This window comes from Gastrolobium bilobum, unplaced genomic scaffold (genome assembly GCF_033153095.1).
Source record: "Gastrolobium bilobum isolate Gb01-03AN ecotype WA unplaced genomic scaffold, APGP_CSIRO_Gbil_v1 utg6129, whole genome shotgun sequence".
NCBI lineage: Eukaryota > Viridiplantae > Streptophyta > Magnoliopsida > Fabales > Fabaceae > Gastrolobium > Gastrolobium bilobum.
In genome coordinates, this window is record NW_026895895.1 from 13,352 (window position 1) to 145,529 (window position 132,178).

The 132,178-nt window shown below is 35.0% G+C and overlaps 10 protein-coding genes and 2 pseudogenes across 15 annotated transcripts; 5 read left to right on the forward strand and 7 right to left on the reverse strand.

Moving 5' to 3' along the window:
• Positions 1–10,643: 10,643 nt before the first annotated feature.
• LOC133296698 (kunitz-type trypsin inhibitor-like 2 protein) lies at positions 10,644–11,288 on the reverse strand. Its single transcript, XM_061495753.1, has one exon. The coding sequence runs from the start codon at positions 11,286–11,288 to the stop codon at positions 10,644–10,646; it is 645 nt and encodes a 214-aa protein (XP_061351737.1).
• Positions 11,289–20,270: 8,982 nt separating this feature from the next.
• LOC133296705 (uncharacterized mitochondrial protein AtMg00240-like) lies at positions 20,271–20,708 on the forward strand. Its single transcript, XM_061495760.1, has one exon. The coding sequence runs from the start codon at positions 20,271–20,273 to the stop codon at positions 20,706–20,708; it is 438 nt and encodes a 145-aa protein (XP_061351744.1).
• A 1,276-nt stretch (positions 20,709–21,984) lies between these two features.
• Positions 21,985–22,623, reverse strand: LOC133296706 (kunitz-type trypsin inhibitor-like 2 protein). Its single transcript, XM_061495761.1, has one exon. The coding sequence runs from the start codon at positions 22,621–22,623 to the stop codon at positions 21,985–21,987; it is 639 nt and encodes a 212-aa protein (XP_061351745.1).
• Positions 22,624–37,240: 14,617 nt separating this feature from the next.
• On the reverse strand, positions 37,241–37,738 carry LOC133296707 (uncharacterized). The gene has a single exon (XM_061495762.1). The coding sequence runs from the start codon at positions 37,736–37,738 to the stop codon at positions 37,241–37,243; it is 498 nt and encodes a 165-aa protein (XP_061351746.1).
• Positions 37,739–39,341: 1,603 nt separating this feature from the next.
• On the reverse strand, positions 39,342–40,060 carry LOC133296695 (kunitz-type trypsin inhibitor-like 1 protein). The gene has a single exon (XM_061495750.1). It carries the CDS (start codon positions 40,048–40,050, stop codon positions 39,424–39,426), a length of 627 nt encoding a protein of 208 aa, XP_061351734.1. The 5' UTR covers positions 40,051–40,060; the 3' UTR covers positions 39,342–39,423.
• Positions 40,061–45,898: 5,838 nt separating this feature from the next.
• LOC133296708 (putative pentatricopeptide repeat-containing protein At1g12700, mitochondrial) lies at positions 45,899–48,507 on the forward strand. Its single transcript, XM_061495763.1, has 2 exons — positions 45,899–47,991; positions 48,439–48,507. Exon 1 carries the CDS (start codon positions 45,899–45,901, stop codon positions 47,618–47,620), a length of 1,722 nt encoding a protein of 573 aa, XP_061351747.1. The 3' UTR covers positions 47,621–47,991; positions 48,439–48,507.
• Positions 48,508–58,904: 10,397 nt separating this feature from the next.
• LOC133296710 (putative clathrin assembly protein At1g33340) lies at positions 58,905–60,173 on the reverse strand. The gene has a single exon (XM_061495764.1). The coding sequence runs from the start codon at positions 60,171–60,173 to the stop codon at positions 58,905–58,907; it is 1,269 nt and encodes a 422-aa protein (XP_061351748.1).
• Positions 60,174–74,158: 13,985 nt separating this feature from the next.
• LOC133296711 (uncharacterized) lies at positions 74,159–77,829 on the forward strand (annotated as a pseudogene).
• A 591-nt stretch (positions 77,830–78,420) lies between these two features.
• On the reverse strand, positions 78,421–84,574 carry LOC133296704 (uncharacterized). 3 transcript variants are annotated; one of them, XR_009749535.1, is made up of 8 exons: positions 84,168–84,574; positions 84,013–84,088; positions 82,931–83,061; positions 82,701–82,771; positions 82,151–82,232; positions 80,603–80,652; positions 78,999–79,062; positions 78,617–78,916 (listed from the first exon to the last, which is right to left on the reverse strand). XR_009749535.1 is itself a non-coding variant. In XM_061495759.1 (7 exons), the coding sequence occupies exons 1-6, from the start codon at positions 84,546–84,548 to the stop codon at positions 80,632–80,634; spliced, it is 762 nt and encodes a 253-aa protein (XP_061351743.1). In that variant the 5' UTR covers positions 84,549–84,574; the 3' UTR covers positions 78,421–78,526; positions 80,603–80,631. The 3 variants fall into 3 exon arrangements, 2 of the variants coding, with proteins under 2 accessions (XP_061351743.1, XP_061351741.1); XM_061495759.1 differs by lacking the exons at positions 78,617–78,916; positions 78,999–79,062 and adding an exon at positions 78,421–78,526; XM_061495757.1 differs by having other exon boundaries at positions 78,617–79,062.
• A 5,022-nt stretch (positions 84,575–89,596) lies between these two features.
• LOC133296712 (aldehyde oxidase GLOX1-like) lies at positions 89,597–91,672 on the reverse strand (annotated as a pseudogene).
• Positions 91,673–93,759: 2,087 nt separating this feature from the next.
• Positions 93,760–96,864, forward strand: LOC133296700 (alkylated DNA repair protein ALKBH6 homolog). Its single transcript, XM_061495755.1, has 8 exons — positions 93,760–93,862; positions 94,057–94,168; positions 94,271–94,331; positions 95,031–95,069; positions 95,494–95,606; positions 95,817–96,057; positions 96,175–96,221; positions 96,493–96,864. The coding sequence occupies exons 2-8, from the start codon at positions 94,061–94,063 to the stop codon at positions 96,670–96,672; spliced, it is 789 nt and encodes a 262-aa protein (XP_061351739.1). The 5' UTR covers positions 93,760–93,862; positions 94,057–94,060; the 3' UTR covers positions 96,673–96,864.
• Positions 96,865–114,349: 17,485 nt separating this feature from the next.
• LOC133296675 (histone-lysine N-methyltransferase ASHH3-like) lies at positions 114,350–127,746 on the forward strand. Of its 4 annotated transcripts, XM_061495718.1 has the most exons (17): positions 114,350–114,498; positions 115,532–115,609; positions 115,721–115,746; positions 115,844–115,887; positions 116,250–116,284; positions 116,745–116,877; positions 117,112–117,223; positions 118,084–118,183; positions 119,082–119,160; positions 119,268–119,439; positions 119,567–119,647; positions 119,814–119,937; positions 125,552–125,579; positions 125,731–125,815; positions 126,124–126,169; positions 126,249–126,349; positions 127,262–127,746. In XM_061495718.1, exons 6-16 carry the CDS (start codon positions 116,790–116,792, stop codon positions 126,318–126,320), a joined length of 987 nt encoding a protein of 328 aa, XP_061351702.1. In that variant the 5' UTR covers positions 114,350–114,498; positions 115,532–115,609; positions 115,721–115,746; positions 115,844–115,887; positions 116,250–116,284; positions 116,745–116,789; the 3' UTR covers positions 126,321–126,349; positions 127,262–127,746. The 4 variants fall into 4 exon arrangements, with proteins under 4 accessions (XP_061351702.1, XP_061351700.1, XP_061351701.1 ...); XM_061495716.1 differs by lacking the exon at positions 116,250–116,284; XM_061495717.1 differs by lacking the exon at positions 116,250–116,284 and having other exon boundaries at positions 127,270–127,746.
• Positions 127,747–132,178: the final 4,432 nt, after the last annotated feature.

Genomic DNA, 132,178 nt, shown 5'->3' on the forward strand with positions numbered 1-132,178 from the left:
ATTAACTAATATTTTTTATGTTTGCTCAAAACAAGATTTGAAATTTTATTTAAAGTATATAGGCTCATTTATAATTTTAAATTATAGAAATACACTTTTTTTTAAAAACAAAATGTTATGAATCGGACACATAGACTCAATTTATTGGGCTAGTCGTTAAGGCTCGTATAAGAGGAGATAATTATACTCTCGTTACACTAAATCTCACTTCTCATGCACATGTACCTTATCCACGAGATAAGGATGCTTGTCTCACACCTATTAAGGTCCATTATCGCAAATCAGTTGAGGCTCTCTCTCACTCATCATTGGAACATTTTTTACTTATATATACGTCTCTTCATTCAAGAGACACATTTTTTTTTTTTTTATAACACATTTTTACTCCATTGAAATACAGTCACAAGAGCCATTATTTTCTCTTCATACTCTGCATTTGCCGGAGACCTATATGTAATGACTCTCCTATTGAATTTAGATATATACCTTTATCTCACTAAGTTATTGTTCTATTGAAATATTGCCCTAGAGAAAAACAAATTTATTATCAATTGTTGAGATATATAGTCCCACATTAGTTATATATGTAAAATGTGAAATTTATAAGGTCTTAAATGATGTATCCCAATGTTCTTTATAATTATGAGAATACCGAACACTCAGTACATCTTTTATTAAATATAAAATAATATATTTATACTACATTTATCTTTATAATTATTTTTCCTCGTATCATTTTTTTTTTCTTTTTTAACAAGGGAGTAGGTACTCCCGTAGCTGACAAAATGTGCTTCTTACCAACATAGTTACACTTATTTTTAGTAATCCCATGAGCTACACGTCACAAGGAGGGGAGCACAACTTCCTTTTTTAATAACTAAACAAGATTTAAATAACAGACATTGGAAATAAAATTATTCATGAGCTCCTTTGTGGATAACTCAACGTTTTCTTTTTTTTTTTCTTTAAGAAACACGTAGGTATAAGGAGAAAACAAAAATTAAGGCATGAGGTCCACGAAGACCATACGACTTTGTTGATGTAGAAAATTGTAATATTAAATTATTGATGTATGTTCCGCGAGGGAGTAGTAGTTTATTCCTCCGCGTGGTGCACAACTTATTTTTTTTTTTTATATTTGTTAAAAGTTCACCTCGTGTTCTTTCAGGCCCGTACAAAAGAATTTATAAAAATCTTTGTGCCTTTTAGCTTCGAATAAATACAAAGTTTGTGATATTTTCAATATTAAATATTTGTCCCGAAGGAATCTTAACATGTATTTGTTTAAGGGTAATATTACTCTCATGTAGCATGAGAGTAGTTCTCTCATGTTACAGAGAGAATCCAAGTAGGGCCCGCTATTTGAAAGTAAAAAAGAAAAAGAAAAAAGGAGGGACACGATTTTCGAAGTGAGAGAAAAGGAGATAACTACCTCATGTAAAATGAGAGTAGTATTTCTCTTTGTTTAATTATCTTAACCAATATACAGCATACTAGAAAACAAAAGGTGCGATTTTTTTAATTCATAGAACGATTTAAATAAGTTCTGTTTAGAATATATCAAAAATCAAAGAATAACGTTGCCATTTATCAAATTTTATCACTCAATATACGGTATATCAGGTAAATTGCTGTGTAATATCTCAATGTATGGGTGTTCAATGAGGGAGTGATATAGATAACAACTCAAAAAACGTCAGTGTAAATCGTGACAGAAGAGAAGGGGGTGTGTATATTGTAGAGAATAATAAATCATTAAGTGGTCACAAGTTCCATCCTCACTAATACTAATTTTCTTTAAAATTAAAATAAGCACAAAGTAAATAAAAATATATATCATGTGCCCTCTCCGTGGGACAAGAGAAGTTTTATGGGTCTCACTCTTGTATTGAGACACTGTTTTACCACGACGGTGAACTGTTCAGGGAGAGTGGAGAGTGGAGAGTGGAATCTCCTAAGGTGATATCTATGGACTCACATGTGGAGCGCTATGGGACAGAATTTTTATTGGGCCTTAGACGGCCAACACATACTTGTTGGGCCTAGGTGGACCAGCCATGACAAAAGACCCCAGCTTGATAGTCTGTGAATTCAAAGTACCAAGATTTATAAGAACTTAGTCCGGTCGTCCATAGCTTGCAATGTTTTCTATACGAATACAATGGTGTGGCCAATCGGTCACAAGCTTTCAGGTTGATCTTCATGGCTTGTTGATTTCTCGTTGTGTATGGTTGGAGGATGTCTTTGACCGGCAGGTTAATTAGTTGGTGTTTTATGTTCCCGTTTGTTTTCCTTGTTGTTGGTTCTGGATAGAATTTGTTAATTTGTTCTGGTTGTGCTTTCTAAAAACACCATGTAACAAAAGGCATGTTTTAGGGGAGTAACACTGTACGTTATAGAGGTTGTTCGGCTCACCATTATTCTATTGAGATTTACTTATCTCACATACTTTCACACTCCCTCAACTCCTTTGAAGATGATTTAGCTACTCCTTGCCCAAAACAAATTCTTGGAATTTTTTGAGAGTTAGAGGAAAACCGCCTCCTCTTCGATGATGGATTAGTCTCACATTTTTCTCGTAACAGTTGTTCAATGCACCTTCTGTTTCAATGATGAGCAAGCCTTATAGGGGCAGTAAACAAGGTGACTGGAGAAGGTTGTATGAAGATACCTTCCAGTTATCTACCAAAAAAAACGAAATAGTAAATCAACCCAAAATATAAATAAATAATGAATTAACCTACAGATTGAACCTAAATAATAAATCACCCAAAATCATAGTATCTCATAGTGATTACTCCCTATCCTTGGCTTATGTATGGAGGTGGCCTCGATAGGAAATGAAATTTGCTCATTGCTTGTGTTAGTGTAGTTGCCACATTATGTTGATGTTGATATCATGGTGGCCTGCGTGTTGGTGACATAAGCTCTCAATTATTTGAGGTTTCACTCTTAGAGAATGAAAAATAAAGAATATGAAAGAAGATCAAGGTTTATGTTTAGTTTTTATTTGGTTGAGTTTTATAAATTGGAAACCCAATTGATTTTTTTTTTAAGTCATTGGAGCTGACAATTAGGTGTTGGTTTGTGTTCTGGAATGAACATTAATTGTCTAGTAGGATAGCTAGTATTTGTATCTACGGAGCTTATGGTAAAGATGACAGGCAATGAGAAGTCCTGCACCTTAGGCCAAAGTCCGATGGGATGAACAAGGGGTGTGTGTGTGAGTCACCTGCGGTGGATAGGATGTGCTCTGGGTACAAGTATGTAGGTGAGTTATCAGATCCCCTCTTTGTTAGCTATAAGGGGTTATATATAGATGACTGCACCAGGAGATTGTGCTCCTAGTGGGTAGTTTGCAGGTGACTTAATGGCATGATGCAATGCTAGTGGGTGGTTATTGCTAGTAGATGGGAGTTAGGAGAGAATGGTGGAATGAGATGCTCCATGTAGTGGGGATAGGAAGTGGGTACCACATAAGTGGTCCACAACATAAGCCCCCCAGCCTGGCATTGCGCATAGTCAAAATGCCGGGGTAAAAGTAAAGCCCCCGTGCCTATCAAATAATGTTTAGTGTTGTGTAAAAGGATATGAATGCCGGGAAAACCCAGCTTGTGAATGCTTCCGAGTTTCAAGTTGTTTTATCGTGTTGCTCGTTGGTTGTAGTCATCTCCGAGTTTGTAATTGCTTCCGAGTTTGAAGCTGAGTAAAGTGTGAGAACCCTATATGATCATGTCTTGTGCGCTGATTAGGATCTTTCAGAATCAAATGTTCAATAATTTTCCCGCTTCCAATTAGGAAAAAGAAGGGTGCCCAAAGGTCTTCTAGTAAACCATTTTTTATCCCGGAGGGCCAGTCTTCTTTTGGCGGCAAGGGACTTTTGTTTTCCCGTTTCCGAGTAGGAATTGAACGGGTGCCCAAGAGGCCATTGAAGGCGGCAATGGACTTTTGCTTTCCCGTCTCCGAGTAGGAATTGAACGGCTGCCCAAGAGGCCAATTAAGGCGGCAAGGGACTTTGTTTTCCCGTTTCCGAGTAGGAATTGAACGGCTGCCCAAGAGGCCAATTAAGGCGGCAAGGGACTTTTGTTTTCCCGTTTCCGAGTAGGAATTGAACGGCTGCCCAAGAGGCCATTGAAGGCGGCAAGGGACTTTTGCTTTCCCGTTTTCGAGTAGGAATTGAACGGCTGCCCAGGAGGCCAATTAAGGCGGCAAGGGACTTTGTTTTCCCGTTTCCGAGTAGGAATTGAACGGCTGCCCAAGAGGCCATTTAAGGCGGCAAGGGACTTTATTTTCCCGCTTCCGAGTAGAAATTGAACGGATGCCCAAGAGGCCATTGAAGGCGGCAAAAGGGACTTTTGGCCCTGCTTCCGAGTAGGAAATGAGCAGGTGCCCATGAGGCCATGGAAGGCGGCATGGGACTTTTGGCCCTGCTTCTGAGTAGGAAATGAGCAGGTGCCCATGAGGCCATGGAAGGCGGCATGGGACTTTCTGCTTCTAGCCATATTGTGATTTCTTTGTCCTTGAATTATTAACTCGGTGGATGTCTTGCACCCTAAAAAACATGAAACATGCAAGCTTGCAAGGAACTCGTCAATTGTGAGGGAATTTATTGAAAGATAAAAAACAAGACAGGTTTTAGTAAAGAACCCATATACACTATATTAAGAAGTCATTCTTGCTTGTAGTTAAGATGCATGCTAATAACTAAGATGACATGTAGGTGACTGAAGTCCAAATAGGGTGAAAATTGCATCATGTAGATACTCCATTATTCACATAACACAAGAAAACAATTAATAATCATAAGTATTAAATTATCATTCTAATTTTCAGATTATATATGGAGGTTCCCTGCAACTTCACTAAGTATGGCTTTTCATAATTAGAATTACAATATTCAGTAATCATAAATAATAATCATCAATCAATAAAGCATGGTTAGGATTATCAATGATAATAACTAATTAATTAGAAACTATGACTTATCATTAAAATTCATGCGCGTTATCAGAACTCCCTGTGTAGCGATTTGGTTGTTGTTGGCGCAGGTGGGGTGACATCTTCACATGCCTACTTTTATTAAATGGGCATCTCCAAACTTTTAGTCTTTACAATCCTCCACAGCCCCCACGTTGGCCAACGGTTTCACCACATCATTTTCCAATAGAAAAAGTCAACTTGCTCATTGAACAATTCTGGGCAAGTTCAAAATCCTTCAAGAAGCCTCCCATGTTTCGTGATTCAGCCACCTTGCATTGCGTCTCTGAAATCAGATACTTAACCAAAAAATTCCTAAGAAGAAGATCACTTTGGAAATAAAATTATATTACAGCCACACATGTATTAAATAAAACATGTTGAATAACTATCTTAGGTAGTGTGTTTGCACATTTGGCAGAAATAAATCGATTCAGACGCTAGACTGAAGTACTACTGTGCTCTTGTGCAATTATATTAAGCATAACTACATTGATGACAAATTTAGTTCTAATTTTTTTTTTTTTTTATACTCTTTTCTGAATCTTATAAGTCAATAGCCACTAACGACAAAAACTTTAAAGTCACAAAAACTTGTTAAATATTTTAATAAATTAAACATAAAAGGAACAAGTAACTGTATATATTCTCTCTTTTGTAGAATAAACAACCTTTTGCATATACCTCAAAAAGAAAAAGAAAAAGGGGGTATCCAGTTTTGTAGTTAACATATGGAGAAAGAAACACAATCAAGAAGTCATGTAGCTTTAATATTATTATTATTTATTATTATTATTATTTTTAAGAAACTCCAATGGCTAAGCTGTGATAAAGCAATTCCGTTCAAGTAACTTTAACACAAAGAAATGACATAAATGTGTTTAGAACTAGGCTTACATGCACGATATGATCATCTCATACATTTTATTTTTATTTTTATTTTATTTTTGAATCATATGTTATTACTAATACTAGGCATGCCAGATTTGTGCATCTAATTTCAAGCCACGTTAAGTATGAATTAACGTGGTTATAACTAAACTAAAACTGGTTCTAAATTTTCCTGCTAGACACTAAGTGGGTAGCAGTGATAACATGCCGGGTGAAACCGGCAATAGTGTGAAGTACAGTATAAATAAAACCTTTTCACAAAGGGTAATAATCTAAGCAATATATTGGAATTTCCACACCTGATTATGCACATGCTGCTCACTGACTCTTTTTAACTTGTGGTTATATGATGATGTTGTGTAATGGTTTGATATTCCAAGTTTCCATGCTTCCTGACCACTAGCATCCATCAATAGAAAACCAAAGATAGTAAGATAAACATGAAGTACATTAACCCCTGCAAGTAACTGCATCGTTTTACAAAAGTAACTGTATCTGCACTTAATATTTTTATTTTATTTTTTAAAATTTGTTAAATTGAAAAAATTATTACAACAGCAGTAGGAAATTATTATGATGTTGCCTGTTATCACACATTGAAGTCAAATCGAATGAGTAGTCAAAAATTGTTAAATCGGTAGTTGAAAATCAAATCAAAATGTCTCTTATCACACATTGACGACTTTTAACCCCAAAAACAAATATAAAATAAAACTATAGTTTGGGATTAAATTGAAGAAGGAAGAATTTACACAACTTACCCTCTCCAAGGGGGTATTTAAAAATAAAATGGAGAATTCAGAGTAATTGAGAATGAAATAACAAAATCCAAATGAAAGACTAAAAATTATATAATGATAAAAACTATACAGGTACTGTTTGTTACAATGCTTCAGTTATTAATACATTATTAATGAAGGAGAACCATGACGTTGTTTATCAATAGAAAGTCAGGAAAACAATATATTATATCAGGAACCCATGACATTTTTCAGCAGTCTACTCAATTTTGTTACTTCCCAATGTGAGAGAGTGAAATTTTATTTACCTAAAATATTACCAAGCTCTACAAACTGTTTATTAAGTCGATTTGAATAGTGATATCATTTTTTTTCTATGTTTGTCCCTTTCATGAAGTTTGTTTCCTTATCTATGACACACAAAAGGTAAGTACGGGATGAGAAATATATTTAGCGAGATAAAAACGTCTTTGGTGGATGCAGTTAGGTGCAAAAAGTTGCAGTATTTGTAACAGGTAATCAGGAATGCACATGCGACATAATAAATAATAATTGTAAGAGTAAGAATAAAAAGATATCTTTCCTGTTAGGTGTTGCGAACGCGAAGTAGGCTTTTTTAATGGTGTGAAGCGGTTCTTTCGAATATTCTGACTGCGCTTCCTTGCTGTCTTTGTCTCTATGCCTTTGAACATGGTTGTGGGAGTAAAAATTTATCTTTCCCCACATACGGCGCCAAATGTTCTAGAATGAACATTAATTGTCTAGCAGGATAGCTAGTATTTGTATCTACGGAGCTTATGGTAAAGATGACAAGCAATGAGAAGTCATGCACCTTAGGCCAAAGTCCGACGGGATGAACAAGGGGTGTGTGTGTGAGTCACCTGCGGTGGATAGGATGTGCTATGGGTACAAGTATGTAGGTGAGTTATCAGATCCCCTCTTTGTTAGCTATAAGGGGTTATATATAGATGACTGCACCAGGAGATTGTGCCCCTAGTGGGTAGTTTGCAGGTGACTTAATGGCATGATGCAATGCTAGTGGGTGGTTATTGCTAGTAGATGGGAGTTAGGAGAGAATGGTGGAATGAGATGCTCCATGTAGTGGGGATAGGAAGTGGGTACCACATAAGTGGTCCACAACAGTTTGGATTGGAGTTTCGACCAGCGTGCAGCTGGGGTAGGGCAGCAACACTCACTAGGGCAAATTACCCTTGAAGAGTTGGATTTTTTTTTTTAAATAAAAATAAAAATAACAAGACACATTTTGTCATGGGCTAAATTCACAGATTATGTCATGGGCTAAGTTCTTAGAAATGTAGTTGTGTTAAAATATGGTAGAGAAAATTTTATTGTTCATGAGATCCTATCTAGTTCAAATTAAACTAATCGAGTAATCGATGAATCGATAAATAATAATAAACAAAATAAACTCACTTTTAAATGAGCTTACAACATGAATAATACTAACCCTCAATAGTCATGGATTAGTATGAGCTATAGCCTGCAAGCTACTATGCTTTTACCTAACTTTACCCCTTTATAAACTTGTGAAATGGTTCAACGTATTTAACGGAGGTTTAAAATGTGTTATTTCCACATTAGTCCACATAGGGCTGTGCATGGGTCAGGTCGGGTTAGGTTTTTGTTCGACTCGACCCAACTTGGTTTTTATAGGTCAGGTATTTTGACCTGACCCGCTTTAATTTGATCCAAGTCAGGTCTGACTTTGATTGGATTTTGTTGAACTAGTTCAGAACCAGTTTGGATCTGACCTGACTTGGTTTCTGAAGTGGGTCTGACTTGGATTCTGAACTGGATCAAATCTGACCTGACCCGTTTTGACTTGGTTTTCACACAAAATTTTGTCGAAATTTTTACGTTGCAAAAGACGAAAATTTCGTCACAAAATTATTTTTTCGTCAAAATTTTTACAAAAAAAAATTTTCTATTGAAATTTAGTTTCCGTCAACAGTTTTGACAAAAATAATTTCTTCCATCAAATGTTTTAAACGAAAAAAGAATTTTGTCAAAAAATTTGACGGAATGTTTTTCGTTCAAAATTTCGATGGGAATGTGTTCTGACGAAAATTTTGACGGAAATTATTTCAAGGGAAATGTTTCATTTGCAACTTTCGACGAAATTTAAATTCTCTAAAGAATTTTGACAGAATATTTTTTTGGTCAAAATGTTTTTACTGTCAAAAAAATTTACGAAATTTTTTTTATAGAAATGTGTTTCGTTGAAAATTTTGATGGAAAATTTTTATCAAAAAACTTGACGAAAATATTTCGTTGAAAATTTTCGATGGAAATGTGTTTCGCTAAATATTTTCGTCGAAAACTTTCGCCGAAATTTGAAATCTGTAAAGAATTTTGATGAAATTTTTTGTTGTCGATATTTTTTGCCGTCAAAATTTTTTGATGACGAAAATGTTTCCGTCGAAAACTTTCGCCAAAATTTGAAATCTGTAAAGAACTTTGATGACATTTTTTGCCGTCGAAATTTTTTGATGACGAAAATATTTCCGTCGAAAACTTTCGCCGAAATTTGAAATCTGTAAAGAATTTTAATGAAATTATTTGCCGTCGAAATTTTTTGATAGAAATGTGTTTCGTCGAAATTTTCAATGGAAATTGTTTTGAGGAAATGTTTCATTTGAAACTTTCGACGAAATTTAGATTCTCTAAAGAATTTAGACAAAATATTTTTTCTGTCAAAATTTCTTATCGAAATATTTTTGTCAAAAAATTTTACGAATTTTTTTTACAGAATTGTGTTCCGTTGAAAATTTTGATGGATATATTCTTTATCAAAAAACTTGACGAAAATATTTAGTCGAAAATTTTTGATTGAAATGTGTTTCGCTAAAAATTTTGACGAATTTTTTTTTTGTCAAAAAGTTTAACGAAAATGTTTCAGTCGAAAACTTTCGCCGAAATTTGAAATCTGTAAAGAATTTTGATGAAATTTTTTTCCGTCAATGAATTTCGATGAAAATGTGTTTCGTCGAAAGTTTTTATGAATATATTTTTTTGTGAAATATTTTGACGAAATTTAGATTCCATAAAAAAATTTGACAAAAAAAATATTCCGTCAAATTTTTTTACCGATATGTTTTTAGTCACAAATTTTGATGAAAATATTTTTCGTCAAAGATTTTTGCGAAAATTTTTACGAAAATATTTTTCATAAAAAATTTTGACGTAATTGTTTTACGTTAAAACTTTTCTTTTAGTGTAATTGTGATTTTTTTTCACATAATGGGTATGAGTCAAGTTTTGGGTCAGCGGGTCAATATTAAAACGAGTCAGGTCTAAAACTGACCCAAATAAAAGTGGGTCAGTATTTAAACCAGTTCAAAAAGTATAAGTATTTATGAGTCGGGTCAAGGTCGGATCAAGGGAAGGGCAGGGCAAGTGAACCAGTTTTTTTGCATACCCTAAGTCCACACACTGCATGTCACTCTTTCTCTCTCACACGCTACAAAGTCAATTTGTTTCCTGTAATACGGTTGCCTCTGGTTTGTGTGCCCATTAGCAAAGTGAGAAAAAATAAAATAAAATAAAATAAAAGAAGTTCGATTCAATGTTGTAACTCACCCACACGGCTAGCTCGAGTAATTGACTTATCCAATCAAATAACTATCACCTAGTATACACCCACGCATTGCATAGACGTCTTACAATTTATAAAACAACATTTTCTCTATATTTTCAACCTTCCACGCTTGTTAGCAATTGAAAATGATGTGAAATAATAATAAAATATGAGGCAAACAGTGCACAACAATTTTAGAGCAAGAAAATTTTGTGAGATAACGAGAAAAACAAAAGTCACACTAAGTTAGACACAACAATATCATTGTGGATTGATACATACTCAGACACAAAATATCAATCCACAATATCATTGTGTATTGATACATACATCACAGCAAGTATTATTACACTAAATATTATTCAAAGCTTAGCTAGCATGGAGATACTTGTATTATTATATATTACACACACTAGTGTGGATATTTCATTCAAATTTCAAACTACGGAGCTTAATCCAGTGTCATCAGCATCTACGAACACAACTTGAAAGGGATCATTATCATCAGTGATCAGGATTAGACGCCTTCCTTTCTCATCATTGTACCTCCCAATATCAAAACAAAGACCAGGAGGGGCAGTGTTTTTGGGACAGAACACAAGCTTGTATCCGAAACCATATTTCTGAATATGGAAGGTACCATGTAGGATCTGCTTTCCTGGATGGTCTTCAAAACCACCAATACCTACCCATTCTCTAGGGAAATCATCAATAACAACCAACCATTTTGATGATTCAGCACAATTAGGCTTCTTTTCAAATGCAATATCCAATGGTGTGCCTGTAAAAATAATACCAGGGCTTATTCCTGGTATGCTGAATTTCACTGGCAAGCCATTGATAACCTCAGAATAATCTTGCAATACAGTAACTGGGCACTTTGAGTTCCCAGTTTTGCCAAGTCTTACTCCACCACCTGCTGCACCAAAGATAGCTGGCAGAATGTAGTACTTTCCACCTGGAAAAATGGGTTTTCCATTTGTGTCCAGAACTTGTTCAACAACTTGTGATGAGAAGGCTAATGGAAGGTTGGTGATTAAGGCAAAGAGGAAGAAGGAGAGGGTAAGTAATGCAGGCTTCATGGTTTAAAGCTAAGGATGTTGTTGTACTTGTGTTGTGTCTTGTTCTGTTCCCTCTGCCTCTCTATATATAGAATTTTTAAGAGATACTTGCATGTGATGTGGATGTAGGAAGTCACTCAGATATGGATAAGTTTTGAGAATTATATAAGCGGGAAATGTGTATCATTTTAAATGATATAAAGTTGTATTATTTTAAGTGATAGAAATAGATAAATTATGAGAGAGAAAGTGGAGGGAAATTTTTTAAAAAATGTGAGTCCCACCTCTTTATAAGAGTGAAAGGATGTAAGGTGTGTCATTTAAAATGACACATTTTTTCCCATTATATAATGAACTTAATTACGTTTACATATAGGGAAAAATATTTGTCATTTTAAATGACATAAAGTTATATCATTTTAAGAGAGAGATAGATACAAAATAATTTTTTATTTAAAATTAAATTAAAAAAAACCACTCATTTTCTCTCTTCCATGATTTTCATTTTTTGTGACTATCTCTTTCCTAAAATGACATAACTTATGTCATTTAAAATGACATAACTTATGTCATTTAAAATGACAAATACCAAACCCATACATATAAGTTGGTGTAAAAAAAAAGTTTCCTTTTTTTTAAAATTACTTTAGACAACTTTATCTAATATTCACTGAAATGATGTTGTTTTGAGACGGAAACCATAGTGTATTTGTAATTTTAATTTATTTCAGAGTTATAATAGTCTTTATTATTCTAATTTTTAATTTTTCAACCTAAAAATGATGTCATTTTGATGAACATTAAATAAAATTGTCAAAAATAACATTAGATATTTTTTTACCAAAAAAAATTATGAATGTTCCGGGAGGGAGTATTTTACTCCTTTGCGTGGTGCACAACTTAATTTCTAGGGCTTTACTTCTCTTGTGAAGTGGGAGAGAAATTATTTTATATTGTGAGACAAATAAAATGGACCCTCCAATTTTAAAAAATAATATAAAATCGAAAAGAGAGGCACTTATTATTTGTTGATACTTGCATATGATGACAGTGATGTGGATGTAGGAAGGGACTCATATATGGATAAGTTTTGAGTATTATACATAAACTTATTTAATTACGTTTCAATATAAGTTGGTGTAAAAAAAATTTATGAATGCTCCGCGAGGGAGTATTTTACTCCTTTGCTTGTTCCAACACTTAATTTTTATGTACGTCATCGGTGTTTGTTTATCGTTAAAAGTTCACCTAATTTTCTTTTGAGCCCCGTGCCAAAAAACTCTTAAAACCTCTGTGGCTTTTAGTACCTTCGAATAAATACGAATTTTGAGGTATTTTTAATATTAAATATTTTTCCCGAAGGATCCTTAGCCTGTATTTATTTAATTTTCTTAAGCCATATATAGCATACCAAAAAACAAAAGGTGTGACTTTTTTTTAGTTCAAGGAACGATTTAAATAAGTTCTGTTTAGAATATACCAAAAATCATCGAATAACGTGGCCATTTGTTAAATTTTATCAACCAATACATGGTATACCATGTGAACTCTTGCGTAATGAGAGCTCGGTTTGTATTTCATAAGTGATAAGGGTGTAGTATTTCAATGTATAGATGTTTAAGGAGGTAGTTGTTCGATATATTAATAATATAATTTAATAATATGTTCACATATAAGTCTTATAAGTGAAAGCATGATTATTTGGGTCTATATGGCCTGAAGTCCAATAGCTTGCATTATCTTTAAGATTTTCTAAGCTGGAGGTAACACTGTTGAGCATTTTAAATTTGATAATTTGATGTCTTTTGGTGTAATACTTCAAGCATCTCTAAACCCTTCTCTCTCAAACTCATAACCTCCAACAATCTTGAAGTATTAGCTTTGTGTGTCGGATTTGAGTGAGTAAGGTGTCTATTCGAAGATCTCATCGAGTGGAACTCATATTTTAAATCACTTTCGCGATTCGACGGAAGGATTTACCGGGATATGAGTTTGAAGAAACTAGAGCCGCAAATTTTCGGTCCAGATCCCAGAAATTTCGGCCATTTTCTGAAAGTGAAACCTAATAGGCTTTGTTCTACTCGTCAAGACGATCGTTTTGAGTGGTCACTCGCCTTAAACGGAGATCGAAGAAGGAGATATGACCGTTTGAAGTTTTAAGTACACTTTTAAGCGAAAAGGAATATTCATGCGAAAAGGAATATTCTAAGGGAATATTATGTTAGTTGAGGAATATTCCATTAGGGGACATTTCAATAATCAAGAGATGAGTTTCTGGCAATAAGGGTAATCCATCTTAAGGTTTTTGGGCGCTTTGCATCTATTTTTGGGGTCTGTTTTGGCAAATTCCAAATTTACAGAGCAATTTGATGAAAGTTAGAACCTTTACTTTAATTTGTGAAGTCTATGAACTACAAGGTGCACTCTCTTAGGTCTGATTAAAATGCCTGAATATAGTTCTTATATATTAGGAAATGATATCATTTGATATTATTGAATTTTATGGTTGGAAATTACATGTTCAATTTGGCATGGAAGAACATAAAATATTCCATAATGTACTAAATGATTTTGCATTTACCATTGAAAATTGTGGATTAATATGAATGGAACAAAGATGGATATTTTTGTAGGGATTACTTGTTAAATTCTCTAAATATTCATCTAGCTATGACTTGTAGTGAATATAAGACGATGAAAAAAAATATGAAATCACTTGAATGCTTAGTTCCAAAAAAAGAGGGGCTCTCCAAAACTCTCATAGCAGAAAAGTTCTTTGAATTCAAATTTAATACGAATTCAGTTAATTAAACTTGAGAACATAAGAAACAAGCTAAAGATGATAAATATGATATGTCTGATAATCTTTTTGTCGATCTTGCATTGAGTAAACTACTTGTTGAATGGAGTTCTTTCAAGACTAAAAGAACAGAGTGAACTGGATAAATTAAAGAGGTTTATTTATATTTACAATCAAAAAATTTCTAGGAAAAGTTTGGAACAAATAAGACAACAAAAGTTAGTTGCCTACTTAATTTCACATTCCAATAAACCTCAGAAGAAGTCTAAGTCACCAAAAGGTGAATCCTCTTCATAGTTAGAGGCCAAAAAAATTATCTTCAAAAAAAGAAGAAGGACAAGTGCCATAACTGTATAAAGTGGGATCACTTGGCAACAGAGTGTAAGCTACCAAATAAGTTAAAGAATATCAAACCACAAAATGAGGCTAATATATTAACTGATGAACCCGAGCCTCAAGCTTTCATTGCAATGATGAAGAATAAAAAGGCCAGTGTCTCTTTTGAGTGGTGGTTGGAGAGCGGTGCTACCTGTCATACTACAAGTGATAAGAATTTACTCACTGAGGTCTTGGAAGTGAAAGACATATTGGAAAATTACAGTGCTGATGAGACAGATGTGACTCATGTTAAAACTACAAATTTGGTGCTTTCTTCAAGTAAATTACTAACTCTAAAACAAGTTAGAGTAGTACCTTTACTTAAAGGAAATTGATATCTTTGCTTCATAAAGATGGTATGTATTTCTAAACTATAAATTTGGTTCTTTCTTCAAGTAAACTACTAACTCTAAAACAAGTTAGAATAGTACTTTTACTTAAAAGGAAATTGGTATCTTTGCTTGATAAAGCTGATATGTCTTTTTCAACTATGAATGATAGAGTAACTTTATCTGTTACCTCTTGTTATTTTGGCTGTGCATTCATGGTTAATGGTATGTATAGGTTGAGTTTAGATACTGAGAGCATAAACCATGTGAGTTCAACTTTGATTGATCCAAAGTTGTTACATAATAGACTTGGACATGTGAACTACAGGAAAATGCAACATCTAGCTAAAACTCATGATATTCCATTAGATGCCCCTATTCAATTTGACAAATGTGAAGTATATGCACCAACTAAGATCACTAGAAAACCTTTTAAGTCGGTTTCTAAAAGCACACAATTTCTTAATCTAATACAGTCTGACCTTTGCGACTTTAGAAATTATGTTACTAGAGGTGGTCAAAAGTACTTGATAACATTCATAGACGATTTTTCTAGATATTGTCTTGTCTATTTGTTGAAATCGAAAGATGAAGCTTTTGAAAGGTTTAAGATTTTTAAGTCAAGAGTAGAAAATCAACTCGACTTGAAAATTAAGAGGTTTAGGAGTGATAGAGGAGGAGAGTATACAATGACAGGGTATAAGGAATTTTGCGTTTTAGAGGGCATAATACTTGAAACCACTACTCCTTACTCACCCCAATCAAATGGTGTTGCTGAGCGCAATAATAAGACATTAACTGAAATATTAAGCTCTATGTTACTTACAGCTGGCATGCCTTCCTCCTATTGGGGGGAAGCGATTCTAACTGTTAATCACATCTTGAATAAGTTGCCGCACTCTAAGTTGTCTATGACTCCTTACGAGATATGGCATAAGCGTTCTTGTAGATATGATACTCTTAAGACTTAGGGATGTATTGCTTATGTAAGAATACAAGATCCTAAGAGACCTAAGGTGGGACCTAGAACCATTACTTATGTATATCTGGGAAGTGCAGAAGACAATGTTGCGAATAGGTTTTTGGATCTATCTACAAATGTGGTGATAGAATCCAGAGATGCATAATTCTTTGAGAATAAGTTTATCAAAGATCATGGCTTGAGTGTTTCTAGATCTACAGATATGATTTTAGAATTTCATATAGAATCTGAAGCAAGCCCTTCTGACGCTAACCTCACACAACTAGTTGTTAAATCAGTTCCAGATAGAGTATCTACGAGAGAGAGTTTCCAAAGACTTCGGCGAGGACTTTGTCACTTACCATCTAGAGGATGATCCATTCTCCTATCAAGAAGCAATGAGATATAGGGAATCTCTACTGTGGGCAAAAGCCATATATGATGGATATTCTGATGTGTCATGTGGCTCAGAAATAGGAAATAGTAAGTCCATTAATGGATATGTATTCACTTTGGGTGGAGTTGTTATTACTTGGAAATTCAAAAGATAGACTTGTATTGCATTGTCGTCTATAAAATCAGAACTTTTTGCTTTAGCCTTAGCCGGCGAAAAAGCAAAGTGGATAAAGAATCTAATTATGGATATTCCTTTGACTTGGCTAAAGATTAATTCTTTAAGCCTATTTTTTCATAATCAAGCAGTTGTCCAAGTTGTTAAAAAATGCTATCTTTAGTTGAAAGAGAAGACATATGAGACTGAGACATGCTTTGTTGAATTATCTGAGAGAGCAAGGAGTTATCACCTTGATTGATATGAGATCGAAGGATAACTTGGCCGATGCTCTCACAATAGGTATGCCTAAAGATTGATTATTCAAAACAGTAGGGGAAATGGGGTTAAAGACTACATAGACAAGTCTTAATTACCATTTACTTACCTTTTAATTGTATGTTTTGAATTATCGAATCTTCCTTTTGTTGGCCAAAATGATAAGCCCTGTTTATATGTTTCATTGATGTTCTTGGTTGCTGATTAATTTGAAAAGGGTCAGTTGTCTCATTCCAAGCTTGATGAAGATAACTTGAACCTGATTCAAAGGTTCTACCTGAGAAACTTGTGTTATTCCAAACTTGATGATACAATCCAACCAGGTTGGACCATCCTTTTGGTTAAATGATCTCATTCCAAACTTGATGCTTGATTATTTGACTTTGAGGAATCAATAATTGTGACATTCCAAATTGAAACATTAAAATAGTAGTTTACATAAGAAGTTTGTGGGTCTTGTTCTTAAGTTGATTGCTCTTTGCAAAACAAATTGTTTAGGCCTTGTTCATAATTTATGAAACTGGCTTGATGCTTATGAACATAATATTACAATGCTTTATGAAATTAATACATGTTCTTATTTTTTCTGATGTTATGATGCTAAGTTCTTTTAGTAGAACTAGACATCTTTGGTAGATAATTCAACTGATTGAATTCATAATAATATGAAATTCATATATGATATTCTACAGAGGATGGCAGAGATGGAGGAGAGCTTAATGAGAGGGATCTTGACTAAGATCACCTCCTTGATGAATGAATATCTCATTTAGAGTAAGTGAGGACTTGACAGTTCACCCGCACTTGGCCATTTTGATGGAGTCCATTTATTTGAGATTTACATTTTGCTATCTTTATTTTATGAACATTGTTGATTGTGAACTAATTTTGAGACTTATTTTGGATGTTGGGATTTGGATGAGTTTAGATAGAATCTAAAACTCTAAATATTTATTTTAGTATGTTGGGCTCAGAATAGATTCATGATAATGATGCTTTGTTTATTTAGATTGAAAACGACGATTGAGTTTAATATTTTATCGTTAAAACTCTTTGATTGATCCGAGTTAGTTGTCTTGGACTGGATATGAATGATTCATATTTGTTTGAACATTACATTGATCACTCTATTGGATTGTGCTATATGGTGAACATAGGAGGAAATTGTTGGATATATTAATAATATAATCCAATAATATGTTCACATATAAGCCCAATAGGTGAAAGCATGGTTATTTGGGTCTATATGGGCTGGAGCCCAATAGCTTGCATTATTTCTAGGGTTTCCTAAGCTGGAGGTAACACTGTTGAGCATTCTAAATTTGATGTCTCTTGGTGTAATACTTCAAGCACCTTTAAACCCTTCTCTCTCAAACTCATAACCTCCAATAATAGTGGTATACACCAAAGCTCAAGGAGAATTATCGTAAAAAGTCATAAAGAAGACTGCGAATTGTGTACTTGGAAAACTACCATTATAGATTCAGTCCAAGTTTTACTTTGTTTGATGATACATTATACTTTTGTAGCTTTAGATGGCTAGGATAATATCCACTTTACTATCTTGACGTTCACAATCAAATAAAGGATACGTGCACATTGTGTACTTGGAAAATATGGGAAAATAGGGGATGTTAGTATAATAAGTGATCGATCTGACAAGATTAAGAATATCTAACTAGGGGTTGGTAACTAGATCTTGGATCAGTATGCTCGCGAATGTCTATCTATGAAAGAGACGTCACAAGGGGTCACAAGTTATTGTGTACGAATAGTAATAGCATAGCTAGAGCATGGGTGTGTGCACAGTTACTGTTAAAGAATAAATGAGCCAAAAATATGTAATATACTTTGGGATTTTCTGATTGTATGAATGTTTCACATCATTTCTCTATTTTCCCCTTGCTAAACAAAAACATCAGCCATTTATTTTGAATCCCACACTCTCTGCCTCCCCTTTCGATCTCATTCGCTGTGATATTTGGGTTCCCTTCAACACCCTCTCTGTTGAGGGTTCTCATTATTTTCTCACCCTAGTTGATGATTCAACTAGATTTACTTGAACATATTTCCTTCAAAATAAATCTGATTTTTCTCATGTCTTTCTTACTTTCTACACTCTTGTTTCGACTCAGTATGGTCTCTCTATGAAGTCCCTCCATTGTGATAATGCTCCTGAATTCAATTTGTCTTCTAATTAAAGGCATTCAGCTCTTTCACTTTTGTGTCGATCATCCCTAGCAAAACTCATTTGTTGAGCATAAACATCAACACCTTCTTAATGTAGCTCGTGCCTTACATTTTCAGTTCCATGTTCCTCTCTAATAGTGGCAGGATTGTGTTGCTACGGCTTTTTATCTGATTAACAGGACTCTTTTCCCTCTTTTATCTTCCAAGACCCCTTTCGAATTGCTTTGGCATAAACCACCCTCTTATGATCATCTTCAGGTCTTTGGTTGTTTATGCTACAGCTCCACCCTCCCTAAAACCCGCCATAAATTTTCCATCGTGCCTTACCTGCAGCTTTTCTTAGTTATCCACCGGGTTTATAAGGGATATAAGCATCTTTATTTAGAATCCAACAGAACCTTCATTTCCCGTGATGTTGTATTTTTTGAACACATTTTCCCTTTGTTCTTAAATCCCCTTCATCTACCTTCCACGTTGAACTTTCATAGTTACCCCTTTCTTTTGCAACTGACTCTCTTATTTCATATTTTCAATCTCATTCTCATACCACTTCACGACCCTAGCGCACTAGACACCCTCCCACTCACCTTACAGATTATGCTTGTTCCTCGTCACCCTTTATCCCTTATATAATTCAATTTCATATGCCAAACTTTCCCTTTCTCATGCTTCTTTTGTCAATTTTGTTTCTTCCCATTTTGAACCCAATTCTTATTCCCAAGCTTCTCAATTACCAGAATGACAGGTAGCCATGGACGCTGAGCTCTCAGCCCTCGAGCATAATAATACTTGGTTTGTTGTCCCTCTTCCTCTAAGTAAGCAAGATGTCGGTTACTGATGGGTCTACAAGGTCAAGTACAATTCAGATGGCTCTCTTGAAAGATACAAAGCCCGTTTGGTTGCTAAGGGCTTCACTCAACATGAAGGAATCAATTTTCTGGATAATTTTTCTCCTGTAGCAAAGCTCACAACTGTCAGGGTCCTTCTTGCTTTGGCTGCTATTCACAATTGGTCTCTTACCCAACTTGATGTCAATAATGTGTTTCTTCATGGAGAGCTGCTTGAGGAAGTCTACATGCATCTTCCTCCTGGTTTTTCATCTACACATTTTACTCTGCCTTCTAATGTTGTTTGTCATCTTCACAAGTCTCTTAATAGACTTTGTCAAGCATCACGACAATGGTTTGCTAATCTTTCTTCTACCTTGTTACATCTTGGTTTTATGTAGTCCCAATCTGATCATTCTTTATTTGTTCGCTCATCGAACACTTCTGTTATTGCTATCTTGGTTTATGTAGATGACATTATTGTTGCTTCTAACAATTGCCATGAAGTTCATCAGTTTACTGCAGTGTTACACAACAACTTCAAGTTGAAAAATCTTGGCCCTTTAAAATACTTTCTTGACCTTGAAGTGGCTCGTAGCACCAAGGGTATATCTGTTTGTCAGTGACATTATGCTCTAGAAATTCTTAAACATTCTGGTAATTTGGACCGCAAACCTAGAACCACCCCTATGGATATTGGTCTTAAGCTTTCCTCCATAGCTGGTGATCTCCTTCTTGATGCTTCCTTGTATCGTCGCCTTATTGGCCGTTTGCTTTATCTCACAATAACTAGGCCTGATCTTTCCTATGTTGTTAACCACCTTAGTCAATTTACGGTTTCTCCTCGTGTTCCTTATCTTCAGGCTGTCCACAGGTTACTTGGTTATGTCAAACATAATGTTGGACAAGGGCTATTTTTCTCTTCTTCCGCGTCTATTCAGCTCAATGCTTTTTGTGACTTTGATTGGGCAGCTTGTCCTGATAGACGTCGTTCTATTTCTAGATTTTGTGTTTTTATTGGTGATTCTCTGGTTTCCTGGAAGTCTAAAAAATATACCATTGTATCCAGGTCTTCCACTGAGGCAGAGTATCGTTCTATGGCAAATGTTACTTGTGAATTGTTATGAGATTTTCCTTATTTCAGGATCTCCATGTCTTGCATCCGGGTCCAGCTCACTTCTTTTGTGATAATTAATATGCTCTATACATCGCTGCCAATCTGGTGTTCCATGAACGAACGAAGCATATAGAGATCGATTGTCACATTGTCCGGGAGCACATTTAGAAAGGCCGCTTGAAGACTTTTCCAGTTCCATCTTCCAAGCAACTTGTTGATCTCTTCACCAAGCCCTTGCTCCCATCTCAGTTCTCTACTTTATTGTCCAAGATGGGTATTTTAAACATCCACTCTCCATCTTGAGGGGGCTATTAACATATTTGTGTGTATTTTTCTCTTTTTTGGTGATTTTGTTATTTAGTTGTAACCACTTTAGTGTGGCTCGTTCTCTGCTTGGCACCTACGCTTTGTTAGAGGGTATTTTTGGTTTCTTCTGTTTTTCTTTTCCCTTTTAGGCTGATATATGTAGTCACTCATTGTACTTTGTTTCTTCTCAATGAATAAAAGATGAATATTCAGTTCTCTGTTTTGTTTCTCCTCTTTAGCAACTAGTAAATACGTTGGTACTTGATACATCAATCTTCGTGAGAACGACAACCCCACTTTTTCACTATATTACTTGTACGACCGGTACACTTGCAGTGATCGTCACAATACAACGTATTTAATGAAGGTTTAAAACGTGCTATTTTCACAATAGTCCACACAGTACATGCTCACTCTTTCTCTCTCTCACACACATGATAATATTAAACTTGAGCATAAGAAAATGTACGCAATTATAAACGCTAAAAAGCCAATTTGTGTCCTATGATACGGTTGCCTCTGGTTTGTGTGCCCATTAGCAAAGTGAGAAAAAATAAAATAACACAAATGAAAGAAAAGAAGTTCGATTCAATGTTGTAACTCACTCACACGGCTAGCTTGAGCAATTCACTTACCCAATTAACTATCACCTAGTATACACCCACGCATTGCATAGACGTCTTAAAAATTATAGAACAACATTTTCTCTATATTTTCAACCTTCCAAGCATGTTAGCAATTGAAAATGACGTGAAATAATAATAAAATATGAGGCAAACAGTTCACTACAATTGTAGAACAAGAAATTTTTTGTGAGATCACGAGAAAAACAAAATCCACACTAAGTTAGACACAACAATATCATTGTGGATTGATACATACATCACAACAAGTATTATTACACTAAATATTATTCAAAGCTAGCATGGAGATACTTGTATTATTATTACACACGCTACTGTGGATATTTCATTCAAATTTCAAACTACGGAACTTAATCCAGTGCCATCAGCATCTTCGAACACAACTTGAAAGGGATCATTATCATCAGTGATCAGGATCAAACGCCTTCCATTCTCATCATTGTACCTCCCAATATTAAAACAAAGACCAGGAGGGGCAGTGATTCTGGGACAGAACACAAGCTTGTATGATCTCTTATCATATTTCTGAATGTTAAAGGTACCATTTAGGATCTGCTTTCCTCGATGGTCTTCAAGACCACCAATACCTACCCATTCTCTAGGGAAATCATCAACAACAACCACCCACTTGGATGATTCAGCACACTTAGGCTTCTTTTCAAATGTAATATCCAATGGTGTGCCTGTAAAAATAATACCAGGGCTTATTCCTGGTATGCTGAATTTCACTGGCAACCCTTTGATAAACGGAGAATAATCTTGAAGAACAGTAACTGGGCACTTTGAGTTCCCAGTTTTGTCTAGTCTTACTCCACCACTACCAATAATAACTGGCAGAATGTAGTATTTTCCACCAGGAAAAATGGGTTTTCCATTTGAGTCCAGAACTTGTTCAACAACTTGTGAGAAGACTAATGGAAGGTTGGTCATCAAGGCAAAGAGGAAGAAGGAGAGCGTAAGTAATGCAGGCTTCATGGTTTAAATCTAAGGATGTTGTTGTACTTGTGTTGTGTCGTGTTCTGTTCCCTCTGCCTCTCTATATATAGAATTTTTAAGAGATACTTGCATGTGATGTGGATGTAGGAAGTGAATCAGATATGGATAAGTTTTGAGTATTATATCACACATGAACTTAATTACGTTTACAGATAAGTTGGTGTAAAAAAAAAATTCTTTTTCTAAAGTTATTTTACTTTATCTAATCTTCATTGAAATGACGTCGTTTTGGGATAGAAATTATGATACATTTATAATTTTAATTTATTTCAAGGTTATAATAATCTTTATCATTCTAATTTTTTAACCTCAAAACGACGTCATTTTGGTAAACATTAGACAAAATTATCTACAATAATATTAGATACTTTTTTTGCAAAAAGAAATTATGAATGCTCAGAGAGGGAGTATTTTACTCCTTTGTGTGGTGCACAACTTAATTTCTAAGGCTTTACTTCTCTTATGTAGTGGGAGAAAAATTATGTTATGTTGTGAGATAAATAAAGTGAGGTCATCAATTTTTTTAAAAAAAAATAGAAAAGATAGACACATCTTATTTGTTGATACTTGCATGTGATGAGAGTGACGTGGATGTAGGAAGGGACTCATATATGGATAAGTTTTGAGTATTATACATCAACTTATTTAATTACGTTTAGATATAAGTTGGTGTAAAAAGAAAATTATGAATGCTCCGCGAGGGAGTATTTTACTCCTTTGCTTGGTCCACAACTTAAATTTTATGTATGTCATCGGTGTTTGTTAATTGTTAAAAGTTCACCCAATTTTCTTTCGAGCCCCGTGCGAAAAAAATCTTCAAATCTTTGTGGTAGTACCTTCGAATAAATACAAATTTTGTGATATTTTTAATATTAAATATTTTTCCCGAAGGAATCTTAGCTTGTATTTATTTAATTTTCTTAATCAATATATAGCATACCAAAAACAAAAGGTGTGACTTTTTTTTTTTTTTTTTACAGAAAAGTTTAAGTAAAGTTAGACACCGGTATTCCACTTGAGTCAGGGCAGATCCTCCAACCTCTTTGAGGATTTTTGGAAAGGATTACATATCACCCACCAACAAAGTCTTCACATCGGCTAGCGGAGTTTGACCTCACTCCCTTAAAGAGTATGGACCAAACTCTTAACCAACTGTGCTCACCTTTGTTGGCGTGACTTTTCTAATTCAAAGAACGATTTAAATAAGTCCTGTTTATAATATACCAAAAATCGACGAATAACGTGGCCATTTATTAATTTCATCAACCAATACATGGTATACCATGTGAACTTTTGCGGAATGAGAGCTTGGGTTTGTATTTCTTAAGGGTGTAGAATTTCAATGTATGGATATATTCAAGAAAATAGAGGTATAGAACAAAGCTTAAAGGAGAGGTGTGTTTGAAAGCTAAGGTGGCTAAACAATTTGGCAGGGAAACATATAATATCAGGTGTCCTCCTTGTGAGAGAAGAAGGATTTATATAGATGGAGAATATTTCCTAATGATGATAAAGAGAGTGAGTTGTTTACCGAAAAAAAAAGTGAGTAAAAAATTATTAGCCTAGGCCTCACTCTTGTTGTGAGACACTAGCTCACCATTGTACGCTTAAGATAGTGAGCTATGCAAGGAGAGTGGAATCCCCAAAGAAGATGTCTATGAACTCACCTGTAGGACGCTATGGGACTGGGCCCTTATTAGGCCTTGGATTGATGACCGACCCATTCTTATTGGGCTTGTGTGCACTAGCCATAACAGAAATCCCTTAACTTGATAATTTGCGAAATCAAAGTTCCAAGATATATGGCAACTTAGTCCGGTAATTTGTAGTGTGCAGTGTTTTCTAGATGGATACAATGGTGTGGTCAATCGGCGACAAGCCTTCAGGCTGGTCTTCATGGCTTGTTAGTTCCTCGTGGCGTATGGTTGGAAGATTGTGATCAAGATTAGACTCCATTCTCATTATTGTAATAAGAAAAACTAGTATTTTGAAACTTATTTACAAATGTGTAGTAACCAATTGTGCCAAAATGGGGTGCGACTGGTCGCGTGTAAAAGAGGACATGGATAGAGGGTTGAGTCGCGCCCCACTTTGGACACAACTCACTTAGTAATAACACGTAGCAAAAAATAGTTAACAGTTTTATCATAAAACTTTCAAAGGCCATAATTTTTTTATTCGAATGACCGAATTGGATATTTTTTTATTCTACGTAACTTTTCAAGATTTATTGGCAAATTTCTGAAACTAAAAAAAATTTCCAAATTTTTTTTTCATTGTGTCCCGTTTGACACATCTTATCGTGATAGGTAGTGAAATATTTAATAATTTTTTAGACCAATAACCGATAAATATTTAACAACTTACCTTAATATTAGTATAGTTAAATGCGCCCGCATACAATTTACCAAAAAAAAATAAAAAAAATGCGCACTCATACATACGGGTAGTGGTAATCTCTTGGTAATATTTTCGATGTTTATTAGAATTCATGCTAACGAGGTTTTGTATTTAATTTAATTTGCCTAATGTTCATACATGGATGATCGCTTTTGGCATGCCATTACCAGAACAATACATGTATACAGTCGCTTTTCATGCCATTCTTCTGGATGAAAATTAATAAATATGTTACTACCTATCACGATAAAATGTGTCCAAAGGACATAAAGAATCATTTTTTTGAAATTGTTTTGATCAAATTCCCTCATGGATTTGTCAGTGTGTAGATCTTCGAAAATTATGTAAGATAAAAAAAATATCTGATTCAAACACCAGATTCAAAAATTATGATATTTTGAAGTTTTACAATAAGACTGTTGGCTATTTTGTGTCACGTGTCATCACCGGGTGAGTCACGTTCAAAATAGAGCGATACCCAGTCCCATCAAGCCCTCTTTTAAGTGTGACCGGTTGCGCCTCATTTTAGGCGCGACTAATTACTATATATTCATAAATAAGTTTAAAAATATTACTTTTTTGTATTTTTTTATTTAATTTATAATATTTAAATTTTTTTTCCCTACACAATACACTGCTGCATATTTCATAGGTGGATTCTATGTTAGACATGATTTCATCAATTTGCCGTTAACTCATACTTTCTATGTTTGCTCGAAACAAGATTTAAAATTTCATTAAAAATATATAGACTCAATTATGATTTTAAACTATAGAAATACATTTCATTTTTAAAAAAATACTCAATCTATTGGGCCAATTATTAAATCTTATATAAGGAGTCACGTCAGTATATCTTTAAAGTGAGATAATTACATTCTTATCCTAGTGAATCTTACTCCCAATGCATTAGATGAGGATGTTTGCCTCACATCTAGTGGGGCTCGTTAGGACAAAACGATTATGTCTCCCTCTGTCATTCATCCACACCTACTCACTTTGCTATTACTCTCCAAAAATACAGTCACAAGGACCACTCTGTCCAACACTTTCCTTTGATACATAGCCTTTGTCAGAGATTGATATGTGGTGAATCTCTCATTGAACTTAAATCTATACCTATGTCTCAATAGATTATTGTTCTATTGACATAATACCAGTGATGGAACGAGAGAGGGGCTAGTGGGAGCATCCATTCCCCTTCAAATTTATATAAACTTTTAGAAATGAGCATTATTTCTAAATTTTTTGTCATATGTAAAGAAATATGTATATATATGTAAAGAAGCTATTATATTAAAAATAATTATGTAAATCTTGATGTAGAAATGCTATTGTAAATGAAAAAGGTGGAATGTATGGAGAAAATTATGAAAAGAAAAGATGCAGAGTATATTCCATAAAGATATTATTAGAGATAGTAAATAAGGACCATATTGTTATTTTTAATTTGTTCCAAGTGGTACATGGAGCTAGCCACCCACATGGAAAATGGTACAAGGGTTGTTAAGTCAATTGAAAGTGAAGTGAAACGTATAAGTTGGTGTACTTTTTATTATAATAAAAAAAAAAATTATGAATGCTCCGCGAGATAGTATTTTAGTCCTTTGCATGGTGTATAATTAATTTTTATGTAGAGTTAGATTTCCTTCATTTCACATGAGAGAAGTCAAGTTCTTACCAGTATTTAAAAACCTGGTTTGACCAACGACTTGGCCGAGGTGACGAGATCATGGGCTCAATGGGAGATTATGGGATCACTTCGTTGACCCGATTTTATATATTAAAAAAATATAAATATATATCTAATATGAAAATTTTTAAAAAATCAAACCACCAATCATTAAATATTCAAAATATACTTAACATAATTCAACCAATTACATCCACAAGTCGATATTCATAAGCTAATCAAACTATAAAACACATATTCCAATGGAGTTAATAAAAAGTTATATCATCAAATTCAGGCCCTTCTTGTTCTTCTTATGCACCTACAATAGTATATGAAAGGAGATCCCTTACTTAATAGAGAATAGCGCAGGAGAGGCGGCGACACAACAAATTAACAGTGGGGAGAGAAGAATCAACACGGTGGAGGAGATCGCCGGATCAGGAAGACTGAGTCTGGGTCTGGGAAAGAAGATTGGAAGAGAAGAAGAAGAATGATTCAAATTTCAAATCTAATTCTAAATCTAGGTAGCAGTGAGTTTTTTTTTTTTACACATCAAACGACGTTATTTCGTGTATAATTTAAAAAAAATGCAGTGACCATTTTGACCCCACTAACCCGGGAGTCACCAGTTCAACTAGGAGGTTTCGGGGGTTAAAAGGATCAACGTTTAAGTAGGGTCTAACTACTAACCCGAACCCTCAGAGAGAGGTGGACCCGACGAGGTCGACCTGGGAATGGAGCAGGGTTTTAAATCACAGATTCCTATACACACAAAATAAAAATGTGTTCCATCTTTTTTTTCTTTACTCCTCTTGCCTATAGTCCCAGTCATAATATTATCTCCGTTATATGAGATAATTCTTCTCATATAACGTGAAAAAATAATTTTCCTTTTATGTCATCGGTGTTTGTTAATGGTTAAAAGTTCACCTCATGTTCCTGCGAGCCCCGCGCCAAAAAATTCTAAAAAACTTTGTGGCTTTTAGTACCTTCGAATAAATACAGATTTTGTGGTACTTTTAATATTAAATATTTTTCCCGAAGGAATCTTAGCTTGTATTTGTTTAATTTTCTTAACCAATATAGAGCATACCAAAAAACAAAGGTGTGATTTTTTTAATTCAAAGAACGATTTAAATAAGTTCTGTTTAGAATATACCAAAAATCAACAAATAAAGTGGCCATTTAGCAAAATTTATCTACCAATACATAGTATACTAGGTGAACTATGTTAGAAATATATTGTAATTAGGGTTTCCTTATTTTGTAATTAGGGTTTCTTTATTTTGTATTAGGTCAAATTACATTAGGTTTGGGCTTAGCCCATTAGTCTGTTTATATATTGTACAGCCTTCATCAGTCAATACATACAGATTATTTCAATGTTCCTCTATTTTCTTGTTATTTAACATGGTATCAAGAGCCTAAGGAACTTTGAAATTTTTTTTTTCCGGTGAACCTACTGTTCATTGTCTTTTAATTTATTTTTTCCAGAACTGTCTCGATGTCAGTTTTTGATACGCTTTTTCTTCCGCTTTCACGTTCAGGCTGCTGTCTTCGTCAACCACCACCGTCCGGTGGAGTTTTCCGGCAAACCACATACCGGCGTGCTCGTCTTGGAAGCGCGATCCCAACCGCACCGGCCGCACCTCCATCGGAGCCCTCACGCGCCCACACGCGCGCGTGCAAGCTTTGGTTATCCTCTCCCAAGGCGACGAGTGGAAGCGTGTGGGACCTCCTCTCCGGCCGCGGCTGGTGGCGTTCTCCTCGTCTCCCTGTGACGGTTCTGGATCTGGTCCTGGTTCTGTGTTTGGACTTCGTTTTGTGTTGACGTCAAATTCCTCTTCTACCGGTTAGTTGTGTGATCTTCCTTTTTTGATTATTTTTTCTCTTAATTATGGACCCTCTTGTCTCCAATGACTCTGGTACTCCGGCTGAGAAAAAGTCGGACTCTGCTATTTTTTCAAATTATATCCTTGCTCCGTTGAGTGTGGATAAATTGGATGGTTCCAACTATGATACTTGGTCTTCCGATCTGCGACTTTGGTTGGATGGGCAGAATTATACATCCCATCTCACCACTAAGGCTGAATCTGTGGCGAAAAAGGAGCGCACACGGTGGAAAATGATTGATGCTCAGCTGTGTAGCCTCATTAAAGCTACTCTTCATCCGTCTATCAAGCATATTTTTCGACCTGCTGTTACTTGTGAAGCTATTTGGAGTCAGGCAAAAGCTTTTGTGACTTGGTGGTCTGAGAAGCAAACATCAGGTCCTACTGCATCCATTGCTCCCATTGGTAATTCTGGTAATTCTTTTGCTGGCATATCTCAGTTGCACTCTATTGGCCCTTGGACTCTAGATTTTGGGGCTTCTGATCACATTTCTGGTAATAAGTCCTTATTCACTTCCCTTTGTACTACTGGTTCTTTTCTCACTATTACTATGGCCAATGGGTCTCTAGTCCAATCAAGGGGGATTAGCACGGTTCTTCTTTTACCTAATTTATCTCTGGATCATGTTCTATATGTTCCCGATTCTCCTTTTAACTTACTTTCTGTTAGTCGGTTGACCAAATCCATTGACTGTGTTGTTTCTTTTACTAAAACCTCTGTCATCTTTCAGGATCGGAGTTCGGGGAAGGAGATTACCAAAGGATGTGAGTCTCACGGCCTCTATCAACTAGTTCCCTCTTCTTCAGCCTGCTCCACTGTGGATTCTCCTCTTACTATCCATGCTCGTCTGGGCCATCCTAGTCTTACAAAGCTTCAGAAGATGGTTCCCTATTTATCGTCTCTTTCTACTTTAAATTGTGAGTCTTGTCAGTTTGGGAAACATACTCGTAGTACGTTTCCGATTCGTCTTAGTCGTCAAGTTGGTTCTCCTTTTTCTGTGGTCTACTCTGATGTTTGGGGACCAAGTCGTCATTCTTCTACTTTGGGTTTTAAGTACTTTGTTACTTTTATTGATGATTATTCCAGATGTACTTGGTTATTTTTAATGAAAAAGCGGTCAGAGTTGTTTTCTATTTTTCAGTTATTTTATAATGAAATAAAAACTCAATTTGGTATTCCTATTCGTACTTTTCGTAATGATAATGCATGTGAATACTTATCTCATCAATTTCAACAATTATTTTCATCTCATGGCATTCTTCATCAAACATCTTGCCCTTATACACCTCAACAAAATGGTGTAGCCGAGCGCAAGAATCGCCATCTGGTTGAAACCACTCGTGCCTTGTTAATTGATGGTAATGTTCCATACACATTCTGGGGTGATGCTATACTTACTGCATACTATCTTTTTAATCGCATGCCATCATCTGTTCTCAATCATAAGGTACCTCACTCTATTTTATTTCCTCATCAAGCTTTATATCCTTTAACTCCACATGTGTTTGGTTCTACGTGTTTTGTTCATCATCTTGGTCCAGGTTTGGATAAATTAGCTCTCAGATCTCATAAATGTATTTTTCTGGGATATCCTCGATCTCAGAAGGGTTACCGTTGCTACTCTCCCACTTTACATCGATACTTTATCTCGGCGAATGTCTTCTTTTTTGAATCAGTTCCCTTTTTTGGAACCTCTACTACTCTTGTGGATACTGATTCTGTACAGTCGTCCTTCCCAAGTGACCTTATTTACCTTCCGTCTTTACTCGTCCATGTTTCTGACTCTCCTTCTATCACCTCTTCTGTTGATGAGATCGAACATAGTTTGTCAGATGTATCTGTGGACTCACATTCAACTGCATTTCCTCCAACGACTTTGGTCCCACCTTCGGATAGTGACCTTCCCATTGCTCTTCGTATGGGTACTCGTGATACTCGCCCTCCGGCCAGGTATACAGTCAATATTAGTTATCATCGTCTTTCTCCATCATATTTTGCTTGCCTTTCCTCTTTGTCCTCTGTATCTGTTCCTAAGACCACAGGTGATGCACTTTCACATTTGGGATGGAGACAAGCTATGATTGATGAAATGAGTGCTCTTCATCATAATGGCACATGGGACCTGGTGCCTCTTCCTTCTGGAAACTCTGTGGTTGGTTGCAGATGGATTTAAGCTGTTAAGGTTGGACCTGATGGTCAAGTGGATCGTCTTTTTCTAGCTTTGTGGCGAAGGGTTTCACTCAGGTCATTGGCCTCTCTACCAACTGGATATCAAGAATGATTTTCTTCATGGTGATCTTGAGGAAGAAATTTATATGGAGCAACCTCCTAGATTTGTTGCTCAGGGGGAGTCAGGTCTTGTTTGTCGTCTTCGCAAGTCTCTCTATGGCCTCAAACAATTTCCAAGAGCTTGGTTTGGTTAATTTAGCAGTGTTGTTCAACAATTTGGCATGACACAGAGTGCAACTGATCATTCTCTCTTTTATCGTCATTCTGCTTCTGGATCTATTTATCTGGTGGTATATGTGGATGATATTGTCATCACAGGCAGTGATCAGCTTGGGATCACTCGATTGAAACAACACTTATGTCATCATTTTCAGACTAAGGATCTTGGGAAACTTCGATACTTCTTAGGCATCGAGGTGGCCCAATCTAAAGCTGGTGTTGTGATATCTCAGAGGAAATATGCTCTGGATATTCTTGAAGAAACTGCTCTTTTAAATTCAAAGTCTGTTGATACTCCTATGGATCCAAGTATCAAGCTTCTACCAAATCAGGGGGAGCCCTTTTCAAATCCTGAGCAGTATAGAAGATTGGTTGGAAAATTGAACTACCTCACAGTCACTCGGCCTGATATTTCCTTTGCAGTTAGTGTTGTCAGTCAATTTCTCAATTCTCCATGTCAAGAACATTGGAATGCAGTCATTCGTATTCTTAAGTATATCAAGGCATCTCCTGGGAAAGGCCTTGAATATGAAAATAAAGGTCATGATGAAGTGGTTGGGTACTGTGATGCTGATTGGGCTGGTTGTCCAACTGATAGGAGATCTACTTCTGGGTATTGTGTCTTTTTGGAGGCAACTTGATTTCCTGGAAAAGTAAGAAACAAAGCGTAGTTGCTAGATCAAGTACTGAAGCAGAATACCGCTCCATAGCGACTACTACTTGCGAGCTTATCTGGCTTAAACAGCTTCTCAGAGAACTTAAGTTTGGAGACACTGGACAGACAACTCTCATTTGTGATAATCAAGCAGCTCTACACATTTCATCAAATCCAGTGTTTCATGAAAGAACCAAGCATATAGAAATAGATTGCCACTTTGTTCGAGAAAAGGTTCTTGCTGGTGAAATTAAAACTAGCTTTGTACCCTCTAATGAGCAATTAGCAGATGTGTTTACAAAATCTTTGAGGGGCCCTCGAATAGAGTTTATATGTAACAAGCTTGGTGCATATGACCTCTACGCTCCAGCTTGAGGAGGAGTGTTAGAAATATATTGTAATTTGGGTTTCCTTATTTTGTAATTAGGATTTCTTTATTTTGTATTAAGTCAGATTACATTAGGTTTGGGCTTAGCCCATTAGTCTGTTTATATATTGTACAACCTTCATCAGTCAATACACACAGATTATTTCAATGTTCCTCTCTTTTCTTGTTATTTAACAAACTATTTTGGAATGAGAGCAGGATTTGTATTTCTTAAGGGTGTAGTATTTCAATGTATGGAGGTTTAAAGAGATAGTGGTATAGATTAAAGCTCAAGGAAAATTATTGTAAACAATCACAATGGAGGCTATGAAAGGAGGAGGTGTGTGTGAAAGCTATGGTGGCTCTAAAATTGGGCAAAATAATAGCTCATAAAAGTATATAATATCATGTGCTCCTCTGAGAGAGAAGAATGACTTGTGCAGATGGAGAATATTCTTTAATGATAATAAAAAGTGAGTCAAAAATTGTTAGCCTAGGTCTCACTCGTGCTGTGAGACACTAGCTCACCATTGTACACTTAAGATGGGAAGCTATGCAGGGGAAGTGAAATCCCTTGTTAAGCCTTGGACGAACGAGCCATCCTTATTGGACTTATGTTGACTAGCAATAACAGAAACCCCTAACTTGATAATTTGCGAAATCAAAATTCCAAAATGTATGGCAACTTAGTCCGTACGTAGTGTGCAATGTTCTCTAGATGGATACAATGGTATGGTTGATCGGTCACAAGCCTTCAGGCTGATCTTCATGGCTTGTTAATTCCTCGTGGCGTATGGTTAGAGGTCGTCTTTGACCAATAGGTGAGTTCGTGTTCTAGTTAGCTGTCATTCATGAGTTTAGAGGAGAATGCTTGTGCATTTTTTGATCAGTTTCTCTTTCTTTTTATATGATTTTCTCTTCCTAACTATCTTGTGTAGATCACTTGTTGATTTCCTCAGATGTGTCTGTTAGCTTATGTGTCATGTATTTTAGTAGCTGATTGTGGCCTCATGTTGTTCAACCACTAGGATACATTATATTCCTCATTTTTTACACCGTATCATGAACTATTTTGGCAGTTACATCCTTTTTTTGACGGGGCCGTTAATTCGAATTAGCTTTCGATCTAAAAATCTTCGTTGTTTCTTTTTCATTCCCTTCCTTCGAGGGTTTTTCATATAGTCAGTACTTGTTGATTTCTTTTTTTTTTCTTTTTTCTTTTTAAAAATGACAAGCCACATCATCTCATGGATTAATTCACAAATTAGGGTGGTTCAGCCCATTTCAACCATTGATTAAATAGATTATGTTTGGTAAATGATTTTTTCAATTTAATTAGTGGTCTCGAATTCGAATCCTTGAAAATGGAATTGTGTTAAAACTTAGTAGAAAGAGTTGTGTGGTTCATGTGATTCTATCTGACTTGAATCGGATTAATCGATGAATAATAATAAATAAACCTTACTTTTAAATGGGCTTACAACATGAATAATATAGTCATGGGTTAGCATGAGCTAGCCTGCAAGCTTCCATGCTTTTACCTAACTTTTCTTTTTGGTAATATAGAGGGGGGAACCCCGAAAAACAATCAAGTCAACACAACCTTACGAAAATTACAAACCAAAAAGAAATCTGCCAAATACAAAGGCCAAATAGCAGGGGGAGGAGAAGGAAAAAAACATAAGTTATTCTCCATATGACGATCCAATGGGTACTTGGAGAGCCAGTCAGCGCAACTATTACATTCATTGTATGCATGTACTAAATGAACCTCCCAATCCTTTTGTAACCAAGCTCGAATGCGAGTCACCAAACGAGACTCTCGAGCTACTATACCATTCTTGGTGAGTAAAGTGATAACTCAACTAGAATCACTTTCTAATAAGCAACGCCTCCAACCACCAGCCCAAGCCACTTCAAGAATTTTGAGGGCGCCCCATAGTTCAGCAACAAAAGCTGAACATTGACCTATATTATAAGCCAAGCCTTGAATCCATCGGCCTGATTCATCCCTGATGACCGCACCACAAGCAGCCCCACCACCAGCACTCCTAGCTGCCCCATTAGTATTTATTTTTATCCATCCTGTCTCCGGGGGAATCCAACAAACAGAAATAAAATCATAAGTCCTTCTAGACTTTACTCCATAACAGCTTGTCCAAGCTTGAGAGTACTCCCTTACTTTCTAGGCTATAGTTTCAACTTTATATGAGTACCAATCAAATTCACCACCGTGGATAATATTATTTCTCCAAATCCAGGCAATGCAAACAGTCACAATAAACACCAAAGACCAAGAAGCATTAAATATCATCAGTGAATCAATTCTCAAATTCAACGAAAGCCAACTTTCCAAATCAGCAGTAAAGAATTCACTTACCAGTTCAGGCCATAAAAGATCTAACCAGACATTTTTTATTCTTCTACAACCTCTGGCCATATGCAATATGGACTCCTCATCACTGTTACACAACGGACAGGTAGCAGTGGACAGATTTAGAGTTGACAGCATCTTCCTGGTTGGCAGCTGGTTGTGTGTTGTCTTCCACATAAAAAAACTGATTTTGTTTGGCCCTCTGAATTTCCAAATCTGAGACCACACGTTGTTCACTTGAGAGATTTCCTCGGATTGATTTTCCATAGCATCATACGACTGCTTGAATGCTACCCCACTAGGACCAGGAAGGTTCCACAATAATCTATCAGGCCCATTAGATTCATGAGGTGGAAGGTGACTTCTAATTACCTGGATTGTTTCCTGCGGAAGGAAGCTGGCCAATTCTATGCAATCCCAAGATCCATCCTCTGTCACAAATTCCATAACCTTTCTTCCAAAACTTACCTGGGGAATAGGAGCAGTAGCTTTACTAGCCAAATTACCTTCATGATCTAACCATTTATCCTCCCAAAAATCTATAATAGAACCATCCCCAACATCCCAAATCAATCTTGGTTTCAGCTTATGCCATATAGCACACATGAATTTCCAAAGCCAAGAATGGCCAGTCTTCGGAACGAACCCCTCATGAACATTATCTGTATGGATATGCTTAGCCTTCAAGACTTTTGCCCAAAGCTGATCTGGTTCATTAAGGAAATTCCAAATTAATTTTCCCAAAAAAGATTCATTCATGATAGTCATCTTTCTAAGACCCAAACCACCTAAACTTTTTGGCTTAGTAATATATCCCAACTAATAAGATGCATTTGCTATTTATTCATCAAATCACCCCAAATAAATGACCTCTGAAGATGTTCCTGTTCATTGCAGATCGTTTTGGGAAGCATGTTGCTTTGCATATTATAATATGGAATAGTGGACAAAACTGATTGTGTCAAGATCACTCTTCCTGCTTGTGAAAGAGACTGGGCTTGCCAACTATGCAATCTCTCTTTCACCCTATCTACAATACCAGCAAACAAATTTTTAGTCACCCTCTCATGATTGATCATTGATCCAAGATACTTACCAATATTTGAAACTCGCTTAAAACCACTCTCTTCTGTGATTTTATTATCAACATCCTCAGGAGTGTTTTTAGAAAAATACACACTGGTTTTTTGATCACTAACCTTTTGACCAGAGATGTCACCAAACAAACTCAGACAACGGAGAAGAATATGCAATTGCTCCTCACTAGCTTCCAAGAATAACATAAGATCATTAGCAAATAATAAGAGAAATTTTGGGTCCACTCTTCCCAGCTCTTATTGGTTTCCACAACCCTCCATTGACAGCAGTGTCTATAATATGAGTAAGTTTCTCCATAACAAGGACAAAAAGATAAGGAGACAAGGGGTCTCCCTGTCTGATGCCTCTACTAGGCTGGAATTCTTCTAACAAATTACCATTCCAAACCACACTGGTTTTAGGGGAGGTCACAACTGACATTATGAGCTTAGATAAACATTCAGGAATCTGAATTTCTTCCAATACTAGTCGAATAAAATTCCAATTGAGACGATCATAAGCCTTCTCAAGATCCACTTTTACTGCCATAAAACATCTCTTCCCTCTCATTTTCCTCATAGAGTGAACTAATTCCTGAACAATAATAATGTTATCTTGAATATGCTGTTGAGGTACAAAACTAGTTTGAGCAGGAGAAATAACTTTTGCTATAATTGGTTTTAAACGGCTAACAATTAATTTGCTGATAACTTTGTAAATCACAGGACAAAGGGAAATCGGCCGAAATTGGCTGATATGTACAGGCGTCTGGATTTTGGGGATCAAAACAAGAAGAGTAGAGTTTATAGATGCCAGAAGCTCAGGATAATTCCAAATCTGATGAACCATTAAATAGAGTTGTGTTTTGACCATCTCCCAATTTTTCTGATAAAAAATCGCAGGGAATCCATCAGTACCTGGAGCTTTGAAGCCTCCCATGTTGAAAATTGCTTGTTTTATTTCCACCTCATTTGGAATCTTGCTAAGATAAGTTTGGTCACTCGAAGGAATAGTTGGCCAAAGATTCCCTGACGAAATCCATCTTCTCTCACAGACATCTTCAGAAAATAAAACTTTAAAAAAGTTGCACGCCATAGTTTTAAGCTCAATAGAATTCGACACCCACACTTCACCATCATTCTTGAGTCTAAGGATTTTGTTCGAATTTCTCCTTACCACAGTACTAAGATGGTAGTATCTTGTGTTTCTATCCCCATCCATTATCCATTTTTGCCTAGACTTCTGGAACAAAAAAAGCTCCTCCTCAAGAAGCACTTCTAACAGAATACTCTGACATTTTTCTTCCAAAATCTTCAAGAAAGAAGAGTCATTTTGTTCTCTATTTAGTTGAATGTTGGCAATTCTCTTCATAATGACACTTTTTCTCCTATCAATATTGCCAAAAATTTGCTTATTCCACTCCCTGATATCCGGAACCAACCTTTGGAGCATGTACGGTAAGTCAAACCCATAATCCCACTTAGCTTGCAGAAAATCTTTAAATAAATGGTGCTCTTGCCAAGCAGCAAAAAAATGAAAAGGCTTCTTACCATTATTTCTATGGTCCTCAAACCACTTTACCAGAAGGGGATTATGATTAGAAAACAACCGAGGGAGAGATGAGACTTTAGCTTCATCAGACAACAATCTCCACGCAATGTTGGCTACCACTCTATCAAGCCGTTTATAAATTCTTCCCATATTACCTCATTTAGGGCCTTGCCAGGTAAAAGGTGAGCCATCACACCCCAAATCAGCAACCTGGCACTCATTAAGAATAGATGCAAACTTAGCACACTTTGAAGGATCAACTGCTACACCCCCTTTCTTCTCATGAGAGTAAACAATTTCATTGAAATCACCACCTAAAATCCAAGGACCCGTTATAGTGTCACTAAGATTATGCAAATCATCCCATAGCTTTTCTCTTAAATTCTGGGTAAGGCTTGCATAAACAGCATTAAATTCGAAAAACTGACCAGAAGGAATTTTGATTCTGCAATGGATGAATTGGGAAGATTGAGATACTGCTACCACTTCTGCCTTCTTTGATTGCCACATAATCCATATCCCACCAGCAAACCCTTGAGCTTCTTCTACTATAAGACTATCAAACCCCAATTTTTTCATCAATTTCCTACACACTTCACTACTAGTTCTAGGTTCCAACAGAACAACAACATCAACAAAGTACTTCTTTACCATAGTCTTAAAAGCACCACCAAGTTCTCTCTTAGCGACCCCTCTGGTATTCCAGATGATAAAATTCATCAATAACTAGGTTGCATATCTGCAGGATTTAGGGGAACCTGCACCACCTTCTCCTTTTGCAAAAAGTCTTCTTCATCTACACTGAAATCTAGTTCATTCACCTCTTCATAATGACTTCTGTCCTTTACCATTGGGTCTGGTGGTTTTGGATCCAAAACACCACTAGCAGAGTTATGAACACAACCCTCTGCACTAGAACTCTGCCTCTGAAAGTTATTGTTGGCAGAGATAGGAGGAGGACTGCCCACATAACCCGAAGTTTCTGCTTTTACCTAACTTTAACCCTTTATAAACTTGTGAAATGGTAAAGCGTATTTAATGGAGGTTTAAAATCTGCTATTTTCACATTAGTCCACACAGTGCATCATGCTCACTCTTTCTCTCTCACACAGATGATAATATCAAATTTGAGCATAAGAGAATGTACAAAATGAAAAACGCTGCAAAGCCAATTTGTTTCCTATGATACGGTTGCCTCTGGTTTGTGTGCCTTTCCTATAGAATTTGAATGTAGTATAAGATAAATGTTTGATCAACTTAGGGGGCAATTGCCCCTCTAACTCCTCCCTAATCCGCCACTGGTGAAGGGTAAAAGTTATAAAAATTAGAGTAAATATCTTTTTTGGTCCTCAGCAAATTTCACGATGCACATTTTAGTCCCTAGCAAATAAAAATATCCATCGTGGTCCCTAAGAAATTCAAAATGGACCCATTTAATTGAAATCGTGGTCCCTCACAAATTTAAAAAAGACCCATATTAGTTCCTCAAAATGACTAAAATGGGTCCATTTTGAATTTCTTAGGTACCACGATGGGCCTTTTTATTTACTAGGGTTTAAAGTGGGCATCGTGAAATTTGCTGAGGACCAAAAATGATATTTACTCTAAAAATTATCAATGTATATATTAACAAAGATATTCAAAAAAAATAATTTATGGAGATATTGAGAATACTCTTTGCTTAAGTGGCAGGGTTTCTAACGCAATCATGTACTTTAAATACATAAATAGTTTAATCCAACTGAAACTATATATATGGAAAGTCCTCGATAAGTATGACTAACTAGTATGATATAACTCAAGTTAAGAATCAGGAACTATCACTGTTGACTCCTAATGGATAAGTGATATCAGCGCCCTGTGTTGTCCAACAATAACCTTTGAATTTAAATTAACTAGGCTAAATTTTATTAATTTTTCAAACTATGCACATAACTTGAACTAATTGCACTCAACAAATGGGGGGAAAAGCATCTAATCTCCTAAACTTTTACTCACTCACAAGTATTCAACCCTATTTGATGTATAGTTGGTGTAAGGAGAGAATATGAGAATGGATCTAGTTATGTCTCATTTTTACATTATTATGTCATATGAGAAATTTCAATCATTCATTAAGAAATTATGGATCACAATTTTAATGATAAAATTTATAAAAAAAGAAAAGAAAAGAAATGACCATTTTAAATGCAGATTGTTGCTTGATTAACGAATGAACATAATATAATCATATTAAAATGAAAGATTGAGGATTTATTTGTAAATTCCAGCGACAATATATACATCACAATAAGTATTATTACACCAATTATTATTCAAAGCTAACATGGAGATTTTATTCAAACTATGAAGCTTCCAGTGCCATCAGCATCTAAGAACACAATTTGAAAGGGGTCATCATCATCAGTGATCAGGATCAAACGCCTTCCATTCTCATCATCGTACCTCCCAATATCAGAACAAACATCAGTGATTGTGGGACAGAACACAAGCTTGTATCCCAAATCATATTTCTGAATATTAAAGGTACCATTTAGGATCTGCTTTCCTAGATGGTCTTCAACACCACCAATACCAACCCATTCTCTAGGGAAATCATCAACAACCACCACCCACTTGGATGATTCAGCACACTCAGGCTTCTCTTCAAATGCAATATCCAATGGTGTGCCTGTAAAAATAATACCAGTGCTTACTCCTGGTATGCTGAATTTCACTGGCAAGCCATTGATAACCTCAGAATAATCTTGCAATACAGTAACTGAGCAATTTGAGTTCCCAGTTTGACCAAGTCTTACTCCACCACCTGCTGCACCAAATATAGCTGGTAAAATATAGAATCTTCCAGAAGGGAAAATGGGGTTTCCATTTGTGTCCGTCACTTGTTCAGCTTGTGAGAAGGCTAATGGAAGGTTGGTGATTAAGGCAAAGAGGAAGAAAAAGAGGGTAAGTGATGCAGGCTTCATGGTTTATCAATGATGCTGCTATCTGACTGTATGTTTTGATGGCTCAACCTCTCTATTTATAGAGTTGTTCTAAGAGTAGCTTGTGGATCTAACATTGCATAAGAAGTAGGAGTTTATCAACCGATCCAAACCGATTCAAACCACGGTGACCGAACTGAAAAACTGATAACCGAATAAACCAAAAACCGAAAAATCGAAAACCGATTAAAAACTGCAAATTTTAATTGGATTGGATCGGTTTTTGGATGGGTTGATGAAAACCGATCCAATATATTGATTTTCCTCTACCTACTTGGATTTTTCCCTAATCATAGCCTAAAAATTTCTAAACCCAAGACCCATTAACCCATCAACTAAACCCAAGAAAAAATCTAGTCACATCTCATCAACAAAATTTTATCTTTATAGAGTTTCTTATCTCATTGCCAAAAAAAAAAACTATATTATAGTTTATTAATGTTTTGTATTTCAAAAAAAAATACATTTACGAAGCCAATTATACAAAAGATATTATTTGCACAATAATCATGAAATAAGTTTTAGAATTTTTCGAAAACCGAAAACCGATCCAATCCAAACCGAAAAAAATTGGATCGGATCGGATCGGATTTGAAAAAAAATCAAAATCGAATGGATGATTATATGATCAAACTGAAAGGATTGGATCAGATGATTTTTACTTCCAAAATCGATCCAATCCAAACCGAGAACACCCCTAATAAGAAGTCATTAATATTAATAAAAAATGTACATATATGTAAAGAAACTATTATATTATAAGTAAGGGATAAGATTTTATATCTATCTTTTTTCATGCATATATTATAGACTCTGACTCTAATATCGTTATATTAGAATTTCAACTGACTTTTATCATTTCTCTCTTAGAGTAGGTATGGAAAAAGGTATTGGAGAAAGGATAAAAGTTCGTTGAGATTCCGATCTAACGGTATTAAAATAGAGTAGACAGAATAGATATGAAAAAAAAAATAAGCAAAATATCTTATCCCTAAATATAATTATGTAAATTTTGATGTGGAAATACTAATGTAAACAAAAAAGTGTAATGTATGGTGAAAGTTGTGAAATGAAAAGATGCAGAGCATCTGCCAGCCATAAAGATATTAGAGTTAGTAAAAGTGGTACATTGAGCTAGCCGCCCACATGGAAAATGGTACAAGGGCTGTTAACTCAATTGAAAGTGAAGTGAAACATATATAAAAGTAGATACACATAGAGGTGGATAGCTATTAGATAAGGTAGCAGGACTTTGTTGCTATTTGCTGCCTAGCTACGCCAGGACTCCTTCCAAATTTCTTTTCTCCTTAAATGACTCTTTGTCTTCTTGTTTCAAATGTTTTTTTCTTCATAAATAAATATTCCCTGGTAAACAACTATTTGTATTTTTTGATTTTGGATTCTGTGTGCTATGAAGAAAGGTCAATATGGAAGGCTGTTTCATTGGTGTGTTAAAGCTATCAAAGTGATGCTGTGAAGTGTGAGTCAATTGCTCTTATCAGACTGTTAAAAGTATTGGGTTTTGATGTCAGCTAGTTATCTTTCGTCAACAACTAATATATTACTTTACGGGAAAAGTGTCTATCTTTTTAAATGACTTAATTTATATTTTTTCACTCTCACAAAAAGGTGGGACTTAGAGGTGAAAGTGGGCTGGGCCAAGCTTTGCCCCAAAAAGCCCAAGCCTACGTCAAAAAATTTTAATTTGGTCTGGCCCAAGCCTAGTATGAGTCTAACTATTAGCCTGGTTTGACCCGTTTTTAAAAAAACAAATGGCCTGGCTAGGCCCGTTAGCCTGTTAATTTTTAACTTCCAAGCAGAACCATGAATCAACTTTACAAAGTACTCAAATTCTGTTGCTACACCAAAAATCATAATTTCAACGTCCAAACAAAATCATGAATCATAACAGAACTCATACAATATGCATTTAAGTCATTTTCAAAAGCAAAATGCTCAAACTAAATAACATATATTTCATCAGATCCAACAAACAAATCCATACTATGTAAATTAAAATAACTACATGAATATAACAAACACATCATGATGCTTGTAGTAAGAATAACATCTCCCAAAAATCTTTTAATATATTCATATACACAATCTAACATGTTGAGATGTTGGTTCCTCCTATATAAGAAATAAAGTAAGATTTCTATTAAAATATAATCGAATATAATTAAGTTATAAATAATTGCAAATTGATTAAATTTGTATCTTTTTTTTTTCTTCAAGGCATACTTACTATATTTTATTTTATTTAAAATAAATAGTACAATATAGGCTGGCCTGTAGGCTTATAGGCCTAGCCTTTTGAAAGTGGGCCTACGGCCTTTTTATTAAACAGGTTTTTTTAAGGTCCGAGCCCGGCCTATTATACAAAATATACTAAGTCAGGCTAGGCCTTTTTATTAAACAGGTTTTTTTAAGGTCCGAGTCCGGCCTATTATACAAAATATACTAAGTCAGGTCTAGCCTGATGTAGGCCGAGCCGTAGGCCCCTATAGGCCGGCCCGGCCCAGTTTCACCCCTAGTGGGACTCATATCTTTATTTTTTGTCAACTATCTCTCTTCCTTTATTTATCTCTTTCTCTTTCTTAAAATAATACAATTTTACATCCTTTAAAATGACATACATTTTTCCCTTAGCTTATTGTAAGTTTATATATTAAGACATGTAACGTGTTTTTTCTTTAAAAAAAAGGTTGAGTTTTTTATTTTTTTTATGATATTAATTATCCAACAAATTAGCTCTCTCTGATATTTTCATTACTTTGGCAGGAGAAGGGGTCTGAACCAAAAAAATTTATGAGAATTGATGAGAAAAATAAAATTTAAGCTAACTTAGGTATCTATAATAATCTTTCACATGTGGTCGTAGATTTAATTATGAATTAATAATTTTAATCATGTTATTGAGGAATAATTATAAGAAAAGTAGAAGAAAAAGAAATAAAATCACATTTAGTGAAAAAGGAGTTAAAATGGTAGTTAAGGAATAAAAAAGCGAGTAAATAAAGTTACTCAAAAAATAAAAATAAATATGAAAATATTTTCAAAAAAACATTCTGGACTAGTGTGCAAAGTTGAAATTAGAGTTTAGTGAGCAGGATAGATAAGTTTATACTCATTGGATAAAACAACCTCACTTAAGTACAGACAACACTCTCATTCTCCCTTATTTCTTCTTCCTCGTCCACATCAGCTCCTCCATGGCATAAAAGCTTGTGATTTTTTAAAAAATCATAAGTCTCTCATTTCTCAACGAAATGCATATGTTCTTAAGCCAAAACCACTTCAAATCTTCTCCTCTTTCTAAATCATAACTCATTTTCGGTTGGGGTTTATTGTGAAGAGATATCCTCATCCAAAGATTTTGTGGGTTGTTTGAGAGGTTCCCGCTCCATGGAAGCTTGAAAGGAGTTGCTCTCATCGTTTTAGGGTGTTGTGCGGTGAGTTTCCAACTCTTAAACTCCATTTTCTTGAAATTTGTGAATTTAGGGAGATGATGAATAGTGACCATAAGAAAATTGATACTTTAGGACATTAATAGTTATTGGTTGTTATTGTTTCATGTTGTAGAGTTGATCCCAACGTTGTTTTGAGCAAATTCCACGAATTGGAATCCACATTCTCTTGAGTTGGAGATTTGTGAATTTTCCATATTGAGGTAAGTCATGGTATAGATAGCTAGAGAGTGATTTGGACATGGCTCACTTTGTTAAATATGTTTGGGATTGGTTCCCGTAAAAGGAAAAATTATGAAATGGCCGTTTGGGACACTTTGATAAATTGGACTAAAAAATCAAGTGTAGGTTTCTTGTATGTGTAGTCTTGAAAATTAAACGTGGTAGCCTAGTATATAGGAATACTGATTGTCTTCACATCTTGGAACTAAGTTGTGACTTTATGAGAGATTGTGACTCTGTGGACATAAGAATTATTGGAGGACACTGCTTGCCAGGTAAGCTTTCGGTCTTTGGGGTTAATCCCCCGTTTGTTCCACCAACTCCGAGGGAGGGTTGTGGTTTGATATGATATGTTAAAAATAATTTGTTACATGTTGCATGTATATATATGTATATGTACCACACAAGACGGTGTTTCCTTATACATAGTATGAGACGGTGTTTCCTCATACTGTATGTTGCAAGATGGTGTTTCCTTGCGTAATGCATACTTGTTATATTCTCTAGCCAGTAGGATTACATTATTGCACACTGCATTGTCATACATATTCTGCTGCATGCATGGATTTTTATACTGTGTTTATACCAGAAGTGAGCTTAGGGGTGGAGGAGCCCTCCAAGGGTCCCTAGCTTACTGAGGTAATTATATTATCTCATCCCGCGTTATGGGGATCACCATTTCAGGTACAGGAGCTGATGGTGCTGAGGCATCGCATGGCAAGAGGCCAGATGAGATATACTACTTGACATGATTGTCAGGGTCTTGTGGATATTAGATTTGTACCTAACGAACTTTATTTTGGATATGTATATATACTATGTTATTCTTTTGGAGAGCATAGGGAGTGTCTATGCCATGTCGATAGTCTGTATATATTGTTAGTGATGCATGATTAGGTCAATGTTACTTATTTAATTGCATCTTTTTTGTTTATTTGATGTAATTATATAAGTAACATCATGGATATTATTTTGAGACCTGTTGTGATTATGAGATAGCTTATGCCATGGATGGCTGGGCAATAGGGTGGATGCCTGGATTATATTATACTGTCAATCAGGTTAAGATTATCATGATGGAAATTATTCACAGTGGTCCAAAATACAGAAGAAATGATGTCCGTTTTATTTTGGCCATGGAAGTAAAAATGTTTGCAATACATAAGGAAAAGAAAAGAAAATTTATTTAGTTAGCTTCCGCATTAATTAAATTGAACATGATGTGCTTACTATCATATGAATGTTAATTTACCGGCTGCAGACGAAGCGTTACAGTATCGATACATAACTAAATTAGAAGAACCCTCCATAATTATTTTTTACATGAAGAATAATAAAGATGAATAAAAAGGACAAATAAGCCAAATTTATATTATATTATCCCTTTTTAAGTCTCGAAGGTAGTTTAAAATAAAGGTTTGCTGAACTTGAGGGGACGATGGCCCCTCCCTAACTTTACCCGTAACAGATAAAATATCTAATCTTGGTTATCAAAGGTTCTCTCAGGAACCTCCTCCTCAACCGTTTGTCCCTCCTTATCTCAAATGGCATTCTCCAGGTTAATTTTTTTATTTTTTATTTAAAGGTGGATAACCTGCAGCCATCGAATTACTTACAACCAAGATAAATCCTCTCATATTTTATTTTATAAGAGTGAGAGAATTTTAATAATATAAAAGTGAATCAACGATAATTATTTTATATCTATTTATTCTAATATATTTTTTCTTATAACCATTAATCATCTTTTATCCATTACAATTCTTCCATATAATATGATCATATTAAATATCATGTTAGGGGATCCAGTGTGATATGCAACATGGTTGTTTCTACTTAAATTGTACAAGGAGCTAAATAATAGCGGTCTAATCAAGCACAGAGGATAATTAAAAAGGAACAAAAATTAAAAGACTACCTATGGGCCAGTGACGATTGGGCCCTACAGCCCATCTTGGCCGTTCTGTTAATGGCCCAATGAGCCCAACTCTCTCACCTTCGGTCGAGCGAGTCTATTTAAGCGATCAACTCAACTCGCTCTCGGACTCAGTCTCTCACGCTCTAACCCTCACTTCTGTTCTGTCTCCGACATATAACAGTGACTCCTCGGAATTCACGAAACAAACAACAGAGAAACAATGCGAAGAGCTTCCTTATCCTGTCTTCTACATCTTCAACAGCACTCTTTCCACTCATCTTCTTCTCCTTCTAGAACCTATCTCTTGAATTGTATTAGGAATCTCGAAAACGTTGATTCTGCCTTCAACTTCTTTCACAAAATGATTGCAATGAAGCCTTTCCCTAACGTTAAAGACTTCAACTTATTGTTCGGTTTCGTTGCAAAGACGAACCATCACGCAACCACCATCTCCTTAACCAAACACGCTCATTCTTCAGGTCTCAAACTCGATGTTTGCACTCTCAATATTATCATCAATTGTCTCTGCCATTTGAACCACACGGCCTTTGGGTTCTCTGTTTTGGGGCTAATGTTCAAGCTTGGTTTGGAACCCACTTTGGTGACTCTTAACACCTTGGTTAATGGATTATGTTCACAAGGCAAAGTGGGTCACGCTATTTGGTTAACTGAACACATGGAGAAAATGGGGTATCAATGCAATTGTCGCACGTTTGGAGCTATAATCAATGGTTTGTGTAAGATTGGTGACATGGGTGGTGCTATTGAGTGTTTGAAGAAGATGGGTGAGAGAAATTGTGAAGTGAATGTTGTTGTTTATAACACTGTTATGGATGGTCTTTGCAAGGATGGGTTGGTATCTGAGGCCTTGAGTTTGTTCTCAGAAATGATTGTTAGTAAAGGGATTCAGCCTAGTGTTGTTACCTACAATTGCTTAATTCAAGGGCTTTGTGGGTTTGGTAGGTGGAAAGAGGGTGCTTCTTTGCTGAGTGAGATGATGCAAAAGGGTGTCATGCCAGATGTGCAAACGTTTTCTATCTTGGTGGATGCTTTTTGCAAAGAAGGGTTGGTTTTGGGGGCTAAAGGGGTGATGAGTTTAATGGTTCAGATGGGGGAGGAGCCTAATGTTGTTACCTATAACTCGTTGATTGATGGATATTGTTTAAGAAATCAAATGGACGAGGCCATGAAAGTGTTTGATTTAATGGTTCAAAGGAACTGCTTGCCGAGCATTGTAACTTATAATTCATTAATTCATGGATGGTGTGAGGTTATGGATGTTGATAAGGCTATTTGTCTCTTGGGTGAAATGGTTGATAAAGGGTTGCATCCGGATGTTGTTACTTGGAGCAGTCTTATTGGTGGGTTTTGTGAAGTGGGTAAACCATTAGCTGCAAAAGAATTGTTTTTTACAATGAACAAATATGGCCAAGTTCCCAATCTTCAGACCTGTGCCATTATATTGGATGGCCTATTCAAATGTCATTTGTATTCTGAGGCAATGTCATTGTTTAGGGCCATGGAGAAGAGTAATCTTGATCTTGATATTGTGATGTACAATATTATGCTTGATGGAATGTGCAAAGCTGGAAAACTGAATGATGCAAGGAAACTTTTTTCTTGTCTGCCAGCTAAAGGGTTGAAAATTGATGCATATACTTGTAACATAATGATTAGAGGTCTGAGTAGAGAAGGACTACTAGATGATGCTGAAGGCTTACTTTTGAAAATGGAAGAGAATGGTTGCCCACCTAATAGATGCTCTTATAATGTCTTTGTCCAGGGATTGCTGAGAAATTATGACATTTCAAGGTCAAGAAAATACCTTCAAATAATGAAAGCCAAAGGCTTTACAGTAGATGCTACCACCACAGAGCTGCTTATATTCTTTTTTTCCCCTAATAAAGGAGATAATGCATTTAAAGAGTTGCTGCAGAACTGAAGTTTGTTTGAATTTAATCCCTTTTTCCATTATTTGATGTGGGTTTATATCAAGTGTTAAACACTGGTCTGATCAGACAGTTACCCATCCTTAAAACCATTGTGGGTTCAACTGCCCACAACAATTCAAAACTGGATGGTAGAAAGTTCAAGGGCAAGCATAGAAGGATGTTCATTCCAACCTGGATTACGACAATGATGCTGTTTTGAATGATAAATCATCCAAGAGTTCATAGAAACTTGCATGTTTTGCCATGAGATTAAACCTATTGGATGCCAACAAGATGGAGGCCTTGTTTTTTGAGCTTGCAATTGCAAGATTCTGGTTGAGACATAATTGTATATTTGGTGTCCATACATGATACATATAAGGTATGTTTCAAAGCACCTAGAATCTCACTTCTGCCAAACAATTATATTCAATGTTTTTAATTTTACCTGCTGAACACCTCAGTCTTCCCTTCAATTCCATAGTTTACGCCTGCAATATCAAATGATATGTTTAAAATGTTCATAATATCTTTATTCTAGAAGGTATAAAATTTTCTATGCAATTTCTGATTCAAAATTTCCCTCTAATTAGAAATGATACATACAAAAAGAGGTGACTTCAGAGACATTGAGCACGAATGAAGTATATACCAGCATTAACTGTATCCTAAGCTTCGTCATTTGATTCCTAAACATAGGTTGGCTGTGTGTTATACCCTTGTTATTTAAGCTTTATAGGCATAGACATAACTGCGGAAGATAATTGTTAAGATATTGTGAACATTGATGTGGAACTGGTACTTCAATGGCATTCTTCTTTGTTTTCAGGTTGTCACAGCAGAGCAAGAATCTCCTTTTGGAGAAGGTTGGCAGTGTGTTATGCCAGTGTGTCCTAAGCTTCATATATATGGATGTACTCACTACTCAGCAAGATAATTCTTTATGGTATTGTGAGCATTGATTTGGAATTGTTACTTCAATGGTGTTGTTCTTTGTTTTCTGGTTGCCAGAGTGGAGCAAGTGCCTCCCTTTGGAGAAGGTTGGTCTATTCTTGCACCAATTAAAACTCGGTATATATTGAGATTTCATTTGATGTAAAATCACTTAGTCACTGTATGAACTCCTGATATTATAGATCACCTTTCTGTATCAATTTCTGGTAGTTTCATGAATCAAGTGAAACCACTCTTTGGAAGATAATATTTTGTCAAAGAAAGCATCTAATATTAGCAAGACATCCTTGGTGACTACAAATGTTTATGATGCCCTGTTGTCACTTGCTGATATGCAGAAAGTCTATGGTTTGACCTCAATAGATGATCACTTGGGCATTTAAAGGTGTAGGTTTGTTATGGAGAAAAAGGTTGATCTTTTCTTTCTTTTTCTTTTTTTCCTTGGGATGATGTCACTTTAAGCTTTACATGTATTTTTCTGCATAGACCTTTCCAGAGGGACCAAAGTTACCTCATTATGTTCCATTTGGTTTCTGGTGTGCAAGCCATAAAATATTATTCATAATAGATAAAGGCTGAGGAAATATATAAAAAAATTTAGAAATTAAAATAGTAGAATATAATATTGATATATGATATGTAATGATGTATTATAATAAACAATTCCTTAACTCTTATTTATACAAATACTTACTACTTAATTCTAATCAAATATGAAAACAAGCAAGAAATATAATGAAATATGAAAATCTTAATTTTCGAATTTGGCCAACCATAATTGGTTTCTCAGACCTCTCAATTTCTGGTGATTTGATCTAAGTTGATTCCTTTTCTTTTTAATTAACTTGAGCCCACACTTAAAATTGTCCCAAGATGGGCTATAAAATTTGACCTAAATGGATAATCAAATTTGTAATTTATTTTTTAATTCTTAATAATAAAACTTTATTCAAAAAATTAAAAAAAGCCAAGTACGGTGCAGGATTTGAAGGGAAGGTGAAGTTATAGACTAAGGGTGTGTATTATATTGTTAAGTTCTCTGTCAATACTTCTGAAAAGAAATCATGTCTTTTATTTTTGTGTTTAAGAAGAGTTTTTAGGGGGGGGAATATCAAATATGTTTGATAATACAATTTATTTTCATTTTCGATGAGAAGATGTATTTAATAAATAGTTTATATTCAATTCTAATAACACATTCTACAATGTATATAGTTAATAAATAATGTGCTAGGAAAAAAAACAAAACACAAAAAAACTGTTCTTATTTTTTTCCATTTGTGTTTTTAAAGGTAACTATTTTTAAAAACAGTTTTTTAGTTTCCAGAAGAAGAAAAAAACTCATTTAGTAACGTCTGTTTTGTAAACAAGAAATTAAAAACTATAACTATTTTTTTTTGTTTTTAGAATCAAATTTAAAGAACATGTCTGATTTGTTTTTGTTTTTGGTTTTGATTTTTAATTTTCAAAACAACAAAAATTGAAAACACTTATTTCCATAACTTTTCTACAAAATAGTTTTAAAAACAAAAAAATAAGACTACAATCAAACAAACCCATTATTTCTAAGCATTCCTGTTCCATATATTAAAAAAATATTTTTAGAAAAGTGTTGGAGACATAGTGACGGAGCCACTTGTATGTTAGCTGGCTAATTTTTAAAAATTGTACATATTTTCTTCAAAAATTATAGTACAACCTTAATACTATTGAGTTTTTAAAATAATACAACATTAGCCGTGACTAAATTTTACCTAGTAAGTCTTTTGGCACCGGCTAGATTTTTCTTCTGATTCCGCACCATGGAGACACCTATCCAATCAAAGTGTTTTTTACACTCAAAGCCAAAAACTTAAATAACATTATTGATGAAATTATGTTTATGTTAAAGGTTTGTCGGATGTACAATGATTATATACAAGCTTTGATGTGGTCAAAAATGTATAACTACGTATTTTCGAAAATACATAATTTTAATGTTAAAATTATTTTCTCTCTCTCTTTAGAATTATAATTATGTATTTTTATGAATACATAGTTATAATATTAAAGTTATAATACAAAGTTATAATATTACAACTATGTATTCCCCGTTATAATTCTGAGGAGAGAAAAAAAATTAACATTATAACTATGTATTTTCGAAAATATATAGTTATAAATTTTTAACAATACTAAATCTTATATACAGTCACTTTAGAAATCATTTTGCCTTACTTAAAGTTAACATTATTTATATTTTCATGTCTAATTTGATGAATTAACTTTTTCTTTTTCTTTTTGATAAAATTCTTCTTCAAGTAATCACTTTTTAACCGATTAATTATATCAATAGATCATAATTATGTTATAATGAATACGTATTCTATTCTTGTCTATGTAGCATCGATACTGACACGAGACACGGGACACGACACGACACTCCGACACGTTAATTCTAAAAAATGTTAGATTTCGACACGTTAGGACACGTTTTGATATTTAATAATATTTTTAATTCATGTTGCGTATATTATATTTAATATTTAATAATTTAACAAAAAAATAAAACCAAACTTATAATACTCATTAATTTTGCAAATAAATATAAGATATCACAAATATTTATATTAAATTCAATAAAATGGTAATAGTAATCCAACGAATCGAATAGTTAGAACTAAAATCGCAACACAACGCAACCTTTGAACCTTTTTTTGAGTTTTTACAATGCACGTTGGAGTGTCGGGAAGTGTCGGAGTGTCCGAGAGTGTCGGGAAGTGTCGGACATGACTCATCGAAATTTTTGAAGTGACGGTGCTTCATAGATTCTTGTTTGGACTATTATATTTTGAATGCAACAGTAAATACCTATTATCGGACGTAATTGGTAAAATTTTGCCCTTAAAAAAAGTTGATATCAATTTTATCTCCAAATTATTAGATAAGTTATTCTACCTACTTTTTTTTTATGCCTACTTTACCTACCACTTTCTAACACCTTAAATCAGAATCTCAACTAATTTTTATCATTTCTCTCTCCTCTTAAGATTCTAATCTAACAGTATTAACAAATGGTAGGCAAAATAGACATAAAAAAAAAAAAAGATACGTAAAATAATCTATCCCCCAAATTATACAAGACAATATCAATTTAGTCTTTATAATAGAAAATGTGATATAGTTTCTCATGCAAAGATTCCATTGATGGTATGAGAATATAATATTCGACACTCTTTTTTAATACTCAATTTTATTTGGTAAAATTTTATACTGGCCTAAAGAGGGGAGTGGATCATCGTCTTATTTAACATAAACATATCATATGAGAGAATCCTAATTATTCATGAACAAATCAACGGTGATGATTTTTTTAATATTTATTCTAGTATTTTTTTCTCTCTCATTCCTCACCACCTTTGATTTACCCATATATAATTAGATCCTCCCACATGATCTGATCATGTTAACTAACACATAAGAGAATCCATTCCTAATAAAGAGTGAGTCCAGGTATTTAGTAAGGTTCACATGAAATTTATCTAATAATAATTTTTTTTTGGAAATAGAGTGTAAACAAATATACTACTAACAATTCTTTTCATAGTATTCACATTACAATTTTGATGTCACATTTTATTATCATAGAGTGAACTTAAGGCTTTTTGACCCTTTTGCCCCTCATTAATTAATTAATAACCAATTTACCCCTGATCAAGAACTATCCACCAACCTGCCCCCTTTTAGTCGACTACCTTGCTGTTTTAGTCGAGCAAATGGTCAATCTTCAGAAAGTGGACTACCGCAAATTTAGTCGACTAAAAAATCATCTTAACCGACTACATTTTTGGGATATTTAGTCGACTAAATATCGACGGATTTGTTTTTTAAAAACCCCTCATTCGGCAGAGGGGGAGTAGGATGACCTAATCGACTAAGGAGGCGGCCCAAACCCCAAATCCGCAGGAGCAGCTGAAGAACGCCCCAAACCCTTCCCTTAGGCGTGTGGATTGCCCCCAAATTTGGTCCAAATCGTGAAATCTGAAGGATAGGTAAGGTTTCTTAACTTGCATTGTGTTTTAGGTTTAGGAATTTTTTGTATTTGTTTGTTGTCCGAATTTGTGAACTCTAATCAAAGCATTTGTTGTAGGTTTTGTAACCCTAATCTACTAAGGTTTATTTTTTTGCATTGTGTGAATTTTTTTGTTTGAAAAGTTTGTATGTGGCAAAAGTTTGCTTTTGGTTTACAGCGCTTAAGTTGCAAGTTTTCATTACCATCATGACATGTTTCATATAGTTAAATGCTGACATGTTTCATTGTAGGTACCCTAAACAAATGACGAGCCGCAGAAGACCAAGCGATGAGGGCAATGAGTCACTTGAGAGACGCACCAAGCATAGGCAAGAGCAGCCTTCTTCGTCAAGGCGACAAGACGAAGAGCCTGATACTGTTGACCTCTCGTATGGGTATCTGTTTGAGGACGACCCTGCCGTCCACGCTTCATTCGTACGTGACCATTTGAACCGGCCGTTATGTGCTCCAAAATCTTTGGATACAGCCTTTTTTGATAAGGAGGGATTTGAAATTGTGGGGGTGTTGGAGGCGGCACATCTGAGGGTGTTGGCCGAGACCCTATGTCCGTATTCAGAGCTTATGGTGCGGGCCTTCTACCATAACCTCAGCTACGTACAGGGCGAGCTGAGGTCGAGGGTCTGTGGAATAGAGATCATCATGACGGCACCTGCATGGTTGGAGATACTCGGCTATGATTTTGACTCTTCTCAGACTGTGGTGTATGACGCTGATAGTGGTGTAGTACTTCCAGGATATGTACGAGAGGATGCCATGCAGGAGCAGAGAAGAGTCCGTGGGGAACACTTGCACTATACGGTGGGGTTGCTTTCTGTGGAGTCCCGTATACTACACTATGTCCTCACCCACGTTCTGTTTCTGCGATCTTTTAATCATTCCAGGGTGTTGGAACATGACATTCCCATTATGTGGGCTATCCGACATGCCCAGATGGTGAACTGGAGGCACTATATCTGTTGGTTTATGTTTAAGGCCAAACATAAGGGTCATCTTCCATACGCCTGTCTGGTACAGAGGATATTGGTTCACTTTGGTGTTCCCATAGAGACTGAGCTGTTGAAGAAGACCACGGGCTATAATTGCAAGTTCGGAAAGCGTCTATTGGAGCAGTGCAAGATTACTAAGAACACGAGATCGGGTGTGTGGGAGTTTAGTGGTATGCCCCAGGTTGAGGTTCCTTATGTTGCCCCAGATGACCATATTGTTGAGCCAGATGTGGAGGAGGAGGAGGAGGAGGAGGATGTGGCTGAGGTTGAGGAGATAGCTGAACCTGAAGGTGGATTTTCACTGCGTGATGTCATGAAGGGCATAAATGCAATGACAAAGAAGATAGGAAAGATGGCGCTGGCACATAAAAAATGGAGAAAGAAAGGGAATGAAAGGTTTAAGGGTGTGGAAGACAGGCTTGCTCGTCTGGAGCTTGCAAGAGGTGGTCAGGTAGCTGAGGCAGCAGGGGATGAGGGTCACGTGTCAGATGAGGACGACTCGGAGACGGACACAGACCGGGATGACGAGTAGATTTAGGGTGTACATCATGTTATTATGTTTTGTTCATGTATTTCCTTTAAGTCGTTGATGTAATGTAACTTTTTTTAATGAATGCAGAATTGTTATGTTTTTTGGATCTATGTTATGTTGTGTAATGAATTTAATTCCATTTCAATATTGTATAACTTATGAATGGAACCTTTTTAGCAATTTGATCATCACGGCACAAAACAATATTGAACAGGTCACATTCGTCCATAACACATCACAGCAAATCAGTACATGTGTTTAAAAAGGCTACATCTTGTATTGTTAACCGTAAACAAACGTTATGACAACATACGACTTGGTCTTAGGAATTTAATGTCCACATGGGTTTTTTGACTCGGAAATTATGCTCCCTAAGTCACACTCCCTTAGTGGATCAGTGTAGAGTGGAAACCTAGGGCAAAAAACATGTGTAATTCGGATTTGGGGTCCTAAACCAACAATTTAGTCGATTAACCTGTACTGGTTTAGTCGACTAGGTTAGTCCACTAGGTTAGTCGACTAAACCAGTACAGGTTAATCGACTAAATTGTTGGTTTAGGACCCCAAATCCGAATTACACATGTTTTTTGCCCTAGGTTTCCACTCTACACTGATCCACTAAGGGAGTGTGACTTAGGGAGCATAATTTCCGAGTCAAAAAACTAATATGAGTCAAATACAAATATCATGACATCAAATACAAACATAGCACCGTCATTACATTCAAATACAAACATCATGAGATCAAATACAAACATAGCACCGTCATTACATTCAAATACAAACATCATGACATCAAATACAAGCATATAAAACCATAAATGCCTATAATGTTAAACCATCAAAACATTAAGCCCCTCCCCTGCTTCCTCCGCAATTCATCTTGTATTGGGAATCCTCATAGGACATGTACGTTTGTTGTGACCAATTTGCTTACACAGGCTACATCTACTCTGACTGCTTGTCGGTTGAGACTCAACCCAATCCATCTCATTCTGTGTCCTTGACGATTTGGGTCTTCCTTGTGCACGTACCAAAGATGCATTTGGGATAATGGTTGGGCCATCAATTTGTGGAATCAACAACTCATTGCCCATTGGATACCAATGAGCAGCATATACCTTATCAATTTGTGCAATTGAGAACACAGGATCAACATAATCATAGTGGTTCAACTTTTCTACCTTGCACACCGCTAAGACGTGACTGCAAGGAAATCTTCTAGATGTGAACCGTCCACATTGACATTTGCGATTGAGCAAGTCTACCCTCATTATGTCACCTGCATCATGAGTTGATTGATTGTAGGCATCCTCAACTTCAAATAGCTGCAGGTCCCTATCAAAAACCCGCACACGGAGGCTCACTGTTAATTGATCATTTTTTTGGATGATATCCTCAACTTTTTTTGCAATTCTCCAACCCTTTGCCTTTGCCTTTTGGATCTTTTCACGTCTCTTGACGAAATACTCAACAAGTCTACTTTGAGTCATCTTCACCAATGCTGTTATAGGCAAATTACGTGCACCCCTCAGGACCTTATTCACACACTCAGATAAGTTAGTCGTCATGTGACCAAACCTCCGACCGTCCTCATCGTAAGACCTGCACCATTTTTCTTTGGGAATCTGATCTATCCATGAAGCTACTTGAGGGTTACTGTCGATAAAATCCTGGAATCTGATATCAAAATGAATCTTTGAACTCAAGTACCCTGAAATACAAAATGATGCGTTAGATACAAAAGGATGAAATATATACAATTTGTACATATTAAAAAGAAGATTGCACCTAGCTTCATCAGGGTTTTCTTTAATTCCACATCTCTGAACTTAGTGTTAAAGTTGCTTCCGATGTGGCGTAGACAAAACACATGATACGCAAATGGTGGCTGCCAACCGGCATGATCTCTTACAGCCCTGATGATGCTGGGATGACGATCGGATATTAGACAAATGCCATGCTTATGCGTGACGTGAAAACGCATGAGGCTAAGAAACCACGACCAATCATCCAATCTCTCACCAGGAGGAACAATAGCAAATGCAATAGGGAGAATGTAACCATCTCTATCTTGTGAAGTTGCAATCAAAAGAGTTCCTTTGTATTTACCGTGCAAATGCGTGCCATCAATTTGGATTATGGGTTTACAATATTTGAAGGCCTCAATGCACTGGTGAAAGGTCCAAAATACTCGGTGAAAGACAGCCTTATCCGTATACACTCGACGTTCATCAACACATTGGTCCGTATCAATCTTGAACACAGAACCCACATTAACCTGCGTCATGTATGTCAGCCAACCAGGCAAGAATGCATACGATTTATCCCAGTCGCCAAATAACTTGACAATGGCTTTCATTTTAGCCTTCCAAGCTTTCCTGTAAGATATGTTGTATCCATACAATCGTTGTACCCTCTCTTGAATAAGAACTGGCTTTAATGATGGATCTTCTTTTAACATACCTATATAAAAAAAAACACCGGCCAACAGTCAGAATACAAACTGATTAACGTTAACATACCTTAGGAAGTTAGATATATCGAATAATACATACTGATAATGGTTGCACATATCACATCAGAATCCAACTGTCTATGATCCCGGGTAAGACCTTGGTTTAGGCAGGTGTGTTCTTTAACCCATTTACTAACCACCCAAGTATTTCCATTCTTCGGCAACAATGCCCTCACATACCAGGGACATCCATCATTATGGTGTCGACACTTCATCACAAATCTATGGTCATCACTTTTTGCCACAACGGCAGTACGGTGAGCCTTCATACAATATAATTTGACTGCATGTTGCATTTCAGATTTGCTACGAAACTCCTGATACAAATATAAAGGATCCCCTAATTGCCAGCCACTGTGATCATCATCGTCACCATACAATATCTCTGTCTCATCATTAGGGTGGGCCCAATTAATGAAGGTATAATGTGAGCTTTCATTCCAAAATGGCTCGACCTCAGAACCTACGGATGCATTATAATGCCACCGTCAATACCATTCATAACAAAAAAAATAATTGCTAAATTAAATCTTTAAAAAACAAATCTTACCACTGCTAACAGGGTCAACACGAAGTGGTCTCGTAACCTGCGAACCCGGGGATGGTGAGCTTGTGTCAGCGTCGAAATCACCCTCTACGTCAGTATCTGACGTGTCACCTAGTGGAATAACACTCTCAGGTTCACCGTCCTCATCGCTGTCCATATCGGCATCCTGTTCATCCTCATCTATTTCCCGCAGTGTTATCTGACTTATGACATGTGCAGGTGCAGATAAATCGACTACTCTTTCTTCATGACCAAAATACGGTTCACTTCTTGTATGCATGGGTGCAGATGAAGATTGACCACAATCTAATTCAACATATATCTCAATAAAATTTTGAAATTTTCGGTCAACAATTGCATCTATGACACATTCGACATCTTCATCATCACATATATCGTTACCAATGTAGTAAATAGCATCCTTACCAACTGTTGTCTCTACCCTGGCAATCATCCGTTGAACGCATTGGCTGCCTTGCAAACCCAATTTTTGCTGAATTCTTTTCTTTAACTCATTGTATGTAGTGCCCCGTTTGATTTTCAACATTTTCGTTTTTCCTTCAAATTGAACACCATTGGGGCCTTCATAATGCTTTCCATCACAGTAGATCATTGTCACATACATGTTTGGACTTGTGCTCATCTTCCTCACGAAATTGGGACTTGGGTTCTGAAATTGGGGGTTTGGGTTCGGATTTTGGGGTTTGGAATTGGGCAATGACAATGATTTCACAATATTAGGTCTGTAGAGATGGTGGGATGAAATACAATCGGATTGAGAGGATTACACATGAACAAAGGGAGCTATTTAGGTTTACACAACAACAACAATCGAAATGAGACCGAAAACATGGAAAATATAGGGTTTCAGTCGACATTTAGTCGACTAAATATCGATACTTAGTCGACTAAATATCCCAAAAATGTAGTCGATTAAGATGATTTTTTAATCGACTAAATTTGCGGTAGTCCACTTTCTGAAGATTGACCATTTGCTCGACTAAAACAGCAAGGTAGTCGACTAAAAGGGGGCAGGTTGGTGGATAGTTCTTGATCAGGGGCAAATTGGTTATTAATTAATTAATGAGGGGCAAAAGGGTCAAAAAGCCATGAACTTAATGTAAACTAATTTTAAAAGACTACACTGATATCACTTACATATTTGGAACTAAAATAAGTGTTTAATCTCGAGGAAATAGTTATTTTTTTTCTTGATATATAAAGAAGCTATACGTGATCAGATATTCTTATGTTAAAATTTTGGGAAATAACTTTCTTATGTTGTAGGAAAATAGTTATCTCATGTTGTAGAAATAAAACTATAAGTGAGACCCACGGATAAGATGAGAGAGAAAAAAAAAAGAGGTGGGACTCACCCCTCTTTTGTGTGTGTAGGAAAGTTGTTTCTCTCGTGCAAAATGAAATATGTATAACCCTAAAATTTTATATGGGAATCAATTGTTAAAATTTTATATAATCTTATGAAATAAAAACTTTATGCCTAAGTCTTTGTATATACAATTAATAAATAAGACCTTATCAGAATTTGTTAAGTATGCATGTACAAAGAAAAAAGATAAATAAAAATTTTCACTATTACAAAATCATGTGAAATGTAAAATTTCAATAATATTTAGTTTACCCAAACTATTGAAGAACTCATCCAACCTAGTTGATTCAGCAGGCTCATACCTTTGATGACATGGTTGTATCAATACTAGATGAAAATGGATTCAGGAATACACTTGGCCTACCATATTCACTTTCTATATCACTAACAACATCAACATCTCCAAGCTTTTGTGGTGCTGGAAGAACCTGTGATTCATTGGGAACAACTTCATCTTCAAATACCACCCATACCTTGCTTATTTTGGTCTCTAGTGTCCATGAAAAAAGAGTTGGAGTTGGTGACAAATTTATATCAATTTTCTCTTCTTTCTTTTTGCTTTCTTTTGCTGCAACTTCAAACTCTATCTCTGTTGATCTTTTAAAGTTGCTTGATAGAGCGACATGTGAAGATGCAATTTGATTTTGTTGGCAACCAAATTGATCCAATGCCACTATATGACTCATACTGATTATTTTAACAAAAGGGTACTCCAAATTCTTGTTTTCAACCACTTGTTTGCAACTTTCATACAGATCATGAAGCTTTTGGCTTTGCAGAGAAGCTTTCTTGAGAATTTCACATGCTAGGCCTTTGGCTGATGAATTTAGATCAAAAAACATGTTGATAAGAGCTGCAATGCCTTCAGAAAATGTCATATAAACTTGGAAACTTTCTCTCAAAATGTTACTCATAGCAACTTGAGCCAAGCTATGATCTGAGAGCAAAACATCATGTGGGGAAAATTCTAACACCTTATCAATAAGCACTTGGTATTTAGGCAATGTACGAAATACCATATCAATGGAATTCTCATCATAGCTTCGAAATCCTAACCCTTTGGACATTAATGGTTCAAGTTTCCCAGCTTGGTTGATGAGCCAACTCATCCTTTCTTCAAGATAAGATGCATATTTGTGTAAAAAACCAATTGAAGGGTCAGAATTCTTAGTGAAACACCTTGTTGTACTAATTTGTAGATGACCAGAGACATGTGCTTTGCATAACTCTTGTTCAAAGGATCTGTTTCCCCCTCTAAGAAGGCGATGAATCAAGACAAGGACCTTAAGGGCCACAAGATGATCCTTAGTTTTGCATAAACGGCGAGAAATCCTTTCAGCAAGAAAAGGAATGGACCCTTGAGAGTGTGAAACCAAGAAGAGGATTTCATGCATGTATTTGTCATCAATGGTTCCATTGTCATGGCCTGTGGCACGAAGAACTGCAATCTCTATGCTTGAAAAGCCATCATGTTGATGATGGTACATCATGGCCTTGCCAATAGAAGCATGATCTTTCATTGAACCAAGAGCTAGACGAAGCTTGCCTTGTATATCCACACCCATTATTGTTCTTATTCTTTTAGAAGAAAGGAAAGAAGAACTTCAATAATGCTAGAAGAATAATGGAACAATTTGCTATGTAGAGGTAAGCAATTGTAGGAGTATTACACATATAAAGGTGGGGAGAAAAGTGAGAAAAAGAGTGGTCTTAAAAAAAATTAGAAGCAGTACAAATTAAAAGAATCAAATCTTTCATATTTTAAGCAGAGAATTGTAATGTGGACAAGAACATTCATCATATAAAAATAGTTCTTAAGATTGATCTATGTGATAGCTTAGCAGTCTACAAACCCAACAACACTACAATATTCTACATTAAAAGGCAATAATCCACGTGCAAAAGTCAACGAGTATAATTAAAAAGCCTCCTTTTCTTTGGTCCTTTTGAAGGGTATTTTATCTTCCCCTAGCTGTACTTTTTTTTTTCTATAACCAAAATTTTTTAGTCTAAAAAAACTCATGTAGCAATTATTTATAGATAAGCATTGTTCTTGGGTGTATTAGCAGAGTCCAAATGTCTAACCATTGATGGATTAACTTTTTAAAAATTCTGATATGAAGTATTAGTACCTTTATAAGAGATTAGTATCAGTGTTTAATGGAGTGTTCTTCATGGGGTAAAGGATCAGCTTCTGAGTGTGTAATTTGGGCATATGATATTTGATCCATTGCCTATGCATATGAGAGGTTTTATATAGTTGTTGTTGATGCAAAACCATGATGAATCCCACTAATGAGGGCCATGTTGAGACTGGGGTACCATGCCATGAATTAGTGTTAGAATTATCATTTTAGAGAATGAGGTGGAATGCATTTAATACTTGAATAATGCTTGGGTTATTGTTTTGTCTTATATTAATCAATGAAGCACAGGGATGAGTGGGACCCAAAAACTGGTTCATATAGTTAATTAGCCACAACATTAAAAAGCTTGGATTAGAATCACTAAATACGTGGATGAATTGATAAGGGTTTGTTTTAACTTAATCAATGATTTTCAGTTTAAATCAAATGTAGTTGTATTAAAATTTAGTATAAAAAAATTTTTCGCTTACGTGATCCTATCCGACTCAAATCGAACTAATCAAGTAATCATCAATGAACTGATGGATAATATTACAAAAAGCTTGGGTTAGAGTTAACCACAGGTTAGTTATAAAGGTTTCAATTTATTCAACAAGGAATTGATTGCTATCAATATCATAACAAACATGGAATAATAAAGTTTGCCTTAGAAGGCTTTCAAGGCTAGGATGGGAGTGTATGAATGCATAGGCTTTAATGTCATTTTAAAAGAGTCAACGAGGGGAAAAAAAAAAAGGAAAAGGATGGTGGAAGGTGAGGAAGAATCTTATTCTTTAAGAATATGATTCTTGTGCATCTAACTCTCTTGCTATTCGCAACAAACAAAACAATTTGACTTAAAATCTTTTATCTCATCCACAGGTTCTCCATTTTGCTTTTGGTTGGGAAGTTGAAGCCCCACCCACTGGCAAAGAGATCCAAAGGAGAAAAGTGTTGTTGCAATATTCTATTCTACCAATAATAATCCAAAGTGTTTCTGACTGAAAGTACTGTAAAATCAGATACAAGATAAATATTAAATAACATACATCAAAGTCAAAACAGAGAGATTGATGACTTTTATTGTTCACTGTTGCTGAAGGCTGATAAGAGAGGCTGACTCATGGTCCTGGAACTGGAGAGGACCAGTGCTATATGCTAATAAAATAGTACCAAATATGGCAAAATAGTTGACACTAGACATAAAAGGCAACATACATTAAATTAGATGGACCAAATAATGGTTTTAAAACTTGGCCTGGGTGAAACTGGTAGGTTAATCTCTAATTCTTCGACTGTTGCTCTGATGATTTGACAGAAAAAATAGTAATACAGAAAACCGCTTTTTGACCAAGGAAATATTTTATTAATGTGATTTCAAATTCAAATATTTTGGCAAAATAATGGATGTGGGAGTCGTGCATGAAATGATGTGTGATTGGTATCAAAAAGAATACACACTTGTCACATGTCACGTATCACGTATTGTAAGTCATGTATTATCCTCATGTGCAATTTGAACATGCATACCTAACATGTATCTCACAGCGCTTGACATATTGCAAGTGCACACTTGCTTTTGCAGTAGTCACGCATCACTTTCACGCACGACTTGAATGAACATATCCTCATTAAAGTTTCACTGCATTATTTTGGCAAAGTATTTGAATTTGGAATACTTGAAAAAGGGTTATCAAATATTATTAAATTGCGTAAATAATCTGTACAAAGAGGTCTTTATTTATAGAGAATGAAAAACCTAATACTTGAGCTAATGGGCATGGTCCAATACAACAAATAATAATAATTAAATAACCAATATTTACAACACTCCCCTCAAACTGAGGAATAGATATTTATCATTCTCAGCTTGCTAGTAAGTTCTTGAAATCTGTCTGGAGGAAGTCCCTTTGTTAATAGATCAGTCAATTGACGCCCAGTGGGAATGTATGGAGTGGTAATCAACCTGTTATCAAGTTTCTCTTTGATGAAATGACGGTCGACCTCAATATGTTTAGTCCGATCATGTTGAACCGGATTATGAGCTATACAAATAGCAGACTTATTGTCACATAGCAGCTTCATAGGTCCCTTACATTTTATTTTGAGATCATCAAGAACAATTTTCAGCCACAGTAACTCACAAATGCCTTGAGCCATAGCTCGAAATTCAGCTTCTGCACTTGATCTGGCAACCACATCTTGTTTCTTACTTCTCCATGTCACTAAGTTACCACAGAGAAACATGAAATAACCAGTGGTAGATCGACGGTCAGTCACGGATCCAGCATAATCAGCATCAGTGTAGACTTCTAAAGAGAGATTGCCATCACGTCGGAATAACAATCCTTTACCAGGAGTAACTTTAAGATACTGAAGAATTCTCTCTACTACCTGCATGTGTTTCTCCTTTGGATCGTGCATAAACTGACTGACAACACTAACAGCATAAGCTAGGTCTGGTCTAGTATGAGCCAGATATATCAATTTCCCAACTAGCCGTTGATATTGTCCTTTATCAACTGGAGTACTCTCCTCTTCATAGCCTATATTGTGATTCTGCTCAATAGGAGTATTAGAGGGTTTACACCCGAGCTTTCCTGCTTCTTTGAGAAGATCAAGAACATATTTTCTCTGGCTGATAAAAATTCATTTCCTTGAATGAGCTACTTCTATCTCTAGGAAATATCTCAGTTTCCCAAGGTCTTTGACTTCAAACTCAGAGGCAAGCCGTGTTTGCAGAATCTGTTTCTCCACAAAATCATCACCTGTGATAATAATATCATCAACATATACAAGGAGCACAGTAAGCTTCCCATTATGGGAATGCTTGAAGAAAAATGTGTGATCTTCTTGACTCTGTCTGTATCCTAAGGTCATCGTAACCTTAGTAAACCTTCCAAACCAGGCACGAGGTGACTGCTTCAATCCATACAAGGCATTTTTTAATCTACAAACTTTATTTTCTCCTTTAACAGAATCAAAACCAGGCGGGATTTCCATGTAGACTTCTTCTTCTAACTCACCATTGAGGAAAGCATTTTTCACATCAAATTGATTTATATCCCAATCATAATGGGTAGCAAGGGACAACAAGACTCTCACCGTATTCATCTTTGCAACTAGAGCAAATGTTTCTTCATAATCAATGTCATAGGTTTGAGTGTAACCTTTGGCAACTAATCGAGATTTGTATCTCTCAAGAGTTCCATCAGAATTGTATTTCAGGGCATAAACTCATCTGCACCCTACTGCTTTCTTTCCATTAGGTCTATCAATAACCTCCCATGTTTTATTTTTCTCTAACACATCCATCTCCTCTTGCATGGCTTGAGCCCATTTCCCATCTTTCAAGGCTTCATGTACTAATTTTGGGAATGCAATAGAGTCTAGTGCTGAAACAAAGCTTTTGTGCTGCACAGAAAGATTAGCAGAGGAAACAAAATGGGAGATAAGGTATTGAGTACAAGAGGGACAGGAGGAACAAGATTTCTTATAACAAGATCTTTTTCCTTTTCTAAGAGCAATGGGTAAATCATCAGAATCCGTAGTAATGGGTAAGTCATCAGAAGTATTAACATCAAGATCAGAAAAATGAGATTCAGGACTTACCAGTGGTTCAGACGATTGAGGTTGTTGCTGAGGCAATGTGGGTTGTTTCCTTCTTTGATATACCAACTCAGGTGTCATAATCTTCTGTATCTCTGGTGAACTTGATGTATCAGTCACAGGAGGATCAGTTACAGGAGGATCAGACACAGAAGGAACGGGAACAATAGGGACAAGAGGAGGATACACTGACACAGGTAAAGGAGTAGACACTGAAGACTCAAAGAAATGAGGTGATGAGCTTTCTGGTGAAGGATTCTCCCCCTGAAGATGAGAACCTTAGAAAAAAGACTTAGATTCCTGAAATGTAACATCCATAGAAACAAAAAAATTTCTACTACCAGGGTGATAGCACTTGTAGCCTTTCTTATCGAGAACATAACCAAGAAAAACACATTTAATAGCCCTAGGGTCCAACTTACTGCGATGATGTTTATGAACATGAACAAAAGCAACACACCCAAACACTCGTGGAGGAAGACTCATAGTTGGAATAGAAGGGAAAAAAGAAGTTATAGAATGAATATGACTTACATGGTCAAGTACCCGAGTGGGCAAACGGTTGATCAAGAATGTTGCAGTAAGAATAGCATCTCCCCAATAGTATTTGGATACATGTGTCTGAAACATTAATGCACGAGTCACTTCAAGAAGGTGACGATTTTTTCTTTCAGCAACCCCATTCTGTTGAGGGGTGTCAACATAAGTAAGTTCATGAATCATACCATTATTTCGTATAAATTGAGAAAAATTGTTATTAACATATTAAGTACCATTATCTATTCTTAGTCTCTTGATTTTTTTACCAAATTGGGTCTCAACCATTTTATAAAATTGAAAGAACAGATGTGGTACCTCAGACTTTTCACGCATTAAGTAAACCCAAGTTACACGAATGTAATCATCAATAAAAAAAACAAACCATCTATTTCCATAAGCATGAGGGACTTTAGAAGGACCCCAAACATCAAAATGAATAAGATCAAAAGGTTCAACACTCTTAGTACTACTAGAAGGAAAAGACACACGATGATGCTTAGCAAACTCACAAACATCACAATGGAAAGACTCAACAGACTTAGACAAAAACAATGATGGAAATAAAGACTTGAGTAAACTAAAAGGAGGATGTCCCAAACTCTTATGATGAAGCTAAATCAAAGAATTAGCAGTTGATTGACCATGAGACATGAAGATATGGTCTGTTACTTTATTTGCGGGAGATTGTGACACCAGATAGTACAGCCCACCTTGCTCTTTAGCACTACCAATCGTCTTCCCCGTGGCGAGATCCTGAAAAACACAATAGGTAGGGAAGAAGGTTACAGTACAATTCAAATCTTTTGTAATTTTATGAATAGAAAGAAGATTCGTGGAGAGTTTAGGAACATGAAGAGCATCTTTAAGATGTAAGGACTGCTGTAAGTTTATGTCACCGGAACCCGCAACTGATGTATGTGAGCCATTAGCTATGGCTATTGTATGAGTTCCAATGGTAGGATGATAAGAAGTAAAGGAGTCAGCACAACAAGCCATATGATCAGTAGCACCAGAATCAACAACCCAAAAATGTTTAAAATCATTACATGAAGAAAGGAAAGAATGAGTTTTGGAGCTCATACCAGTCATAGCCAAAGCACTAGTATCAGATGGCTTACTCAGATAATCAAGGATGGTTCGGAGCCGTTCCAATTCATCTGGACGAAATGTAGGTTGGGTCTCATTAGGTACAGGAGTTATTTCAGAGGAAGGAAAATGCGCTTGACCACGCATCCTTGCCATCTTTTCTAAGACAGTTTGCTTTCTATGGAGGCGAAAGCATAAATCCTTGATATGACATGTTCTTTTACAATAAGAACACCATCGATCATCTCTCTTAGGTCTAGAAGATGCACCATCATAAAACTTTGTAAATGAACTCCTTTGAGAAGAGGTCATACTGCACAAAAAAATGGTCAAAGAAAAGCTCCAAGAAGCCAAAAAATAAGGAAAAAATACCAAACGATGTCCGATCTGAGAAAACAACACAGATTCAGAAAGAAGACAAGGAGACGAGAAGAATGGTGGTGGTCCAGTCCAAAACCACCGCCGGACGCGCCTCCACGTGCCGGAGAAAGCGGTTGCGCGTGGGCTTCACTCGCGTACAAAGAAGCGGCGCGTGAGAGCGCGTGGGAAGGCTTCTCCGGCTGAAATTTTTCCGGTGTGGTCGTCCGGTCAACGCGCACCTGTCTGTGGGTGGTCGCGGATGAAAAGTCGCGGGGAAGGGGTCCAAACGGTGAAGACAGAACTGGTTGAAGGCGGTCAGAGGTGTTTGGGTCGTTTGTGGCGAAGGAACGTTGCGTAGAAGGATAGAACGAAGAAAAAGGTCAACAGTGGTCCCCTTGGCCCAAAAGGTCCCCGGAAAAAAATTTCCGGTGGCGGCTGATGGCGACAAGAGGCAAAGAAATAGGGTTTTGTAAAAAAAGACAATAGGCGCAGAAGCAGAGCCCTCAGGATCGAGAGCTTTGATACCAACTTGAAAAAGGGTTATCAAATATTATTGAATTGTGTAAATAATCTGTACAAAGAGGTCTCTATTTATAGAGAATGAAAAACCTAATATTTGACCTAATGGACTTGGCCCAATACAACAAATAATAATAATTAAATAACAAATATCTACAACAGAATCAATGCAGTTAAATGTTTCCTTTTCACATTATTATGGTAAAAAGACTTACTGAAATCAAATTTATAAAAACCAATATTTTTTTAAAAAAAAATAATCAAGTTTAAACAAATATGTTTTTTTGACTCCTGATCCATTAAATTTAGTATAATGATTGTTGAACCAAAGTACAATACCACAAAGAGAATACATCTGTTTAATTTGCTTAAAGAAAAAAGCACTACCTGTTTGATTGTGATCTTTCAAGTAGTATAAATTTTATAAGCACTGAACAAAAAGAAATCATTAGATTTTTGTTACCCATTAAATCCCATATTTTCATTATTTCTGCTGTATCGTGCGTAAAACAATACATAATACTAAATGCTATTATAATGAACTTTTCTTTATTCTGTCAAAAAGAATTGTCCTGTTTGTTTACATTCTTTTTCATCATGATCAAACGCAATTATTGTCTTTGATTGTAGAAAAAAATAAGTAAGAAAAAAGAAACAAAGAAAAATGAAGTGAGAAAGATTGAGGGAATAGTGACCAAAATGTCACTGTTTATCAAGTTTTTTACTTAAATGCACGCGAACAGTGTTATTTTTTAATATGTCACGTGGGCAAGTTTGCTGGACACTGTAGCGAACTCGGTTTGCTGATGTGTCACGTTTCTAGTGGACACCAAACATGGGGTAGCGAACTTGGTTGCAATACATAAAAATTATGCATTCTAACCAAGTTCGCTACCCACAAGTAGCGAACTTGATACTTGGTGTCCACTAGAAACGTGACACGTCAGCAAACTGAGTTCGTTACATTCCCCACCAAACTTGCCCACGTGACATATTGAAAAAGAATACTGTTTGCGTGACATTTGGATAAAAAAATTGATGAACAGTGACATTTTGATCAATGTTTCAAGATTGAGTGTATATAAAGTATATGCAATAATATTTTTTAAAATTAAATTGAATACTTACTAAAAAATATTTTATTAAGAAAATTATAAAATGATTTAATGGACTTGTTAATTCTTAAATAAATAATGTTTATCATTTTATTTTATTCAATAACTATTGTTAAATTTTATAAAAAAAAGTTCACTTATCTTTTTTAACTATCTAAAATCAAATCATCCAATCAGATATTATGCATATGCTGTTGGCGGCTGGGAATATCCTTGATGTGGAGGATTCCTTGTGTCAATTTCCAACTTGATGATGTTAAAACATCATTAAGATTGTGTTGTGTGGCATCAATTTCAGAGCAGACAAAGTACTAATGAACAAAACCAATACCACAGATAAATAAATGTAATCTTTCACATACTCAAACTCAAACTCAGCCCCATCATGTGGCTGTCACGAGAATGGGAAACTTTTTATTTATATATTCTTTCATTGACAAAGCGAAGTCAAGAAGCATCAAGATAGGGCGGAATCTCCACGACAGAGAAATTGGAGAGAGAGAGAAAAAAAGAATTTCAACCAATTAGGAGCGTGGTACTGTACTTGTAGCATAACATTTTTTTTTTTGGTTACATTATTATTTTGTTTTAAACCAAAAAACAAGTGGTCAGTTATCAACCACTGATTCTGGAATTTATTAACCGCAAGTTGTGCATTTGACCTGAGAAAAGTTGAAAGGTGCTAATCTAAAGATAATAATCAAAAGGGTGAAGAGAATCACATTTTGTAATCAATATCTACATGTAAAACATAATGGATATGTGAACCGTAAAATTAAAGGAGCTCTTTCTTCCTCTCACCCCTCTAATCCATCACTTAAACCAAATAATTCACTCTTAATTAAACGCTATCGGTTAGGGTGAAATGAAAATGATCTTTGAATGTGTTCTGGGTGAACATCACTATGGATTCTATATGGTTGAAGTCCCCCTATCTTAGGCCTTATCCTTGATATATATAGCTCTTGCTTGGATAGTTATTCTAAACGTGGGTGGTTATTGATACCATCATGTAATCGTGGTTGGACCCACCTTGCGTTCTAATACATAGGTTAACTAACTAATCATCCAGGTAAGGATCCTTCCGGGTTCCGCCAGCCGTTTTCCTTGGCTAGTAATACCCAGACGAATGAACCCAGATCATTAAGTCCCCAAGCTCGGAGTTTAATGACTATTTTACTCCGAGTTTAACTCTTAACTTATCTCTTACGATTTCCATTACTTATTATATTTCTGTATCCTCATTAAATGCCTCCTGCCTATTCAGCTTCTGATTGCCATTTGTCACTTTCTTACTGCCTTGATCTTCTAAACGGCTTGACATCTGAAACGACGTGACCTGACAGCCATTATTGCATTTCGAAATTCAAAACACCGGTTACTTTTTCACCTCTTTTTATTACCGCTTGCCTTTACCATTTCTCATTTACTCATTTTCACCATTTGCCTCTTCTTTTCTTCTGCACCTTCTTCTTCCTTCTTCTCGCCCTGCATAGTTCTGGTTCTTTCTTCTTTCTGCGTTTTCTTGCAATTCTCCTGTGGACTTTACTGTGACACTGCTACCTTTGGTTGCTACCCTTCATCCGGCTATACAAGTAAGTTCCTTTATCTTGATACTTGTCTTATTTTCTTCTTTCTTGCTTAATTTTGCCATTAACTTTAAAACTGTTACCTGCATCTTTAAACTTTATCGTAGTAAACCTTGCATATGACTCGTTAAATTGTTTCTTACCTTCTTCCCCTGAAAAAGACTTCCTTTGTCTTTGTACCTTCATCTTCTTTAATGTTTCTTTAATGGCTTTTTAGGTTCTGGACGGATTAGGAATCTACTTATAACCACCATTTTCTTCACTAGTCATTTTAACTTGTAATATATCTTCTAAACTAGATTTTACTGGTACCTTTCCGTCCAGGCCATGTCAAGGAATCGCCCCTACCGTTCGCTTCCCCTTTCTCGCTTCGCAATACCTTCTATTGTGGAAGGTTTAGAATAGGTTGATGAAGAAGCTCTAAGACTTCGTTCGTCTTATGAAAACCAACCGAGTAATCTCCACACCGCCTTACAATCAATACCTCTATTCCGTGACTCTATTATCACTTCTTTCCGAGTTGTTGTACCCGCAGAAGAGGAACGTATCTGTTCGCTTTCTAGGCAAGGTGAGAATTCTTTATTTTTTGCCTATAAATGCTTATTTTCTGAGTTCAACATAGTTCTACCATTCACTGAGTTCCAAATGGACGTCTTGAATCATCTTGATGTCGCCCTTTCTCAACTTCATCCAAATAAGCGGTGCTTTTTACATACCTTCGAGATAATCTGTCGATCTTTTGGGTTCCCTTACTCCTTTCGGGTGTTTTTCTGTCTATTCGTCGTGTTCCAGAATGCTATTGATAAAGGGAGTACTCGCCATAGCTGGGTTTCTTTAAAAGCCCGCCCCGAATTTCATTGGTGTACAATATATGAAGATAACTGGAAAAACTTCAAAGAAGATTACTTTAAAATCTGTATACCAGAAGCTCTTCCGGCTACACCTTCTGCCTCATCTTCTTCTTCTCAATCTGCTTCTCTTTCTGCTTTCTTTCTGGATCAGGACGGAGCTCCTCGATTCCCTCTCAGTTGGAACCGGCATCATTGTACTACTTCTGCCAAAGCGTTTTTAACTAACTCAAAGAATTTGAGTACTGACGAAACCGAAACTTTCACTTGGTTTAAAAATCTGGCTTCTGAGTTATCCAAGCAAAATATTTCTATCATTCCTCGGTCTATCCTAAAGTATAAAGGTTCTTCTGACTGGATTTGCAGGAAATTAAGTAAGTAACTTACACACTTCTCTTGTGTTGTCATATATACTTGACGTTTAACCTTATATTTATTTTCTTCTGTGTTTGTTTGCTTTCAGGTAAATTCATGGATCCTACCTTTTTTGCCCGCCAAAAACAAAAGACTGCTCGGAAGGATGACTCTACTGCTTCCAGCGATAAAGTGGTGCGTACTGATCACTCCTCAGTTTCTGGCGAGAAGGAAGGTTCTCCTACTCCTTCATCTATTTCGGCTACTTCTGCTACGGGTTATGTCCCGAGCGACACTGTAGTACTGGACATGGACCCTCCTGTCGATTCTGGCGAGCTCCGACATAGGAAGCGAGTTCAGATTAATGAGCCTGGCCCTGACCAACCTTCTACTGAGAAATATTTGACTCCTCCTTCTTCTGTGATTACTACCCCTTTCTCAGAACCTCCTTTTATGAAGAAGTTACAACCTTGCTTTACTCCTGGGCTCCGCGAAAAATGGGATAAGTTCTCTTTGGATCAACTAATTGCTAAATTCACTGACATCCGAGATAACTCTCTCCGTGAAGCCCACTATTATGAAATGGCTCTTTTGGCATTGGTTGAACGCCAACAGTCGCTTATTGAACTTAAAGAGTTACAACTCTTTAAGAACAACTTTAAAGCTGAACAAGGTCGCCTGACCCAAAGGGCCGAAACTGCCGAGTTTGCTGCCCAAGGCTTCCAAGTCAAGCTCAAAGAAACTGAAAAAATGGCGAAGAAGTCGAATGACGAGCTTACTTCTCTTAAACAAGATCATGACGGGTTGACTGAAGAACATAAATTGTTGAAGAAAAATTTTGAGGAGTCGGACTTCCGAGTAGCTGAATTGGAGCTAGAAGTAGAAACGTTGAAGAAAAATGTCGCTTCTCTACAACAAGCCACTGACGACATGGACTCCAAATATGTTGCCTTTGGTCATCAAATTCGCGGTTGGGTAGTAGATCAGGTGAAATTCTTCCAGCCAGAAGCTGCTCTTCCTAACTTAGAAAAAATTGACACCTTCAACTTTATTGACAATAGTCGACTATGCACTCATAATGAAAAAGGTTCTGTTACTGTTCTAGCCACCTGCCCAGCCGACTACCTAGGCCTTACTCCGTCTTCTAACAAGACTACCTCTGAGGATATCCATAAAGATGCTTGAAGGAGTGGGATACCACTTTTATTGTGTACTTGTTTTTGTTTTTCTATTATTTAATTTTGTAATGACTGCTTATTTTGGACCTTTAGCTCCCCGCTATATTAATGCTTTTGGAATTACTTGTCGTCTTTTCTTATTTCCTTTACTATGGCCCGACCAGTCTGCCGATTTGCTGCATTTGACTTATAAATTATTTATGATATCTTAAAACTTACTCGACAGTCTTTTGCAACTTATTTTGCATTAACTGACTTATCTTTTCAAAACTCTAACAAATCTTGTGGAGTTTTTTGCAAAGATCCAAATAACATTTTTCACGTTACCGAGTATGTCCTGAACGGTCTGCCCAAGAGGCCATTGAAGGCGGCAAGGGACTTTTGCTCCCGTTTTCGAGTCAGAATTGAACGGGTTCCCAATAGGCCATTGAAGGGGACAAGGGACTTTTGCTCCCGTTTTCGAGTAGGAATTGAACGGGTGCCCAAGAGGCCATTGAAGACAGCAAGGGACTTTTGCTCCCGTTTCCAAGTAGGAATTGAACGGGTGCCCAAGAGACCATTGAAGGCGGCAAGGGACTTTTGCTCCTGTTTCTGAGTAGGAATTGAACGGGTGCCCAAGAGGCCATTGAAGGCGACAAGGGTCTTTTGGCTCCATCTTTAATCAGTATCACTTGTGAAAACTCGGTTTTATTGAATTCAAAGATTATACTAGATGCAACATACAAAATATGCATCCCGTATAAAGCATAATATTCACATACTAAATATCATACTAAATTTAAAACATAATCTTCCTAACCCAGTTAAAGCATAAACTTTCTAACTAAAATACTAACTGACATACTAACAAACAATTAAATATACTCGCTAATTTCTTATTGCTACTAAATTCTGAGTTTTTCAACTGAAATACCTTTTGAGCTTGCCCGCATTCCAATATCGTGGAATAGATTTCTCATTCAAATGCTCTATCTGATAAGCTCCCATATTAGTGGCCGATGTTACTCGGTACGGGCCTTCCCAATTAGCTGCTAATTTTCCATCTCTTGCATTCTTATTTCCAACATCTGCCCGCCTGAGCACCAAATCTCCTACTTGAAACGTCTGCTTGACCATTGTTCTATTATACCTTGTCGCCGCTCGCTGCTTGGATGCCATTTCTACCATTGCTATTTTTTCTCTTTCTTCCTCCAACAACTGCATGTCAATCTTCATCAACTCGCTATTCTCTTCTTCTTTTTCTTCCGGCAACAGTTTTCTTCTCCATGATGATTCTCCAACCTCTACCGGCAACATTGCATCAAACCCGTATGTCATCTTAAATGGTGTTTCTTGAATACTAGACTGCACCGAAGTTCTATATCCCCATAACACGTTGTCTAATTCTTCAACCCAACTTCCTTTGCATGCTTCCACTCTTCTTTTCAACCCGTTCGTCGGAATTTTGTTTACAGACTCTACTTGCCCATTCGTTTGCGGGTGTTCTGATAACTCATATTTTATTGCACTTATTTGTTACTCTTGATTATTATTTTTAGGATTTATTTGAATAAAATAATGATGTTTTGAGTTAATTTATATTTTTAGTTTTTGATTGGGTTTAATTTATTTTCGTCAGAATTTTTCAGCTTTACGTTACTTTTGTATTTTAGCCATATCTCAGTCCACAGTTGTCGGATTGACTCCGTTCTTGTTGGATTTTTCAGATAACACAGAGGGCTACAATTCTTATCCAGAGCTCGAAACCCAAATCGAACTGGAAGCTGATCGATTTCTGACTCCAAGTTGGAAGCGTTTTGCTGAAGTTTTATTTTATTATTGGACTTGTAATTTAAATTAGAACCCAATCACTTAAGTGGCCCAAAGCCAAGTTTTAGTTTTATTTTATTTTTTATTTATTTTATTTCGTATTATAGATGGGCCGATCAGAACTGAGCCCTAACCCGATTTGGGTAGGGGTATATGACGACAGAGTAGGAAACTTTTAAGCATCTTGTAATTTTTGAATTGGAGGATCAAAACATTTTCTCTGAAACGTTCTTCGTCTTTTCTTCTTCTTCTTTTTATTTATTTTAATTTTTAATCATGTTTATCCTAGCCATGCTAGGCAAAAACCCTTTAATCAACCTAAGGGGAAGGGATTCCATGGATCTATCTAGAGGATTCGCGATCACTCTCTAATCAGATTTGTTTCTTTACCCTAACTCAGATCGATATCGTGCGATTATGGATATTCGATCTGAGGTTCGCGATTGCGATTATGGGAAAAGAATGATCATCAGATTTGATGATCAGATTGTTCTCAATTGAAAATAAGGATTCTGATTCAATTGAGGTTAATCACGAATTTGGTAATTTTTATCCAAGAAAGGACATCCTAGGAACCCGAACCTTAGGTTGGTTAATTTTTAATTACGAGCTTTTAATCCCAATTTTTATATTCTGTCTTTTAATTATTCAACCAAAATCTAAAACCTCCCTTTTATTTTCTGTTTTCAAAAACGATTTTTACCCAAACAATTTCCTTGAGAGACGACTTAGGATTTTCACTTTACTGCAAATTTTCTGAACCCTAATTAAAAAATAATTTTTAATTTGCGCTAGTTCGACAGCTCGTGTCAAATTTGGCGCTGTTGCCGGGGAAATTGCATCGGTCTAAATCATTTTCTGATTCTTGATCATCTTCTTCTTAAATTTTCGTTTTTGTTTCTAAAAAAACACTTAAAAAAAAAATTACGCATCTGTCTTGTTTCTGTGTTTGCACTCGTTTGTGTTTCTGATTCTGAATCCTGCACCTTTGATTCTGCATCGGAATTTGATTTTGCACACGCGTCTACGGTTTACGTTTTGGGCAGTTTTGGGGAAATTTGGGGAAATCGGTAAAACCTCTGTTTGAGAGATTGGCTTCGGGAGTTCTATTCCCAAAGGAATTCGACCTTCTGAGCATAAATCACGGGGCGTGAGGTGGGCCTTATTTTTGCCAAATTCTTTCGTTTACTAACCCGTTTTGGTGTTTCTTTATCATTTCAGGACGTGTCGGGTATTTTGGATTTGTTCGACTTACTTTGATCGATCTGAAAATTGGTGACCTGAAGAAGACGATCATCCCTGTCAAATTCGCTGAATTTGTTCGTTTACTATTTTATTTTATTTTTTGAAAAAAATTTATTTGATTTTTGAGTCCGTAAGGTCATTTAGAGTTTAGGAGAGTTGGTCTCTTAGGATTCTGAGGTCATTTGGTATTTTTCATAGATTTATTTTTGCTTCTGTTTGCTATTTTCGGCAAATTTTTGTGTCCTATCGTATGTTTTGTGATTTTATTGCTGTATGCCCTTGCCTATGATGCATGACTAGGAGTACTACCAGTGTTGATGATTTATATGCATTTGACCCTGAGATAGAGAGATCATTGCATGCTGCTAGTAGAGCTCATAAGTTGACTTACAGTAGAGTTGTTCCTGAGCATACCTTAGAATCTGAGTCTGTTTGTTCGAGTCGTTTACATAATGTTTATTCGTTTGGTAATTTATTTGATTCTGAAATCATAGGTGATAGAACACTTAAGCAATTGGCTGCTCCTAATGTTGATAATGAGCAGCCCCTCTGTATTCGTTATGCTAATCCTGTTGTACCTTTTGAGCTTAAGTCTGGACTGATACACTTGCTTCCTAAGTTTCATGGTCTTGCAGGTGAGGATCCTCACAAACATCTGAAGGAATTTCATATAGTCTGCAGCACTATGAAACCACCAGGGGTGGATGAGGAACAAATCAAGCTGCGTGCTTTTCCTTTCTCTTTGGACAGTGGAGCTAAGGACTTGCTGTACTACTTGCCACATTCCTCCATTGTAAGCTAGAATGACATGTCAAGATTGTTTCTGGAGAAATTCTTCCCTTCATCCAGGGCCACCTTAATCAGAAAAGAGATCAGTGGCATAAGGCAGGCTAATGGGAGAACATGCATGAGTATTGGGAGCGGTTTAAAAGGCTCTGTGCAAGCTGCCCACACCATCAGATTCCACACAATCTCCTGATTGTTTACTTCTATGAAGGGTTGCTGCCTATGGATATGAATCTTTTAGATGCAGCTAGTGGAGGAGTCCTGAGCAATAAAACACCTGATGAGGCAAAAGAGTTGATTGCTGAGATAGTGGCTAATGCTCAACAATTTGGCACTAGAGCAAACAGCAGTGCAGTGTTCCAAGTGCAAGCTCCTCCAATACAAAATCCAATAGTGGCAGCAGCAGGAGCATCAAGCACAGATAACCAACCTGTGTGGCATCTGTTGTGATCCTTCTCATCCCACGGATGCTTGTCATTCTTTTCAAGATAGCGGTTTTCAAGTTGATCAGTCTGTTGCTGCAGTTTTTCCTGGAAAGCCACAGTACCAGCAGCAGCAGCAGCAAAACAATCCATTCTCCAATACATACAATCCTGGCTGGAAAAATCATCCAAATCTCAAATGGAGCCAGAATCAGCAAAGTGCACCATTCCAGCAGAATTAGCAAAGTGCACCATTCCAGCAGAGGCAGCAGTTTGTACCTTCACAACAGAGGCAAAATTTTCAACAATTTGCACCTCCACAGCAAATGCAGCAGCCACCAATGCAGCAGCAAGCCAGTACCACTGGTCCTTCTTGGAGGATTTAGTCAAGCAAATGGCAACTACTAATCTGCAGTTCCAGTAGAGGACTGAGTCTTCCATCCAGAATCTGCAAACACAGATTGGCCAACTTGCAACATCAATGAGTCAGAATCAACAAGCAAGTGGAAGCTCCCTTCCATCCCAAACAGTTCCAAATCCAAAAGGAAGCGAAAATGTGAGTGCTATTACTCTGCGGTCTGGAAAGCAAATGGAGGAGCCAAACCAAGTTGCTGCTGAGTCATCTAAAGGAGGTGACACTAGTTCCAAGAAGCATAGCACTAGTACATCTGATATCCATATCCCTCTGTCATTCCCTCAGAGAGCCACTCAGTCCAAGAAGCAATTAGCAAGGCTCAAGATAAAGAGATACTTGACACCTTCTGAAAAGTGGAGGTGAACATCCCTCTTCTGGATGCAATACAGCAGATTCCGAGATATGCCAAGTTTCTAAAGGAGCTGTGCACCAACAAGAGGAGACTGAAAGGAGATGAACAAGTTAACCTGAGTCAGAATGTATCAGCACTCATCCAGCCTATGCCTAAAAAGTGTCAAGATCCAGGGACATTTACTATTCCTTGTGTAATTGGCAATTCTATTTTTCATGATTGCATGCTAGACTTAGGGGCTTCCATCAATGTCATGCCTGAATTTGTATATAAGTCTCTTGGTCTTGGTCCTTTGCGTGCTACTAGTATTGTGGTTACATTAGCTAACAGGAGTAGTATTCACCCATCTGGTTTGGTTGAGGATGTATTGGTCAGGGTTAATAATCTGATTTTTCCTGCTAACTTCTACATTTTACAAATGGAGAGTGAGACTGCTACTAATAGATCACCAATTATACTTGGTAGGCCTTTCATGAAAACAGCTAGGACCAAGATAGATGTTCATTCTGGTACTCTTTCCATGGAGTTTGGTGATAGCATTGTGCATTTTAATATATTTGATGCCATGAAACATCCTAGGGAAGAGCATTCTGTTTTCTGCATTGATGTGATAGATGAAGTTGTTGAGGATGTTTCTGCTGAATTCGTTGCTGATTTTTCTGATTTTTCTTCTACTCATGATTCTGATTTCTGTGGTTGTGGTGATAGTCAAGAGTGCTTTGTGTGTGCTGAAATAACATCATATCTTTCTGGTTTTAATGATGCACTGATTGATGAACAAGATTCTGATTCTGATTCTTATTGTGATTCTGCATTGTCTAAAGACCGACTCCTTCCACTGGATCGAAAAAAGTCTTCTCCTTGGTAACCTTCGTTGTCCTCCGCTCGCTCGTCATGGTGATGGCTTGCCATGACCCAAGAAAAATGCGTAGGAATCTTTTTACCTATTCCCACAGACGGCGCCAAATGTTCTGGGTGAACATCAGTATGGATTCTACATGGTTGAAGTCCCTATCTTAGGCCCTTATCCTTGATATATATATATAGCTCTTGCTTAGGTAGTTATTCTAAACGTGGGTGGTTATTGATACCATCATGTAATCGTGGTTGGGCCCACCTTGCATTCCAATACATGGGTTAACTAACTAATCATTCGAGTAAGGATCCTTCCGGGTTCCGCCAGCCGTTTTCCTTGGCTAGTAATACCCGGACGAATGAACCCGGATCAAAATGCAATTTTATTTTTACATTTTAAAAAAAAAAATTGCGTATGTCTCATTATAATGAGAAGAGAGGGGAAATATTAATGGAATATAATAAAATTCACTCATTGTTTTACAAAAAAAAAAAAAATGGATCAAAAGCATTTTTAACCAAAACATATATATAATCAATAAAAATCACAAAGTGAAGTTCATGCCTTCAAGGTGAACAGTAACACAATATATAAAATTGTTAAGCCGAACCAGGGAATATGATTACATGTTTCTTATCCAATGAATTGGTGTTGTATATTCATCTTGTGAGTAGAAGCCATTGAGTGTCTGAAGAAATATGATCAGAATCTATGAATCACAAGAACAAATTGATTGGTTATAATCTTGCTGAAGAAACCAATAAAGAATAAAAGGCAGCAAAGCACATACATTGCCCACAAAAAAATCAAGATACATTGATAAATATAATTTATTTTTTTAATAAAATCTACAAATATCTGCATCTTGTATTCCAGGTTGCCAACTTGATGAACTGTAGAAACAACGGGAAAAAAACTGTATGCAGAGCCAGAAAGTCAAGAAATTTATAAATATAGCTGTCTTTGTTTAAAAAATCTACAGAGAACTACATCTTGTATTTTAGGTTGCCATCTTGATGTTCTTTCAGCATACCATACAGCAACCAGCTTTGTTCAACTCTATTTACTGAGTTCTGGAGAATGAGTTCTTCTCTACAATCTGAAAATTCAACACCACACTCCCCTCTCATTAGCTTCAGTATTCTTCATTTTCAACCTCAATTCTTCAGTGGATAAAATACCTTGTTACAGGTCCAAAGAATTTTCTTCGCAAATAAATGAACTCCACACAGCAAACTGAGAACTCTGAACAGAAAAAATAAAAATACCATACAAAATAATATATCATAAATAACTCCAATCAAGCTATAAAATTACATATTCTTCAAAAGTAGTTTGGATCAGCAGTGGAAATAAAAGACTAAAATCTATCTTTTCTTTTGCACCAAGTTTAGATCCTAGGTAAAATAGTTTGTTTTCTTTAAACACTTGAATGAAAATGAACTAACTGTAAAGAACCAATTCAACCCAAAAGCTTAAACTGTTGGGTGAAGTTGCATTAATAATTTGATATATCTCTAACACACACCCTCACAAGAGAGCCCATTAGGCTTGAAAGGTGAATGATGCATCAAGACCAGCCAACCTATGCTAAGAAATTCCACAAAGAAAATGGAGGGCGGTGAGGATCGAACCCAGAACACCGAGGCTCTGATACCATGTAAAGAACAATTTCAACCCAAAATCTTAAGGTGTTGGATGAGGGCCTTTTTAATGGTTTATATTATTCTCTAATACACCCCTCACGAAGAGCCCTTTGGGCTTGAAGCGTGAATATTACACAGGCCCAATTTTTGGTTTACCTTGTGCTTATTTTAATTCCACTAGAAAGTGAGGGGTGGTGAGGATTAAACTCATGACCTTGTGGTCACTGAAGCTCTGAAACTATGTAAAGAACTATTTCAACTCAAAACCTTAAAGTATTGGGAGAGGTTACATTAATGGTTTTATATATCTCTAACACTAACTAATAATGATGCAGCCACGAAGCCTGCAACTGGGTCAAGTTTCTATGCTTGAACTAATAGAATAGGTCAGAAATTTAAGAAAACTCCACCTGTAGTAAATTTCAGAATAGCTTCTTATCAAGAAAGCACCTTTTTTTGGGTATCAAGTACCAACATGGATAGCATCTTAATTTTCCACTGTCTGACCAATTCTATGCATATTGAAGGCATAGTTGTCAATAGCAGTTAGCGGCCAGTAGCGGCCGACCCCGAAAATGGTATAGCGGTGTAGCGGGTAGCGGTAATACCGCTACGGTGAAGTATTAATTCCACATATATTATACTAACAGTCAAGAAACAAGGCAATACCGCTTTTAATATTAATGCTCAAACATAAGAAGTCACACAAAATCAAACACATAATTCCACAATCAATGTCAAATACAAAGAACATAAAGGAAGGATCCAAAATTAAACACAACTGAACATAAAATTGTCAAATAGCCAAGTACAAGAAGTGAACTAATAAAGAAAATCATCATCATCTTCGGATTCTCCATCAAATTCCAACATAGGAGTGGTGTAGCGGGGGTAGCGGGTAGAGGTATTGCTGCTACGCTACGCCGCTACCTTCCGCTACGGCTAATGTCGCGTAGCGTCGCGGTTTGTAGCGGCCGACCGCCGCTACCCGCTACGGTAGCGGTTTAGCGGCGCTACAGGCCGCTACTGACAACCTAGATTGAAGGTTTTCTCTTTTCTTCTTTATTCCACGAGTATACCCAAAATTTTGACTCAAATTTGTGGGTGTGTGAATGAGTAGGAGATAGAATAAATTGTACCTGCATATGGAATGGAAACTCGAGAGGTTCTACTTGAGAGGCTTCATACCCTGTTCACGCTCCAAAAAGTAGATTCCCAGTTACTGTTTGTTAGATAAAATAAATATAGATCTTTCTCAGGAAGCTGAGAACAAAAGATAACAACACGATATAAAAAGGATGTATTATAGAAGGACTCTTATCTTTTTTCTTGACCGTAAGAGAAGGACTCTTAACTAATTCTAATGTAGTTTAATGACTAACATTATAGAAAAAGGAAGCATACATAAAACAAGAATATTTTCCCTTTTGATACCAAACAAAAGATGATGCCTTGCATTTCCATATCCAAGTACATTTCCCAGCATTCCATGAGATACAAGGTTCCAAAATGAAATAAATAGAATACATCAAGTTCATAATCTCCATCAAAACTTGAGTCTTCTTCACTATAACAAATAGAAAGATATGATGAAATTGGTAGCAAAAATGGTTGAAACGGGCCATCCTTTTCAGCCACTGAATGTAAGAGAAATGCATCACTACAACGTATTTTTTTCTAATCTTATTTTGGTGAATGAGGTTATTTATAACAAACATATGATATAGATTTGTTTCCTACAATGGACTCTGCCTCCAAGTAAATGTAAGCATATTATACAGTCTTTCTAAGAAACCCATAATACATTAACACGGTAACTCTACGGAGTGAGGAGACCAAAGGTGAAATAGGGGACATGAATAAGAACATTCAGCATTTGATAATTGATACATTTCGAAGAGATCAAAACCTCATTATTGGTTACCACCAGTTATTAGTTATTACAAATCCACCCATAATTGGTGCTTGAAGAGTGAACGATACTTGTTTCCAAAAATCTGTTAAGCAGATAGTTTTTACTTTAATGTTACATGAACCTATCTCAGCCTAGTGAGAAGATTTTCAAGGATTTCAAAAGGTAGAATTGCAGTTATATCTAGCTAAAACTAATTCTTCATGCTACCAAAAATCAGTCAGTCACCCAATAAATATTTTTCAATACAAGATTTTGTATACAAAAAGGCATCTAGAACAAATTGTAAATGAATACAGTGAATACACCATATAACTGTATAAACTGCTCATAATCAAAATCATAGCCTCCTAGTTTCTGTCAAAACCTTTAGAATGTATCACTAGAAACTGCTGCAAGTTAAAATGACACACCCAGTGTTCAACAAGAATCCCAAACGGAATGTTCAATAAGAAAGTAGACAACCTTGAAGGGAGACAGCTAAAACACTACGTGTCATTTATTTAGAGAATTTCTGTCCAGAGACTGCAACTATCCATATTCCTCTCTCTGCTTCTAATATATAGGAAGAATATTATAGTTGTTAAGATTTAAATATGTCATGTTATTAGAAAAGCAGTTTAATATGCATATATTAGTTTTAACATGTAACATGATAAAAACAAGTCCTATCTGCAAATTCAATTTCATTTTCTGCATTTAATTGATTTAATAAAGCATGAAATCATGAGATAGCATACTGCTATTATTCCAGAGAATCCACCAGATGGTGTACCTTTGATGCCCGCAGATCATTTACTTCCATTCTAAGTGAATCATCAGATAGGATTAACCGAGACAATGCCCCGGTAGATAACCTGCAATATCATTAATAAACAGCAAAACATTTATAAAACTGGTTGAATAAATGTAATTGGTAATCCAGGAATTAAAATAATCATTTATATACCTAAAATTATATCATATTAGTCTAGCATAAAGGGGCAATTGAATCATGTTAAAATGAGAAGAGCGAATGTAGCATTTATTTCCTTTATCAACTTTCATATCAATAATGAAATTTATATACATATTTTGGGCATACATTCATTACCAAGTAAAGACAGTTAATGTAGATCTGGGTCAAAGATATTTTTTCACCCACAAGTGACCCTCTAAATCATAAATTACAAATCTTGAATATCATAGTAACTAAAAATGCTTCACATACTCAATACAACCCCCCCAACCCCCCAAACAAAAAATAAATAAATAAATAAAATAATAATTAAGAATAATAATAAATAAATAAAAATAAAATCATACTTAAAGCATATATCAAATACCCAAGATATTTTGCAGCTTCTGAGATGGATCCTTCAACTGCAAAAATGAGATCCAAAAGAGCTTGCATTCCCTGTTGGCAGGACCATGAGTAATATGTAGTTAAGTTGCAATTCGGTTTTGAATTTTCAGTAGAATGATTATTATGAGAGGATAAAGAAGAAGAAGAAGAAAAAGAAAAAAAAAAAGAAAAAGAAAGGGACAGAGATACATGCTGCACAAATGAACATACCAATGCAAATTTTGGGTTATTAGGTCCGATTTGTGGACCACAATCTGACCCTCTAATGGTTGACTTCGGAGGAAGTATATGAAGAAGCTCTCGAGGTGCTGAATAGGCATCAAGATCCACTGTCTTCCTGACTAGCTCAAGAAAATAACATGCTATTTATCAGCAAAATCAATGCTTAATATAACTAAAAGGAATATTTATCTCAGTGTAAGTATTTTCTGAACATGTCTAGGGGAAAACAACACCTTCCATTAACACATTACAGAACAACATTTGGAACCCCGGAACAAACCAGCCAGTTCAACCAGTCAAACCGTGAACCGGTTATGTCTCCATATGATTATCCCTTATTACACTATCCAACTCAACCATCAATTTAACTAGTTAAATCAATTGAACCGTGACCTCGAGGTGTATCCAAATCAATGACTGGTTTGGTTTTTAAAACACTGCTTCCAGTATGGGATTCAATATAAGATTCAGGATTACCCCTTTACTTATTTCAGTTGCTAATTATTAGTGAAGACATACTTATTTCAAACTAGGAGAAATCTCTCCATAAACCAAAAAACAATTAAATACTCTTATACTGTAAGGGCAAGCCTTAAAGCAGCAGTAAGGTGGAGTTCCTTGTGACCGGAAGGTCATGAAATAGTCTCTGTGAAATAATGTAAGAGTAAGACGCGTACATCGTCCCTCACCCCTACCCTCGTAAGTCAAGTAGCCCTGTGCACCTTTACACTTATAGTAGTACTTTGCAATGGATGCATCACCCACTAAAATTCGAAAAATATGACACACCTAATTGCATTTACTCCAAAGACTTCTCTATTATTAATATCACATAAGTCCAACTTATTTCTATTTTTACTCACAGAGTATATGCACTGTAGTACTACAGAAAATTTAATCCATAAACCCGGTGCAATCCAAGAACCAATAAAGTATTGACACGACACTAATTATGAAAGTTAATTCATAACTAAACTAGTGCACTCACTAATTATGCTTAGATACCCATTTTTTGTAAACTACAGTATGGAACGAGAGAAACAATGAATGAAGAATGATGAAACAAACACCTTTGAGAGCTATAAGAGAGCGAAGGCGATTTAACGCGGAAGCGCGGTTCTTATGCTGGGAGCGGTCCTCAGAAGCCTGAACAATACCAACCCCACAATGAGAAATTGATAAAGACGGAATTTTGAGGATGAGAAAGGGTAAAAGGGGAAATAACCTGAGCTATAATGCCAGTGGGTATGTGCTTGAGTCTCACTGCGGATTCGCGCTTGTTGCGATGCTGACCACCTGGACCGGAGGTTTTGAAGGTACCCATCTCGCATTGACGCATCAGTTCATCGTCCGTGAGTTCCAGGTACCCTTTTTCGGCGGCGGAGGTGGCGGTGGTGGTGGTGGTGTGGTTGGAGCACCATATGCGGGTGGTGTTGTTGTTAATTATTGAGATTGGATGATGAGTGATGTTGAGAGAGGAAGACCGGAGTGGACGATGATGATGGTGATGATGAAGACAAGAGTTTATAGTACACAATCTTCCAAGTCTGAGACTAAGAGTGAGAACAAAGGTTGGTTTGCAGAGGAAGAGGATCTTGTGTGACATTGTTATTGTTGCCTCTAATTCCTGCTTCTCAAGCACTCCATAGTTCAAACCTCCGAAATAAAATTTATGCTTTGTAAAGGGGTCGAACCGGTTCAATATGTTTTCAAAACCAAACTCAACCGGTCGTTCACCGGTTCAAATTGTGAAGAAGTTTTTATAAAAAAAAAAAAAAAAAAAAAAAAATGTTTATATAAATAATGTTCCTTTTTTTTTGTACATAATGTTCCTTTTTTTTGAATAAATAATGTTTTTTTTTTTTTGGTAATCTAAGGAGCTTAATAACAACACTTTAAAGAGATCAATTCAATAAAATCGTTCTAAAATTACAAGACAAAGACAAATCAGCCCAATACAAAGGTCAAATACCAGGGAGAGGGTTTGAAAAAACACAAAAATTATTCTCAACAGCATAGTCTAAAGGATATTTAGAAAGCCAATCTGCACATCTATTTCCTTCACTAAAAATATGAAACATGTGAAGTTCCCAATTCTTTTGTAACTATGCTCGAATCCGAGTCACTAAGAGAGACTCTCGAGCTGCTTTTCCACTTTTGGAGAGAAAAGTGATAAATGAGCTTTAATCACTTACTAGGATGCTGTGTCTCCAACCTCTAGCCCAAGCAAATTCAAGACCCTTAAGGACGCCCCATATTTCTGCAACAAAAGCTGAACAATGGCCAGTATAGTAAGTAAATTCCTCTATCCAATAACCATTTTCATCTCTTATAATTCCTCCACAAGCAGCACCCATGTCATCACTCCTGGCTGCATCATCCGTGTTTAATTTCACCCAATCTGTGTCCGGAGGTAACCATCTAATAGGAACAGAAATGTAATATCTAATAGGAACAGAAATGTAATTCTTGGTCAGCTTTGTCCCCTTAGAAGTTATCCAGGCTTGTGTATACTCACGAACCAGACTCTCTACGGACTGCACCTTTATTCAAAGGTAATAGTGTTTGGAATAATTTTAATTACACAATTATTTGAAATTTTTCAGAAAAATTGTATTATTATATAGGAATATGAGGGAATATTGATCTACGTTCATTTAAGTTTTACTCATTTTGAATCGTTAATCTCACTTTCATGTTCTAATTTGTTAGTGATGTGAACTATTAGAAACATGTGGGATCCCCGATAAGCAGCTAAAATTAAATGAACAATTTGTAATTTGTACATAATTGATCCTCCCTAACAATACATTTAAAAAATATTTGTATATTTTATTTAAAATATGAATAGAGAATATATATATATATATATATATATAGGGATAGGTGAGATATAATTACACAATTATTTGAAATTTTTCAGAAAAATTGTATTATTATATAGGAATATGAAGGAAGATCGTTCTACCTTCATTTAAGTTTTACTCATTTTTAATCGTTAATCTCACTTTCATGTTCTAATTTATTAGTGATGTGAACTATTAGAAACATGTGGGATCCCCGATAAGCAGCTAAAATTAAATGTACAATTTGTAATTTGTACATAATTGATCCTCCCTAACAATACATTTAAAAAATATTTGTATATTTTATTTTTATTTTTTATTTTTTTTTATTTAAAATATGAATAGAGAATATATATATATATATATATATATATATATATATATATATATATATATATATATAGAGGGATATGTGAGATATTTTTTTTATGGGAATATGGTGGAAATTTTTTTTCCTCGTGTAAATTACTAAAAGGTGTTTGGTAGGCCAATATTTCTCAGGAATGTTGAGTTATTTTTCTAATGTCACGTTTGGTTGATTATAAAATATTTGTGGAAATTTGAATCTGTTTGAATATTTGTTTTCAATGTTGGTTTTATAAAAGGATAGTTTGTCCGTCTCCGTGCAGATGTGCTTCCTGCCGCTTATATACATTTGTTGAAGCACATACAGGACTCTATTCCTCCTCGCTCCTTGAAAGAGGTTTTCTTTGAATGTTTTTCAATAAATGATTTTAGTTTATGTAAGAAAAAAAAATATGCTTTTGAGAAACGACTTACAGTATAAGGTTTTAATAAGAAAAATACTATCCTCATAATTTTGAGCATTGGAAAGATTTTTGGTCCAGTCCATTGATGCTCATGATGAGCTTGTGTCCTTTTTTGCTAATGACCAGAATATATAAATGAATTGATTAGAGTGGTGCGATATGAAGAAACCATATCAGGATCCATGAGAACAATTGCAATGCTTGCATTAGGAGCTCAGTTAACAGCATACACATCATCTTATGAACGTGCATGGATATTAAGTGGGTCTAGTATCAATTTTGCTGGAGGGAACCTAATGATACTTCTGAATGTTCTTGGGAGGACTATTTTTCGGTTTATTCGATTATCGATTTTTCGGTTCGGTCATCGCGGTTTGAATCGGTTTGGATCAGTTGATGAACACCCCTAAGTTATGTCATTTAAAAAAATAAACATTTTTCTCAATAAATAATCAAAAGATACAATCTTTGGGGTTGGTTGTTGCATTGTTGTCAAAAATTAATCCAAAAACGTAAAAACATAGAAACGATAGAAACACAGTGAAAAAACATGTTAAAATGTAAGTGGAAACAGGTAAAAACGCTGTGTAGAAACGTAAAATTGGTAGAAACGCAAGTTTTTACGTTTTTTTACCATTTTTACCTAAACTCAATTTAAAAAAAAAAAACTATTTTCTATTTTTTTAAATTCAATTTTCTCTTTTAATGTTTTTAGACTTTTAAGGAGAGGAGAGAGAAAGGGTATGGGAGAAAGTGAGAAGAAAGAAAGAGAAAAAAAGGTTTATTTTATATCACAAATATGGATCGTTGGATGAGATAGTAATCGAACGATAACGAAAGGGGTAGGCAAAAGTAGGTAAAATAGGAGTAGGCACAATAACCTATCTCATATCTTATATAGTTATGTGAATTATATCTTTTAAATATGAAATTATTTATTAAATTTTGAGTAGAGATTTATGTGAATTTATTTTTTACATGCATAGATATATAATTTTGTATCTTGACCTTAAGTGGTAAAAACTTTACGTTTCGTCTCGTTTTTACAAATTACGTTTCTACTACCCCTTCCGTTTCTACGTAGAAACTCGATTTTGACTACACTGGGTTGTTGACATAAAATTGAGCAGAAGCAAAAGAAATTAGTACTTTCTTAGGAATGGTTGATCAAATATGTTATAAATAATAATTTATAGAAAACTTGAAAAAAAATATTTAAAAAAAGAAGAAGGTAAGCTTGCCATGAGTGCAAGATGTCAGAATTATTTTCAATATTACGGATATATCAATCACTCGGTAAATTTTTTATCAAATATGAAAAAAAAATAACATATTTATATTATCTTTATTTTTAAGATTATTTCTTTTCATATCCTTATTTTTTTTCCTTTTTAATAAAAATGTGTTACACTAAAAATTTACTCCAAGATGTCATTTATGACATGTTGGAAGGCGCCACATTAAATGATTGAAAAAAATAAGCTAACTTAAGGGCTGTTTGGTAGGAGAAGAAAAAAAATTGTCTGAGAAACCAGGGTAAGGTAAAATAGATACCCATGTTTGGTAGGAGGAACACTTTAAAAGGGTTTGAAAAAAAATGTTTTCCCATCCAATTTTTTAACACATATATTAGTTGCAGAATTTTGCCATGGATAGTATGGAAAAATTGTTTTGCTTTAGGGTGGTGAAGCTATCAGACTTTTGTAAGATAAAATTACTCTCAAAAAGTTTGTCAACCCTCACCTGATTAGTTTACTAATAGGTGTGTAACAAGACTTTTGGGGTAGTTTGGTAAATTTAATTCACTTTTCCATCAATATTTTACAATCATCCAAACATAACATCAGAAAAATTCACCCAATTTTTTCACAAAAATTCACCCAATTTTTCTGGAAAAAATTTGTCATACCAAACACCTTTTTTTTAACTTACCCAGCTAAAAAAACTTCCAACCAATTTCTCTGCAAATTTTATTTCCTGGTTAAAAAAATTTTCTCCTGTACCAAACGCCCCTAAGAGTCTCACCTATTCCCAACTTGCTTTTGCAGAGTGGATTGGAACAAGGGAATTGAGAAGAAGCAGGTAAAATAGGTAAAATATTTGCCGACCGCTGTCAGTGTTTAAAAAATTAGACATGTAACAGGTACTGGGCTGGTATGGTGTGGGGTAGACAGAGTTTGGGCCCAAAAACCTGAATACTCACATTGCGCATATAAAGCCTTGAACAAATTTAGATAGGCCACAACAGTTATAAGGCGACTTCTTAGTAATGTAGCCCACCTTGGTACAAGACTAGAAATCCTATTGGGCCACCATTATTTCACATCTAAAGCTTGGCCTACTCACAATCTTCCCTCTGAACAACAAGGAATTCCCAGTGTGGTTTCTAACTTAGCACAAAGGATCTTAAAAGTTGTGTACCAAAAAAAAAAAAATCTTAAAAAAGTAGCCCACATGTACCCCCCCCCCCCCCCATCTTGGTCTAACCAACTTGCACTTCCTTATAGCAGGTAATCACACTAAAAAAATTTCGTACTCTAAAAGGATTAAATAAGTATGTTTATTGTTTAATGTTTAGATCAATCATATGAGATATAAGCTTTTTTCTAAAATAATCTTGTCTTTAAAATGGGTAAGTAAAAATGTGTTTACTTTTTAAGTTGTACAATTATTTCTCATGCAAGCCTGAATGCTGTCTACCAATTTTAGGCACAATGATTAGGGAATTGAAAAGGTTGCTTTGGGTGTTAGTTACATTCTCTAGTTTCTAGTTAGCGTGATTTTCGAATAATAGTTACATGTATAGGAGTACATATAAGAAAGGGTGAATCCTGTCACAGCCTTCTGAGATCATCTCTATAGCCAAACTTCTTTTGAATAGAAACCGACAACCTTGTTTAAAACTAAATAAACCCATCAACACTACTACACTATTAATGACTGAACTCATGTACGAGTTAGTTCATTGACATTGAAAACAAAGATTAATGTAAAGAAACATACAAATAAACTATGTTGTCGAGCAATGACCGAAGAAATCACATCACTTGGACCCAAATACCCTGGCTTGGAATGTCATGGTCGACCACAAAGAGTAAATAGAAACCATGTGGTGCAAGAATAGCCGAAGGAGGTGTGGTGACCTCAACTTCATACGTTGATTTTTCAACACCTTTCAAATTGTCTGGCTCCAACACCAACAACCTCTGATTCATGGAGAACGAGTGCGTTGTAAAAGGCGGCGCCAACATTGTCACTGAAACCGAATCCTTGGCTAATTTTCCCTTCACCTGGAATTAAACATTCAACTTCTGAGCATATTTGAGTTTGATTTGGGATTTGGGAACAACAATTTTTGGACGCATATTAAAGAATCGAGGCTCCAGATACGAAGGAGAAAACGTTTCCAACCTCAGTTACGTTGGAAACAACACATTGGTGAAATTGTAAAAAATGTGAGGATTGCTCCCACCTACCAGGACCCTACCGTCGCGAAGCAAAATGGCAGTTAAGTGGTACATTCGCGGGATGGTGGTCGGGTTTTGCAACTCGAACCGAGACCCAACCTTACCATTTGTTTTTTAGAGAAACGAGTTCAAAACTGGGTTTCGACCCGAATCCCACCCGGCAGTCCCTCCAGACGCTCCATTGATGAGTAAAACATTGCCGTTAGGGAGCATGACCATGTCACTCATGACTCTACCACCCGGCATAGTCTCCATAGCCCACAGGGGATTCGGGTCGGTGATTTTGATCATAGCACACGTATTCAAGGCTCTGACAAATTGACCCTTTTTTGCTTGCTGGTAAGACCTTTTGAGAACTCCACCGCAAATCAAGACCTCAGCTTCCACAGACGGCGCTTGTAAATTCCTCAAAGATAGCAACACCGCTGAACCGGTACTAGGATAATACTTGGGATCTCCACCTGGTATCGTAGGGTATGTTTTCACAACCTTGTTGTCGTTGTAGTTGAATAAGATAGCACAATTATTGGCGAAGACAAAGAGGTTGACATCCACGTTAAGGAAAACAAAGGGGTAAAGGTTGTTCTCAGCGCCAACATCATTGGTCTGTACTAGAAAAGGTAAACTGCAAGTGTTTGTAGTCGTGACTCCTTTCTTGGGATAAAACTCGTAATTGAATTGTTTTCTGCCACTAATAACGATTTGTTTTCCATCTGGCAGCATGTGATTGGTGGTGTACCATCTTCAAGCTGCAAGTCCACCTTCAATTTCTTGCCAATCACATGTGGGGCATGGATTGAAAATCATCACCGCACGGTCTCCATCGTTGTACCTGCTTGTCTGAACTAGGGAACCGTCGGGAGCCGTCGAACCGGAGGAACACCAAACATCGGTTTCTACGAATAGTGGCCAGAATGTAATGGAAGCGACGTTGTAATCAACGGAGTGAGCAGTGCAATCGTCTTTGACAACCAACTCTCTTTGGTTTTGGCGGGACTTACCATTGGGTAAGTCTAAGTTGGATAAGCCAAAGTCGGTGCGGTCGAAAATGACGACACGGTCGTTATGGAGTAATTGCATGTGCATGGCCACAATCTATGAAGCACCGACACTTCAAAAACTCTGACGTGTCGTGTCCGACACTTTCCGACACTCTCTGACATTCCGACACTTTCCGACACTCCAACATGCGTTGCAGAGATTCAAAAAAGGATCAAATGCTGTATTATGTTGCATTTTTAGTTCAAACTATTAGATTCATTGGATTACGATTACCAATTTATTGAGTTTAATATAAATATTTGGAATATCTTATGTATCTTTGCAAAATTTATAGGTATTAGAAGTTTAGCTTCATTTTTTTATTAAACTATTGAATATTAAATATAATATACACTACACAAATTTAAAATATTATTTAATATCAAAACGTGTCCTAATGTGTCAAAATCTAACATTTTTTAGAATTAGCTTGTCGAAGTGTCGTGTCGTATTGTATCCCGTGTCTCGTGTCGGTGTCGGTGCAACATAGGCCACAATGCCGATGCTTTTCTGTAGAAGCTGCCACTGTCTGTTTTTGGCTTCGGACATACTGAATGAAGCAAGGAGAAGGTAGAAAAAAAGGGAAGGTAGAAGAAGGTTCCTCATTTCTTGTGTGCTGAGAAAATACTGAAGAAGGGCTTTAAATAAATACTGGTTGTGGGGGTGTTGTGAGGGCTTGAGCAGAACTAATAGGAGTAACTGCATATTTTTTAAGACTTGCATATGGCAATCACAAATGTGACTCGAGTGTGTAATGGTGCAACAAATATAACTTCAACCCAGTTTTCTCCATTTGAAGTATGGCTAAAATTAGAATTTAGGACCACCCATACTCAAAAGTATTTTGCTTGCCTCAACTTACCTCTCAAAAAATAATTAATATTAATATCATCAAAACTTAAAACAGAAACACGCGTTAGTTAAAACAATTCCATTTTTCCAACAAAATAACATTGTTTTCTTAAATGCAATTTCGCAGGAGAAATTATGTTCAACTTAATTATGAAGAAAAAAAAAGTGTGGATCAAATGCAAAAGATGGATAAAAAATTCACGCATTCGCCTATAACAATTTTGATCGGGAACTAGTTCCACACCTTTTGCAGAGAAACTAGTTCCTAAATTTCCGGCAGTCCGTGAGTGTCATCTGATTACTCGTATACGGACATGGATCAACAGAAGCTGATCAGTTACTCTGATGCATTCTTATAGGGAAGGAAATGTCTGTGCAGATTGGTTGGCGAATAACATGTTGGATACAGATGATTACATTACGTATCAATTTTGGAGGGATCCTCCCCCTGGTATTCTGCATCTTCTTCTTGGTGACTTTACTGGTGTCAATAGGTCCAGGGAAGTGATGTGTAGAATTTAGTTTTGTCTGGTTTTTCTTTGTTGTTTTCTTTGGCTTAGGCCTTTTGTTTACCCAATATATATATATATATATATATATATATATATTCCCTTAAAGTTTAATAGATAAACTACACTTGTTAGTTTTTGATTTCATATAAATCAAATGACATTTAAATGGATGTAACATTTAATTGGTGACTTGTGAAGAGAGATAAACAAGCCAAGGCATTTTTAACTTTTGAAATGGAAAAAGAGGTTTTTATTTTCTTGCTACACTCCCTTGAGAAGGGTGAAAAAGAGATTTTGTGGTTGTCGGAATCTTTATCCAAATAAGACACCAAGATAGAAGAGATAGTACAACATAAATATCTTAGTTTTATATACGGTGTCGTTGCGCCTCACCGCTTCCCAAATTTCCCGCAAATGTGATAATTTTTTCTAAAGTACATATATAACGTGAGTTTTGAAAAATGTAACTTGTGTTATTTTAATTTTTAATAATTTGTTAAAGCCTGTTTGATTTACAATTTGCATTCAAAATAATTTTGTTTGAAAGTTCAAAGGGGATTGGCATCACATTCTACATGTTCGGTTGAAAAAAATATCATGTTGAGCAAAATGAAATTGAGTTAATTGATTTTAAATATCGAGTGTATATAATTTCAAAGAAGTATATTTATTTAAAAAATATATTAAAAATTTAAATTATTAATTAAAAATTAATTAATTCTTTTAAACTAGCATTTTAAATATTATTTTTAAGTGATAAGTTACTCTACATACTTTTTTTTATGTCTAGCTGCTTATTTTGTCTACCATTCTCCAATATTATTGATCAAAATATCAACTAACATTTATTATTTCTTTCTCCTTTTAAGATTTTGATTTAATGGTATTAGAAATTTATAGGTAAAGTAAGCATACTGTTATTTCAGACTTATCACTTTTATTATTTAATTAATTACCGTTGGATTAGTCTAAAATCAACCACGGTTAATTATTCTTCTCTTTCAACCGTTAATCTTAAATTGATTCAATAATAATTAAGTAAATAATAAGAGTGATAAGTCTAAAAAGTATAAATAAGGGATAAATTACTTTTTTTATTCTTATCATACATACCGATTTCTAAGTTGAGAATCTTAAGAGGAGAAAAAAATAATAAAGATCAGTTGAAATTCTTATCTAATGATATTAAAAAATAATAAATAAAATAAACATAAAAAAATATAACTAGAATAACATATTCCTTGAAATAATAAGTAAATAATTTATTATAAGATCAAATTATATGTTTATTATTGTTATTATTATTATTATTATTATTATTTTAATTATCTTTGTGTTAAGTTGTGCATTCGTTCACCTCAGCCACCGTCCAAAGTCGAGCGACTCTCAGCCGCCGCCACGAGCACGCCTCTGGTACCGGCAGCCCCAACAGGTTCTCTCTCTCTTTCTAAAATTATAAGACCAAATATTCCATTGTGTATATATATATATATATTGCAACGCAAACACTGCTTCTTCTTTTTTTCAATATTCTTATTTGATCTTACATAATGAACTGTGATGAAATTTCTCTCCTTATTTTATTTTTTATGATGACACTGAAAAGCCTTGATTTTGATTTTGCAGAGTGATGGAAGAAAAAGGGAAATTAGATAATTATAAAGTTGGGTCTTTGCCAACTATAATATATGTACCTGACTTCATCACAGATAGTGACCAAAGCTTTCTTCTGAAAAATGTAGCTTTCCCATTTGTGATTCTCACTTGTTCTACCTAATGTTTCTTAAGCATTTGTTTTTTGTTTTTTGTTTTTTTAAATGGGTTTTGTGCTTTTTATTAGATTTATGGAGCCCCTACATCAAAGTGGAAGTTGTTGAAGAATAGAAGGCTACAGAATTGGGGTATGGTTGATGATTTTATAATAAAAAAAAAAAAAAAATTCTTTTGTGTTTCCCTTTGTTTGTATAGAATATATAGATATGTAGATAAATAGTTCTTTTTCTTTGGAATGTGGACAACAATGGAGTCCTCAAATTTTTGGAAAGTTGGAGTTTCCAGAGAAGTGAGAGCAATCCTTTGAGTAATGGTAAGGTTGTTCCTTGTGAGCGGAAGGTTACGGGTTTGAGTCTATGAAACAGAAATTCCCTTGGGCACAAGGCTCCCCAATTTGCAAGAGTAGGGGTGATAGTTGATTGAACGCAGTCTTACCCTTATATTTTTTAAAAGAGGCCGTTGCCCAGAGTATAGGAAACAATTTCTTTGTAAAAATACAAAAGTAAGACTATGTACGATCGACCCTTATTCCTATCCTCGCAAGTCGGGGAACCTTGTGCACTGTTATTTGCCATTTAGAGTTGACAGAGAAGTGAAAAAAATTGAAATGAGGAACTGAACTTGCATTATAATTGTTATAATTCCCATTTCCCAGTAGATTCCTCCTAATGTGGTTAAATAATTTGAACATGCCAGTGTCAAGAATATTTTTATTTATTATTTTACCCTCGCACAGCCAATCAAATTATTGATATTTAGCAAAAGTGAAATGAAAAATTTCATTCTTATTAATGCCAATTTGTTTTTCTTGTCATTGTTGATTGCAGGTGGTGTTGTCCATGAGAAGGGCCTTCTGCCTCAAACTTGTAAGTGAGGGAATCTTCACTTCTTTTATAAGCTGAATATGCTATCTGCATGAATACGCATGATGTTGTCTATTGCTAAAAAATGACCACTATGTTCTAGGACTTATTCTTGTCCATATGCATTTTGATAGTTTCAAACAGTGATCACTGACTTGTAATATTATGCCAGTCTTTTATTGAAATAATGAGATTGTTACTTTTGCTTTACCCTTCTAACTTACCTAATGCAAGATGATGAGAAAGTTTTGCATTAGTTCCAGTAGATTTTGTTGATTTACTGGCAATTTTTCAGACTCTCAGTTGTTAGATTTCTGTTTTATAATCTTAGTTCTGTACGTGGATTGAATTATTTCATTGTTGTCTTTGTATACATTGTGAGGTTTAATTCTGTAGCTAATATAGCAATTATATGTCTCTCCTACAGTGCCTCCATGGTTAACAAGTCTCTCACAAAGAATATGTGAAGAATCAGGGTTATTCCCATCAGCAATCAACCATGTTCTCATCAATGAATACCTACCTAACCAAGGCATAATGGTTTGTCCTGAACCTCAACCCATTCTTCTGGCCATTTATTTGCTCTGCCTTTCTATTTCCTTTTAGCAGTGAAATGTAGATTGTGTAATATTTCATTGTTGATTTTTATTCTTAATCTTTTATGCTTATATATATGATACTAACCAGCTAGCTATAGAATGCGTTTTCATGTATGTTGCTATTTTTTCAATGACGTTTTTTGTTCTACAGCCACACCAGGATGGACCTGCCTATTTTCCAGTTGTAGCTATTCTTTCACTTGAATCTCCTGTTGTCATGGACTTCACTCCCCATGCAAGATTGAAACTAGATCCTCAACATGTTACTGACAGAGATTCAGATGAAGGAGCTTTTGAGATTGGAGAAGATAAGTGGCTTGATGATCACCACCCATTTTCTGTTTTATTGATGCCTCGCAGTTTACTGATATTCAAGGATAAGGCATACTCAGGTTGTTATTCTCAACTGCTATAATAAACCCTTATATTTCGCTTTAGAATAAACCTTTTTAGCCTTAACCTCTTTTAGTCTTGCTAAAATGTTAGTAACATTCTGTATGTGATTACAGATTACTTGCATGGCATAAAGGATTGTGCAGTACATTGCTATGATGGGGTAAGGCTAAAGATTACTAAAACTTTTTTTGCATAAAATAATGGGTTTTATAAAAGTTACGTTGTAGGAAAAGTGATTGTGTAATGTTATAGAGATTCGTTTTGCGTGCCATAATTTTTCTTTTTCTTTTTTCTTCAAAAAGTGTGGGCCCCACAAAATGTTGTGTGTGTAGGAAAGTTTATTGTGTCATGTTAAATGACAAATGCAAACCCCTAAAATAATTCATTGCATGTCTATTTATTTCTCATGCTTCAAAATCCCTCCTTTTCAGGCTGTAAATGAAACTGAAGCTTTGAAACACAATGAATCAAATAGACACCTTTTTAGCTCTGAGGATGCAGTGGAAACAATAGGAAAGGAAGAGTACAAGAATTTATCAAGGACATCCAATAGAATTTCATTGACTTGTCGATTGGTACCAAAAGTTCACAAAAATTTGTTTAGGCTTTGAAATCATATATTTCATATTCCATCTAATCAAAAGTTCAACTGTGACCTCTTTTTTGTTTAGGGGCTGTCCTGCACCTTATCCTCTTTAATCTTCACGTAGTACGACCTTCAATAGTGACTTGTGAGACTTTGATCTCTGTTAAGTGCATGTACTTATAGAGTAATGTGGTATATCAATAGTTTGATTAATGTAAATATTTGATTGCCATGTTCTTTGCCTTATTTCTTTTGTCTCAAATGGGAAAATAGAATATTATTACTTATTTTTTAGCATGTTAAACTTATAACTTACAAATTAATATCCTAATTATAATTTTAAAATGAATTTTAAGTACAATTGCAAGTATCAAACGAGACCAAAAAAATAATTATTGTAACAGAAATTAGACTAGATTTATTTTGTATGTGAATAAAAAAATATAAGACTAACCTAAGATATAACACTCCTTACTAACACTACAAAAGGAATAATATAAATTTATATCATCAATGTATTCTAACTTTTCATACGTAGTTCAGAAGGGGAAACAGAAAGTATTAAAACACTATTAGGCGTTACACTATTTTTTAATCCAACAAATTTGTCCTATATTAACTTGGAGCAGATAGTAATTTGGTAAATTCATAATCATATTTGTTAAATTAGTGTCATAGCCAGTGATTCCCAACATCAAAATTCAAAATCATATATGCTTAATTAATTAACATTGTCCCGTATCTGATGTGGATTTTACTTTACTTTTGTGATAAAGTGCTCTCAAATTTTGGAACAATCATGCAGACAAATGATTTTATATGGAATCAAGCCGGCAGCATGAAACATCAAAGTCTCATAAATGAATTCCTTAGTGATTTTTGGCTAGTAAACCCCATTTTAACTCTGCCTGTTTTTTAGTTGCATTCCTTGAAGCATTTGCCACCTGTGCAGCTTCCTCTAACTATGTCCTTGACCTTTTGATCCCACCATGCTTGGAAGGTTTTGGTTTCTTGAAATGCCAGATTTTTCTCAAAAGCCCTTCCACATATGTGAAACTGCCTAACCTAGTTTCTGTGAGGCACCACTCTTGCAACAGCCCCTCTACTTATATTCTTGTCAACTTTTTGTTTTGTAGCACCCTATGCTTGTGTTGAGTTCGTACTTTGCATACTGATGAGGTCCTTGTTGGTGGGTCAGCAAAATTCTTTTATTGTAATTTTTTTTTTGATAATTTGGGTTTGAGCTCATGAATAATTACTGTTAGTGTTTTCTAAATCTTGTAACGAGCGTAAGTGAGGTAGTATAGACAAATTGGACATAGTCTACATTTAGTGAATCAAGATAAATCGCTGTGTCTAATTCCTCTTCCCTTTCTCTTTTCTGTTTTGCGATTGCGATTTGTGCGTGTTGATTTCTAACAGTTTGTTTATGTGTTGGAAGACATTCTACAAGTGATTATTTCACATAAATGACCTGCCTCAGAATGATTGCTACCATTATCATTATCGTCACGGCGATGGTGATGAAAGATTAATCCAAACTTATTTGTCAGCCTCCTTAGGCTCTCAGGATTTTTTCTACGGTGGGATGTATACACCTTATAGGGATATGAATTACTACTCTCTTCTGAGACCTTCATATGCTGAATTAACCATCCTTGGCAAGGAGTAATTCTAAGAATCACTACTACCTTCTACTACAAAGCCAGAAAATTTTGTAAAAGGGAGCGAAATGTCAAATGTAGTATTTATTGCAAGTTACAGCTATCGATATGTCCAAAAAAACATATATTATGTTCATAATTAAAGATTTGTATGAACTTGAAGAGTGACAACCACTATTTATACTAACAGAAATGAGGCTTATAATACAACTAAAGGCTTGTACAAACTCGAAGGGGGCAACCGCCCACCCTAACCCCTCCTTCGTACATAAGTGATAGAACCCAGAATATTCAACAGCAAAGATAATAACAATTAAATAGTAAAATACTTCCATTATCTCAATATTCATCACAGAGACAATCACTAGTAAACATAACAAAGAAATAACAGGAAATACAAAGGAATAACAAGTAAAACACCAAAACATCTCACTCGCTCTCAAGCCAATATACTTAGGCCAAAGAAATTTCAAGAGATCCTTTCCCAAAACTCCACTCCAAATTCATTGAATACATGGAGAAACCTTACCCTAATTATCTATATATACTAATCCTAACTAATGGGCTTGCATATTTAGTGAAGGCCCATCAATAAGCAATCCACGTATATAGGGCCACACATCAGGATATGGCCTAAATTCACTCTCTCATCCGATCTTATCACTAGATTTCACAAATTTATGCATAAGATAATAATTTAGTAGGGAAAAATTCAGGTGTCTATGCAAAAGGGTATAGAATAATTATGATAAGTGTTTAACTGGTTGTGTGTGATGCATCAAGTGGTTTGTTTAATGGTTATCATATAATGCAGGATGAGTAAATCTAAATTTGTTAGTTCTTATATAACCAAATTGACATGTAGTCTGACATCCTGTTCAGTGCATATTTTCACCACCGCAATCGGCAATGGCACGTAGAAAGATGAGTGTCCCTTCTCTCAAACACAAGGCTACACTGGATACAAGTTAAAACAATTGGTCAAAAGTATATAATATTAGATTTGCAAGAATCAACCTGCGCCAAGATGAGTATATGTAAGGTGAATCACTAATACCAAAGTAATTTTATTATCACAGTACTTTTTCCACACACCGTACAATCTCAAACGCCCAGATCAAGAAAAAAGCTACGAAATGTGAAGGGGTTGAAACTAGATGACACCGATAAAAAAACCCAGCAATATACTCCAGAACCTCACTTATATACTGGAGTATATTGCTCATAAAAATTCAGATGATGAATATTCGAGTATTCAACAAGTGTATCCAAGTAAACATTGTTACTTGACAAATACTCGAGTACATAACTCGGTTAATGGTACACGAATACATAACTCGATTAACGGTCAAACAAGAGTGGGTGAAATGTTTTGGTACGGGAGCAAAGCACTAATATTTTTTTAGTTAAGGGCAAAAGGATCAATCAACCAATTAACATCTCAAATGGGAGGTACGGCCACACCAATCGGGTACGACTTGGCCAAGATTTAGGCATCAAGATTTTTTAAACCCCCTGAAGGAGGACGCATTTCGGGCCTAAACAAGAAGACCAAATAGGAAATTCGGGATGGCCCAAAATGTCAAGCCAAGATGTCAACGTCAGAACCTCAACTGAAACATCTCTGTTTCGAGTTAAACCCGGATCTTTTCCTAGCTTATGATTAAAGCCCTTTCCCCGGCTCAGACCTCTTATATAGCTCTCATATTTAGCTGACTTGATATCTCAGCCAAGTCTACTATCGTGTTCCCGGAAGACGGATTCATTCAAAAGAGCCCGGATTGTGGATTTAAACCCACGATCATCACCATCCAACATAACCGCTTGCAACTGCCATGGTCATGTCCATGATAACTCCCCTTAATCCACAATCTATCCTCATAACTGTCCATAACAACTATTATAAATATACAAGCAATACTAAATGAAGACCAGATTACATTCAACCATCGATACCCAAGCTTACCCATTCATCAGAGTCATACCTTACCAATAGCGTACTACATTCATGAAGTAACCTATCCCAAACACTTATCCTTGTATCCAAGTTGGTGTTCACTCAGAACAATCTCAAATATAGGTTCATACAACTTTCGATCGAGTTACCCATTGTAGCTTGGTTAGGAAACAAAACTTCAAAACTCCAGAAGTACTCCCTGAAGAAGGGCAAACATCGGGCGTAATTACCAAACCGCGAGAAGTAAATCTAGAATATTCAAAAATATTAAGCTGAGGTATCGAAGTCTCCAATGTTAAGTCTTGAAGACACCAAACCTCAAATCTAGTCATTCAAGTTTCAAAATTGCACCTACAACTAGGGGTGTAAATGGGTCAAGCAGCCTAACAGGGACCTACAATCCAGCCTCCATCAAGTCATGCTCGGCCTATTACATATGGGAGTAGATCCTCTCACGTGAAAAAGTGGTCATGTGGTCATGTTATTTGATCACAACTACTCATTTAAAAATTATACACTTTTCTCTCTCTTATCTCATCATCAATGAGGGGTTGTGATCAAATAACATGACCACATGACTACTTTTCCACGTGAGAGGATCCACTCCCATTATGTAACACCCCGTAATACTCCGGTTGTTAACATACATGATATTTAGCATACACAGCGGAAGACTTTATTTGAAAAAGAAATAAAGCGTCTTATAAAAATACGAGTAAACTTTTTCCAAAATATTTTATGAAACATTTCTAAAAACGTTCAGTGAGATACTGCGAAAGCGTAAATCTAAACATACATCTAATAATTAATCTCATGAGCCAGTATTAGTGGCCATTGACCATCAAGATATGACATCAAGTGTCATTCCTGACGGAGTCTCACAGACAACATAACGGCTGTATTTCGGATAACTGGGAACATGGTCCCACACATACAGTTAACCTGATTGATACAATAATTTAAACAAATAGCTTGCAAGTCCCACACGGACTGCAATCCCCTCAATGGGTCAATACAAACAAGAAGGCTCCATGCCCAAATTAACTGAATGCATACATCAAGTCTATATTAATACTAAAGCATAACATCAGTAAATCATCCATGGCTCTAAGGATACAATCATGAGCCTAAATAAATTAATAACATAATCTTAATACAATAATTAAGCATGTTAAAAAAATCAACATGTCGTCATAAGTCTAAACATAATATAAAATATCAACTGCATCATCAGCTAATCCAATGTGGGGGCCTTGCCCCTAAAAGCATCACCACTGCTTTGGGTACCTGAAATAATGTCCCCAAACGGGGTGAGATAACAACATCTCAGTAAGCTCAAGGTTCATAAAGGATCCTTTAATCCCCTAAGTCCACTTCTTGCATGACAAGTCAGATATAAAGTATATAATACAAACATACAACAAAAACATAGCATCATCATATCATCCTTGTGTAACCCCAGGGTCAAAGCCATAGACGGTTACACCTGTGTGACTCCAGGGTCAAGCCATAGGAAGTCAACACAACCTCTGTATAAAATAGCTCCCAGAGTCAAGTCATAAGCAGCCTACATACTATGATCACTGGCCAGGATCCTCATAACATATATCATCAGTGCATCATCATAACATTAAGATCATATAACATCTATATGAATGTGAATGAATGCACAAATACATCATACCATATACTTCCATACAATACAACCATAATGCCCACCATCATGGTGGGGCCACAAGAGAGAGGATGCAACTAGAACTAGGAGCTTATCTTAGGGAGCTTAGAACAAGCCCATACTCCAATATACTACGTATGCTCCAACAAAATTCTCAAGTGCAAGGTTCTCTAGGCACACCTAGAGTAGGAACCATTCACATCATTAATTACATATTAATTAATCAAGTCATATCCATGACTTAATCATTTAATGATTCCACTTTTCATAATCATATGCCAATAATATGCCTATTACAAGTCTAGACCAATTATTACATAATTACGTATTTTAGTGCATTATTACAAGCAACCTATATCTTCACTCACTTACATAACTTAGAATCACATGCAAGGCTCACTTAGGTAACTTAGATTATTTTCAACTCATCCAAGCCATATTTATGATTATTATAAGTTACTAAGGGTTCCCATAAGCCCACTTAGCTTAAATATCACTTTTACGGTTTTCCCATAACTGTACATGCTTCTGTTTTCTAGTCACTGAGTGCAACTTACTTGTTATAAAATTCTCATCTTTTATTATGTTAATCTAGACTCAATTACCTTTCCAACAAGGTATCACATGCCTCATTTGGATTTTTCTAGATCCGGTTATCACCATTTGAAGTCGGACAAGCAAAGCTGTTTGCCAACTCCTAATAGAGCCCTAAACATCCTTTACCATTTCTGCGATTTTGAAAAATATACTAAACTAATTTCTCTCAAATTTTTATTCAGACAACTAGACACCTTTATATTTAATTATACATATTATGAGCCTAATTTGAGTAAGAATTGAGGGAGAAACAATTAGTGGAAGTTGTAGCCATGTACAGCCCCTACACATGGCCTCCCAGGATAGTCCTCACTCAAACTAATATACAGAATGCTATACATCTCCAATTGGTACCAAATTTTGACACTATATATCTCACGCTTCAAGATGATATAAGCCACAACCCTATTTGACCTCTATGGAGGGAGATATGCTCTCCCCAAGTTAGCCTAAAAACTAGTTATTTAGCCCTAAGTGTGTTTACTTAACAAACCTTAATTACTTTTGGTTATCAACCCTCATACACTTTTATTCTTGGATTTTTATATTATAATGTCACTTATACATTCTCACATAGTCACATTAGGTCTTAGTTCATTAGGCTCACTAATTACATAATTAGTGCTTCTAAACCCTCATTAGATCCATTTTAGGGTTTTTATAGTTAATTAATCCATTATGCATTGTCCACCTCACTTAAACCTTAGATTAGTATTCTAATTAGGTCTTGAACCAATTTTTAACATCCTAACCCTAATTGGTCCTTAGGTGGCTGAATTGTTTAAGTTATAAAATCTAGGTTTTTTTAACTTGTTAACTTTACCATTTCATTAGTTAATTAAGTCTTACACTTAATTAGTCCACTAATCCATCATTTAATTAAATTTTAAACATAAAACCCTAATCATACTATTTAGGATAGATTTGATTAAGTGGTATTATTAGGGTTCAAATCCATTTCTTAGTCATAATTAGTGTTCTTAAGATTAAAGGTTGCATTTTTAACCTTTCCCTTGGTTCCACTTATGATTATCCACACTTTAGAACATCAAGAACCCATTTTTATCAAATTAAAACATCAACCCCATAGAAAACTCATGATGGCTGAATCATATAGGTGGATGGGAAAGCATTTTGGTTCACATTTCTCCAAGTAATCATGCTTACTTCTTCAAGTTAGCTCCAAGGTTTCAAGCTTCCACTTTTCTCAAGCAAGGATGCATCTTTTTCACAAAGAACACACCTTTAAGAAAGGCTCAAAGTTAGAACTCAAGAACATAACTCAAAGGTGGAATTTTTCAAGAAAAAGATTCAAGATACTTACACTAAAACTCAAGTAAACAAGAACCAAAGGAGTGTTCTTCAAAGAGAACTCAAAACATCATCTCCAAGGCTTGAACTTGTCAAAACCATGGTTGTATGGAAGGAGAGTCACCACGAAATTTTGATTTCTAGCAACAAAAATGGTATATTCTTGAAGAGGATGATGAGAGGAACAACTTTGGTGAAGGGGGTTTGGTGATTTGGTAGAGTTTTAATGGAGAAAACTTAGAGAGAAGGAGGAGAAAACTCAAAATTCAAAATGTCAGAGAGAGAAGGTGAAGGAGGCTGATTCAGAATGAGGGGGGAGGGGAAGGGTTCCCTAATTAGGGGTGTCATGTCACTTTAGTGGCACTTTGTCCTTTAGTGAGACTCGGTGTAGATCACATATCACAGATCCACTAACAATTGTTTAATTGCACTGTAGTCTTTACCGGTGTTCTTAACTGTACCCGGATTTTCTAATCTTCTTAACTTTAACATTATTGGTCTAATTATGACTTGTTAGGCATATATTGGTCTTTATTTTCATTTTTTCATATGTTTCCCATTCCGGAATTCTACCGGTTGCTGCTACAGCAGTGCAAAATATCTGGTAAAAGTGACTTTTCAGAAATACCTCAATATGAGTATCAATCTTCACCATTTCATATACTAACCTCATTCATGATGTTTATATCATTAGATTAGCTCTCTAACTCATATTTACTAGATTGGAGCTATTCTACAGACTGTTACTGCGTCAGCAGTCAAAAGCAACAGTTGAAAACTCAACTTTTCAGAATACTCCCAATATGGGTATCAAACTTCATCAAATCTTATGCTTACATAATTTATGATATTCATATCAGTAGGATAGCTCTCTAACTTAAATTCACTGTAATGGAGCTATTCTACAGTCTATTACTGCGTCAGCAGTCAAAAATAGCAGATAAAAATTCACCTAACTAGAATACCCTCAATATGGGTATTCTAATTCTTAGAATTTCATTCTCATTCTATTTATGACCATAAGGTCCTCATCATAACCCTTGCACACAGTGATTCTCCTTCAAACTGGCGGAAGTTTGTGATCTCATTTACCAGCTGGTTGTACTTCTCCATAGAAAAGAACTCGGCAAAGAACTTTGTGGACAAGTCTTCCCATGTCATGATACTATTAGCTGGCTGCCTTTCTATCCATCTGAGAGCTTTTCCCTTAACAGCAAAAGAGAATAATCGCAGCCTGATAGCATCGGCAGACACTCCATTGTGCTTGGTAGTGTCACAGATCATCAGAAATCGATCGATGAACTCATGAGGATCTTCCTCCTCAGCATCAAAAAATTGAACCCTTTCCACCAAAGTAATCAAAGATGGCTTCAGCTCAAAATTGTTTGCCACCACTGTCGGCCTAATTATACTTGAATTTGGTCTATTGAACACCGGAGTCAGAATGGTGTCCAACAATCTTTGAGGTGGGTTGTTTGCATTGTTGTTACCCGCCATTGCTTGTATTGGTTGTACAGGTACGTTCTTGAATTCTTCCCAAATTATCTGCTTGGTAACTTTCTGCAGTCTCCTCTCTCAGTCCTTGAAATTTCTAGATCAAATACAAAGTCTGTAGGAGGAAGTCTACCTCGCATAAACTCAGAAAAAAAATAGTTAGTAGCACCTGCAAACACAAAACAAGATTGAACAAAATAAAATAAAATAAAATAAAATAAAATAAAAATAAAAATCCAATCTCAAAGATCAACGGTTATTTATAATATTGGAATTAGCAATCCCCGGCAACGGCGCCAAAAACTTGATGCTCTCCGGCAAGTATACCGATCGCACAAGTAATATAGAAGTAAGTAGAGTATCGTCTCCACAAGGATTGTAAACTAAGTACTACAATAACTAGTCCCCTTAAGTTGGAAAACTCAGTTTGTTGTTTGTAAAAATTGTGAATTGATTTTTAAGTAACAATAAGAAATAAAAGTAAAGACTTGTTTTTGAATTTTTATTTAAGAGAAATAAAATAATAACAATGAGAATTGATTTTAAAAATATGAGAAAAACATTGTAGCTAGAGCGCATTCACCTTATGATCCCCACTTCTTACTTTGGATTGATTCACAATACTTATTCATATAATTACTCGGATAAATTATCATCTAAAAATATTTATTAGTTAACCCTCAATTCCTTGCAAGATTAACCCTTTAATCCCCAATTGGAACCCCAATTCCTTGCAATGTTCCTCATGGTATTAAGCAATGAACGCAATAATTTAAGCATCTGCAATTAAATACACATCTATTCCTAGCATGCATACCAATTGTTGTCCTACCCCTTTCAAGATCAAAACCCCAATATTCCTATCTAGGGTTCTAACCCTCAAACTATTCTCAACTATCAGATTGATCAGTTCTAATATAGAAAATAGAAAATACGCACAAGGTAGAGACAAAGATAATTATATAAATGAATAAAACTACATCAATCCATTGTAACAAGGGTTCACATAGGGCTCGTGACCCTAACTACAATAAAAGAAAACTAGCCAAGCATAATCATGGCTAAAAATAATCCAATATTCAAAAGCATAAAATTAAGGAGAAAAGAGAAGAAGAACTTGATCCTAGGAATCCCCTCAGAGCTCTGCCGTCGTCTCTCTTCAGTAGAATAGGTCTGAATACCTAATTCTGTCATAAGGATCCTATTTATATGACTCTTTTTCTTCTCTCAAAAATACCCCACGGTAACACGGTATTATTTTCCGGCAACCCGGCGCCAGTTGGCGCGGGGTTGGCGCCACTTCGCGCCGCGCTTCTGTGCAAAATTGCAAAGTCGGAACCAATTTTCTCGTACACTGGCGCCAGTTGGCGCCATCCTTCACCTTTTGGGCGCCAACTAGCGCCACTTCTCCTCACTTGTGGGCACCTAGTGGCGCCATCTCCTTGTAATTTGGGCGCCTAGTGGCGCCATCCAATTATGTTCTTCTGGCACTGGTTTGCTTCATGGCACCACTTAGCATGAGTTTGGCGCTAAGTGGCGCCAAGTCACTGCCATTTATACTATGCAACACGATGCAACATGGAACTTTCCTCTGTGTGGAGTCGCGTCAACAGACTTTTTATAATTTGTAATTTTCTCTCCTTTTACCTGTAAAAACACAACCAATAAGTGAGAAATATTATTGAAAAGAAAAAATCAATATAATTAGCAAATATGTATTTAAGTTGCTCTTTTATGACTCAATTCTTATCAATTTTAACACAAAAAATCACACTTGCCAGAGGCACATCAACCCTCTAATTTAAAAATCATGTAATTAGGGTTATTACATTACATATAATCAAATAGAATAGACTCAAACTTTTAAAAAAGTCTATTTAAAAAGTTATAGGCTTTCTGTTACATACCAGGCTTATAAGTCTACAGGTCTTCCTATATCATATTATTTATTTAAATAAAATAAATAAAATTATTATTTTAATGATTTTGGATATTAAAGTAATATTATTTTAATATTTTTTAATTATTAAATGCCTAATAGGCTTAAACAGGCTATCAAGCTTATGCCAAATTTTTTGTTTTTTTAAATATAGGTCATGCTAAACTTATAATTTGGATCTACACAGGCTAACAGACCAAGTCAAGCCTAATGTATTTTACACAGGCCTGACCTATTTAAGCCAAAGCCCATTTATACCCCTACTTGCATATCTATCTCTGACACACTTTGGCCGACAGAACGAACATCATGTATCTATTATGGACTGCGCCAATTGGGGTTAAGGATCCTTGTAATTCAGAACTCCAGCAAAGCATAGTATCGAGCTAAAGGCAATTGTTATGGGTTAGAATATTGGATCCAAGACACGGTTTAGAGGTATAATTGCATACAATAATTTATAGGATCCTCACTTATTTCCAAGATCGTCTTTAGAATCTTAAGCAACTTAAGATTCCCCCACTCTTATAACTATAGGTACACAACTCTCAAGTACAATTTTTTTATATCATATATTGTGTCTCAATTAATGTTTTTAAACTTGGATTGGTCATTGACTCAATTAGGATACTGGGTTAATGGGTCATTGATTTAACTAGTGGATCTCTGATTGAATCGTTTGAGTTAAATATATATATAATAGTATTAACAAATATTAAATTAGAAGCACCATAACCATTAGATAGAGTTTGTCTAGTGGTAAGTGTTGTGAATTTCAATCCTTAGGTTCTAGGTTTGAATCTTATTCCCATGGATCTGACCAATTGGGAGTTTAGCGTGATCTGGTTTTCATAACACTGATCTCAATTACTCGTTGACTTGAGTGTTACCGTCTTTATAAATGTTGCATTGCATCCCCTATTGTATTGTCAGAAGAGCATTCAACAGAACCACTATCCAATTATTGATTAACTTGAACATTATTGTCTTTATAAATGCGACATCCCCCGTTATATTGTTAGAAGAATAGTCAAAAGAGAATTACTATCCAATTACTCATTGACTTAAGCGTTATTGCCTTTATAAATGCGGCATCCTCTGCTATAGTGTCAGAAGAGTAGTCAACGGAATCACTATCCAAGTACTCATTGACTTGAGTGTTATTATCTTTACAAATACTGCATCCCCCGTTATATTGTCAAAAAAGCATTCAACAAAACCACTATCCACACCCACCAACCATCACACAAAAAAAAACAAATAACTGCACCATCAACCAATTTAAGTATTACGTCCTTAACAATTAACATTATACATAATATCAAGCGGCAATAATGTAAAAGAACCACGAAACAAATGTTTGAGATTGTTGTTAGAGACTTAGAGTACATATTGAGAATGGGGGATGAAATGAATTAGGAATGTATATTAGGATTTGGATTTTGGGTAACTGGCAGCGTTATTAACAAACTCAAAACTGACGTGGTTGGTTGGTTTTTTGTAAGATGCTCAAAACGGTTTTTCTTTTGAAATGAAATTTGACTTAAAACGGCATAAAAAATAACTCCAAAAAAGAATCTTAAAATAAAGGGAAAAATGTTTGTTATTTTAAATAACATAAAGTTATGGCATTTTAAGAGAGTTAGACATAACATAATTTTTTTATTTAAATTTTAAATTAAAAAAAACCACTAACTTTCTATCTCTTATGATTTCTATTTTTTGTGTCTATCTCTCCTAAAATGACATAACTTATGTCATTTAAAATGACAAACACCAAACCCTAAAATAAAATATCATTTTTAGTTACAATAAAATCAAATTACAGATTCAAGTACATACAGATTCAAGTACAAAAAAAAAAAAAACGAAACCAGATTCTTTAAAAAAAATAAAAATGGTGGGGAAGACTTTTTGGTACCCCGTTCGCAGATTAGGAATTACAGTTACCAGAAAGAGAAAGAATTTGAAATTTAAAAAGCAGAAGAATTTTAAATTATCTGTCATTTCCTTACAAACAAAAACGTTTAATTAGATATAATTTTTTTTAATTAAATTCCTTTTATTATTTTCCTTCTATGACACCTAAAAGTGGCCAAGTATTGCTTGCGAGTTGCAAAAGACACAAAGAGGCAACAATCATGTCAAAAAGTCTAACCAAGACACATCAAACGACACCATTGGAACAATCCAACATGAGAAATGAACATCTCAAACCATTATGTCCGGTGTGCGTGGTTCAGTTTGGTTAGGTTTTCTTTGTCGAACCGAACTTAATCGAAAAAAATAATTTATTTCTTAGAAGTGAATTGGTTTATTAATTTAGTTTGGTTCAATTCTAAATTGGTTTTTAAAATAAATTCTAAATCAAAATAAAAATTACAAAAAAAAAGATTAGAGGAAAAAAGTAAATGATACTGAAAATTAAAGAAAAGCAATAAAAAAAAAAGAAGTAAAAATACATAAGAAAACAGTAAATAAATAAATAAATGAAGAGAAATTGAGAGAGAAAAATAAAAATAAATGAAAAGAAGAGAAAAAACCGGTTCAGTTCATGAATGATTTTTCAATTCAAGAACCATTTTTTAAAAACAGTTACGTTCAATAACTACTTTGGGATCAATGGCGGACCTGCACTATTGCCCATGTGGATAAGTGCAGACACTACCTTGCAAAAGTAACTCTTTTTTTTTTTTGGTAAACAAAGTAACTCTTTTTTTCTATTAAAAAAACTTGCAAAAGTAACTATTTTTTTGTATTAAAAAATTGATCTATTTTATTTCTGGAGTTGCCAACTTATAAACAACCAAATGCGTTCGGTCTCTCAATTACTTATAACGTGTATGTTTGAATAATAGATATGTTATACTACATTCTTGAAATTAATATCGTTGTGCTTCTATTTGTGCCACTGCTTATATTAGTTTAGATTTACTAAGTTGTTACTTTCTCTTGTCTTAATCGTTGGTGTTGTGGTCATGTACCCAAAAGTCACATTTTTAATTATTATATCTAACCTTTTGCAAATGTAAGATAAGGTTATTTACCATATATCCTTTCATGGATCCTGTGCATGGCGAGAGCTTTTAAAAAAAAAAATTCGAGGGCGCTGCCCCTGAACCTTCGCCACTAAATGTGCAGACATAAATATAATTTTTTGGGTCCATCACTGCTTGGGATAGGTTGTTCTGTCTACCCTTATATTGCCTACTTTTATCTGCCCTTTTAATACTGTTGATTATAATCTCATCCAACGGTGAATATTTGCGGAATAAAATAAATCTTTTTTCTCCCTCACTTTCCTCCCACACCCTTAAAATTGATTTTTGAACTAGTTCTGAACCCAAATGAAAAGTATGAAAATATTAAGGAAAAAGTAAAAAATAAATAAATAATACCACAAATTTAAAAAAACAAAAGCAATAAACAAATAAAAATAAAAATAAAATATAGTAAAAATAAGAGATAGAAATACATAACATAAAAAATAAAATAAAAGAAAAAAAATATAAAACTAAAGAAATAAATTAATAAAAATAAGAGTTCACTTTTTTTTACAGTCAATATAGATAACTTATTCACATTGAGCCCAAAATAACGTCGTTTTGAGGCAGAAATCAAGATATTTTTGTAATTATAATTTATTTCAGGGTTATAATAGTCTATTTCATTATAATTTTTTATTTTTCAACCTAAAATGATGTCGTTTTGAGAGCGAATGTAGATAACTTATCTACATTACTATAGAAACATTAAAGCCTAAAAATAAAGATAAAATAAGGAAGAAAAAAGATAAATAGGAAAATAAGAGAAGAAAAAAAAACTAATTTGGTTCATGGTTTTTTAAACTAGTTCGGTTCATAAATCAGTTTAGTTCATGAACTGCTTTTTCATAAAAAGTTTAGTTTAAGAACTAATATTAAAAAATGCAGTTCAGTTCAAGAACTGATTTTTAAAAACAGTTTTTTTTTAAGTGCAGTTCAGTTAAGTTCACAGTTCAATTCAATTTTTTGATTTTTTTTGCACACCCTTGACCACACTGATTAGGTCACCCCTTACGACTTGGCAAAGATTTAAGCATGAAGATTTTTCGAAAGCCCCTGAAGGAGGACTCATTTTGGGCCTAAACAACAAGACCAAATAGGAAACTCGGGATGGCCCAAAATGTCAAGCCAAGAAGTCAACATCGGCAACTCAACTGAAACATCTCAAATATAGGTTCATACAGCCAAGGATCATCAATAACAACATCGATCGTGATACCCATTGTAACTTGGTTAGGAAACGAAACTTCAAAACTCCAAATGTACTCCCTGAAGAAGGGCAAACATTAGACGTGATTACCAAACCGAGAGAAGTAAATCTAGAATATTTAAAAATATTAAGCCAAGATATCGAAGTCTCCAACGTTAAGTCTTGAAGACACATTGGGGTTAATGATCTAGACCCAATTGGGGTTAATGATCCCTTGTAATTCGGCACTCCAACAAAGCATAGTATCGAGCTAAAGGCAATTGTTATGGGTTAGAATATTGGATCCAAGATACAATCTAGAGGTGTAATCGCCTGCAATTATTTATAGGATCCTCACTTATCTCCAAGATCCTCTCAAGAATCTTAAGCAACTTAAGATTCCCCCACTCTTATAACTATAGGTTCACAACTATCAAGTATAATTTTTTTTATATTATGTACTATGTCTCAATTGATGTTTTTAAACTTGGATCGATCATTCACTCAATTAGAGTACTGGATTAATGAGTCATTGATTCAACTAGTGGATCTCTGATTGAATCGTTTGAGTTAAATATATATAATAGTATTAACAAATATTAAATTAGAAGCACCATAACCGTTAGATAGAGTTTGTCTAGTGGTAAGGGTTGTGAATTTCAATCCTTAGGTTCTAGGTTTGAATCTTATTCCCATGGATCAGACCAGTTGGGAGTTTAGCCTGATCCGGTTTTCATAACACTGATCTCAATTACTCATTGACTTGAATGTTACCGTCTTTATAAATATTGCATTGCATTCCCTATTGTATTGTCAGAAGAGCATTCAACAGAACCACTATCCAATTACTGATTGACTTGAACGTTATTGTCTTTATAAATGCGACATCCCCTGTTATATTGTTAGAAGAATAGTCAACAAAATCACTATCCAATTACTCATTGACTTAAGCGTTATTGCCTTTATAAATGCGGCATCCCCCGTTATATTGTCAGAAGAGTAGTCAACAGAACCAGTATCCAATTATCATTGACTTGAGCGTTATTGTCTTTATAAATGCAGTATCCCCCATTATATGTCAGAAGAGTAGTCAATGGAACCACTATCCAAATACTCATTCACTTTAACGTTATTGTCTTTGAAAAATGGGTTCATTTTTTCTGCAGTTACTGCATATAAATTATCTGCAGTAAGCCCAATACGACGTCGTTTTGGGGCGGAAATCATAGTGTTTTTGTAATTTTAATTTATTTCAGGATTATTATAGTCTTTATAATTATAATTTTTTAATATTTTAATCTTAAAACGACATCGTTTTTGAGAGTAAATACAGATAACTTATCTGCAGTAATTGCAAAAATATTTTTCTGTTTAAAAATATTGGCATCCCACATTATATTCTCAGTAGAGCATTTAAGAGAACCACTACCCAACAAGCATCACCAAAAGGAACAAATAACTACACCATCAGCCAATTTAAATATTACGTACTTAACAATTAACTTTATACATATTATCAAGCAGCAATAATGAAAAAGAATCAGGAAACAAATGTTTGAGAATGTTGTTAGAGTACATATTGAGAATGGGGGATGAAATGAATTAGGAATGTATATTAGGATTTGGATTTTGGGTAACTGGCAGCGTTATTAACCAACTCAAACTGACGTGGTTGGTTGGTTTTTTCTAAGATGCTCAAAACGGTTTTTTCTTTTGAAAAAAAATGAAATGAAATTTGACCAAAAACGGCATAAAAAACAACTCCAAAAAAAAAAATCTTAAAGATAAAATATCATTTTTAGTTACAATAAAATCAAATTACAGATTCAAGTATATATAAAAAAAAAAAAACACGAAACCAGATTTAAATAAATAAATAAGAGTAAAGACCCTTTTTGATCCCTAACAAAAAACACGGTTTACACTTTAGTCTCTTACAAAATTAAATTAGTCAGTTAGTCCCCAACAAATTCAAGGTGAACCCATTTTAGTCCTTTTGAGGGACTAATATGAGTCTTTTTTGAATTTGTGAGAGACCGCAATTTCAACTAAATAGGTTCACTTTAAATTTGTTAGGGACTAACTGACTAATTTATTTTTGTAAGGAACTAAAATGAGGATCATATTATTTTGTTAAGGACTAAAAATGATATTTACTCAATAAATAAAGAGGCTGTCTTTTCTTCGGCAGTAGAAGATATCAAATTTTCATGCACATCCATGGGAAATCGTGTTAATGGTTTTTTCTTTTTAATTTATTAACTACTAGGACTCACTTGAAAAAAATGTATCTATTGCATAAGAGATCAATTTTTCTATTACAGAAAAATATAATTTCCCTTTAAATTAAGGGAAAAATATTTGTCAGTTTAAATGATATAAAGTTATGTCATTTTAAGTGAGAGATAGACACAAAATAAAAAAACTTATTTAAAATTTAAATTAAAAAAAATCATCCATTTTCTCCTCATGATTTTTATTTCTTGTGTCAATCTCTCTCTTAAAATGACATAAGTTATGTTATTTAAAATAACAATCATCAAACCCATAAATAAATGGTGGGGAAGACTTTTTGGTACCCCGTTTGCAGATTAGGAATTACAGTTACCAGAAAGAGAAAGATTTTGAAATTAAAAAAGCAGAAGAATATTAAATTATCTGTCATTTCCTTATAAACAAAAACATTTAATTAAATTCCTTTTATTATTTTCCTTCTATGACACCTAACAATCTTTTTATTTTATTTTATTTTAAAATTTCTAACCGTTCAATTCAATTTACTCTTCCAAAGTTGTATTTAGGGGTTGAAAAAAAAAAAAACCCTATTTTTTTTTTGTGTGATGGTGTTTGAGGTTTGTACTTTGAAGGCATCATAGCGAATCAACAAGTCAGTTTGAGTTGGTTGATATAATTACGTACAAAAACCAAGTCCATTTCATTTCCAGATACTCACTTTCACTTCTTCTCTAACACCATTCCAGGTTCTCTCTCTTTGGATTTTGTATATTCCCATTTTGCCCTTGTGTTTCAGTGTACTTGTTCTGATTCTACAATTCCCTTTTGGATTCTTGCTGATTCCATTCCAACCCTTTTGTGATTTTCAAGTTTCTTTACTGTTCCCTCTACCATTTACGACAATCTTTCGTGGGTTTTCGTCAAAATTGAATTTTTACTAATGCTGTGTGTGAGTGTGCGTGACCATCTTTCTTTCTTTCTTTTCTGTTTTAATATATAATTCTAGTCCCTTCAGTGGTTATCTCGCACTGTGTTGTGTTTCTGTCCAGGGAATGAAAACGGGGGAAACGAAAAGTTTGAATTTTTCAATTGTTTAGTTAATTTTATTTTATTTTTTCTTTGATAAATCATCTCTTGTTTGGGTGAACGGAAATGTAGAATTTTCATGTTATGTATGTAGGATTTCATATTAGTTGATCTCATTTTTAAAATTTCTGAACTTTGTTTCCTCTTCCATTTTCTTTTCCTTCCATGCCAACAGAAGGTGAAAGAATTGAACTTTAAAGTGAGACAAACATTGTTTGTTTTATTTTTGTGTGTGGGAATAATGGTGTATATTGAAGCAATTGGTTTTTTAAGAGTATGAATTGTCAAATGCCATGGTGAGAGTGGCAACTGCTTCTACATTCAAGATTTTAAAATCGAGTAACAGATAAAGAGTGGTTATCACCAGTTATAAATACTTCCAGAGAAATGAGATGGGATGGCTGAGACTTGAGACCAGTTTAACAATTTACTGTCATTTTAAATTATTTCTTGTGACACCAAGAGTTCCCTTTGATAGATTAAAGATGAGAGACGAAATAAAACATTATGGCTCTCAATAAAAAAAAGTTGGTGCTGGGTGTAGGACTGTATGGGATTGTTAGGAATCTGTTTTAGATGTTTGTATATGTATATTGGTTTTATATGTTTATTAAATTTTATTTTCATATTTGTTATTGAACCATCCATTTTGGATTGTCCTCTTCAGTTTCTTTATTCTGACTTGTTTGACAGTCTAGAAGAAGGAACAAGTTTTGAAACATCTTTCTTCTGCTCACAGTCATATTATCGTCTGCCGTCGCATGAACATGTGTAAGAAAAATCCGTTTATGCATATTTTTTATTTAAACCTCAACATAAAGATAAATTTTGATGCCTTTAATTACTTTACATAAAGCTGACAAATTGTTTTTCATGTTGCAGGCAAAATATGCCTTTGAAGAAATCAAGTAAGTCTTGTATATCAGTTTTGTGGGATTGATTTTCAATATCCAGTTTTTTGTTTGAGCCTCTTTTGAGAAACTGAGAACCATGCTGATCACATAGGAATATCCAGTACTCTATCAGATTCCATGCCTGCCATGAAAAAGGTTGTTTGGTGTTGTAATACATTTGATTAGTCCTTTTCTGTAATTCTTTAAAATCATGCAATGCAATCTGTCATATTTGGATTTATTTGAGAGAGTTTATTTGAATTATACTATTCCCCTGGCAAAGTGCTGAGAAGTTAGTTTGGAAGAAGTTAGTTTGGAAGAATTTACTATTAATTCCCGTATGCATATTTATTATCTGTAAAGTCAACTATTGGTAAAAGAGTAAAACATTTTTTTAGGCTTCTCCTTTTCTTTTGAATTTAAATTAGGTCACTATTGAAATTTATGAACCCTTTTCTGTCTCTTTAAGAACTTGATCTTAGTCTGTGACACATGGGAATTAATTTTTTTTTTTCCAGAATTACAGCACCGGGTTGTGACCCTTGAAGGAGTGGTAAAGTTGCTCTTTTGTGATTGAAAGGTCACAGGTTTGAGTTTGGGAAATATTCTCTTTGTAGAAATACAAGGGCATGACTGTGTACAATCACCCTCACCCATATCCTCGCAAAGTTGGGGGTAGCCTTGTGCAACGGGGCTTGCCCTATATAAATATAATTAAGCATTGTACTCTTGTGGCAACTGTTTTCAACTGAAGTTAATATACAAAGTAGCTACTACTTCAATCTCTTTCATCTTGCTGTTTATATCTTGTTAAGTTTCTTTTAAAGATGACCTTTTTAATTAAACAATATATTTTTGTTTTGATAGGGTTTCCTAATAAATTTAACTTTTTTGAAAATATGTTATAGTAGTCTTTTTCTATCATGCTTATGAGAATCCTATTCAATGAGAATTCCTCTTTTTAAATTGCGTTTGGGCTGTTGAGTGAATTCCTTGCCTTTTCTGTTGGACAGAATTCTGAGCAGGATCGTTTTGGATCTGTATTCAACAAGTTGGTCATGGAGCTTGGGGAACCTGTTGACTTTGAACTTCCAGATTGGTTTAATAAGTCGAAGTCAAAGCCAACGTACACCTATATAAAACGCAGTATCCTTTATACATGTTGTTCAGTAATGTTAACAATAACTGTATATCTCATGTAGTGCAGTGTAGCCTTTTCTTTATGACTGTCTTTATGTATGTTGACCCAACAAATCTGCAATCTTCAGTTTGTAATTTCCTTGTTCTTCTGAAGTATTTGATCCTGTTATGCTTGGTGTGTCTTTTTAGCTGTCCTGTAGTTTTAGATAATCTTCTTTTGTTGATTCTTATGAATTTTAGATATATATGTCACTAAGAAGGTCAAGAGACGGTTTGATGATGATGGCATTTTCTGTTCCTGTACTCCTTCAACTGGATCTACTAGCGTATGTGGTAGAGATTGCCACTGTGGGTAAGTATTCCATATGCGTGTACCTTATGGCATTTTTTCATGTGTTTATGCTCATTTCTAGTACATGCCTACTCCATTGTTAGTAATGTTCCTGAATCTATCTTCATTTACTTTGGTTATAAATTTTATCATCAGCAGGCAACCATCCAAAATCACCATTTTTCAGAAATATATTACTTTTTGTGTCTGTGAATCTGTGTGAGTGTTTGTGTTTCAATGGGCTATATAGTAGTGTATTAAGTTGGGATTGCTTAAGCATATGCTAATTCAGAAATATATTACTTTTTGTGTCTGTGTGGGCTATATAGAAGTGGATTAAGTTGGGATTGCTTAAGCATATGGGCTATATAGAAGTGGATTAAGTTGGGATTGCTTAAGCATATGCTAATTCTGATATTAGAATAATATCAGATACAATTCATCATTATCATTATTATTGACATTGTTATTATTCTCATTGTTGACTGACCTGAACCCTGAGCAAGAATTTTTCTCAAGCTGAGTATGGCATAGAAATCATGTCACATTCTTTAAAGCCCCCAAAAACAGAAAAAAATAGGGTGGTGTGGCTTTGATTGATTTGGTTCCATAAATTTAAAAATATACTATGAAAACTTGTTCCCTGGCTGAAAGAGCTATTTCCTTGGGCTATCATACTGGTGATTAGCCCTGGTGCAGTGCTATTATGTTTAAAATGAAAAGTTATTTTTTCTAGAATTTGCTGCTGCATCTAGTATAGATTTTGTTTGTTTTATTTAGCACACAAAGGCTCCGCTTTTTTACGGTATATTACCGATGCAAATATATCTACATAAATCTGCAGTCCTATTATTCATTCATTATGTTGACATTCCCTATAGGATGCTTCTGTCTAGCTGTTCTTCAGGCTGTAAATGTGGGAGCTCCTGTCTTAACAAACCATTTCAGCATCGTCCAGCGAAAAAGATGAAATTGGTTAAGGTATAATTGGGTTTTTTTTATAATATAAGTTTCTTTCAGTATTTTCTCTTCCAAAATAAGGATTCTATTTAGAGACATTTGAAATGTTAGCTTGGTTTTGCTTGTACACTGTATTGGGCATGGTCATCCAATTTGGGTACTCTTCATGTGCTCCATCTTAAATTTGTGTTCATATTGCAATGCATATCTTTACTATTACAGGAGGTACCTGCCTTCTTTTTGTCCTGAAAGTTCCTTTATCCTTATTCTATTCATTTTTGTTAAACTAACTCATTGAAACTGGAGTAAACTCTCAATTTGGTCTTTCAAAGATTAAGGTGTCGTCACATTAGTCCTTCAAAGATTGTTGTCATTAAATTAGTTCCTCAAAGATTAAAGTATCACCATCTTAGTCATGCAAAGAATTTTTCACCAAATTAGTAAATATACATAATCATCACCAATGGAAGACTAAAGTGGTGACATAAAAGGACAAATTTGGTGACAATTTTGTACCTATGAGGGACTAATTTGGTGAATTTGTTTTTGGAAAACTAATACAATGAATGACACTTTAATCTTTGAAGGACTAATTTGGTGATAAAAATCTTGGAGTACTAATGTGGCAACACTCCGATCTTTGGAGGACCAAATTAAGGGTTTATTCTAAAAACTATATGGATATAAAGGTAAATTCAATAAAATTGATTATTATATTCCTTTCTGAATCCACTTTCCTGATTTTCCTCCCCATTATCAGCAGCACTTCTCTATCATCCCAATTCCCAGACCTTATTTTTGTACACATATACAGATCTATGCTGATATTCTATCTAGGTTTTTTGAAATCATATAATCACTTGCATTTCTCTCGTAATATCTACACTTAACATACTGAGTTTTAATGTATTTCTTGTAGACTGAGAAATGTGGTTCTGGAATTGTGGCGGATGAAGATATCAAGCTTGGGGAATTTGTTATTGAATATGTTGGAGAAGGTGAGATAATTGTTTTTCCTATCTACATCTATAAAATGAGCTTTTTTTTGTTCTTTTTTTTTTTTATTCTTTTAAAACCTACTTATGAATGTTCGCTCTTTCTATAGTCATCAATGACCAAACATGTGAAGATAGGCTTTGGGATATGAAACGTCGTGGGGAAACTAACTTTTACTTATGTGAAATCAATCGAGATATGGTGATAGATGCTACATATAAGGGAAACAAATCAAGATATATCAATCATAGTTGCTGCCCCAATACTGAGATGCAGAAATGGTTGACTACTAATTGTTTTATTCATATGATCTTGGAGTGATATTTGTTATTTTATCCAACATTATTTGATAGAGTAGGTAGGCACTTCGACTAACAAGTGCCTTTTTCTTTTTTTCCCCATCTTAAGGATAATTGATGGTGAAACCAGAATTGGCATATTTGCAACTCGTGACATACAAAAGGGCGAGCATCTGACTTATGATTACCAGTATGAGCACTTCACTTGCCTATTTCTTTTATTACACCCTTATAATTGAACTATATCTTCTATATTAATAGATATGCCTCTGGAAAGTTTTGGGGTCTTTGGTGTCTCCAAAATGATGCTAGTAATGACAGTTATGGTGTATTCTGAGTTTCTAACTATATAGCAGGTTTGTTCAATTTGGTGCAGATCAAGATTGCCACTGTGGTGCTGTCGAGTGTAGGCGTAAGCTGGGTGTGCGACCTACCAAGCCTAAGTCTTCAGATGCTGCGTTAAAATTAGTTGCATATCAGGTGGCTTCATCTTCTCTTAAATAGCAATTATATCCAGAGTAGATATATGACTCGAATTCTCTATGGACTGTTCAAAAATATCAAAGTACTAAACCAAACTGAATTTCGGTGTCTTTCCAGTATTTCAAAACTTTGCTGTGAGCTTATGCTTTTGAATTGGTTAATAAATACATTTATACTTAGTCAAATTTTCATTAGATTTGTGATTATGAAATGCATCTACTTTGTGTTTTCATTAACTTATTTTTTCATCATGATTTTTTTGGACTTTAGCAATGGAGGTGTCACTATCCTCATGTATTTGCTGAATGGTTTTTGAGTATAATTGAGGATTGTAAATACTGTTGAGATAGATAGTCCCACATTGGTTGTATGTGCAACTAATGTGGAGTTTATAAGGCCTTGGGCACTCCCAACCTTTGAGCTAGCTTTTGGGGTGGTGACCTCAAGGTTCTTAACATGGTATCAGAGTCTCGCCGCCCCCCACTTTCTCTTGTGGTGTTTCTTAGCACAGGTAGGCTGGGCCTGTTGCATTGTTCACCCTTCAAGCCCAAAGGGCTCTCGTGTGAGGGGGCGTGTTGAGATAGATAGTCCCACATTGGTTGTATGTGCAATTAATGTGGAGTTTATAAGGCCTTGAGCACTTCCACCCTTTGAGCTAGCTTTTGGGGTGGTGACTTCAAGGTTCTTAACAAATACATTGATTAGTGAAGACAAAAGAAAAAGCCTTTTCTGCTCTAAACTAAAATTCCATTTTCAATGTCTATAATTTTGTAATATTTTAACTTAATCAGACTGTTGTAGGGTGTAAATATATCAGTTTAGATTACTCTAGTAAGTTGCGAATTTTAATAATCAGTGGTAACTAGCTTTGCTTGTATTGCCTTTGATTTGTGAAATACTTTTTGAGGGATAGTCAATTGGTTGGTAGGATACCACTTTTCTAGAATCATACAACCCAAGAAGCTCTGATATACCGATTGTTAGAGTATAATATAAACTATTAAAGAGGCCCTCACCTTAAAGTTTAAGCTTTTAGGTTGAATTGGTTCTTTACATATTATCAGAGCCTCGTGTCTTGAGTTCGATCTTCACCGCCCCCACTTTCTCTTGTGGAATTTCTTAGCACAGGTAGGCTCGACCTGATGCATCATCCACCTTTTAAGCCTAATGGACTCTCTTGTGAGGGGGCGTGCCCTCACCTTATAGCTTAAGCTTTTGGGTTGAATGGGTTCTTTACACCAATTTTTCCGTTGTATCCATATTTTATCTTTTCAGGTGTACTTGCTTCTGGATGCATATCAATTCCCTTTTTTTATTTTTTGGGAGAACTATTAGCAGGTTCCATATTAGGCACCATATTCCATTTTGGTGTTGTATGTACATTCAAAATTAACTATTTCGCAGAAGAACAACCTCCTGTAGATAGTGGTTATTTCGCTAAAAAGATGTGAGGTTAGAGGAATATAAACATAATAGCACACTCTTTACAGTAGAATAACCGCACTTGTTGTGGTTAGTTCTTACTGTGTTTTCAACAGTGTTTATTCCGAGGTCAAGTTGTAAAAAATGATGCTTAAAATCAGGCGCCAAAGTGGAACTTATTTTCAATTTTTTTTTCAATCTAAAGAGTTGGTCTTAATGGGTGAAACTCATTACAAAATGTTTGAAACATTTGTCAAAGGATTTTGAACTCGGATAATTGGTTATGAATTGCTTAATACAAACCAAATTATGTTCGTAATGGGAGTAGATAATTTTATGTGTTATTTAAAATTACCATATCATGTGAGAGGATCCTAACCATTCATGAACAGATCAATGAAAATGATTTTGTTATTCCCTATTGTAATATTTTTCTCTTTCATCTCTCATCACCATTGATTTGTTTATTAATGGTTAGTATCCGCCATGACATGGTTATGTTAAATAACTCATGAGAGGATCCATTCCTGTTTGTAAGTTGTAACCTATCAAATGAATAAATCTGTAGACTTATACTTTTAAGAGGCTAAGCTTGGCACAATGATAAGGTTGCCTGGTTTGACAACCGGGCAAGCCCCCTAAATGTTGTGATTAAATAGTAAGGGCAAGGATTGATTTCAACAGTCTGGCCATTTCAATATCCAACAGGAGGTGCTTGGGGTTTTAGGTTGTTTATAAAAATGAATAAGGGATGATTGGAAGGTTTCGTGATAATCAATCATTTTATTCCTTTTATTTGAAAAAGTTCTTAAATTGTAGAATACGAAAAATTTGCCTTCCATTCCATTTCCATCTAAAGCCCTTTGTCCCAAACATACCCTAAATGTTCAATGGAATACTGTAATCCTTTTATTTTATATTAACTTATACTTCTGAATGTCTGGATTTACCTTTATTTTTAGTATTTGCTTCTCTATGAATTCCTCTAACATTGACATGTGGACTTTGATGAAACTAGTATATTACACTTTAATTTTGTGATCATTTGCATTCAGTTATTCTCTTTTTCAATTCTGTCTGTTTGATTGCTGGACTAATTCCCATTGGGGATGAAATGGGAAAGAAATGGAATAATCATTCGCTTGGCATGTTTGTATGGTTAAGAAATGAGTGACATTTTCATTTTATTCCTATGTTTGGTATGCCAAATTAAGAGAAAAATGGAATGGGTAAAAAAACTATTAACACTTCAACAGTTCTGTGTTGGCTTTAGAAATTGATTCTTTTTCTAAAAAAAAATTGTTATATATTTTATACTCCGTATAATTCAAATGAATTACCGTAAATATAGACGCAGCCATAAAATGAAAATGTAGCTGATCGTAGGTTGAATATATTTATTTGGAACAATTATGAATGCGAAATTCTTGATAAAAACATACATATTTTAGGAAAAATAAAATTTCAAATGGTTTTCATGTTTGCATCATGTTTAATGAGTAACCAAATTGACTTACTTAGCTATGTGGGTGTTTATTATTCTAAATTTGGAATATTTTAATGAGGAATTCTTTTTGTAATTTTCGCAAGCCATTAATTACCGGTCTATGAATGATTTTGTATGTCGAACATGTCCCTTCATGCAAGATTCCGTTGGGCTTGTAGCACGGACATTGCACATGCCTAACTTGTGCAGAAATTTAACTTAAGTATGAAGAATGAGAGCAGCAATGATCGATTTCTTGACGACTTAGTCATAGGTTGTAATGCATTTCCAAAGACCAACTCCTAAAAGCCTGAGTTAGGGTTGGCAAAACGAGCCAACCCGGCCCAACCTGCATTTGGCCCGAAAAAATCGAGTCGGGTTAGGGTTGGCTCGAAAAAAAAATCGAGCCTGAAAACCCTACCTAACCCGACCCGAGCCGGGTTAGGGTTGGCTCGAAAAAAACTTGCAATAATGCTTGCGGGTTGGCTAGTTTTTGGCTCGCGGGTTGTTACACCAACCTCTTGGTGTGCTGTACGTTTGAACTTCTCTGTCTGCTTGGCCAAGCGAATCTTTTTCAACACATACCTACCAGAGATGACATCATGAAAAGTAATAAAAATTGAAGTTGACAAGCTAGCTCTATTGAATTTGCTGGGTTTTCAATTCCAACAATTAAACACGAAAATCTCAAAATAGAAACAAAAAATTAAAAAAAAAATTGAAACTTTCTTTGTTGGGTTGTCCATTATTTAATGGAAAAAAATAATCAATCACCAATCCTTCATGATGCACGGTTTAGCAGTTCATAGAAGAGGAAATAATTGAAGTTGGAAAGCTAAAAGCTATCAAATTTTATAGGCTTCAACTCCAACAATCAGACTTGTGAAGAACGAGAAAAGCAGAACCAAATGCTCCAGATCCAGTTAATCAGTAATTATAAGACCCGAACTCCAGCTTGTATAAAGTGGCAAACCCTTTCCGATTCTGAAAGGAAAATCGGCGCCGTCGGTGGGTCGGTGGAAGTAGGGAACTGATGGTGGAAGGAAGAGAGAACGGTGGAAGGAAATCGGCGCCGTCGGTGGGTCGGTAGAAGGAAGAGAGAACGGTGGCAGGGTGGGGGACCTAGGGCTGGGTCGTTAGGATGGGTCTGTGTGATGTGTTAATGTGTTTCTGTCTGCGTGACTCCTCTACTTGTCATTTTTTATTTTTTTAATTAAAAAAAAAAGGCAACCCGCGAACCAGCCCGTTTAACCCGCGGGTTGGCTCGTTCGGGTTCGGGTTGGCAGCTCATTTTTGCCAACCCAACCTGGCTCGTTTTGTGCGGGTTACAAGCCAACCCGACGGGTTGGCTCGTTTTTGCCATCCCTAGCCTGAGTTATTGGGTGAAGGTCCATAGATGATTTTATATCTCTTAACAAATATAGAAATTTATCATATTGACCCAATTTTGACAAGGGGGAGAGAAAATAAAAAAATAGACAGCCTGAAATGCCATAAGTGATGTGATGATGTGTAGCAAACTGTCCTGAAGATAGTTCTAGATGATCAATAGATTGTCCTACAAAGACACCTGAGATAATGAATGTTCCTCTGGTTGTGAGGGCTAATTTTTGTTGCTTGCAGTATAGGGTGGATGAGGGAAGAGCTTTACTCTAGGACATTAAGGAGCAAACATGATTGAATTGAGATTTTGGTGAAACTTTGTGGCTTGAAAAGATATAAAAGGGGAAATAACAATTAGAATGATTCGAAGAGAATTCATTGGGAGATACACTATTCCTTTTTGGAGGGAATTCCTTTATTTGATGAAATGGACATTCTTGTTTTAAAGGTGCTACGCCAGGCTATTAAATCGCAATTAAAGTTGTGAATAACCAAATTAATTTTTGAATCCTGAATCGTGAGTCATATCAAATCGTAAGATTCAAAGAACCATGAAAAATAGCTTAAAGTATATCATATAAATGATGTATAATGCTCAATGTAATAATTTTAAATTAAGACAACAAAACAATTTAAACATAACTCTCACAAAACAAAATTACAAGTCATATGTCATAACTGAGTCACCTAGAATGATTGCATCAAGCCTATGTTTTGGAAGGATGAATGTAGAGCAATCATATAACCAATTATGGTGTATGTTGAGTGAACAAATGAGAAGAGCGGTAGAATAGCCACATAGGATGCATAGTGTGATAGGTGAATCCCCTGTTTTAGAATTATGAAAACAGAGAAATAGAATAATTAAATAAGGTGTTTTCAGTAGTGCTGTGCTGGTTCCTTCTCATTTAACAATTTAAGCTTAAATTTCAATTTCTATTATGAGAATTGATGTAAGGGGAAAGTAAAAAAGAAAATAAATTAATAAAATCATTGAATTGTGCAATTTGTATCAATGATAAGGAATTGTATCGACTCATGCATATATCACACGATTGAAAGTCATATCTAATTCATCACATGATATGAATCATTGGCTTGCTGAATCGTGTAAAATTGTCAGATTCGAATCTCGAATCATAAGATTCTAACGACTATGGTGCTACAAAACATTTTGCTCTTTCACTTTCTTTCTCATTCTCATTCCATACAATCAATCCGTCAGCATAATCACTTTTATTGAGTTTATTATGTACTACATCTATATTAAATTATAAAGATCTGTCTTGTTGACTAATTGTTGGTCTTTTGTCTGTCAAGGTTTATCAGAATGGAGGTTTGCAAATTGGTAAGTTTGTTTCGTCATTTTGTTAGCTATATGTTTGATTTTTCATCTGATTGAAAACATGCTTTAAAATTTGCTATCATTTCATTTCCTCTTTTAGTTTCATCTTCTATATTGTAAATCATCCATTTTTATGCTGTACTTGATTTTTCAGGAAATTCTCGTGTTGTTGACCAATCAAAGTGCTTACACAATTGCATTGGTGAAGTTATTAGGTTAAAACAACATGGAAATGTGAGGTATATTAAAATTGTATATTTTTTAATTGTGATAACTCTATCTTTAAGGGGGCAAATCGGAGTAAAACTGTTCTTTCATGACTGAAAGGTCATGGGTTTGAATCCAGGAAACAGCCTCTTTGCAATTATGCAAAGGTAAGGCTGCGTACAAGGATTTCCTCCCCCCCACGCTCGCTAGTTGGATTTAACGGAGAGTGGTTTTCTTTTCTTTCTTTTCTATTTATATTTGTATTTATATTTTTTCTATGTTAATTTCATATAACACCTAGAGTTGAATGTTAATCTTTTTTGTTCTTATAATGCTACAGGTTTGGGATTATTAAATGGTTTGATAAATATTCTCAAAAACACTCAGTAAGAGATTCTTTGGTTGAACTTTCATAATTTAGATTAGAATTGGGATCAAATATGAATATGAAATTTATGTTTGCAGATCATGTTTGAGGATGGTTGTGTTGAAATTTATGATATGTCAAAAGAAGACTGGGAACTTGTGAGATTGTGATGCAACTGTTGGGTATAAATTACTTCCGTGTGAGTATTTCCTTTGCATCTATCTTATGACCTTGTTAAATGTTATAACTTAATAGATCTCTCTCCAAATTGCTACACTTCCATTTGATTTATTGGCTTGAAAATGGTGAAATAATTTAGCTTGCCTTCTAATAGTATGTGCTGATTAGGGTACTAGACTAGCACCTCGTTCAATGTGTTTGACTCTAACTCTGTCACGGTGTATAAATGATGAGTTTTCTGATCTCCCCTTTCTTGATTGCTCTCTGAAGGATTTTTGTTAAGCAGTTGTATACACTGCTAGAATTGGTATAGAATCGTGCGTGCGTCTTGCACATGTTCATTATTTTAGGGTTTTTTTAGGTTTATTCTTATTTCTAATGGCAATATCGTAATTTTGTGTTTTTTAAAATTTAATTGTATTTTAGGGTTGTTATTTGGCACCGTATAAGACAGTGTTTAAGATTCTATATGTTGGTTGTTGAGTTTTCTATTATTTGATAATCAAATTGAGATGAAGGGTTTCTCTTTATCAATCTCAATTATTCTGTTTAGCCACTTTTTGTTTGCATTAGACTTTAAATTTCTCCCATGCATTATTTTTATTTTTAATAGGGAAAGGCATAAAAGGGGCTTTTACTTAACTTTAGTCATGGTTGTATGTTATTTTCAGATAATTAGCTTTGAATATTTTGATTATTCAGTTGTAAAAGAAGTTTTTTCCTTCTTAATTTACTCTTGGTCCAGTCTATTTAAACGTACTTCATTGTCATTTTCTCATATAGATTCATTCTTATGGAGACTATTATATTGTTCCATTTATCTTCTGTTAAATGTGTAACCAGGCATATTCTTAATTAGTTGTTGTTATTAGTAAGTATTGGAAATTTAGAAAATAGGGAAAATAAGATTGCTAATACCTGTGTTGTTCAGGTGTGCAGGTGAAATGAACTGAAAATTAGAGTCATTATTCTTTCATTGCATGTGCATAATTCTTGTAGTTGCTGAGGCTCTGACCAACAGAATATGAAGTGGGATAGATCAACATAAGTCTTACTAATTGAAGGCACTATAAAGTTACTTTGTTTTCCATTGACAAACTGTATAACAGAAACCTAAAAGATTGTTGTTCAAAGTACTGAAAACAATCCTTGTATTTGTGCAAATCCTGATTGTACTGTAAAATGAGGGTTGGGGTTGGGTTCATCTTAGACCGGTACCTGGGATTTGTGCAATTGTTGTATCATGTGTATTCTTTTACTTTCTTTTCTGCCTCCCCATTTTTTTGGTAGTTGTAGTTTATAACTTAGTGTTAAATGAGGTGGTTCCTATGGGGAAAAAAAGCAGTTTTTTTTTATATGCATTACTCTTTGATAAATGGATGAAAGCTTTGTATCTTATAAAGTGCGGCACATTAATCATGCTCTAGTTTTACTTGTATTTGTAAGATTTATTTTGGTTAAATGAATGGAAAAACATGTTTAATTTTGTTTTATCTCTATGGCCATGTCAATAGTGCAGCTTTGTAATGTATTGTGTTAAATTATTGCCATACAGGTACATATAGTTGGTACTAACTACTAATACACCTTGGGTAAAGGTATTTACTGGGTACACTTCGTTATATTTCATTTTTCAAATTGTAATATTATATGTTTGGATTCGTCTTAGTTTCGTCAACACAAATATAAAATTGCAAGGGTAACGTTGTATACAATTGATCTTCATCAATATTCTTGCAAGTTGGAGAGTCTTATATCAAGGTTTATCCTTTGCCCTTTATCATTTGGGGAATGATTTGTTTACAATTTTTTTTTATAAATTACACTAAGTATGACCGTTCATACACTCTTGAGTTTGCAAACAAAAAGTTTGTAAATATAATTTTTACCTTATCATTTTGCTATTATTTTATGAGCTAAGGTTTTAAAAATTGTATTTTAGTATTGTAAATATTGTTCTTTTAATATACATATTAATGATGTAATAAAATCTTAAATTAATAAGTAAATAGAATATTAGAAATGAATCATTAAATTTTTTATAAAGTTATTATATACTAACTTAAAAATATACTTTTAATAAAAGTTGGGTTATACTTATCATCATGTAAGTATATCATATTTTATTATTATTTTTTTGTTAATCATTATATCAATTTTAGTTATTATATACTAACTTCAAAATATACTTTTAATAAAAGTTGGGTTATACTTATCATCATGTAAGTATATCATATTCTATTATTATTTTTTTGTTAATCATTATATCAATTTTAAATTAAGATATTTTAGCTGTGCCCAATCATTGAGTTGGATAAAGGAATAATTTTGTCTCATTTTATTGTTTTCTTTCTCTTTCTTTAGTCTCACCTTTTCTCGAGAAAAAATACCTCACCCTAAATGAATAGCCATTCAATCCCGGTCAAGCTTCTCTCCTGTAATCTTCAACATAAATTAAAATATGAAATCTTTGTCAGCATTGCATCACATATAGATTTTTTAGTTCCTTTTAATGAAATCTGATTCATTTCGAACAAACATATTGAGGGCGAGGCTGGTTAAGTTATTTTTTCAATATTATTAAACTCGAATCAGTCATTATTTCGGTCGGGATATCAGGTTAACCAGTGGATTATTGGTTTAACCAGTAGATCATTGGTTGAATCACATGACCCAAATAGATTAAATTTATATTTTATAATAAATTATATAATAAATATTTTAAATAGTGCATTTTATTCAATATCCCAATGTAGTTTAGTGTTAAGTACTAGGTTGTTTCAACATGTGACAAGGGTTCGACCCCTGTTGGCTACGACTTGTGAAATAATTCTATTAAATTATATAATTATATAATAAATATATTAAATGATGCATCTTAACTAGCAACTAAACATAGCCTAGTGGTAAGTGTTATATTAGGCATTCTCATTGTACAAGTCCGAATCCCATCTGCTGCAAAAAATGTTAAATAGCATTTTCAAAAACCAATCGGGCCTGTTCGGTTTTAATAACCTTTGGTGCAAGAGCTTGATTTGGATTCAATTTTGCCCGAAATTTAAGTTGAAGATGGGAGAGGAGGAAAGCTTGATCAGATTTAAAGGTTTCTTTGGCTATTAAGTTAAAGATGGGAGAGGAGGAAAGCTTGATCATGATTAAAGGTTTATTTGGCTAGAGAGAGGGTGAGACTGAAAGAAGAGAAAGAAGTCAAAATGAGACGAGGCTTTTACTATCTCTCTTACTCAAGTGGCAATTTTAGTCTCGGGACTAACGAACTATCTAAAAATAGGAGTTCAAATCTTGAAAAGGACCTTTTGTGTTAGAGCTTCAATTGGATCCGATATTGCCCAAAATTTAAGTTGAAGATGGGAGAGGAGGAAAGCTTAATTAGGATTAAAGATTTCTTTGGTTAGAGAGAGGGTGAGTATTAAGAAAGAGAAAGAAATAACATGAGACAAGGCTTTTACTATCTTGTCTCGCTCACTAATTTGCAATAACATGGGACTTGATATACTTACCTAACGGCATCTACAATAGAGGAGGAAAACTTAATCAGGATTAAAGATTTCTTTGGTTAGAGAGAGGGTGAGCATGAATAAAGAGAAAGAAATAACATGAGACAAGGCTGTTACTATCTTGTCTCGCTCACTAATTTGCAATAACAAGGGGCTTGATATACTTACCTAATGGCATCTACAATCAAACTTGATATATTAATATATAAACATATTCTTTTCTTATTTTAAATGTATTCAATATAAATAAGTATTTTTCATTTTTTTAGAAAGACCTCCCTAGAAAATAATTTTAACATGACCGATTTCCCTTTTTTTTTGCAATCAGTTTTGCTATAGCGCCTATTGCTCTAACCTAATTTTCACCTTTTGTGAATTTAGTTTCTATGTTATGTTTGACCATGCCTCAAAGCATATCGGTTGAAGTAGATTTTTCTTTTTGATCAATCAAAAGCCCTCCCCAAGTTGTACAAGCTTCTTATGAAGCATACGACTTTTTGGATATTATATATATATATATATATATATCGAAAAAAATTATTTGAGACTGGTGTCAAACTAAAAAGTTTGACACCAAATCTTAACTGCTAATTTTCGCCAGTTGACGGTTATAATTTATTAGATCATAATTAATTATTAATTTCTAATAACTAATAACCGTTAGATTAGCGAAAATCAACTATCAAGATATGATGTCAAAGGATCCAATCCTCTATATATATATATATATATATATATCGTATAATTCTTCTATATATTGCACAATGAAGCACCAAATGAGTGGATTGAGAAGAATCCAAATATTCTACATCTTAGATCTTCCCACTCCTTCATTTGGCTTATGTTAATATATTAATATATAAACATATTGTATTTTATTTTAAATAAGTATTTTTCATTTTTTAATAATTTATCTTTTTTTAAAGATATTTGTGTTTTTATAAGCATCCCTATCGGCTCAATGAGGAGTGATTTTATTTGTGTTTATATAAGGCTTCCTTAGTAATATAGAGCTTTGATTATATATCAATTATGGTTGTTTCATAAAATAATTTGCATAAGCTCTAATTTCAATTAAAATGAGAAGTTATATAAATTGTTTTACCAACCTACTTATTTATAATTTGAATTTTAAAGTAGCTCTTAAGTTAAAAAAAAAAAACATATAACTATCATACTCCTTGAGTTTGACCTGATGAATATACCTTTGTTTTTACATGTGGATAAGCATATTATAAAATAATTTTACTTCTTTTTTATTTTGTGTTTAAATGTATTACATGTTTAACTGAGAGTGGATAATTAAATATCTTGTTTGAAAATGCCCAATATATGCACATCTTTGAAAAAGAAGAATGTAATTTAAAGTGAAAATTCCATGATTTTCAATTATTGCATTATGAAAGGAAATATTATCTCTTGATTCACATGTGTTTATGTTTCAAATTTCTTACTTGACATAACATATCTCACATTATGCTTGAAAATGCCCGATATATGCATGTCTTTGAAAAGAGAAGAATGTAATTTGAAGTGAAAATTCCATGATTTTCAAGTATTGCATTATGAAAGAAAATATTATCTCTTGATTCATATGTGTTTATGTTTGAAATCCCTTACTTGACATAACATGCCCACATTATGTTTGAAAATGTTCAATGTATGCATATCTTTGAAAAAAGAAGAATGTAATTTGAAGTGAAAATTCCATGATTTTCAAGTATTGCATTACGAAAGGAAATATCATCTCTTGATACACATGTGTTTATGTTTCAAATTTCTTACTTGACATAACATGTCTCACATTATGTTTGAAAATGCTTGATATACGCATATCTTTGAAAAAAGAAGAATGTAATTTAAAGTGAAAATTCTATGATTTTCAAGTGTTGCATTATGAGATGAAATATCATCTCTTGATTCACGTGTGTTTATGCTTCAAATTTCTTACTTGACATAACATGCCTCACATGATCATCGCTTGCCCCAAAATGCTTCAATATATTTTGATGATGGTCATGTACTTCTTGTTAATCTTGAATCTTGCATTAACAATTATTAAAATATATTTTAAGATTCAAGTGTATATGTGTTTTGTTTGTCATTTTCTATGGTTAATAATGTGATACGTGCTTTATTTTGTATATCAACCTAATTTATGCTTGGAAATATGCTTAAATGATATCTAATGTTATCCTTTGATTTGAAAAGCTTTAGAGTTAACTTTGCTTGTGATAATTAAATGTTGCGATCAAATATTAAAATGCCAAGTATTTATGACCAAAGAAATAGATGAGTGAAGAGCAACAAAATGAGATTTTCTTCACATCCTA

Excerpts from the sequence above, each read along its gene's own strand:
- LOC133296698 (XM_061495753.1), bottom strand. The coding sequence starts at position 11,288 with ATGAAGCCTGCATTACTTACCCTCTCCTTCTTCCTCTTTGCCTTAATC.
- LOC133296705 (XM_061495760.1), top strand. The coding sequence starts at position 20,271 with ATGGATATTGGTCTTAAGCTTTCCTCCATAGCTGGTGATCTCCTTCTT.
- LOC133296706 (XM_061495761.1), bottom strand. The coding sequence starts at position 22,623 with ATGAAGCCTGCATTACTTACGCTCTCCTTCTTCCTCTTTGCCTTGATG.
- LOC133296707 (XM_061495762.1), bottom strand. The coding sequence starts at position 37,738 with ATGGTAAAGAAGTACTTTGTTGATGTTGTTGTTCTGTTGGAACCTAGA.
- LOC133296695 (XM_061495750.1), bottom strand. The coding sequence starts at position 40,050 with ATGAAGCCTGCATCACTTACCCTCTTTTTCTTCCTCTTTGCCTTAATC.
- LOC133296708 (XM_061495763.1), top strand. The coding sequence starts at position 45,899 with ATGCGAAGAGCTTCCTTATCCTGTCTTCTACATCTTCAACAGCACTCT.
- LOC133296710 (XM_061495764.1), bottom strand. The coding sequence starts at position 60,173 with ATGGGTGTGGATATACAAGGCAAGCTTCGTCTAGCTCTTGGTTCAATG.
- LOC133296704 (XM_061495759.1), bottom strand. The coding sequence starts at position 84,548 with ATGTCACACAAGATCCTCTTCCTCTGCAAACCAACCTTTGTTCTCACT. Across the intron at positions 82,772-82,930 it reads ATAACCCAAAATTTGCATTG|GGAATGCAAGCTCTTTTGGA; the intron begins GTATGTTCATTT and ends TCCTGCCAACAG. Across the intron at positions 80,653-82,150 it reads ATGATCTGCGGGCATCAAAG|GGTATGAAGCCTCTCAAGTA; the intron begins GTACACCATCTG and ends GAGCGTGAACAG.
- LOC133296700 (XM_061495755.1), top strand. The coding sequence starts at position 94,061 with ATGGAAGAAAAAGGGAAATTAGATAATTATAAAGTTGGGTCTTTGCCA. Across the intron at positions 96,058-96,174 it reads CAAGGATAAGGCATACTCAG|ATTACTTGCATGGCATAAAG; the intron begins GTTGTTATTCTC and ends ATGTGATTACAG. Across the intron at positions 96,222-96,492 it reads CAGTACATTGCTATGATGGG|GCTGTAAATGAAACTGAAGC; the intron begins GTAAGGCTAAAG and ends CCTCCTTTTCAG.
- LOC133296675 (XM_061495716.1), top strand. Across the intron at positions 118,184-119,081 it reads AAAAGATGAAATTGGTTAAG|ACTGAGAAATGTGGTTCTGG; the intron begins GTATAATTGGGT and ends TATTTCTTGTAG. Across the intron at positions 119,648-119,813 it reads CATCTGACTTATGATTACCA|GTTTGTTCAATTTGGTGCAG; the intron begins GTATGAGCACTT and ends ACTATATAGCAG.